General features: G+C 43.5%; 1 protein-coding gene and 1 long non-coding RNA gene across 2 annotated transcripts; both read left to right on the top strand.

Moving 5' to 3' along the window:
* The first annotated feature begins 5,394 nt into the window (after positions 1-5,394).
* Positions 5,395-64,970, top strand: LOC143805758 (UAP56-interacting factor-like). Its single transcript, XM_077285380.1, has 9 exons — positions 5,395-5,533; positions 40,593-40,727; positions 40,809-40,960; positions 48,785-48,882; positions 48,960-49,044; positions 49,904-49,956; positions 50,029-50,103; positions 50,598-50,718; positions 64,703-64,970. Exons 1-9 carry the CDS (start codon positions 5,464-5,466, stop codon positions 64,796-64,798), a joined length of 885 nt encoding a protein of 294 aa, XP_077141495.1. The 5' UTR covers positions 5,395-5,463; the 3' UTR covers positions 64,799-64,970.
* Positions 22,730-23,150, top strand: LOC143805759 (uncharacterized). Its single transcript, XR_013221318.1, has 3 exons — positions 22,730-22,783; positions 22,908-22,980; positions 23,066-23,150. It is a non-coding gene; the product is annotated as an uncharacterized LOC143805759 (long non-coding RNA).
* Positions 64,971-121,896: the final 56,926 nt, after the last annotated feature.

The raw sequence follows: 121,896 nt of genomic DNA, 5'->3' as shown, positions 1-121,896 counted from the left end.
CGGCCGGATATGAGCGCATCGCCGACCCCCGTCACATGATCGGGGGTCGGCGATGCTCCTCCATTGTAACCATAGAGGTCCTTGAGACCTCTATGGTTACTGATTGCCGGTGGCTGTGAGCGCCCCCCTGTGGTTGGCGCTCACAGCACACCTGCAAATCTGCTGTGTAGCAGCGATCTTATGATCACTGCTGCATAGCAGAGCCGATCGGGCTGTGCCTGCTTCTAGCCTCCCATGGAGGCTATAGAAGCATGGCAAAAGTAAAAAAAAAAAGTTTTTAAAAATGTGAAAAAAATAAAAAAAATATAAAAGTTTAAATCACCCCCCTTTCGCCCCAATCAAAATAAATCAATAAAAAAAAACCCCAACCTACACATATTTGGTATCGTCGCGTTCAGAATCGCCCGATCTATCAATTAAAAAAAAGCATTAACCTGATCGCTAAATGGCGTAATGAGAAAAAAATTTGAAACGCCAGATTTACGTTTTTTTGGTCGCCACGACATTGCATTAAAATGCAATAACGGGCGATCAAAAGAACGTATCTGCACCAAAATGCTATCATTAAAAACGCCAGCTCGGCATGCAAAAAATAAGCCCTCACCTGACCCCAGATCACGAAAAATGGAGATGCTACGAGTATCGGAAAATGGCGCAATTTTGTTTTGTTTTGTTTTTTGCAAAGTTTGGAATTTTTTTTCACCACTTAGGTGAAAAATAACCTAGTCATGTTAGGTGTCTATGAACTCGTAGTGACCTGGAGAATCATAATGGCAGGTCAGTTTTAGCATTTAGTGAACCTAGCAAAATAGGCAGGCAAAAAACAAGTGTGGGATTGCACTTTTTTTGCAATTTCACTGCACTTGGAATTTTTTTCCCGTTTTCTAGTACACGACATGCTAAAACCAATGATGTCGTTCAAAAGTACAACTCGTCCCGCAAAAAATAAGCCCTCACATGGCCAAATTGACGGGAAAATAAAAAAGTTATGGCTCTGGGAAGGAGGGGAGCGAAAAACGAAAACGGAAAAACGGAAAAAGCTCCGGGGGTGAAGGGGCAGCACTCAATGCAATATTTTGCATGCAGACTATCGGTCCATTTGTAAAAATGTTGATGTGAACTACCACATTGACTTGCATTGGTGCTTGTGCTGGACGTATGCTGCTCGTTTTGCGTACAGATAGCAACACGAACTTGAACAAAACCTTAATCTGATCATCTTGAAAGGGTATCTGCATCAGTTTTTTGCTGTGTAGTCTGACATACAGTCATATGAAAAAGTTTGGGCACCCCTATTAATCTTAAGCTTAATGTTTTATAAAAATTGGTTTTTTTGCAACAGCTATTTCAGTTTCATATATCTAATAAATGTTGGACACAGTAATGTTTCTGCCTTGAAATGAGGTTTATTGTACTAACAGAAAATGTGCAATCTGCATTCAAACAAAATGTGACAGGTGCATAAGTATGGGCACCCTTATCATTTTCTTGTTTTCAATACTCCTACCTACTTTTTACTGACTTACTAAAGCACTTTTTTGGTTTTGTAACCTCATTGAGTTTTGAACTTCATAGCCAGGTCTATGCAATCATGAGAAAAGCTACTTAAAGTGGCCACTTGCTAGTTGTTCTCCTGTTTGAATCTCCTCTGAAGAGTGGCATCATGGGCTCCTCAAAACAACTGTCAAATGATCTGAAAACAAAGATTATTCAAAATAGTTGTTCAGGGGAAGGATAAAAAAGCTGTCTCAGAGATTTAACCTCTCAATTTCCACTGTGAGGAACATAGTCAGGAAATGGAAGAACACAGGTCCAGTTCTTGTTAAGGCCAGAAGTGGCAGGCCAAGAAAAACATCAGAAAGGCAGAGAAGAAGAATGGTGAGATCAGTCAAGGACAATCCTCAGACCATCTCCAGAGAGCTGCAGCATCAACTTGCTGCAGATGGTGTCACTGTGCATCGGTCAACTATACAACGCACTGTGTTTTTTCCCGCCATGCATAACGCCTTTTTGTATTACCAAACAACTCAATCTTGGTTTCACCAGTCCACAGGACCTTCTTCCAAAAAGAAATTGGCTTCTCCAAATGTGCTTTTGCATACCTCAGCCGACTCTGTTTGTTGCGTGCTTGCAGAAACGGCTTCTTTCGCATCACTCTCCCATACAGCTTCTCCTTGTACAAAGTGCATTGTATAGTTGACCGATGCACAGTGACACCATCTGCAGCAAGTTGATGCTGCAGATCTCTGGAGGTGGTCTGAGGATTGTCCTTGACTGATCTCACCATTCTTCTTCTCTGCCTTTCTGATGTTTTTCTTGGCCTGCCACTTCTGGCCTTAACAAGAACTGTACCTGTGTTCTTCCATTTCCTTACTATGTTCCTCGCAGTGGAAATTGACAGGTTAAATCTCTGAGACAGCTTTTTGTATCCTTCCCCTGAACAACTATGTTGAATAATCTTTGTTTTCAGATCATTTGACAGTTGTTTTGAGGAGCCCATGATGCCACTCTTCAGAGGAGATTCAAACAGGAGAACAACTTGCAAGTGGCCACTTTAAGTAGCTTTTCTCATGATTGCATACACCTGGCTATGAAGTTCAAAGCTCAATGAGGTTACAAAACCAAAAAAAGTGCTTTAGTAAGTCAGTAAAAAGTAGGTAGGAGTATTGAAAACAAGAAAATGATAAGGGTGCCCATACTTATGCACCTGTCAAATTTTGTTTGAATGCAGATTGCACATTTTCTGTTAGTACAATAAACCTCATTTCAAGGCAGAAACATTACTGTGTCCAACATTTATTAGATATATGAAACTGAAATAGCTGTTGCAAAAAAAAACATTTTTATAACACATTAAGCTTAAGATTAATAGGGGTGCCCAAACTTTTTCATATGACTAAGCATGATAGGGACAGAGACCCTGATTCCAGTGATATGACATGTAGTTTACTGTGTGCAGAAGTTGTGATGAAGTCATAGATTTCTTTTCTGCAGATCTAGCACAGCTCAGTTGTTGAGCTGTGTATAACCCCTGCTCACACCACAGCTTTCAGTGGCAGGAGCATGGCCGGACTAGGAGGCACGAGCTCAGTTGTCCTGCTGTGATAATCCCCTGCTTATAAATCACTGATTGTATTGAAAAAGCAAATTGTAGCCTGATAAGTGACACATCGCCGTAATCAGGCTCTCTTCCTCTACATCATGGTGCTCTAAGTTTACATAGCTGACAGATTCCCTTTAAATAAACTATGTAAGTCCTTCTGAAAACAGAGTTGTCGTGTATGTGGGTTATATAAGAGTCAAGCCTTTGCAAAATATTATGTTGGCATTGTTACTGTGTATAAATATAATTAGGGGGAAATGAATGCAGCTTTACATTATGCTATCAGTTACATTACACTGTACAATACATGGCAAAATGTCAAATATTTAAAGTACTCGCCAGATGAATAGCGCCCATTGTCCGCTGCGGCATCATTCCCCTGTAACTCCAGCATAGTGTAGGAAAAAGTTACCAAAACATGCCATTTCTGTGCAAACCGAGTCACATGGACAGGGCACTGTAGTCTGTGCCATCCTGGCCCGTAACAATGTGACAGCGGTCGGCGGTGCGCTACGGGCTATGTTTAACCATAGTAAACAATGGAATAGTTTGGAAGGAATATATCACCATTTTTTAAATTAATAATTATGAATTGTATAAACATTTATTTTTAAAATAAAATTTACTGTATTAACATTTATTTTTTTTTATTACCTTTTTCCCCAGCTTCTGGAGGCTGCCATTTTTACTCATTTTGACTCATAACGCAAATACAGAGACTAGGATTAGCGCCCAACCCTATCCCCTATGCTTGTGCCTGCCTCAGCTGGAAACCGTGCACGTCCCTGGGGCCTTATTCCCGCAATGAGGATTTGGTAAGTTTTGACGTTGCAGATTTTCTGCAGTATTTCAGCACCTACTAGGTATATTAAGTTACTTGCGGGATTTTTTTTACAAGCTTTTTTATCATGTTTTTGGCTCTGTCGTTTTAGAATATCGTTTTAAGTTCAGCTTTGTTTTTGATACTTCATTGATGTTTTATTGATACAGTCGTGTTTAGATTGAATGCATTTTTTACCTACGGATTTTTCGCATCTAATGCAACTCTATGGGGAAAATACATACTTAAATCTCAGCATACACGCAATGGAAACTGACATGTTGGGGATCTCAGAAATACACCATCGTTTTTTTACCTTTTTGTGTATTGGAACAACGCAAACAAAAAAAAAAACAGAGGGGAAAAAAAAGGCAAATTGGACATCATTTCACACAAAACCCCAAAAATGGTCCAGACAAAATTGTATGTCTGGTTTCAGGTGTGATATTCATATTGCCCACACCTGTTACTTGCCACAGGTGAATTTGAACGAGCATCGCATGCTTGAAACAAAGTTGTTCACATTTTTGGAAAGGTGGTAACAATTTCATCCTGCCCTTGTTTGAGGTTTTGTATGAAATTATGTCCAATTTGCCTTTTTTCCTCAGTTTGTTTGTTTTTCCAATACACACAAATGAAATAAACATGTGAATAACAAAACGTGTGTAATTGCAATAATCTTTTGAGAGAAATTCTTCATTTTCTGACACATAATAATGTATGTAAAGCGCTGCGGAATATGATTGCGCTATATAAAAATAAATATGATGATGATTTTCTGGAACAATTTCAAGGGTGCCAACACTTTTGGCCATGATCGTACATGCATACATATATATATATATATATATATATATATATATATATATATATATATATATATATATATATATATACATATATATATATATCTATATATATATATATATCTATATATATATATATATATATATATATATATATATCTATATATAGATATATATCTATATTTATATATATATATATATATATTTATATATATATATATATTTTTATGGAGCCTTGATAAATCCTGAATATACAAATATTTTGGATGAAACGTAACGCTGGTAACTGGTATACCACCCACACTGGCATTGCTGGTCAGCCTGAGGCCTGGAGTGACTGAGCACACAGGATAATAACTTGGATGTCGCCTATGTCATTGGTGTGGAGCAGCGCCACCTGCTGGTAACCTGCATGTATTTCCCTACACTTTCCACCATGTGATAATAGAAGTGCTCTCATTGATGTACAGTATGTGACAAGTAATACCTATGTATCAGTGCTTGTTACTTTGTATCTTCAGTGTCAGTACCGCACTTCTCCCAAGGGCTTCCCTGATATACAGGAGTCCTTGTGCCTGTTCCCGCAGTGCCCAGGGTCCTGGCAGTGCCTGCCCGGTAGTAGCAGCTCCATGTCCCTATTTGGCATCCTCAGGAGATGGCGTGGAGCCAGGACATGCGCTGCAGCCGGGAGTGGGATCACTCAGCTCTGATCTCAGGGAGCTCCCAGGGCAGCCATGGAGGTGGAGGAAAGTCTGTCTGAAGCTGAGGGTCAGGAGGAGAATAAGAAAATTGACATGTCCTTGGGTAGGTGACTATCACTACTGCTGTGCTACATTGTGGAAAGTTCTCAGCTGGCATCACAAGCGTCTTGTGTAATGTCCATGTGCCCTGGTAATGGCCGGCGATGTTATACAGGGTGGTGGGACCATTACCGCCCTGACACATACACACATATGCTTCGCTTACACTTCATTATTAATTATTTGCTAAATCTGTACAAATGGTCATTCGTAATCTGAGCAACGTTACTATCATTAGTCATACCAAAGAAATGAGCTGGGACATATGTTGGTATAAGTGCAGTATGTAGGCGCACAGTCACACTGTGGCCATTTTACAGACAGAACCTAGAATAAGAAAAAGAGTAAATACCCTGCAGTAAGTAAATAGTAATAGTGCATTTAAATAAGCCGGCACCACTTCCATCAACAGCAGCCAGTCCACCATGACGAGGTGTCCCCGGTCAGGATGGTCCTTAACGCTTGTAGTTCACCTCTCTAGGAGTCCGCAGACCTCCGAATAGACGAGGACAGAGCAGTGACCAGACCTGACTGATTTATCATTCTCCTTAATCTATGGTACTGTCTATAATTGTTCTGAACTGTCGCAGTTTGCCCCATGGGTATGAACTTCAGGCTTCCAGAGAGCTTGGTCCTTAGGTTAGGTGCCGTGATTGTACGGTGAAAGCATAGACATTATTTGTGCTCCATATCACGTTTGATTATTAGGTGATTAATGTACCCCCATAGAATCAGCCATGGCAGGATTTATTTGTATCGCCAACTTGTAATTTCACATCTCCCCTGAAGTCGACGCAGCTCATTGGTTATCGCTAGAATAAGCAGATTGGAAACTGACATCAGTTGCTCTAAACACGATTAGTTGATCAATAAGACTACTTCAGTTTATGACTCTTTAAAGGGCATCAATGAGCAGGATTTCACACCCCAAACTATTTATATGCACATGTAGCTCTTTCAAAGATAGATCCAGCAATACCTTTACCTGGCCAGAACATTCTTCCATTACTAAGAAATCAGTGTTTGAATTGATATGCAAATGAGACTAAAGAGCTATGGTAGATCTGAAGCCTCTGTCACTCCAGCTCTATTTCTCGTCCAATGCTGCATCCTTTTATTTGACTGATGGCTCCTTCGCCTGACATCACACAGCACAGAGGCTGTCAGTCAAGCAGGAGAAGGCGGCGCTGGGCAGGGAACAGAGCTGGAGTGACGGAGGCTTCTGATCTTCAATAGCTCTTCTTTTTTGTATATACTGTATATCAATTCAAATGCTAATTTCTCAGTAATGGAGGAACAGACCAGCCATGTAAAGGTATTGCTGGACTTGTTTTTTAAAAAGCTACATTAGCATATAAATAGTTTAATCAGTTATGCCTAATGAAGCCATCAACCAGTCCTTTCCTTAATTCTCTGGGAGTTGTGCTAAATAGTTGCGCTCTTCTCCATTGGTGGGACTCGCATCTTTCAGCAATGTATTTCATATTCTGTGCAAAGATGGGAATACTTAGGGAATATCCACAATTATTGCAGAAAATATTATTGCATTTTTATATTGGATCAATCACTCCGTATTAATAGATCTTTTGCTGTACATTTTTAGTACGAATGGTCTCACGGCTCAAAAAGTACAATGAGAAAATCCTGTGTATTCATATAGTAGTTTTATTAGTACGACAGTGACTAAACAAATAGCTCACGCACAGTACGGGGATCTTTTCCTGGCCGTGTCCGGTGGAGACACCAGGGGATATTTTTAGCAATCTATGAGTCAACACAGACTAATATATCCAGAGCCACTGACTACTCGGCTTCCGGCTTAGTGTCACACTCCGGCCTCCTAGATTTGCTATCTGCAATCACGACTTTTGTGTCCTAAAGACATGTTTGCCAACATTTTAAGTTTCAGAGTTTGATCAGAGCATCAGTTTTTCTTGGAGGTGGAGAGATTAAAAAAAAAGTTTTTCCACCTTCTCCATTCTGACTGCACATTGATGGTATCCTGGTGTGGTCTGATGTTTTTCAGGGACCCGCAGATAATCAGACACGTGCACAGCCCCATAGAATATGATGAGTATGAGTGCTATCTGTGAAAATCACGGCTAGCACTCGTCTGATATAATCGGCCGTCTGCCCTAAACCTCGTACAAAGAGCTGCAATACCACCACATGTACAAATAAAGCACGCTAGGAAGTGCACGGGGCTCGATGGTAACTCCGTACATGTCTGATATCATACACAGGCATCCTGGGGTTTTCTCTCAAATTCTATATGAATCGCACAGAAACATAATTATGATGTGGCAGATGATTAATTTTTTACCTAAAGGACATGGTCACCTTTGCAGACATATTTTTGTATCCCCAAAAGATCAAGTTATTGCCTATCAAAAAGATTAGGATAACTTGATGATCACAGAGGGTCCAACAACTGGAGCCCCCAATGATCTTGAGATCAGGTCTCCTATGTTCCACTCATTGTTTATGGGGGGTTATACAAAGCTCATGGATATGGAGTGTAGGCACCAGACTTTCACTACCTAGGCAAAGAATGATTTAAGCCCCCAAACTACCAGCAATTAATTAGCCATGATGGCTGATAATGATGTGCTTCTATGTATTCTTCATAATGTAGAAATATCTGCAAATGGTCACTGGCAATTCCACTGTGAAACCCACACAATTTGGTGTAGATTTTGTTACTATGAATTTGCTGTGGACATACCGTTGGAAGTCAAAGCAGGGGAGCCGCTTTGCTGGAAAGTCACATTGACCGTCCCTCCTCTGGCCTGAATGATGTCCCACAAGTTGAGCACATTATCCCAAGTTTCTTTTAGTGTCTTTCAGTCCACTACAATTCCGACACTGAGAAGTCTGTATATACATCACATAGGAAACACCGAGACTGCTATATATATATCACATAGGATACACTGAGACTGTTGTATATGTACATAGATAACACCAGTATTGGTGTATATGCATCATATAGGAAACACTGGGGCTGGTACATATAGATCACATAGGAGACACTGAGACTGATGTCTATACATCACATAGGATACACCGAGACTGCTGTATATACATCAGATAGGAGACATCTATGAGAGTGTTTATCAATCTAGTATACCTGGTTTTATAGAGCAAGTGCTGGATGTGGCTTGTGATAATGTACCAAGTCTGTGGGATGACTGTTGTGAATTCTGTTCTCGAGCTCCCTCCTGTGGTTATGAATGGTACTTCGGCGACTTCTGTTCATGGACTCCCTCTGGTGGCTGTGAGTGGAGCTGCTGGTTCTGAGATTCCTTCTCCAGCTGATCTCGTTCAGTCCTTGGCTGGCTGCTCTATTTAACTCCACTCAGATCGTAACTTGATGCCAGCTGGCAATGTCCTAGTACTGGTTCAGTTCTCTTGGATCTTTCAGATGACCTGTCTACTTCAGCAAAAGCTAAGTCCCTGCTAGCTTATTTGTTACCATTGTGTTTTTGTCCAGCTTGCTATTATATTTAATCTTGTTAGCTGGAAGCTCTGGGATGCAGAGTGGCAACAACGCGCCGTGAGTCGGTGCGGTGGTTCCTTTTGCACACTCTGCGTGGTTTTTTGTTAGTTTTTTATGCTGACCGCAAAGATACCTTTTCTATCCTCAGTCTGTTTAGTTCAGTCTGGCCTCCTATGCTGAAACCTATTTCATTCCTGTGTTTGTGACTTCCATCTTAACTCACAGTCAATATATGTGGGGGCTGCCTATTTCTTTGGGGAATTTCTCTGAGGCAAGGTAGGCTGTATTTTCTATCTTTAGGGGTAGTTAGCTCTTAGGCTGTGAAGAGGCATCTAGGCAGAGTCAGGAACGCTCCACCGCTATTTCTAGTTGTTGTTATAGGATTAGCGGTTGCGGTCAGCAGAGCTCCCACTTCCCAGAGCTTGTCCTGTATTGCTAGTTTGCTCATCTGGTCATTTCTAGTGCTCCTAACCACCAGCCCAACATAACAGTACAGCTGGCCCACAAAGTGTTAATGCATCTCAATAGAGGGATAAGAGAAGTTCTGAGACCATTTTTTTTTTTCTCTGCAGTGTGTTTTGTATTTCTTTTCCCCTTAACCTCTGGGTGGTTCAGGACACAGGTGTAGATATGGACATTCAAGGTCTGTCCTCTTGTGTGGATCAACTCACTGCAAGGGTACAAAGCATTCAAGATTATGTAGTTCAGAACCCGATGTTAGAACCCAGAATTCCAATTCCTGATTTGTTTTCTGGGGATAGATCTAAGTTCCTGAATTTCAAAAATAATTGTAGACTGTTTTTTGCTTTGAAACCCCGCTCCTCTGGTGACCCCATTCAGCAAGTAAAAATCATTATTTCTTTGCTACGAGGCGACCCTCAAGACTGGGCATTTTCCCTTGCGCCAGGAGATCCTGCATTGCGTAATGTAGATGCGTTTTTTCTGGCGCTTGGATTGCTTTATGATGAACCAGATTCAGTGGATCAGGCAGAGAAAATTTTGCTGGCTTTGTGTCAGGGTCAGGATGAAGCGGAGGTATATTGTCAGAAGTTTAGAAAGTGGTCTGTGCTTACTCAGTGGAATGAGTGTGCCCTGGCGGCAATTTTCAGAAAGGGTCTTTCTGAAGCCCTTAAGGATGTTATGGTGGGATTCCCCACGCCTGCTGGTCTAAATGAGTCTATGTCCTTGGCCATTCAGATCGATCGACGCATACGTGAGCGCAAAAATGTGCACCTTTTGGCGGTGTTTTCTGAGCAGAAGCCTGAGCCTATGCAATGTGATAGGACCTTGACCAGAGCTGAACGGCAAGAATACAGACGTCAGAATGGGCTGTGTTTTTACTGTGGTGACTCCACTCATGCTATCTGTGATTGTCCTAAGCGCACTAAACGGTTCGCTAGGTCTGCCACCATTGGTACGGTACAGCCAAAATTTCTTTTGTCCGTTACTCTGATTTGCTCTTTGTCGTCCTATTCTGTTATGGCATTTGTGGATTCAGGCGCTGCCCTGAATTTGATGGACTTGGAGTTTGCCAGGCGCTGTGTTTTTTTCTTGGAGCCCTTGCAGTATCCTATTCCATTGAGAGGAATTGATGCTACACCTTTGGCCAAGAATAAGCCTCAGTACTGGACTCAATTGACCATGTGCATGGCTCCTGCACATCAGGAGGATATTCGCTTTTTGGTGTTGCATAATCTGCATGATGTGGTCGTTTTGGGTTTGCCATGGCTACAGGTCCATAATCCTGTATTGGATTGGAAATCAATGTCTGTATCCAGTTGGGGTTGTCAAGGGGTACATGGGGATGTCCCATTGTTGTCTATTTCTTCTTCCCATCCTTCTGAAGTCCCTGAGTTCTTGTCAGATTACCAGGATGTATTTGATGAGCCCAAATCCAGTGCCCTACCTCCTCATAGGGATTGCGATTGTGCTATTAATTTGATTCCTGGTAGTAAGTTTCCGAAGGGCCGACTGTTCAATTTATCTGTGCCAGAACCCGCTGCAATGCGGAGCTATATAAAGGAGTCCTTGGAGAAAGAGCATATTCGCACGTCGTCATCACCGTTGGGAACAGGGTTCTTTTTTGTGGCCAAGAAGGATGGTTCTCTGAGACCTTGTATAGATTACCGCCTTCTTAATAAAATCACCGTCAAATTTCAGTACCCTTTGCCGCTACTGTCTGATTTGTTTGCTCGGATTAAGGGAGCTAGCTGGTTCACCAAGATAGATCTTCGAGGGGCGTATAATCTGGAAAACAGCATTTAATACGCCCGAGGGCCATTTTGAGTACTTGGTGATGCCATTCGGGCTTTCTAATGCTCCATCTGTGTTTCAGTCCTTTATGCATGACATCTTCCGAAAGTACCTGGATAGATTCATGATTGTATATTTGGATGATATTTTGGTCTTTTCGGACGATTGGGAGTCTCATGTGAAGCAGGTCAGAATGGTGTTCCAGGTCCTTCGTGCTCATTCCTTGTTTGTGAAGGGGTCTAAATGTCTCTTTGGAGTTCAGAAGGTTTCATTTTTGGGCTTCATTTTTTCCCCTTCTACTATCGAGATGGATCCTGTTAAAGTTCAGGCCATTTATGATTGGACTCAGCCTACTTCTGTGAAGAGCCTTCAGAAATTTCTGGGCTTTGCTAATTTTTACCGTCGCTTCATCGCTAATTTTTCTAGTGTTGTTAAACCATTGACTGATTTAACCAAGAAAGGTGCTGATGTGGTCAGTTGGTCCTCTGCGGCCGTTGAGGCTTTTCAGGAGCTGAAGCGTCGTTTTTCTTCTGCCCCTGTGTTGTGTCAGCCAGATGTTTCGCTTCCGTTTCAGGTCGAGGTGGATGCTTCTGAGATTGGAGCAGGGGCTGTTTTGTCTCAAAGAGGTTCTGATGGCTCTGTGATGAAACCATGTGCTTTCTTTTCTAGAAAGTTTTCGCCTGCTGAGCGCAATTATGATGTGGGTAATCGAGAGTTGTTGGCTATGAAGTGGGCGTTTGAGGAGTGGCGACATTGGCTTGAGAGAGCCAAACATCGCGTGGTGGTCTTGACGGATCACAAGAATCTGACTTATCTCGAGTCTGCCAAGCGGTTGAATCCTAGACAGGCTCGATGGTCGCTGTTTTTCTCCCGCTTCAATTTTGTGGTTTCGTACCTTCCGGGTTCTAAGAATGTGAAGGCTGATGCCCTTTCAAGGAGTTTTGTACCTGATTCTCCAGGAGTTCCTGAGCCGGCTGGTATTCTCAAAGAGGGGGTAATTTTATCTGCCATCTCCCCTGATTTGCGGCGGGTGCTGCAGGAGTTTCAGGCTGATAGACCTGACCGTTGTCCAGCGGAGAAGCTGTTTGTCCCTGATAGATGGACTAGTAGAGTTATCTCTGAGGTTCATTGTTCGGTGTTGGCTGGTCATCCTGGAATCTTTGGTACCAGAGATTTGGTGGCTAGATCCTTTTGGTGGCCTTCCTTGTCACGAGATGTGCGTTCTTTTGTGCAGTCCTGTGGGACTTGTGCTCGGGCTAAGCCCTGCTGTTCTCGTGCCAGTGGGTTGCTTTTGCCCTTGCCGGTCCCGAAAAGGCCCTGGACGCATATTTCCATGGATTTTATTTCAGATCTCCCTGTCTCTCAGAGGATGTCAGTTATCTGGGTGGTTTGTGATCGCTTCTCTAAGATGGTCCATTTGGTACCTTTGCCTAAATTGCCTTACTCCTCTGATTTGGTTCCATTGTTTTTCCAGCATGTGGTTCGTTTGCATGGCATTCCGGAGAAAATTGTGTCGGACAGAGATTCCCAGTTTGTCTCTAGGTTTTGGCGATCCTTTTGTGCTAAGATGGGCATTGATTTGTCTTTTTCTTCAGCTTTCCATCCTCAGACAAATGGCCAAACCGAACGAACCAATCAGACTTTGAAAACATATCTGAGATGCTTTGTTTCTGCTGATCAGGATGATTGGGTGTCCTTCTTGCCTTTGGCTAAGTTCGCCCTTAATAATTGGGCCAGCTCGGCCACTTTGGTTTCGCCTTTTTTCTGTAATTCTGGTTTCCACCCTCGTTTTTCTTCAGGGCAGGTTGAGCCTTCGGACAGTCCTGGTGTGGATTCTGTGGTGGACAGGTTGCAGCAAATTTGGACTCACGTAGTGGACAATTTGACATTGTCCCAGGAGAAGGCTCAACGTTTCGCTAACCGTCGTCGCTGTGTTGGTCCCCGACTTCGTGTTGGGGATTTGGTTTGGTTGTCGTCTCGTTTTGTTCCTATGAAGGTTTCGTCTCCTAAGTTTAAGCCTCGTTTCATTGGTCCTTATAAGATTTCTGAAATTATTAATCCTGTGTCATTTCGTTTGGACCTTCCAGCTTCTTTCGCCATCCATAATGTGTTCCATAGGTCGTTGTTGCGGAGATATGTGGCTCCTGTGGTTCCCTCCGTTGATCCTCCTGCCCCGGTGTTGGTTGAGGGGGAGTTGGAGTATGTGGTGGAGAAGATTTTGGATTCTCGTATTTCGAGACGGAAACTTCAGTACCTAGTCAAGTGGAAAGGTTATGGTCAGGAGGATAATTCCTGGGTAGTTGCCTCTGATGTTCATGCTGCCGATCTTGTTCGTGCCTTTCATTTGGCTCGTCCGGAGCGGCCTGGAGGCTCTGGTGAGGGTTCGGTGACCCCTCCTCAAGGGGGGGGGTACTGTTGTGAATTCTGTTCTCGAGCTCCCTCCTGTGGTTATGAATGGTACTTTGGCGAGTTCTGTTCATGGACTCCCTCTGGTGGCTGTGAGTGGAGCTGCTGGTTCTGAGATTCCTTCTCCAGCTGATCTCGTTCAGTCCTTGGCTGGCTGCTCTATTTAACTCCACTCAGATCGTAACTTGATGCCAGCTGGCAATGTCCTAGTTAGTGTTGAGCATTCCGATACCGGGTATCGGCCGATACTTGCGGGTATCGGAATTCCGATACCGAGATCCGATACTTTTGTGGTATCGGGTATCGGTATCGAAACAACATTAATGTAAAAATGTGTAAAAGAGAGAATTAAAATAAAAAATATTGCTATACTCACCTCTCCGACGCAGCCTGCACCTTACCGAGGGAAGCGGCAGCGTTCTTTGTTTAAAATTCACGCTTTTCTTTCCTTTACGTGAAGTCCCGGCTTGTGATTGGTTGCGTCGCAGTCACATGGGCGACGCATCCAATCACAGCAAGCCGTGACGTAATTTCAGGTCCTTAAGGATTTTAAAATTACGTCCCGGCTTTGTGATTGGTTGCGTCGCAGTCACATGGGCGACGCAACCAATCACAGCAAGCCGTGACGTAATTTCAGGCCCTTAAGGATTTTAAAATTACGTCCCGGCTTTGTGATTGGTTGCGACGCAGTCACATGGGCGACGCAACCAATCACAAGCCGTGACGTCACGGGAGGCTGGACACGCGCGCATTTTAAAATGCGCGCTTGTCCAGCCTCCCGTGACGTCCCGGCTTGTGATTGGTTGCGTCGCCCATGTGACTGCGACGCAACCAATCACAAAGCCGGGACGTAATTTTAAAATCCTTAAGGGCCTGAAATTACATCACGGCTTGCTGTGATTGGTTGCGTCGCCCATGTGACTGCGACGCAACCAATCACAAAGCCGGGACGTAATTTTAAAATCCTTAAGGACCTGAAATTACGTCACGGCTTGCTGTGATTGGTTGCGTCGCCCATGTGACTGCGACGCAACCAATCACAAAGCCGGGACTTCACGTAAGGAAAGAAAAGCGCGAATTTTAAGCAAACAACGCTGCCGGTTCCCTCGGAGAGGTGAGTATAGCAATATTTTTTATTTTAATTCTTTCTTTTACACATTAATATGGTTCCCAGGGCCTGAAGGAGAGTTTCCTCTCCTTCAGACCCTGGGAACCATCAGGAATACCGTCCGATACATGAGTCCCATTGACTTGTATTGGTATCGGGTATCGGTATCGGATTGGATCCGATACTTTGCCGGTATCGGCCGATACTTTCCGATACCGATACTTTCAAGTATCGGACGGTATCGCTCAACACTAGTCCTAGTACTGGTTCAGTTCTCTTGGATCTTTCAGATGACCTGTCTACTTCAGCAAAAGCTAAGTCCCTGCTAGCTTATTTGTTACCACTGTGTTTTTGTCCAGCTTGCTATTATATTTAATCTTGTTAGCTGGAAGCTCTGGGATGCAGAGTGGCACCACCGCGCCGTGAGTCGGTGCTGTGGTTCCTTTTGCACACCCTGCGTGGTTTTTTGTTAGTTTTTTTATGCTGACCGCAAAGATACCTTTTCTATCCTCAGTCTGTTTAGTTCAGTCTGGCCTCCTATGCTGAAACCTATTTCATTCCTGTGTTTGTGACTTCCATCTTAACTCACAGTCAATATATGTGGGGGCTGCCTATTTCTTTGGGGAATTTCTCTGAGGCAAGGTAGGCTGTATTTTCTATCTTTAGGGGTAGTTAGCTCTTAGGCTGTGAAGAGGCGTCTAGGCAGAGTCAGGAACGCTCCACGGCTATTTCTAGTTGTTGTTATAGGATTAGCGGTTGCGGTCAGCAGAGCTCCCACTTCCCAGAGCTCGTCCTGTATTGCTAGTTTGCTCATCTGGTCATTTCTAGTGCTCCTAACCACCAGCCCAACATAACAGATGACCTTCAGTCCAGAAAGGGATGGCCAGCGTGATTCTTCAGAGTTGTCAGACATTTAATGACAGGTATTTACATTTTTTGTAAAGTGAAATGGATGTGATTAGTGTGCTTTCTGCATATATAGAATTGCCAAGACCATTCATGCATCATATATGAGAGGTTTTGTAAAAAAAAAAAAAAAAATCTTTATTTTGTATTTTTCAATATTTTCATTTTTATCAAAGTAAATGCATTAAATACCTTCAAGCTTGAACAGAGAATTTTGTATGTGTTATGTTACTGTTTAAGAATGCTTCCCTGTAACTACAGCATATATTTAAGTTGTCTTCAAAGAGCCGAGACGCTTTGATATATTATTTACCGGTTACATGTGTTTGGTTGTAAAATATATTACGCTCGTTGCAATGTGTCAACTGTTGTAATGGCAATGAAATGAGGAGCAAATCACAGCCAAATGTATTCTTCACAGAAACTGAATTACAATATCTCAGATCCACAAGTAAGTCATGGTCACAAAATCTCAACATCATCCTCTAATGTTTAGGGTTGTACAACAAAGAGTTTTTTAAAGGCCCCCACCATGCACATTAGATGAAAACCAATTTTGGCAGGACAGGCCATCCATATAATGTGTCCCGACTCTGGAATTTCAATGCATGTTATTTATTTATTATGCTTTTATCATATTCCACAGCACTTTACAGACATTATCATCGCCATCCCCATTGGGGCTCACGATCTAGATTCCATAACAGTATGCCTTTGGAATGTGAAAGGAAACCCATGCTAATACGCAAATACGGGGAGAACATACAAACTCCTTGTAGATGTTGTCCTTGGGGGATTTGAATCCAGGACCCCAGCTCTGCAGACTTGAGTAAATCAATCATTTTCTTACAGGTGGTGTTCATTACATGGACAACTCCTTCTTCCTTGTAAAATAACAACACTAAGTGCTCTCTCACACTGCCATATATTCTCTCATATGAGAGAATCTGGTCCGTTATGCTAATGACACTCGGCTCAAACTCTGATCAGAATATCATCTGAGTGTGATCCGATTCTCTCGCATGAGAACAATGCATCACAGGTGTGAAGAAGACGAAGAACTTAATTTCATCATATTGTCAATTGACTCTGTGCGAGTACATCGGACTGCACTCGGATGACGCACTCATAGACTTGAATGGGTGAGTGCGATACGATTATCGGAGGCACTCGCAGCATTCTGTGATTATTTTCTCATGCTGAATTGTTGTGAGAAACTAATCTCAACTGCCCCACAGTATAAGGCCGGTTTCACACATCAGTTGCTCCGGTACGTGTGGTGACAGTTTTCTCACGTACCGGAGACACTGACACACGTAGACACATTAAAATAAATGTGTCTCTGCACATGTCAGCATGTTTTCACGGACCGTGTGTCCGTTTGAAAAACACGGAGACATGTCAGTGTTCATGGGAGCGCACGTATCACACGGGCCCATTAAAGTCAATGGGTCCATATAAACACATACCGCACACAGATGCTGTCCGTGTGCGGTCCGTGTGCCGACTGAGGACCACACGGACAGTGCAGGAGACAGCGCTACAGTAAGCGCTGTCCCCCCTGCATGTGGTGCTGAAGCCGGAATTCATTCCTTCTTCCCAGCAGCATTCGCTGGAGAGAAGGAATTAAAAATCATTGTTTTTTTTTTTGTTTTTTTGTTTAAAATAAAGTTCCCGGTAACCTCCCCCCTCCCACCCCCTGTGCCCACCCGCTGGAAATAAAATACTCACCCAGCTCCATCGATGCCTCCTCTCAGCGTCGCAGCTTGTCCTGTATTAGCGGTCACGTGGTGCCGCTCATTACAGTGATGAATATGCGGCTCCACCTCCCATACTGTAGCACTGTCTCCTGCACGGTCCGTGTGGTACTCAGTCGGCACACGGGCGGCACACGGCTGCCGCACGTGTGCCACACTGATGTGCCACGTGAGCACACGGACACGGATAACTCCAGTACCGATTTTTCTGGTACCAGAATTATCTGGACGTATGAGACTGGCCTAACGTTGGGTCACGTGCTATCATATAAAACATCGGATAACACTCGGCCACGTTATACATTACCACAAAAGAATGATGTACAAGTCCCAAAGTAGAAAAATAACAACTTTATTAGAAATGCAACAAATGAGACAGATCAAACAGTAACAGTAAAGGGTTAAAACCGGCCCTCAAGCCGTAGCTGCATACAGGGGGAACAGAGCGGCACCCGTAATCCAAGTAGTAGAGATAAGGGCCCACATGAAGTCCATCCACCAACTATTCACATACATATAATATAGTCCAATAGTGGAGGTATAAGGAAAAAGTATGGATGGATCGACATGGGAGATAAAACATACCAATTCGATGTGAATGTCAGACAGGCACCGCGATGTCCCCCTCCTCCCGACGCGCGTTTCGGGTGTCCCTTCCTCCTTGAGGAAGGGACACCCGAAACGCGCGTCGGGAGGAGGGGGACATCGCGGTGCCTGTCTGACATTCACATCGAATTGGTATGTTTTATCTCCCATGTCGATCCATCCATACTTTTTCCTTATACCTCCACTATTGGACTATATTATATGTATGTGAATAGTTGGTGGATGGACTTCATGTGGGCCCTTATCTCTACTACTTGGATTACGGGTGCCGCTCTGTTCCCCCTGATGCAGCTACGGCTTGAGGGCCGGTTTTAACCCTTTACTGTTACTGTTTGATCTGTCTCATTTGTTGCATTTCTAATAAAGTTGTTATTTTTCTACTTTGGGACTTGTACATCATTCTTTTGTGGTAATGTATTAATCTGGTGTGTCCCGCACACTTTTTTCCATTTTTTGGCTTCTGCATACGGTATTATGCTGTTTCATCTCTTTAGAAGCCATTTATGCTTTCTACATTTCCACGTTATACAGCAGTGTGAGCGAACCCTTATACTCACCTATGGTGCCGGCGCAGTTCAAGCAGTGTCAGCGTTTGCTCTCCCGGGGATTGCATGACATTGTTATGTCACGCAATCCCCGCTGCTAATTAGCGCTGGCTTCACTCTCCCTGCCCTTGCACTTATCACATACATCCAGAGGAAGAGAGAGCTGCTGTCAGGCAATCCCCGAGACAGTCAGCACCGACATCGCCTGTACAGTGCCGACATCGAAGGTGAGTATGTGTTATTGTTTTACAAAGGGGAAATATAGGGATGGAGCTTCAAAAACTCGTTGCAGGAACAGAAAGCTTATATGTCCGCACCATCTTCTAAAGTAAAGACATCAGTACTTTCCTTGATTCATTCCTGTATTGTCTAGTTTTATACTCACAAAGTTGACAACTGCTAGTAAATTCCTGGACAATTAGTCAATATCGAGTACTTTTTTCTACCCCAAAAAAATGTGATGCGTGTATGGTTTTCTATGAATCTGGAGGATCTTTAGCAGGACATTGTTTGTCATTCTCATAATTTCATAGCTCAGAGTAAATGCTAGTAATATTTTTATGTCAGTGTTTTTGTGAATAGGCGTATATCTCTAATAATCTTTATTATTAATTTTTATTTCCTAATTATTGTTTGAAAAAATGTTGGCTCTATGTGATTTTTGGATAACTTGTCCGGAAAAATAAAAACAGCTTGGTATTCCTGTCCACTGAGCCCAGAAAAACACTCATAGATGAATGAATCTTGTTACTGTGGCATCATTTCACAGCCTGGATTAGAAATCCCATAATTGCTAATTATGGAGTCAGTGACAGCTGTTACACATCCTTATCTGTAAACCCTATTTAGTGGAGTTGATCTTTCCATATCACAGTTCAATGGACTATTCCAACAAGAGTGTGATTATGATGACGCCTGAAGTAAGTGTCCTGTGTCCGCCATTTAACATCATGTCATCTTTAGATCCAATATTCTTGTAACGGGAATGGTGGAACCACTGTGCTGTGGCCCGAGGAGAGCCTGGAAGGGCATGAGTAGGTGAGCCCCTGACTCTTCACTAGAGCCACTGATGGTGGGGTTAGGCTTGGCTCCCAATGGACACCAGGTGCTACTCCAGGACAGATCTCGAACACACGACAGCTGACCCCCAAGGGACAGGTAGCTGGAACTGCTAGGTAGGAAAGTACAGCTGATACAGGCAGGCACAGCTTGAACACAGGATCCCCAGATGCAAATGGGTATAGCTGGTATACAGATAAACACTGATAGGTGCAGGCAGGTACAGCTGGTATACAGATAGGCACTGGCAGGTGCAGACGGGTCCGGCTGATCTACAGATTGGCGTGGCAGGTGCAGGCAGGTCCGGCTGATCTACAGACTGGAATCACAGGTGCAGGTGGGTCCGGCTGATATACAGACTGGCACGGCAGGTGCAGGAGGGACTGCCTGATATGCAAACTGGCATGGAAGGTGCAGGTGGGTCCGGCTGATCTACAGACTGACAAGGCAGATACTAGCAAGGGCACACTAGAACAAAGCAAGAATCAGCAAGTAGTGCTAGGGACAGGCAGACACTAGCAGGTGCTAACAGACAGGGACGTGTTGGGAAAAGACTAACAACGTTGGACAGGCACCTCCATGCAGGTGAAGATGCCTTAAATAACAAGTGTTTCCCAGTCATTGGCTGGGGAAACTTTAGGACTGTGCGCACAGCCCCTTTAAGAAAGAGGGAGCGCGTGCATGCACTGAGCACAGTGCCTGGGGATCTGCTTGCCATGCGAATTCCCCAGGCAGCAGCCGGAGAGGAAGGAGGAGGAAGTGCGTGACGGGGGCAGCGGCAGTGTGAGGCTGCCATCACACTAGCAGTATTTGGTCAGTATTTTACATCAGTATTTGGAAGCCAAAACCAGGAGTGGAACAATTAGAGGAAAAGTATAATAGAAACATATGCACCACTTCTACATTTATCACCCACGCCTGGTTTTGGCTTACAAATACTGATGTAAAATACTGACCAAATACTGATAGTGTGACGGCAGCCTGAGAGTCATCATTGCTGCTGGGGAAGAGGCGAAACTTTCAGGGATGCCAGTGCTACAATTCTATTTTAACTAATTTCCTAATTTATATATGTAGCAAACAAAACTTTTCTGTTACACGCTTCAATTCCCATGTGTACACGTAGAGTTAAAGGGGTTAGAAAGAAAATTTAATAAAATAATCTCAAGAGTATAGCACATCATTAATTTAAAGCACCACTCCAACAGGTTTTCTTTTGTATTTTACCATTGGAGAGGTGCCACTAATCTAACTTCCCTGCCCCTAGTCTATACTTACCAGTCGCAAGTGTTCAGCTGGTATCGACACCACACCGGTCGATCTTCTGCTGGTTGTGATTGTGACCTGCCAGATCGCCCCAGTGTTTGCTGGTTGAGCCAGAAGTCACAACTTAATGTAAGTCTATGAGAGCCACAACAAGACCAGAATGAGGTAATAGACTTACACCGAGAGCTTGTAATCGTAACTCTGACTTCCGGTCAGTCAGAAGTTGTGGTCACAAGATGGTGGATCAGGACCCGAGCAGCGCTGGGAAGGACTGAAGACAGCGACTGTTGAATATAATACTAGGGTCAGGGAAAGTATAATAGTAGCACCACTCCAGCGCTGAAATAAAAAAATGCTGGAGTGGTGCTTTAACCATATTAATGCAAAAAAACCCTCTGAAAAGTAATTTCCATACAACATAGCCTTTTTACTTACTCCACTGCAGTTCTGGTCTCTTTACTTATTGTGTGTGGGCAGCTCCTTGTTCCATGTGTCCAGGAAGCAGTCCCTCACACAGAGATAGTTCTTTTTTTCCTTTGTTTCGTTACCCCATAGCAGAAGTCCTACTTAGGCCCCTCCCACCTACAAACCAAAAAAATTATAATCATCAGGGACACAGAAGAGCATATTTCAAAACTTTGCAGCCCTTACAAAGTAAGGTTGCCCCTATTTAAGCCACTTTGTGTTCCCACGCACTAGCTTACCTCTTTCATCACCCCAATAAAATATGATTCCAACAAATCTTCCCTCCAAACACAGTAAGATAACCCAGCAGTACCCTCCACATACACAATATGATGACCCTACAGAACCCCCCACAAAGTATGATACCCCTACAGTGACCTCAACACTGTATGATGGCCCCTATAGTCCCACACACAGTATGACGCCCCTTACACAGCCCTCCATACAGTATAGTGGCTCTCCATACAGTATAGTGGCTCTCCATATAGTATAGTGGCTCTTCATACTTTATAGCCGACCCCACAACCCTCCACATAGTATCGTGGCCCCCACACAACCCACTACACTATATAATGGCACACACATCCAGACAGTATAATGGCCCCCACACAATTGTCCACACGGTATAATGGCCAGAAGGTGGATACAGTTGTAAGTGTGAAGCCAGGCGGGAATTGGGCAGTGCTGTTACCGTGCCACCCCGTGATAATGGTATGCTACTGAAGGTGGATATATACTTCAAGTTAATGCGTGAGTTTCACCTGCACTATCTACACAAAAGGGACAATGCAAAAGGGCTATAGCAATTGGTATGAGAGAAAAGAAATATATAGGTTCAAGGCACTTACTGTTTTTTTGCCATCGATGGTTACGTGTAGAACCTGTTTTGAGGTTGTAGTGGGATCTTAAAGAGATGAAAAAGCAAATGTGTGCTTTTTTTTTTTTATCTATTGGGTTTGTAAAAAAAAAAGTGAGATGGTAAAAACGCATATGTGAGTATTAGTTCTTACTCACTTTTGCGTGATTTGTGTAGATGCACATTCACAATTCCTTCTGTTACAGCTGGGAATAGTTATTTCCCTGGGTTTTACAGCTGGGAATGGTTATTTCCCTGGGTTTTACAGCTGGGAATGGTTATTTCCCTGGGTTTGCCCATATCGCATCTATCTCCTCTGGCTCCGTAGCTCGGTGACGTCACCTATAGCTCCGCCCACCACCCTTTACCGCCACCTCGCTGTTGCTTCCGGCCGGGGCGCACGAGGTTCTCACGGTCTAGCGGCTCCTGCCGCTACGTCTCTCCCAGCTGACTGCACCATCACAGCGGCAGCATCAGCGGCACGCCCGCTACCCCAGGGATCACGGCATTCCGCCATTAAGGAAAACAGTGAGTACATCCTGATCACATATGTATGCACACAACTTGTGGAATCAGCATAATAGATATATCTAGTGCACCAGGAAAGGCTCTGTCCAAACCTATACATATGTAACATTTGTCTTAATTACAGCACCATTTAACCAGCTGAACAGTATCCCATTCCTGCAAAGTTCACATTGTTCCACTATTCTTCTGTATCCTAAGTGAGTATTACCAACATCATTGAATTCACTATATGTATATCCATCTAGATCATAGACCATAAAGTTTGCAAATCTGTTTAAACAGGAAGGATCGTTAAAACCCAGGGAAATAACCATTCCTAGCTGTAACAGAAGGAATTGTGAATGTGCATCTACACAAATCACGCAAAGTGAGTAAGAACTACTACTCACATATGCGTTTTTACCATCTCACTTTTTTTTTTTTTGCAAACCCAATAGATAAAAAAAGGAACATTTGCTTTTTCATCTCTTTAAGATCCCACTACAACCTCAAAACAGGATACATACTTCAGCTAGGAGTAACTACATATGTCATTGTTACAGATGAAAATGTGAGATATATACAGTACAGAGAAAAAGATTGGACACACCTTCTCATTTAAAGATTTTTCTGTATTTTCATGACTATGAAAATTGTAAATTCACACTGAAGGCATCAAAACTATGAATTAACACATGTGGAATTATATACTTAACAAAAAAGTGTGAAACAACTGAAATTATGTCTTATATTCTAGGTTCTTCAAAGTAGCCACCTTTTGCTTTGATGACTGCTTTGCACACTCTTGGCATTCTCTTGATGAGCTTCAAGAGGTAGTCACCGGGAATGGTCTTCCAACAATCTTAAAAGACTTCCCAGAGATGCTTAGCACTTGTTGGTCCTTTTGCCTTCACGCTGCGATCCAGCTCACCCCAAACCATCTTGATTGGGTTCAGGTCTGGTGACTGTGGAGGCCAGGTCATCTGGCGTAGCACCCCATCACTCTTCTTCTTGGTCAAATAGCCCTTACACAGCCTGGAGGTGTGTTTGGGGTCATTGTCCTGTTGAAAAATAAATGATGGTCCAACTAAATGCAAACCGGATGGAATAGCATGCCACTGCAAGATGCTGTGGTAGCCATGCTGGTTCAGTATGCCTTCAATTTTGAATAAATCCCCAACAGTGTCACCAGCAAAGCACCCCCACACCATCACACCTCCTCCATGCTTCACGGTGGGAACCAGGCATGTAGAGTCCATCCGTTCACCTTTTCTGCGTTGCACAAAGACACAGTGGTTGGAACCAAAGATCTCAAATTTGGACTCATCAGACCAAAGCACAGATTTCCACTGGTCTAATGTCCTTTCCTTGTGTTTTTTAGCCCAAACAAGTCTCTTCTGCTTGTTGCCTGTCCTTAGCAGTGGTTTCCTAGCAGCTATTTTACCGTGAAGGCCTGCTGCACAAAGTCTCCTCTTAAGGCCGGGATAACACATACTCAAGATACGGCCGAGTCTCGCAGGTGAAAACCCAGCTCTGGCGCCGGCACTCCGGAGCGGAGCGTGCAGCCGCACAGCAATACATGGAGCTGCACGCTCCGCTCCGGAGTGCTGGCGCCAGAGCTGGGTTTTCACCTGCGAGACTCAGCTGTATCTTGCGTATGTGTGATTCCGGCCTAACAGTTGTAGAGATGTGTCTGCTGCTAGAACTCTGTGTGGCATTGACCTGGTCTCTAATCTGAGCTGCTGTTAACCTGCGATTTCTGAGGCTGGTGACTCGGATAAACTTATCCTCAGAAGCAGAGGTGACTCTTTGTCTTCCTTTCCTGGGGCGGTCCTCATGTGAGCCAGTTTCTTTGTAGCGCTTGATGGTTTTTGCAACTGCACTTGGGGACACTTTCAAAGTTTTCCCAATTTTTCGGACTGACTGACCTTCATTTCTTAAAATAATGATGGCTACTCGTTTTTCTTTACTTAGCTGCTTTTTTCTTGCCATAATACAAATTCTAACAGTGTATTCAGTAGGACTATCAGCTGTGTATCCACCAGATTTCTGCTCAACACAACTGATGGTCCCAACTCCATGTATAAGGCAAGAAATCCCACTTATTAAACCTGACAGGGCACACATGTGAAGTGAAAACCATTTCCGGTGACTACCTCTTGAAGCTCATCAAGAGAATGCCAAGAGTATGCAAAGCAGTCATCAAAGCAAAAGGTGGCTACTTTGAAGAACCTAGAATATAAGACATATTTTCAGTTGTTTCACACTTTTTTGTTAAGTATATAATTCCACATGTGTTAATTCATAGTTTTGATGCCTTCAGTGTGAATGTACAATTTTCATAGTCATGAAAATACAGAAAAATCTTTAAATGAGAAGGTGTGTCCAAACTTTTGCTCCATACTGTATATATATAATGTGATGCAGTGACCCCTGTTACAGCTAGGAGGCGCTGTATGTGCTCCCCAGGGCACGCATGGAGGCGTAATGGGGATAGTGAGACAGTGTCCGGCATTGTGGTGAATGGCCGGTATGTGTTGCAGAGGAGGAGGTTTTCTGCGCTGTAAGCCTCCCTTTTTATGGGGAGCTGCTCCCTGCAATGCAACCCGGAGTATTTGGTCTTTGGTGTACATGAGCACTAAGATGTTGTTTAGTGAATCTGGGTCCGTGTTGCGGGTAGCTATGAGAGATGGAGGGTCTGGCTACCCACATACCTCACCACTGGGTGAGGGTGCTCACTGTACCCCTTTTTCCTGCGGGAAGTGCAGGTGTTTGAGGACCTGCAGTGATGTCAGGATCATGTGATCAGCCCATGTGATCCATACCTCACCTGTGGGTGTGGTTACAAACTACATAATGGAGGTGTGTTTGGCACATGGAGAGTTGCCTGGGAGTCTGCCAGCATGGACAGACTTCCATGTGTCCAGGCAGGACACTACAGAGCATTCTGTGTGCAGAGTCAATGACGGCACTGGGTTGGGGAGCTACTGACCTTCAGTGGACATGGACTGTCGGAGTTTAAATAAACTGGATTGCCTGCTTATGTAAAGTAACCGTTCCTGTGTGCCTGAATATTGCGGTCAAGCTAGTGTCCCCAACACAGATAGTGAGCACCAACACACAATAGTATGTATGTATGTGTGTGTATATATATATATATATATATATATATATATATATATATATACTAACAAAAGTGCTCATTCCTCCTGGTATCTATTTTGAACTGTGATTTCTGTTATGCTGTAATGTCTATTGTCTGTACAAGTCCCCTCTATAAGTTGTAAAGCGCTGCGTAATATGTTGGCGCTATATAAATAACAATTATTATTATTATTATTATTAATTGTTATAGGGTGCATATAGACCTTTTTTGTACACATTCTATTAAGTTTTGAACACAATTTTTCAAGAGACTACCCCTATTTAAGTAATAGTATTCTGCCATTAGGGGGAGCATGTTGGCTCATGGCATAATTGGATTATTGAGTGGACTCTATAAACAGTATGCAGTAAGCTACTTAGCATCCTCTAGTGCTCACTGAATATTGCCTTGTAGAACTATAGAACTATATTAGTGCATAGGATTTGGATCTTTGAAAAATAGAGCTCCAACTACTACAAAGTTCTATTTGGAAATTGATTAGCACACATTAGTACCTATTTAAATATAAAGTTCTAAAAAATAAAATGTAGTTTAAGACTGGATGTCTATGTATGGGGATTGTCTAGGCTTGGGGTACAAGTCTGCAGTCACTGTGTAACAATTATAGGGGATAACTCAGGAGACTCTGCGTGGAACAAGACAACTACAGGACACAGTTTTATAAGTGGTAAAGTCTATATTATCACACGGTGATTCAAACAGGTGCAGAGAGAAACTCAAGTCCACAACACTTGGTGCAAATATCAAATGCAGCTCAGCAGTCTATAGGAAACTTCAGAGGAAAATGCAATCACGCAGAAAGTCTATGAAGCACAATTATTCTTGAGGATACTTGACACGAATAAGTCCTTGCTTAGTCCAAACACAGATAGATATGCTTATAAGGCAGTTCAAATAATATCTTAGCTCAACCAGGGAGGCCTGGGTAAAAGTCTCAGGTTCTTGCAGAGCAGCAACAGCTTACATGTCCAGCAAATGCAGATGGAAGTAAACACGAGCAGCAGATGAAGGAGGATTACTGGAACTGGTGTATGCAGCAGGAACTCAGAGCAGAGTAGCAGGATAACCCCACAGGTTCACAGGAGCAGGTATATAGCCAGGGAGTCACCAGGGTCAGGAGCTGGACGCAAGTCAGAATACTCTAGCACAGACTGAAGGCTGGGGTGGAGTTTTATAGCAGGAAGACACAGTGCACATGAGACCAAAGATGCCATCTTGGAAAAGGGCAGTAATGCACAAAAAGGTAATAAAAAAATGTTCAGAGTCCTGACACACTATATGTGACTGCATAATTGTGAATCCTCACAACACGCACAGTGCGTGCGGTCATGATTCTCCAGTACAAGTGATGAGAGTGGACGGTCATGTGACTTCAAGAATGTGATTTGCTTACTCCCAGCCATATTCCGAATAGACACACTTGTATTGGACAAGGCTGCACAGGTCTAGTTGATACATGCTCATATGTATGTAAATAACATACTTGTGGTCATGCGCCGCCTCCTCATGCGCTGGTAATGAAGAATCCTGACAGCGCGCATTACCGTTTGGGCTGCAGTGATGAGAGAGAGAGAGAGAGAGAGAGAGACCCACATTGGGTTTCGTGTTCCGGTCCGGAACCCGACTTTACAGTAGAATCGGCCGATTTCACGCGATCCGACTTTCGAGAAGGTCGGGTTTCACAAAAGTCGCTCAACCCTACTGCACACATTTTTGTAAATCTAAAAAATTTGAAGCTATAAGAAAGTCCACACTGCTAAGTATTTCTACTTATTCCTCCTATGCTACAGCATGACAGTACAGATTACATATCCTACAATACACCATAGTTAATGAAACATAGATGTGTGGATATACAATTACTCCAGCCTTTTCTCTGGTGAGCATTGGGTACGTGGTATTCTGCTGTCATTTAGCATTATCTCTAGCTCAGACACTCTGACAGCATCTAGCAACTAATCTTTTATGCTCCATAATACAAATCAGACTATATTCACCCTTGAGGCACAATTTCAATTTCTAAGAATGCAGAGTAAGATGAAGAGAGGAGAGTATACATCTACAAAGGGAATCAAGGCAGATTGTTGAATAAGAAGAAAAGACCCACAGTGTAGAACATTCTAATGGTCCAGACCTTCATCAGTCACATTCAGGACCATTAATCTGTAGACGGGCAAAATACACTCAGGCTAATATTATTATTCAGGGGAAGACGTTGCACCACACTTATTAAACCGAAGGCGTATTTCTAGCCTATTAAACATAAATATCATGAAAGTCTCTTTGCTATTGTGGAAAGTCATATGTGGAAGCTCTGGAGCTTTTAAGAACTGACCTGCTATTAATTCTCTGTAGTAGGGAAGTCTTATCTTTGAGAACCACAGAGTAACAATACAGTAGAAGCAATAAATGTCTTTCTTTCTATTCCAATCTGGTTATCTTCTTTCTTATTCTCTATATATCATCATCGATTTATCTTTCTCTCTCTTCTCTTTCTTTTATTATGTATTGATCTTTCTTTATTTCTTTCTTTCTTTCCCTCTACTATCTATCTTGTTTTTCTTTTTATTCGCGTACCATTATTATCTATTTATTTTTTCTTTCTTTTTTCGTTCTTTATCTATTTTTCTTTATCTTTTACTATTCCTCTATCATATTCATGTTTTTTATCTTTCCTTCCTTCTCTCTTTCCTTCTCTCTTTCTCTCTCACTGTTTTTCTCTCTCTCCTCTTATATTGACCGCAAAAGAACAATCAGTTGATATGCAAGAAGCAGGAGAAATGTGCAAGATTAAGAATGTGAGTGACTGTACTAAGGACCAGATTGTGAAGGCTAGATGATTGGGACAGAGCGCCTCCCAAACAGCACATCTTGTGAAGAGCTACTGTAGGACAAATTGCTAAAAAATGTAATGCCGGCTGTGTTGTCAGAACACACACAGTATGACGCTTTGCTGCAGATGGGGGCCTGTAGTCACAGAGAGATCAGAGTGCATATGCTGACTCCTATTCACTGTTGAAAATGCCCACAATGGGTATGGGAGCTGTACTATAGCAGAATGAAGCAAGGTGGCATCATCTTGTACGGGGCGAGACTGGCCGATGGTTACGTCCACGTCCCTAAACACCCTATATAGGGGTCCCCGGTTGTGTGCACATGTGTACGACTGAGCACTTGTCACATTCAGACTGCATGTTACTGTATCTTGTAGCAAGATGGGACCTTTTGTTTCCATGAAGTAAGAAGCAGGCGTTAGTAATAAAATAAATTCTTGTTTACTTGATCTTGGAATTATGTACAATAGGTAGTAGGTTAAACACTGGAATTCTTCATCTGCATTACATGAAAGAGATTGCGGATGACAGCACAACAATTGTGAGAAACATTGCTGAAGTACAAGAGGTTAAACTGAGGACCACCATCTTCCCAGTACAGGGCCACAGGGTTCCATGTTGTGATCCGCTTTTTGGCTCCCCTGGTGGTGGCTGGTGGTACTGGAGACTTGTGTGTGCTTTTCTGCCTCAGCTCACCTGCTTCCATCAGTTTTGGGAGTTCCCTATTTAGCCTTGCTCTCCAGTCACTTCCTTGCCGGTCATCATTGTAACCTGAGTCATTCAGTTGCATGTTCCTGCTACTAGTCTGCTGATCAGCTAAGTGGACTCTTGTCCTTATTGTTTTGTTTTTCTTGTCCAGTTTACAGTTTTGTCATTTCCTGTTACTGGAAGCTCTTGTGGACTGAAATTGCCACTCCTGTGTCATGAGTTGACACAGGAGTCTTAAAGTAATTTCAGGATGGGTTTTTTGAAAGGGTTTTTCAGCTGACCGTGAAGTCCTCTTTTGTATCCTTCCTCTATCTAGTAAGTGGACCTCGCTTTGCTAAATCTACCTTCATACTGTGTATGTCTTTTCCTCTGAACTCACCGTTAATATACGTGGGGGCTACTATCATCTTTGGGGAATTTTTCTAGAGGTAAGCCAGGTCTGTTCCTTCCTCTTCCAGGTGTAGTTAGTTCTCCGGCTGGCGCATGGCATCTAGGCAGCCGTAGGAATGCTTCCTGGCTACTGTTAGTTGTGTGGTAGATTTAGGTCACGGTCAGCTTGAGTTTCCATCACCCGAGAGCTAGTCTGTTATTTTTGTGTTTCTGATGTTCCCATGCCATTGGGGAATCATGACAGTTCCAAGTGTTTAGCTGTGATCACAGCACTACTCATGTGAGGAAAAACTGCCGCCTCTGTTGCTTGATAATGAAGGATCTTACTACCTTCTTTTGAGCCTGCTCTTCTATGCACACACCCAATATGGCTGACAGTGCTGAGAGTACTCTTTCTATCTCTTTAGCAGAATAAGACTTACTGTTAAACAGGAACTAAACTCCCATTGCCTACTTTTTCTTCCCCAAACCATGGGCTGGCCCAACAATTAACCCTGTCCACCCCTGTACACAGGAAAATTTCAGACTACATGAGGATGAAAACACATAAAACAACATGTCACATTATATATACATTCAGGAGTCTTCAGAGTGTTCAGTCATCTTTTCCACCTTTCCACTACTCCCCTCTTTAATGACTGCCATCCTCGGCAATTCAGGACCTATAAAAACTGGGTTAGAATAGCAAAAAAATACAATAAAACCCAGCTTAGGATGTCTGCATGTCTTCTCCTGAGTAGCTGGTATCGGCACAGAATCGGTCCTTCTAGGCTAAGAACCCTGGAAGACAGCATCACAGTCTAAAACATTGCTACTGTCATTAAAACATAACTGGATCCAGTCCTTCTGGGTAAGGACCCTGGAAGACAGCATCACATAAACATAACTGGATCCAGTCCTTCTGGGTAAGGACCCTGGAAAGGATGTAAAACACAATTCCTAAAAATCAGTCCCTTGCTGACCCTCCAGTTGTGCTGTCACCTGCAATCACGCAGAAAAAGGCTTAGTGGGTGCACCAAAACAAAAATAAAAAGTTTATCCTATTCGCCTATCTCAGGCCCACTTGGCCAAGAGAGTGTCGTAACAGTCCCTATAAATTTTATTGGCAAAAACTCACATAGCCTTATGGCCACGAGGGTAAAAACACAAACAGTTCCTCTAACAAAGGCTCTTCTGCCTTCAACTGCTTTCTTTTTTTTCCGATACCCAACTGGTCTCCGGGCATCCATCAGATAAGAGAGGGTCTTCTCAACTATAATCCCAACTTAAAGTAAACTTCTGACGCGCGCACCACGTTATACGTCACTCTCGAATACTCCACCCCTGACCACTCCTCCTGAGTGCTCCATGCTTCTCCCAATGCACAGGACATCCATTTCCATCGCATCCTCTTCTGATGCGCTCCTTCCAGCTAGGGCCAGGTCTTTGCTTCAGAACAATCCCCCTTTTGGGCTGGTCTTCCAGTGGGCTGGGAATTCTTTAGCTCTTCCAGGCACCATTGACTCCCACAATAGATGGTCTTTACTTCTCCTAATGCACCGTGAGTCGCTATTTTAACACACATACCTACAGACACCAGCTTAGTTGCATCACGCAGCTGTTGCTCCTGTTTTTCATTTACCTACCGGTGGGCAGGACTTTTCTTTTCATTGCGCCTTCTGCTGGCATGTTCCTCCCACAGTGGGTTAGGTTCTCTTCATAGGGCATTTCCTTCTTTTAGCTGCACTTTGAATAAGATGTGCGAACTTTTGCGTCCTCCACTCCCACAACAGGGGGTACTCTCTTTCTTCATCGCTACACCATTCTGGCACTGTATACAGGCACCATCTTCACTGTGCCTTGCATCTTCCCCCCCCCCCCCAAAAAAAAAAAAAAAAAGTTCTGCATGGCATCTCCATCCTGCCGACTATGCCAATTCCGATGAAAGGGCCTGGCTGATCCCGTATTCCTTCGAAAAGACCTCCAGGTCTTGCTAACACTAAAATTCATGCTTATAAATCTCCTTCTGAAGATGCCCCAACTTGTCTGCTATGAGCAGAAACTGCCATCTCTGTTGCTTAATAATCTTACTATCTTCTTTTTAGCCTGCTCTTCTCTGCACACACCCAATATGCTGAGAGTACTCTTCCTTTCTCTGTAGCTGAATGAGACTAACTGATAAACAGGAGCTAAGCTCCCATTGCCTACTTACTCCTCCTCAAACCATGGCCTGGCCCTACAATTAACCCTGTCCACCCCTGTACACAGGAAAACTGAGGATGAAAACACATAAAACATCATTCAGGAGTCTTCAAAAAGGGTGTTCAGACATCTTCTCCACCTCTACAACCTCACTAACCAGACACTAAGTTCAGCAAAACATTCCCACCCTATAGTAGCAGCATATTCTGTAATCTGTTAACCTTTCTACTGATATAGAGGCTTAAGTGTCATTTGAGCCAGGATCCTAAAGATGACAGAGGCCAGAAACTTGTATGAAGCAGCAGCTGTGCCCCTCTGCTCACACTGGCACCCAGATTGTCTGACAGGAACAGTTTCGGAAATGAAAATCTGCCTCAAAGTTCTGCTGCTGGACATTTTAAGTTGAATCCTGTCATCTTGCACAGTTAATTGCACTGCTGCCTCCATGATGGAGTAAGTAACAAGGACATGTATCTATTATGCATTCAACGGCTTCAAAGAAGGAGCCCTCCCACGATATTACTGAGAATGACAGCGCAGATCAGAGTTTTATCTGCTTGCCTTGAATAGATCCTTTTCCTGGCGGTGGCATATATTCTTCATCAGGTGACATGAATAGAGGATTATGAAAAATGTGAATGTAACCAGCAAAATGCTACAGTAAAAAACTATTGTAAATATCAAATACATTCACACTATTGTTATTGTAGTTGTATCTACAGGCGTAATATACAGAATTTTATACAGATTTATCACAATTACAGCGAGTTGATTTAGATTTTTGAGGCTGAATGTAGTGAATGGCTTACAGGGGAAGACTAGGGTTAAAGAAGGCCATTGAGCAAAAATGATGGAGGCCCCTAATTACCACCTGTCTCCCTCCTGCATTAAAATTAAAGAGGCAGACGAGTTACAGGAGCTACTTCCTACTAGTGAGGTGGATCCTCAAAGTCCTGAATCTAGATCTAGCTCTAGAGCAGACAGGTGGCACTAGGGCAGCAGGAGGGAGGGTAAGTTCCCACAATCAGTTTTTGTTGCGTTTTTGATGCAGGGTATTTTCGCTGAATCAAAAATGTGGTGTTCTACAATACCAACAAACTGGATGGGATTAAAATAGAAGTATCATGTCCACTGTGCTTCTTTTTTACGCTGCATAATTTCACCAGTGGTGCGTTTTTTCAATCCGCAGCATGTCGATTTCTCTTGCTAGTATGCCGAGTCTTCTGTGCGGAATTTCCCCACTAACTTGCATTAGATGCGGAAATTCCACAGGTAAAAACACGGACATGCGCTTTTGGTGCGTTTACACAGCAGAAAAGCATCAAAAACGCATATAATCTGCACCTAACAATGTCAATACTAGGAAGTTTCCAAAACAAACAACTTTATTTGAAGTATGACATACCAAACAGAAACAAAAGACACAGTGTCATAAAAATGCAATAAAAAGGCACACAAAAAATGAAAAAAAAATGCAAGTAACCTAAGGTGCGTAGATGGTGCAGAAATTCTGCAGCGTCAAAAGTTCAACACAGACTTATCGTGGGAACGTATCCGATTCCTAATCCTAATACTTGATGAATTAGTAATAACTGATGAAGCAGAGTTGGATCACTGATGACTGGTGATGGTGAAGCAAAGCTGGATCATTGATGATTGGTGAAGCAAAGTTGGATCAATAATGACTGGTGAAGCAGAGCTGGATCAGTGATGACTGGTGAAGCAGAGCTCTATCAGTGATGACTGGTGAAGCAGAGCTGGATCAGTGATGACTGGTGAACAGAGCTGAATCAGTGATCATTGGTGAGGCAGAGCTGGATCAGTGATGAATGGTGAAGCAGAGCTGGATCCGTGATGACTGGTGAAGCAGAGCTGGATCAATGATGACTGGTGAAGCGGAGCTGGATCCGTGATAACTGGTGAAGCAGAGCTGGATCAGTGATGAATGGTGAAGCAGAGCTGGATCCGTGATGACTGGTGAAGCAGAGCTGGATCAATGATGACTGGTGAAGCGGAGCTGGATCAATGATGACTGGTGAAGCAGAGCTGGATCAGTGATGACTGGTGAAGCAGAGCTGGATGAGTGATGACTGATGAAGCAAAGCTGGATCAGTGATGATGAATGATGAAGCAGAGCTGGATCAATGATGACTGGTGAAGCAGAGCTCTATCAGTGATGACTGGTGAAGCAGAGCTAGATCAGTGATGACTGGTGAAGCAGAGCTTGATTGGTAATGACCGGTGATGTTGACCTGAGTAGGTGAAGCAGAACTGTATTGTTGATAACTAGTGAAGGGGAGCTGAATCAGCGATGAGTGGTGACGCAGAATTGTTTTGTTGATGACTAGTAAAGCAGAGCTCAATTAGTGATGATTGGAGAAGTAGAGCTAGAGTGATAACAACTGGTGATGCTGACCTGGATAACTGATGACTAGTGAAGCAGAGCTGGATCAATGGTGATTGTTGAAGTTAAAGGGAATCTGTCATCCCGTTTTTCAGCTATAAGCTGCGGCCACCGCCATCAGGGGCTTGTCTACAGCATTCTGTAATGCTGTAGATAAGCCCCCGATGTAACCTGAAAGATAAGAAAAACAAGTTAGATTATACTCACCCAGGGGTGGTCCCGGTGCGGTCTGGTCCGATGGGCGTCGCGGTCTGGGTCCAGCGCCTCCCATCTTCATGTGATGACGTCCTCTTCCTTGCTTCCTGATGCGGCTCCTGTGCAGGTGTACTGATTTGCCCTGTTGAGGGCAGCGTAAATTACTGCAGTGTGCAGGTGCCAGGCCTCTCTGATCTTTCCCGGTGCCTGCGCATTGCAGTACTTTGCTCTGCCCTCAACAGGGCAAATCAGTACACCTGCACAGGAGCCGCATCTAGTCCGGTTCACTATGTAATTTCGCCGGAATTTTCTGGAGAGTTTCAAATATGTACATTTTTGGAAAGGCTATGGTATAAGCAATAAGAAAAACAATGTTTCCATTTGCCCCGAGTCCTAAGTGGCCGCCATCTTGGATTTTACAAAATGGCTGATTTACATCGATTTTCGTTAATATCTCAGCTTGTAAGTAACGTAAAACTTAAATTTTGACAGCTAAACATACATTTTGAGTACTAAGAAATGCAGTGGTATCCAAATAAATACTCTATATACGACTACAAATTGTATCGGTTTATATTTGAACAAATTTTCGAACTCGAAAAGCAGAGAGTTAATGTTTTTAACTTTTGAACAACCAGAGTGTCTTTACATATCGCCACCATCACTGTCATCATCAGTTTCATATTTGGTCTGAGTGTCCTCGTCATTCATACACTCGCTGTCACACTGACAAAGATCGGTACAGGATAAGTTATTTTTTCGGCACGAACACCTTGAAGAAGAACAGTCATGTTTGCATTGACAACTAATCATCTCGATTATTGCTTTTGGAGCTGGAAGAACATCTGTCATGGTTGGTTTCAACTGTCCATCCAACCCTTTGTGATAGCCATTCTTCTCGGGATCCAGCTGAGAATCCTGCAAAGCAATGTTAGCTTGTCCCCACACTCTGGCTTGGATATGGACTCTGAGGACATGTTGTTTTAGAGCTCCGAGTGTAGGAGGTAACCTGTCACTTTCTGCCATATGCTTGCAAAATAGATGCCATCGCAGTTCGGGAATATTCTTAATAAAAATGCCTTTTGGAGAGTAAGCAAAACATACGAAGGTAGCAAGAGTTGACAACATAGTTTCGCTCACTTCTTTTTCAGTCGAAAGCATCTGCAGAGAACTGATTACATCTGGTGTTGCGTTCATGTAAGCTTGCAGCCAGATTGCTTTGCCAATTCGAGAGAACCTTCCAGTTGTGTCAGCACCAGTGAATGCATGGAAGGCTGTCAAAGCCTTTGCTCTGTCTGCCCCTATGACTCGCCTTATTGGCTCTATCTCGATCATCCCAGAGACCATTGAAATCGATGTATTCTTCAGCATGAGGTCATAGTTAGCTATGACCAACACCAGTACATCGGTATCAGGGGAGAAGAAAACCATCCTTGCATCCGGTGGGTTTCGTTGTGTTGCCAAGACAGCTTGGTAGATCAACAGTGTGTCTGCTTCTTCGTGATTGTTGTCGTCGAAAACTAAGTTTTTGTTGCTCCTGGTACACCCTGAAGAACAAGTGATGACCAGTTTTTGTGATGAACTGTTGAACTCTAGAGTCTTTGCAGCAAGATAGTTGGTCAGGTCAGCCTTTGTCTTGTCATGTGAAAGGAACCTGTTCATTGGAATATGATTAATGTTTGTTTCATCTCTGACCTGGTACTGAATTGGTGCCTTTCCTTTTCTTCTTTTATCCCTGGTAGCATCCTTGAGAGAATTTTCCCTATACGTATCAAACACAAGGATTATTTCATCGTAATTTTCTGTGAGAGACATAAGCCTGTCATTGAAGCAGTAACTGAGATCTTTGACTGTCACTAGTGTTGCCGGTTTCTTGGCCATCTTTTGCAGAAGAACCATTCCATCTACCAGGGCTATCTTGCGACTTGGAGCATCTGATCTTGTGTCCATCCTATCTTCTGGCTGCAGATCTTTCTGTGGAGTTTCTACTATAACCAACTTGTTAAGGAGACTGATCAGTTTTGATTTGTCATGGCATGGTAACATTGTACCATCTGGAGCAAAAAAGGCTCTTGGGGTCAGAGTGAATTCGTAGTTCCCAATGGCCACTTTCTGGTTTATGTCTCTGTTGGACCTTGCCAAAACCATCATTCTTCCATACAAGTCCTTGGTCTCCTTAAGATCAACAGTCTTGTCTCGGAGTTTTACTGTGGTTTTCTTGTTTGCCGACATGAACATCCTGTTGTTCTCCTTCTTTACTGGTGCCCATAGGCTAACATCCCCATTGATTCGCGCCAACACATAGTCTTCATACAGCTTTTGACCTGTCTCATCTGCATTCAGGATCATTTTTACGTACTCATCAGGGATGTAGGCATGGGTGATTACATTGTGCAACTTGTCACCTACAACAGCAAATGGGTTGCCATGTTTCAAAATTGCTTCCTTAATCTTGTCAATAACATGATGACACTTCTTGACTGCACTTGGCCCAAGATCGTGATGCTCTCTGGTTTTGTCACGTTCTAAATCAAACTGTCTGGTATATTCTTTGACAACTCGGGAGAGTTCAGGTGTGGCCATGAAGAATCTCTGACGAGCATTGGCATTGTTCGAGATGCCGACTATGCCAGCATGGATTTTCATCAGCTTGTTCAGATGCTCGCATGCATGGTCCGCCCCAATGGATACAAATGGGATAGCACTTTTCGTGACTGAAATGTTACCCGCTTTCATTTCTTCCCATGTTTGAGGGTGATTTATTTTAAGGTCATGCATGTCCGTGATATACCTTGGCCACAATCGCTTGTATTTCATCCGGTCAAATGCAAAGAAGAGCTTGCTGAGCTGCTCTCCGGCTTGAAGATGAAGCTCAAGGTCTGCATTCCTGGTTGCAGCAACAAATAAAAGGATTGTTTCCACTCGCTGTAGGTAGTTCATCATTGACTTGAACATTGCATTTTTGGATCTCTGTTTCACCCATGTTTGAAAGACTGTGATTATGTCAGCAGTGGTCAAGGCCTCTAGTAGGGAAGTGCTTGCTTGTTTCACTGACTTACTTTTTGTGTTCTTGTTTTCCTCAGAACAGGCAGCTTCAATTCCCTCTGTTGCCATCAAACACACCTGTTTTAGTTCTGGATTATCAATGAAGAACTCGTCCAGCAACAGTTCATACAGAGCAACATATGTATATGTGTGAGCACGAAGAGCACGCTTGTAATGGGTACATTTCAGTATTTGCCTTGTTGTTGCAGACCCATACACATCACCTTCTATCCATGCATCATCAATACCCGAGTTCTCCGTAGAGGTACCCAGAGCGCGCAGGGCAGCCATTACAACATGTAGCTCTCCCAGTCGTGGAACAATGGTGCGTTTCAGATCAGGTCTTGCATCTAGAAGTTGGACAACCTTCTCATACAGAGCCATATCAAATGAAATAACAGTGGGATGATCTTCACCAACAATGTGTCAATACTAATTAATTATAAAAAACTGCTGTAGTAAATATCTAAAACACATCTGCAACTAGTAATATTGCATTTCTTAGCCCTAAAATGTATGTTTAGCTGTCAAATTTTATTTTTATGTTATTTATAAGCTGAGATATTAACGAAAATTGGTTTTACGTCAGCCATTTTGTAAAATCCAATATGGCGGTCACGTGGGACTCGGGGCAAATGGAAACATTGTTTTTCGTATTGCTTATACTATAACCTTTCCAAAAATGTATAGTTTTCAGACTCTCCAAAAAATTCCGGCGAAGGCCTAAATCAATACATAGTGAACCGGGCTAATCAGGAAGTAAGGAAGAGGACGTCATCACATGAAGATGGGAGGCCCCGGACCGCGACGCCCATCTGACCGGACCGCATCGGGACCGCCCCTGGGTGAGTATAATCTAACTTGTTTTTCTTATCTTTCAGGTTACATCGGGGGCTTTTCTACAGCATTACAGAATGCTGTAGATAAGCCCCTGATGACGGTGGCCACAGCTTATAGGCCAAAAATGGGGTGACAGATTCCCTTTAAGCTAGATTGGTGAATAGGGATGGGCGAACCCAAACTGTAAAGTTCAGGACCGTATGGGAAACCCGTGTTACAGTTTGGGTCCAGTTCGGGCTGTTAAAAAAAAAAAAAAGCAGAAAATTAATAACAAACATTAGAATTATACTTACCTGTCCAGCGACGCGTCCTCCTGTCCCGCTGTCTCCCGGCCACATCTGCTTCCGGGGCCGCTCATTACCTTCTCTCGATATTCACTGCGCTCGGCAGTCTTCGGCTTTTTCCGGCAGTGTTGGTGCGGTGACGTCCGTGAATGAACACTGCTAGAAAAAGCTGAAGACTGCCGAGTGCAGTGAATACTGCCTGCAGTTAATGAGCGGCCCCGGAAGCAGATGTGGCCGGGAGACAGCAGGACAGGAGGACACGTCGCTGGACATGTAAGTATAATTCTAATGTTTATAATTAATTTTCTGCTTTTTTTTACAGCTCCCCCTCCCCATCCCATATATGTAAATTCCGAGTTCCGGTTTCGGTCGCAAGTTCGTGTCATGTCCGGCCCCAAACTCGAACTTTACAAAAAGCTTGGGCAAACCCGCCGATCCCGAACGTCGGTGGGTTCGCCCATCACTATTGGTGAAGACTGGTAAAGCGACCCTAGATAGATGATGACTGGTGAAGCAGAGTTGGATCATTAAAAACTGATGTAGAAGAGCTGAGGAATTTAATTTCATAAAGCTTGTAGGCATTGGCCTGTATTCTATATTGAAAAAGCCATTGGAGGCCTGTAATGCAGAAGCGGTGAATGTCATGTCTCCATGGAGGAGTGGATTTCAATAAAATATGATAAAGCGTTACAATATAAGCATTCTATCCTGGATGCTGAAATTTGTTTCTGCTTCTGTCACAGTGATACATAGTTGAATTGTTCTGCCAAATCTGCAAAATTGGTCCAGCCAATCAATCCATACTCTTTCTAAAGGCTAAATGATGCTTCGACTGATTGTTTGGCTGAAAGACATCCATTCTCGGTCAGCTCTCCTATACAGAGGAGTGCTCTTTTGGCTGTAGATCTGAAGCTTTTGTCACACCAGCTCTATTCCCCACCCAATGCCACCTCCTCCACAGGAAGAAGCTGTGCTGGGCGGGCAATAGAGCTGGAGCAACAGAGACTTCAGATCTATAAATATTTCTACGGCCTCATTTGCATATCAATTTGAATGCTGATTTCTCAGTAATGGAGGAAAGGACCGGCCATGTAAATTTATTGCTGATCTTGTAATTGAAACAGCTACATGCACATGCAGATATTTTGGGATGTGAAATCCTCCTGACAGATTCCCATTAAGAACGATGTACACAGAAAAATATTTAGAATTGAGAGTCCTCAGTGGTTGTTACCTTTTAATGGCTAACTGAAAAGATGGTAACAAATTGCAAGCTTTCGAGACTACACAGGTCTCTTCATCAGGCAAAGACTAAAAGAAATTCTGAAGAATCACATATTTATGCACAACATAGCACAGAAAAAAAACCCATGGATAAGACAGGTGACATGAAGCAGAATTACCATGAGTGATAAACAGTTATGTCCATAAATATTGGGCCAGTTCTTAGATAAGGATTGTTTTATTGTCCTCTGATTGGGGTCTGGTTCTGTTGTGATGACCCCTCACAGTCTGAGGGGCAACTTCCTTAGTTGATGGAAAAAGACATAAATCCATGTGAAACATTAATTCCTGCAGTGAGAGTGTCAAAGGTCGTCATCAGTTTATATTCCCAGACTTTTCTGCCTCTCTTAGATTTGAAGCTACCTTTTAACACAAGTAATTTCATGTCCATAATGACTACATGCACAAAAAAGGTCTATCTGTGAAAAGACATTCCTATGTACAGTGGATATCTCTCAGAAATATCTGCATTGATCTTTTAACTCTATTTTGTTTTCAGATGACATCATAAAACTTCAAAGAGAAGAATCAGACGCTCAGTCCTCCGTGAATCAGACCAGCCAGAATGGCAGAATAAGAAGAGGAAATTTTCAAAACAAGAGATATTTCAGGAATCCACCAAGAAATTGGCAAGGTTTGGCCTGATTTATGGCATTTTAGTTTTGTAATGACTCATTTAGGGATAGTTTTAACAACATGTTATCCTGTTCCCCAGGACCTGGGAGACCTAGACCAGGTTTCAAACAGCAAAGGTATCATGGTGTGATCAGGACCAATGCCCTTGGTCCAATAACCAGACAAAGAGCAAGATCTGCTGCCTCACTGAGTAATGTCAGCCCACTAAATAGGCCAAATCTGACTTCAGCGGTAAGTATATGTTCACGTCAAACGCCTGCTGGATTCTTGATCCTCTCCAATGTGCAGTGTTAGAAATGCACCCTTAGGGCTCATTTCCACTTGCGAGGAAAACGGACGAGTGCAATCCGATAAAAAATCGGATTGCACTCGGACCAATGTTAGTCAATAGGTGTCTTTTCATTTGCGATTTTTTTCTCAGCCGAAATCGGACTGAGAAAAAAATCGCAGCATGCTGCAATTTGCTGCGAGTCTCGGACGAGGCTCGCCAATGCAAGTCAATGGGTGCGAGAAAAAAAAAACGCATGGAATACGGACCATCCGTATTCCGTCAGTTTTTTACGGATACATTACCATTCGGTGGCATAGAACACTGTAAATGGTCCTGTAAATGACTGTATTAAAATAGTTGCAGAGAAAAAAAACGGATTGCATACGGATGTAAAACGGATGGTGCGATTAAAAATCGCATAACACTCGCATGACAATCACATGACAATCGCATACGCTAAATCCGTTTTTTCGGTCCAGATTACGGACCGTTTTTTCTCTTGCAAGTGGAAATGAGCCCTTACCAAGAGAATCACCAGACAGTCTTGGGTCCTTGCTTCCATCTTTCTTTAGCTGCACTTTAATTCAGGGGCTTCATCTATCAGTCACAACATAGAGCAATTTGAAGGAACATATATTCTGGAGTGTTCCTCTCATATGTGCATTACACAGACAGACCATTGATTTCCAGCTACAGAAACATAACATAACTGTGAACTGGAACAAAAATGCAAACAAACTTAGGACTAAGAGTCCAACTTAGCTGATAGTAGTCTAGAAGCAGGAACATGCAACAGAAAGGCTCTGGTTACATTGATGGCCGGCACTAGAATAACTGAGAAGCAAGGCTAAATAGGATACTCCCATATCCTGATGGAAACAGGTGAACAGAGAAAGTGAAGCACACAAGTCCAGTACCACCAGTGACCACCGGGGGAGCCCAAAAACCAAATTCACAACAGTACCCCCCCCTCAAGGAGGGGGCACCGAACCCTCACAAGAACCACCAGGGGGATCAGGATGAGCCCTATGAAAGGCACGGACCAAATCAGAGGCATGAACATCAGAGGCTGTCACCCAAGAATTATCCTCCTGACCATAGCCCTTCCACTTGACCAGATACTGAAGTTTCCGTCTGGAAACACGGGAGTCCAAGATCTTCTCCACAACGTACTCCAATTCACCCTCAACCAACACCGGAGCGGGAGGCTCAACGGAAGGCACAACCGGTACCTCATACCTGCGCAATAATGACCGATGGAAGAAATTATGGATAGAAAAAGATGCCGGGAGGTCCAATCGAAAGGACACAGGGTTAAGAATCTCCAAAATCTTATACGGGCCGATGAACCGAGGCTTAAACTTAGGAGAAGAAACCCTCATAGGGACAAAACGAGAAGACAACCACACCAAGTCCCCAACACGAAGACGAGGACCAACACGACGACGGCGGTTAGCAAAATGCCGAGTCTTCTCCTGGGACAACTCCAAATTGTCCACCACCTGTCCCCAAATCCGATGCAACCTATCCACCACAGTATCCACTCCAGGACAATCCGAAGACTCCACCTGACCAGAAGAAAAGTGAGGATGAAACCCCGAATTGCAAAAGAAAGGAGAAACCAAAGTGGCAGAACTAGCCCGATTATTGAGGGCAAACTCCGCCAACGGCAAAAAGGCAACCCAGTCATCCTGATCCGCAGACACAAAACACCTCAAATAAGTCTCCAAGGTCTGATTAGTTCGCTCAGTCTGGCCATTAGTCTGAGGATGGAACGCAGACGAAAAAGACAAATCAATGCCCATCCTAGCACAGAACGCCCGCCAAAATCTAGACACGAACTGGGTCCCCCTGTCAGAAACGATATTCTCCGGAATACCATGCAAGCGAACCACATTTTGAAAAAACAGAGGAACCAACTCGGAAGAGGACGGCAACTTAGGCAAGGGCACCAAATGAACCATCTTTGAAAAACGGTCACACACCACCCAGATGACAGACATTTTCTGAGAAACAGGGAGATCAGAAATAAAATCCATAGAGATGTGAGTCCAAGGCCTCTTTGGAATGGGCAAAGATAACAACAATCCGCTAGCCCGAGAACAACAAGGTTTGGCCCGAGCACAAACATCACAAGACTGCACAAAAACTCGTACATCTCGAGACAGAGAAGGCCACCAGAAGGACCTAGCCACCAAATCCCTGGTACCAAAGATCCCGGGATGACCTGCCAACGCAGAAGAATGAACCTCCGAGATGACTCTACTGGTCCAATCATCAGGAACAAACAGTCTACCAGGCGGGCAACGATCAGGTCTATCCGCCTGAAACTCCTGCAAAGCCCGTCGCAGGTCTGGGGAAACAGCAGATAATATCACCCCATCCTTAAGGATACCTGTAGGTTCAGAATCACCAGGGAAATCAGGCTCAAAACTCCTAGAAAGGGCATCCGCCTTCACATTTTTAGAACCTGGTAAGTATGAGACCACAAAATTAAACCGAGAGAAAAACAACGACCAGCGCGCCTGTCTAGGATTCAGGCGCCTGGCAGACTCAAGATAAATCAAATTCTTGTGATCGGTCAATACCACCACCTGATGTCTAGCCCCCTCAAGCCAATGACGCCACTCCTCAAAAACCCACTTCATAGCCAAAAGCTCCCGATTACCAATATCATAATTTCGCTCGGCGGGCGAAAATTTTCGAGAAAAGAACGCACAAGGTCTCATCACGGAGCAATCGGAACTTTTCTGCGACAAGACCGCCCCAGCTCCGATCTCGGAAGCATCGACCTCAACCTGAAAAGGAAGAGTAACATCAGGCTGACGCAACACAGGGGCGGAAGAAAAACGGCGCTTAAGCTCCCGAAAGGCCTCCACAGCAGCAGGGGACCAATCAGCAACATCAGCACCCTTTTTGGTCAAATCAGTCAAAGGTTTAGCAACATCAGAAAAACCAGTTATAAATCGACGATAAAAATTAGCAAAGCCCAAAAATTTCTGAAGGCTCTTAAGCGAAGAAGGTTGCGTCCAATCACAAATAGCCCGAACCTTGACAGGATCCATCTCAATGGAAGAGGGGGAAAAAATGTACCCCAAAAAAGAAATCTTTTGAACCCCAAAAATACACTTAGAACCCTTCACACACAAGGAATTAGCCCGCAAAACCTGAAAAACCCTCCTGACCTGTTGGACATGAGAATCCCAGTCATCCGAAAAAATCAAAATATCATCCAGATACACGATCATGAATTTATCCAAATATTCCCGGAAAATGTCATGCATAAAGGACTGAAAGACTGAAGGGGCATTTGAAAGACCAAAAGACATTACTAAATACTCAAAATGGCCCTCGGGCGTATTAAATGCGGTTTTCCACTCATCCCCCTGCTTAATTCGCACCAAATTATACGCCCCACGGAGATCAATCTTAGAGAACCACTTAGCCCCCTTTATTCGAGCAAACAAATCAGTCAGCAGTGGCAGAGGATACTGATATCTGACTGTAATTTTATTCAAGAGTCGATAATCAATACACGGCCTCAAAGAGCCATCTTTTTTAGATACAAAGAAAAATCCGGCTCCTAAGGGAGATGAAGAAGGACGAATATGTCCCTTTTCCAGGGACTCCTTAATATATTCTCGCATAGCAGCATGTTCAGGTACAGATAGATTAAATAAACGACCCTTTGGAAATTTACTGCCCGGAATCAGATCTATGGTACAATCGCAATCTCTGTGAGGAGGTAGTGAACCAAGCTTAGGCTCCTCAAAAACATCACGATAATCAGATAAAAATTCCGGAATCTCAGAGGGAATAGATGACGAAATGGAAACCAAAGGTACGTCCCCATGAGCCCCCTGACATCCCCAGCTTAACACAGACATTGCTTTCCAGTCAAGAACTCGGTTATGAGATTGTAACCATGGCAATCCGAGCACCAAAACATCATGTAGATTGTACAACACAAGGAAGCGAATCGTCTCCTGATGGTCTGGATTCATACGCATAGTCACTTGTGTCCAGTATTGTGGTTTATTACTAGCCAATGGTGTAGAGTCAATACCCTTCAGAGGTATAGGAACTTCCAGAGGCTCTAGATCAAACCCACAGCGCCTGGCAAAGGACCAATCCATAAGACTCAAAGCGGCGCCAGAGTCGACATAGGCATCCGCGGTAATTGACGATAATGAACAAATCAAGGTCACAGACAGAATAAACTTAGACTGTAAAGTGCCAATTGAAATAGACTTATCAACCTTTTTTGTACGTTTAGAGCATGCTGATATAACATGAGTTGAATCACCACAATAGAAGCACAACCCATTTTTTCGCCTAAAATTCTGCCGTTCGCTTCTGGACAGAATTCTATCACATTGCATATTTTCTGGAGCCTTCTCAGAAGACACCGCCAAATGGTGCACAGGTTTGCGCTCCCGCAAACGCCGATCAATCTGAATAGCCATTGTCATGGACTCATTCAGACCTGTAGGTGCAGGGAACCCCACCATAACATCTTTAATGGCATCAGAGAGACCCTCTCTGAAATTCGCCGCCAGGGCGCACTCATTCCACTGAGTAAGCACAGACCACTTACGAAATTTTTGGCAGTATATTTCAGCTTCATCTTGCCCTTGAGATAGGGCCATCAAGGCTTTTTCAGCCTGAATCTCTAAGTTAGGTTCCTCATAAAGCAACCCCAAAGCCAGAAAAAACGCATCCACATTGAGCAACGCAGGATCCCCGGGTGCCAATGCAAATGCCCAGTCTTGAGGGTCACCCCGCAGCAAGGAAATTACTATCCTAACCTGCTGTGCGGGATCTCCAGCGGAGCGAGATCTCAGGGAAAGAAATAATTTACAATTATTTTTGAAATTCAGGAAACGAGATCTATCCCCGGAGAAAAATTCTGGTATAGGAATTCTAGGTTCAGATATAGGAGCATGAATAACAAAATCCTGTAAATTATGAACCTTCGTAGCAAGATTATTCAAACCTGTAGCCAAACTCTGAGGATCCATTTTAATCAGGTGAGATCAGAGCCATTCAAGGATTAGAAGGAGAGAGAGAGACAAAGGCTGCAATTAGAGCAGAAATGCAACTAAGTCAACTATAGAGCAAGCTCAGAGGAAAAAAAAAAAAAAAAAAATCTGCAGACTTCTTTTTCTCTCCTTTCTTCTGCCAACGGTTTTAACCCTTGGCCGGCCATACTGTCATGGTTCCCAATGGCAAGGGAACGTCAGAGAACTTAAATAACAGACTAGCTCTTGGGTGATGGAATCTCGAGCTGACCGTGAGCTAAACCTACCACACAACTAACAGTGGCCGGGTGACGTACCTACGTTTTATCCCTAGACGCCCAGCGCCAGCCAGAGAACTAACTAACCCTAATAGAGGAAAAAACAGACCTGGCTTACCTCTAGGGAAATTCCCCCAAAAAGGAGACAGAAGCCCCCCACATATATTGACGGTGAGTTCAGAGGAAAAGACATACGCAGTATGAAGGTAGGTTCAGCAAAGCGAGGTCCGCTTACTAGATAGCAAGAAGATACAATAGGGAACTTCACGGTCAGCTGAAAACCCTATTAAAATACCATCCAGAAATTACTTTAAGACTCATGTGTCAACTCATGACACCGGAGTGGTAATTTCGGCCCACAAGAGCTTCCAGCTACAGAAACATAACATAACTGTGAACTGGAACAAAAATGCAAACAAACTTAGGACTAAGAGTCCAACTTAGCTGATAGTAGTCTAGAAGCAGGAACATGCAACAGAAAGGCTCTGGTTACATTGATGGCCGGCACTAGAATAACTGAGAAGCAAGGCTAAATAGGATACTCCCATATCCTGATGGAAACAGGTGAACAGAGAAAGTGAAGCACACAAGTCCAGTACCACCAGTGACCACCGGGGGAGCCCAAAAACCAAATTCACAACAGTTCCTTCTGTGTTGGATCCTGATGAAGGAGCCCTGGTGCTCCGAAACGCGTTGAATAAAGTCACTTTTTCATTGGATTACCCATATGGACTTCTAATTCTTCAAGGGGTGCAGAGAAGAATCTACCCTTATATCACGTTTTTTTTTCGACTCAACATCATTGTCAGATTTCTCCCTATACAGACAAGGGACACAAAAAACTGACAGGCACTTCCCAAAAGAACAAAACAAGTGTGAACAAGTGCGAGCTGCTAAGACTGCATAAAATAACAAACAAAAAAAGAATGCAGCAGCCTCTGTAAGCGCTACGATGTATACAAACATTGAATATATTACATTTAGACTGCATTACTGCTATATAGAATATATGTCACAATCCATTTTTTGATTTATGGCAGCTCTGGTTCCACTCAGTTTAAAACTTTTTTTCCTTTTGGACAATCGGGGGTTAATGTCAGCTTTTCCTCCGCTAGCAATCTGATGTTACTGTCAGCTGATGCAGGTGGTGACCACTCCCACCATCCTTTAAAAGGTCACCTGATGCATCAGCTGATTGTTGGTGATACATTTTCTTTCTGGAGACCAGCCTAGCAGGAGCAGCTCTCTGGTGTCAGCCACGTCTGGTGATTGGAGTCCAGTTGCTGTTGTTATCTGCTGTGTGGAGCTTAGCAGCGGTGTTCATAAGCTAAGTGTGGTGTTTTTTTCACCTTGTCACTTTAGTGTTTGTCACTTCCCCTGTGTGTATTGTCAAGGACGAGAGGTATCCTGATGGCGGTGGGGGGGAAGGACCCACTTAGGGCGTTAGGGGAGAGCAGGGACAGGCTCAGGCTTGAGCTCAGGGGTGTCCCTTCCTTCATTTCCCTATTGATAGGGCCTTCCTCCCCCCCCCTTTTCTGTCCCATTGTGAATTTGTGGTGTCGTCCATTGACCGACCACTCATTGGGTCGGGTTCACACCGTGACATTATATTTATAAAAATGAAGGTACAGCCATCATGTACAGAGAAAGATGCAGGCTTGGATTGTGAGCAGCATCAATGGCAGGGACACGACATATGAAGTAACTGCATGTCAAAGGTCATGAAGGGGTTAAGTTTAGTAATTGAAGAAAATTCATCCACAGGTATCCATCCTTATGGGCTGCAGAGAGTACCTACAAGGAGCCTGTACATTCTAGGCTCAACGACACACACATGGAGAGACACATATACACATGGACTTACTACCAGTCCATCTTCTCTTCAGTCTTTCTGACTCCCGCAGAGTCCTGGGCCTGTGGTGACATCATGGTCAGTTGACTGGTTACATGATCAAGATGTCACCAAAGGTTCTGAAGTTCCGCAGAATACAAGACCTGTGGTAACATCATGGTCATATAACCCCGATGTCACGAAAGGACCTGAAGCAGTCTGAACATCAGAAGCTTCACTGATAATAGCATTATCAGTGAAGCTCCTGGTGTAAATACTTGGGTCCCACAAAGAGAATGTTGGCCTTGGGCAATTTCCCAGTTTTCCTCCCCTTAATGTTGGCCCTGCTTCCGGGCTACAAATTTTACAGGGCAGATACAATCTATCCCTAATTAAAAACTACCTTATGTTGATGGGAGGACGAGTGCTCATCTGGTCAGTTAATTTACAATGAGGCATTGCCAAAAAGGCGACATATTAATCTGACAATGGGAGGATTACTGGAGCCTGCTTATAGATGCTGAGGGTTGTAGTATTGCAACATGCCCAAAGCCACAGCTTGGCAGTTGCAGAATGTTGATTGAAACTGGATGTAAATGATTGTTCCCAAGTCTGCGGACTGTATCGCTCTCCTAACATTTAGTCTCCTTACAGAGTACTCAGAACTTGGTAACAATTCAAACCCGAAAGGTCCAACAAAGCACAAAGCCGTACAGGGCAGCGAATATTCCTGCGCGGTCACTAGCCAGGAGGTGAGACTACATCATTAAGGGGCCATTTTGTAAGAATTCAATTGTCTGTCAAACTATAATTAATTAATTTATTCTAGGAGAATTAGCACACAGAATAGAAGACCGCAAATAGGAGACGGGCGAAGGCAGCAAAGAACAAATATAGTCAACCGAAATAGAAGAGTAAGTCGCCTGGTCAGACGGTGTATGGTCATTACTAGACTGTGATTTGTAGCCCAGGGCATAAGCGTAGTATTATAATATTTACTGGAGCAGTTATGGAATTCTGCTATTTGAAATTCTCTATATCAGAGGTGTCAAACTGCATTCCTCGAGGGCCGCCAACAGGTCATGTTTTCAGGATTTCCTTAGCATTCCACAAGGTGCTGGAATCATTCTGTGCAGGTGATTAAATTATCACCTGTGCAATACAAGGAAATCCTGAAAACATGACCTGTTGGCGGCCCTCGGGAAATGCAGTTTGACACCTCTGCTCTATATAGTGTAATATTGTGATCAGAGTCGTTAAACAATCTCCAACATTCAAAACATGGAAAATAATACATGGAAGGAAGATAAGATAGGGCATGGCATTCAGCAGCTCTTTGAAGTGCAGAGGTTGCAGTTGCAGCCAAGTCTTGTGGGGGCCCAACAGTCACGTCAAAGAATAGCAGTGGTTATTCCACACATTCTGACAGTATGGCATTAAAGAGTGATTGCTAGAGTCAAAAATTAACATTTTTCCATAGGATAGTAGAGTTACTGATTGTTTGGGGTCCAACCACTGGGACCCTCAGCTTTCCTGAGAATGGGGCTGTGGATCGCAGGAACCAGGCTCTGCAAAGCTCCATCTTGAATAGAGCAGAGGTGCGCATACTCAACCTCCGATTTACTTATTTTCAGCTGGAGAAAGCCCAGTACAGTGCTTAGCTAGTCCTGGCAGTCTTAGTGAAGTGAAGCTCCATTTCTGGTTTTGCTATGATGATAACTTGCCACTTGAAAATTAATAATGTATTCAATGGTTTTTCCTTTCCATTTCCAGTTGATACAACAAGTCGCTATAAATCGTGGGAAGAGACAAACAAATGCTGGAAGGTCATTAACATTACTGGCTTATCATCATTAACGTCATTTGGATCTTATAATGAATCTACCCTTCTTCACCAGGTGGCAGAACAATGACGGTTTTGGATCCACCTTAACTGTTTCAGTTCCCAACCCTAAAGCAAGTTTTATTCCTCAGTGAGTAGAGATTTCCATCTCACATAATGCTCAATAACGAGTGCTTTAGTTATTTAAAGGGGACCAATCACCAGGTCAAAAGTGGACAGTATTTGCTCTTATTTTATTCTCGCTGCTCCCCCTGTGTATTACGTTTTTTGTTTTTTCTGAATCCCCCATGTGGTTCCAAAGTTCTGGATCTTTTTACTAAGTTTTTATATTTGTTTTTACTAAGGGGACGGTGCTCATAGGAGCAGTCTAAAAAGACGCCCCAGAGAATCCTTTTAGCTACGCCCCTTTTCTAAAGATCATTAAAAATTAGCTCCAATAAAAAGGCTCTTATCTCTGGAACGGTATGACGATATTTAAAACAACAAAAAAGGCATACTCGGGACAGCAGGTGGAATAAAGTAAAAGCAAAAAATGGCCACCTTTTGACCTGGTGAAAATTCCTCTTTAAGAAGCGTTTCAATGAAATTGATGAATGATTTTGAGTTTTTCTCCCAATTTCACAGACCCAAAAAGCCAGCAATGAAGCGGCCAGGAGGGAGATTTAGGAAAACAGGAGCGCAGCCCACAGATCCCCCTCCCAAGGGAGTTCCTCTAAGATTTAATTTCCGGGCTATGGCCAATCACGTGAGTTACAAGCTATGATTGAGCTTGCAGTATATATTGAATTTTCTGCTTGAGCTAAATCTAAACAAGGTACAAGTTACAGACTTTTCAGTGTTGAGCAAGATCATCAGACATCAAAGCCATATTCATTCTCCAGTATTTCATCAGTACTTGTATCCAAAGCTTAGAGTGGCCTAAAAACAAAGAAGAGGTGTGACTTTTTCCAATAATAGTACGTCAAAACCATTCAAGGCCATGAACCAAAACATTATACAGTAGCTTTATTTTAAAACAATCACAGATAAATGTGCACACAAATGAGAAAACGTAATCAACAGAGTTAAACAAGATGGGGCGCCTAATATACATGTATAAAAGTCCTTATGTGAATATGTATGTACAGAAGTGTAGGGGCTGATTAACCTGGTGACAGATCCTCTTTAAATCTATTGTTCTTTTCTTATGGGCCAAAGACAGTGTCATAACTAAAGTCCAATGGGCCCCAGCCCAAAATTTGGATCTGTGCCACCCACCAGCATGTGGGTCAGTTGTTCTGGGCTCTATGCTAATGTCCTTCATCCTTCTCCCTATCCTGTAATAATGTCCTGGGAGCCGGCGCAATACATTTTCACTGAATGTGCGTCTTCAGGTAAAAAGGCGCTGGTGTCAACAGACCTTTTGACTCCATGGGCCTGGTCACAGACACATCTGCTACTCAAATCTTTATGCCCTGGTCAAAGGGACCGCTAAGGATCCCTGTTATGGACCTGGTGGTTAGGAGCACCCGGAATGACCTGATGAGTAAACTAGTAATCGGAACAAGCTCTGGGAAAGTGGGAACTCTGCTGATCGCAAACCCTACTCCTATCACACAAACTAGAAATAGCCGTGGAGCGTACCTAACTGTCCCTAGATGCCTCTTCACAGCCTAAGAGCTAACTACCCCTAAAGATAGAAATAGAAGCCTAACCTTGCCTCAGAGAAATTCCCCAAAGGTAAAGGCAGCCCTTTGACTGTGAGTTAAGAGGAAAGTCACAAACACAGGAATGAAACAGGTTTTAGCAAAGGAGGCCAGACTTCACTAAAATAGTCAGAGGATAGAAAAGGGAACTATGCGGTCAGCACAAAAGACTACAAAAAACCACGCAGAGTAAGCAAAAAGACTCCCCACACCGACTCACGGTGTGGAGGTGCCACTCTGCACCCCAGAGCTTCCAGCTAGCAAGCGAATATCATGATAGCAAGCTGGACTAGAAATTAGCAGTACTAAGAAATATATTCAGGAAGCAGTAACAACAAATGAGCTAGCAAAGACTTAGCTTCTGCTGGAGTAGACAGGTCCTTAGAGAAGTCCAAGAGAGATCTGAACCAATACTGAAACATTGACAGCTGGCAAGAAGTAACGATCTGAGTGGAGTTAAATAGGGAAGCCAGCAAGCAATAAACGAGAGCAGCTGACAAAGCCAACCTCAGTGACCAGCAGTTCCTCTCAAAGCCACCAGAGGGAGTCCAAGAGCAGAACTAACCAAAGTACCATTCATGACCACAGGAGGGAGTCCGAGAACGGAATTCACAACAGTACCCACCCTTGAGGAGGGGTCACCGAACCCTCACCAGGGCCCCCAGGCCTATCAGGATGAGCCAAATGAAAGGCACGAACTAAATCGGCAGCGTGGACATCGGAGGCAACAACCCAGGAATTATCCTCCTGACCATAGCCCTTCCACTTAACCAGGTACTGAAGCTTCCGTCTCGAAATACGAGAATCCAAAATTTTTTCCACCACATACTCCAACTCCCCCTCAACCAACACCGGAGCAGGAGGATCAACGGAGGGAACCATAGGCGCCACGTACCTCCGCAACAACGACCTATAGAACACATTATGGATGGCAAAAGAAGCTGGAAGGACCAAACGAAATGACACAGGGTTGAGAATTTCAGAAATCTTATAAGGACCAATGAAATGAGGCTTAAACTTAGGAGAAGAAACCTTCATAGGAACATAACGAGAAGACAACCAAACCAAATCCCCAACACGAAGTCGGGGACCAACACAACGACGGCGGTTAGCGAAACGCTGAGCCTTCTCCTGGGACAACGTCAGATTGTCCACTACGTGAGTCCAAATTTGCTACAACCTGTCCACCACAGAATCCACACCAGGACAGTCAGAAGGCTCAATCTGCCCCGAAGAAAAACGAGGATGAAAACCAGAATTGCAGAAAAAAGGCGAAACCAAAGTAGCCGAACTAGCCCGATTATTAAGGGCGAACTCAGCCAATGGCAAGAAGGTCACCCAATCATCCTGATCAGCAGAAACAAAGCATCTCAGATAGGTTTCCAAAGTCTAGTTGGTTCGTTCGGTTTGGCCATTTGTTTGAGGATGGAAAGCCAAAGAAAAAGACAAATCAATGCCCATCTTAGCACAAAAGGACCGCCAAAACCTAGAGAAAAACTGGGAACCTCTGTCCGACACAATGTTCTCCGGAATGCCATGCAAACGAACCACATGTTGAAAAAACAATAGCACCAAATCAGAGGAGGAAGGTAATTTAGGCAAGGGTACCAAATGGACCATCTTAGAACAGCGATCACAAACCACCCAGATGACAGACATCCTTTGAGAGACAGGAAGATCTGAAATAAAATCCATGGAAACATGCGTCCAAGGCCTTTTCGGGACTGGCAAGGGCAAAAGCAACCCACTGGCACGAGAACAGCAGGGCTTAGCCCGAGCACAAGTCCCACAGGACTGCACAAAAGAACGCACATCCCGCGACAAGGAAGGCCACCAAAAGGACCTAGCCACCAAATCTCTGGTCCCAAAAATCCCAAAATGACCAGCCAACACTGAGCAATGAACCTCAGAAATAACTCTGCTAGTCCATCTATCAGGGACAAACAGTTTCTCCGCTGGACAACGGTCAGGTCTATCAGCCTGAAACTCCTGCAGCACCCGCCGCAAATCAGGGGAGATGGCAGACAAAATTACCCCCTCTTTGAGAATACCAGCCGGCTCAGGGACTCCCGGAGAATCAGGCACAAAACTCCTAGAAAGGGCATCCGCCTTCACATTCTTAGAACCTGGAAGGTATGAGACCACAAAATCGAAACGGGAGAAAAACAGCGACCATCGAGCCTGTCTAGGATTCAACCGCTTGACAGACTCGAGATAAGTCAGATTTTTGTGATCCGTCAAGACCACCACGCGGTGCTTGGCTTCCTCAAGCCAATGTCGCCACTCCTCGAATGCCCACTTCATAGCTAGCAGCTCCCGATTGCCAACATCATAATTATGCTCAGCAGGCGAAAACTTTCTAGAAAAGAAGGCACATGGCTTCATCACAGAGCCATCAGAACTTCTTTGAGACAAAACAGCCCCTGCTCCAATCTCAGAAGCATCAACCTCGACCTGAAAAGGGAGCGAAACTGTTGTGAACTCTGTTTTCGGGCTCCCTCTTGTGGTCACAGGTGGTATTGTGTGAGTTTTGTTTTTGGGCTCCCCCTGGTGGCTTTGTTTGTTATCCTGCGGATCTGTGGCTGATCAGCTGTCTCGTTATGCACTAGGGAGTTTCCTATTTAGCTCTGCTTCTCCTCCACTTGTTGCCGGCTGTCGATGTATTCAGTGCTATTCTGATCTCCCCTGATTATCTTCGTTTTCAGTCTCTTCTGGAGAAGCTAAGTTTCTGTTTGATTATTTTTTGCTCATCAGTCTGCAATATGATTTCTGTGTATGATGAGTTTAGTTCAGCTTGCTAATATGTGAGTTCTTGCTGCTGTAAGCTCTGGGGTACGGAGTTGCTTCCCCCGCACCGTTAGTTGGTGCGGGGGCTCGAGCAATCTCTGCGTGGATATTTTGCTTAGGGTTTTCTATTGACCGCACAGCTCCCTTCCTATTTTCTGCTATCTAGTGTTAGCGGGCCTCATTTGCTAAATCTATTTCATCTCTGCGTTTGTGCTTTCCCCTTAACTCACCGTTAATATTTGTGGGGGGCTTTTCTATATCTTTGGGGTCATTTCTCTGAGGCAAGTAAGGACTTTACTTTCCCTCTAGGAATAGGTAGTTTCTCAGGCCGTGAAGAGACGTCTAGGATTTTCAGGTAACTTTCCACGGCTGCCTATAGTTGTTTGCGGATAGGATCAGGTTGCGGTCAATCCAGATACCACTTCCCCAGAGCTGGTCGTCGGTTTAGTTACTTAGCTAGTCAACTTGCGATCCTTGCCACTAGGATCATAACAGTACAGCCGGCCCATAAAGTGTTAATTGCATGGCAGAAGCAGGAGAAGAGAAGCCTTGAGGAATTTTTTTTTTTTTTTTTTTGCTGCCGTGTGTCTAGCTGCTGTGTGTCTAGCTTCTCTCCTCCTCTTAATCTTGGTGTGGCTCTGAGTTCAGCTGCTGACATGGATATCCAGAGTTTGGCCTCCAGTGTAGATCATCTTGCTGCAAGGGTACAAAGTATTCAGGATTTTGTTGTTCACAGTCCTATGTCAGAGCCTAGAATACCTATTCCGGAGTTGTTTTCTGGAGATAGATCTAGGTTCCTGAATTTTAAGAACAATTGCAAATTGTTTCTTTCTTTGAAACCTCGTTCCTCTGGTGATTCCGTTCAGCAAGTTAAGATTATTATTTCTTTCTTGCGCGGCGACCCTCAAGATTGGGCCTTCGCATTGGCGCAAGGGGATCCTGCATTGCTCAGTGTGGATGCATTTTTTCTGGCCCTTGGATTGCTCTATGAGGAACCTAATCTTGAGAACCAGGCTGAAAAAGCTTTGTTGGCCCTCTCTCAGGGGCAAGATGAAGCAGAGGTGTATTGCCAGAAATTTCGGAAATGGTCGGTGCTTACTCAATGGAATGAGTGTGCCCTGGCTGCAAATTTCAGAAAGGGTCTTTCTGAAGCCATTAAGAATGTCATGGTGGGGTTCCCTACGCCTGCAGGTCTGAATGAGTCAATGACTCTGGCCATTCAGATTGATTGGCGTTTGCGGGAGCGCAAACCTGCGCACCATTTGGCGGTGTCTTCTGAACAGACACCTGAGTCTATGCAATGTGATAGAATTCTGACCAGAAGTGAACGGCAAAATTATAGACGGCAAAATGGGTTGTACTTTTACTGTGGTGACTCAGCTCATGTTATCTCAGCATGCTCTAAGCGCACAAAAAAGATTGATAAATCTGTCACCATCGGTACTTTACAGCCTAAGTTCATTTTGTCTGTTACCCTGATTTGTTCCCTGTCATCTTACCCGGTTATGGCTTTTGTAGATTCAGGTGCTGCCCTGAGCCTGATGGATTTGTCATTTGCCCGGCGCTGTGGTTTTGTTTTGGAGCCTTTAAAATTCCCTATTCCACTAAGGGGTATTGATGCTTCACCATTGGCTATGAATAAACCTCAGTACTGGACGCAAGTGACCATGTGCATGACTCCTTTTCATCAGGAGGTGATTCGCTTTCTTGTTCTGCATAATTTGCATGATGTTGTCGTGTTGGGTCTGCCATGGTTGCAGACTCATAATCCAGTCCTGGATTGGAAAGCAATGTCTGTGTCAAGTTGGGGTTGCCAGGGAATTCATGGCGACGCTCCTGTGGTGTCAATTGCTTCATCCACTCCTTCTGAAGTCCCTGCGTTTTTGTCGGACTACCAGGATGTATTTGATGAGCCCAAACTCAGTTCTCTACCTCCTCATAGGGATTGTGATTGTGCTATAAATTTGATTCCTGGTAGTAAGTTTCCTAAGGGATGACTTTTCAATTTGTCAGTGCCGGAGCATGCTGCTATGCGGAGTTATATAAAGGAGTCTTTGGAGAAAGGACTTATTCGCCCCTCCTCCTCCCCTCTGGGTGTGGGATTCTTTTTTGTGGCTAAGAAGGATGGTTCCCTGAGACCTTGTATTGATTATCGCCTTCTAAATAAAATCACGGTCAAATTTCAGTATCCTTTGCCATTGTTATCTGATCTGTTTGCTCGCATTAGGGGGTCTAGTTGGTTCACCAAGATAGATCTTCGTGGTGCGTATAACCTTGTGCGTATTAAGCAGGGTGATGAATGGAAAACTGCATTTAATACGCCCGAAGGCCATTTCGAGTACTTGGTGATGCCTTTTGGACTTTCTAACGCTCCTTCTGTCTTTCAGTCCTTCATGCATGACATCTTCCGGAAGTATCGGGATAAATTTATGATTGTGTATCTGGATGATATTCTGTTTTTTTCTGATGATTGGGAGTCCCATGTTAGGCAGGTCAGGATGGTGTTTCAGGTCCTGCGTGCCAATGCTTTATTTGTGAAGGGCTCAAAATGTCTTTTTGGAGTCCAGAAGGTTTCTTTTTTGGGTTTCATTTTTTCCCCTTCTACTATTGAGATGGACCCAGTCAAGGTTCAGGCTATTCATGACTGGACTCAGCCTACATCTGTTAAGAGTCTTCAGAAGTTCTTGGGTTTTGCAAATTTTTACCGTCGCTTCATCGCTAATTTTTCTGGTGTTGTTAAGCCTTTGACGGATTTGACCAAGAAGGGTTCTGATGTTACTAATTGGTCTCCTGCGGCTGTGGAGGCCTTTCGGGAGCTGAAGCGCCGGTTTTCCTCGGCTCCGGTCTTATGCCAGCCAGATGTCTCTCTTCCTTTCCAGGTCGAGGTTGATGCTTCTGAGATTGGAGCGGGGGCTGTTTTGTCGCAGAGAAGCTCTGATGGCTCTGTGATGAAGCCATTTGCTTTCTTTTCAAGAAAGTTTTCGCCTGCCGAGCGGAATTATGATGTTGGTAATCGGGAGTTGTTGGCTATGAAGTGGGCATTTGAGGAGTGGCGACATTGGCTCGAGGGAGCTAAGCATCGTGTGGTGGTCTTGACTGATCACAAAAATCTGATTTATCTCGAGTCGGCCAAGCGGCTGAATCCTAGACAGGCTCGTTGGTCGTTGTTTTTCTCTCGTTTTGATTTCGTGGTCTCGTACCTGCCTGGTTCGAAGAATGTGAAGGCTGATGCTCTTTCTAGGAGTTTTGTGCCTGACTCTCCTGGAGATTCTGAACCGGCTGGTATCCTCAGAGAAGGGGTGATTTTGTCTGCCATCTCCCCAGATTTGCGACGAGTGCTGCAGGAGTTTCAGGCGGATAGACCTGACCGTTGTCCACCGGAGAGACTGTTTGTCCCAGATAGATGGACCAACAGAGTTATTTCCGAGTTTCATTCTTCGGTGTTGGCAGGCCATCCTGGAATATTTGGTACCAGAGATTTGGTGGCCAGGTCCTTTTGGTGGCCTTCCTTGTCGCGGGATGTGCGTTCCTTTGTGCAGTCTTCTGGAATTTGTGCTCGGGCTAAGCCTTGCTGTTCTCGTGCCAGTGGTTTGCTGTTACCTTTGCCTGTCCCGAAGAGGCCTTGGACGCACATTTCCATGGATTTTATTTCAGATCTCCCTGTCTCTCAGAGAATGTCTGTCATCTGGGTGGTGTGTGATCGTTTTTCTAAGATGGTCCATTTGGTGCCCTTGCCTAAGTTGCCTTCCTCCTCCGAGTTGGTTCCGCTGTTTTTTCAAAATGTGGTTCGTTTGCACGGGATCCCTGAGAATATTGTTTCTGACAGAGGATCCCAGTTTGTGTCTAGATTTTAGCGGACCTTTTGTGCTAAGATGGGCATTGATTTGTCTTTTTCGTCGGCCTTCCATCCTCAGACGAATGGCCAGACCGAGCGAACTAATCAGACCTTGGAAACCTATTTAAGATGTTTTGTTTCTGCTGATCAGGACGACTGGGTGGGTTTTTTGCCATTGGCCGAATTTGCCCTTAATAATCGGGCTAGTTCTGCTACTTTGGTTTCGCCTTTTTTTTGTAATTCGGGGTTTCATCCTCGTTTTTCCTCGGGTCAGGTGGAGCCTTCTGACTGTCCTGGAGTGGATCTTGTGGTGGATAGGTTGCATCAGATTTGGGATCATGTGGTGGACAATTTGAAGCTATCACAAGAGAAGGCTCAGCGCTTTGCCAACCGCCGTCGCTGTGTGGGTCCCCGACTTCGCGTTGGGGACTTGGTGTGGTTGTCTTCTCGCTTTGTTCCTATGAAGGTCTCCTCTCCCAAGTTCAAGCCTCGGTTTATCGGTCCTTATAAGATTTTGGAAGTCCTTAACCCTGTGTCATTTCGTTTGGACCTCCCAGCATCATTTGCTATTCATAATGTGTTCCATCGGTCGTTGTTGCGGAGGTATGTGGTGCCTGTGGTTCCTTCGGTTGAGCCTCCTGCCCCTGTGCTGGTTGAGGGAGAATTGGAATACGTGGTGGAGAAGATCTTGGATTCTTGTATTTCTAGACGGAGGCTTCAGTATTTGGTTAAGTGGAAGGGCTATGGTCAGGAGGATAATTCCTGGGTTGTCGCCTCTGATGTTCATGCGGCTGATTTGGTTCGTGCCTTCCATGTGGCTCACCCTGATCGCCCTGGGGGTTTTTGATGAGGGTTCGGTGACCCCTCCTCAAGGGGGGGGTACTGTTGTGAACTCTGTTTTCGGGCTCCCTCTTGTGGTCACAGGTGGTATTGTGTGAGTTTTGTTTTTGGGCTCCCCCTGGTGGCTTTGTTTGTTATCCTGCGGATCTGTGGCTGATCAGCTGTCTCGTTATGCACTAGGGAGTTTCCTATTTAGCTCTGCTTCTCCTCCACTTGTTGCCGGCTGTCGATGTATTCAGTGCTATTCTGATCTCCCCTGATTATCTTCGTTTTCAGTCTCTTCTGGAGAAGCTAAGTTTCTGTTTGATTATTTTTTGCTCATCAGTCTGCAATATGATTTCTGTGTATGATGAGTTTAGTTCAGCTTGCTAATATGTGAGTTCTTGCTACTGTAAGCTCTGGGGTACGGAGTTGCTTCCCCCGCACCGCTAGTTGGTGCGGGGGCTCGAGCAATCTCTGCGTGGATATTTTGCTTAGGGTTTTCTATTAACCGCACAGCTCCCTTCCTATTTTCTGCTATCTAGTGTTAGCGGGCCTCATTTGCTAAATCTATTTCATCTCTGCGTTTGTGCTTTCCCCTTAACTCACCGTTAATATTTGTGGGGGGCTTTTCTATATCTTTGGGGTCATTTCTCTGAGGCAAGTAAGGACTTTACTTTCCCTCTAGGAATAGGTAGTTTCTCAGGCCGTGAAGAGACGTCTAGGATTTTCAGGTAACGTTCCACGGCTGCCTATAGTTGTTTGCGGATAGGATCAGGTTGTGGTCAATCCAGATACCACTTCCCCAGAGCTGGTCGTCGGTTTAGTTACTTAGCTAGTCAACTTGCGATCATTGCCACTAGGATCATAACACGAAACATCCGGCTGACGCAACACAGGGGCCGAAGAAAAACGACGTTTCAGCTCCTGAAAAGCCTCAACGGCCGCAGAGGACCAATTCACCACATCAGCACCTTTCTTTGTCAAATCAGTCAAAGGTTTAACCACACTAGAAAAATTAGCGATGAAGCGACGGTAAAAATTAGCAAAGCCCAGGAATTGCTGGAGGCTCTTCACAGATGTAGGTTGAGTCCAATCATAAATGGCCTGAACTTTAACAGGGTCCATCTCGATAGTAGAAGGGGAAAAAATGAAGCCCAAAAAGGAAAGATTCTGAACTCCGAAGAGACATTTAGACCCCTTCACAAACAAGGAATTAGCACGAAGGACCTGGAATACCATTCTGACCTGTTTCACATGAAACTCCCAATCATCCGAAAAGACCAAAATATCATCCAAATATACAATCATGAATCTATCCAGATACTTTCGGAAGATGTCATGCATAAAGGACTGAAACACAGATGGAGCATTTGAAAGCCCGAATGGCATTACCAGGTACTCAAAATGGCCCTCGGGCGTATTAAATGCTGTTTTCCATTCATCGCCCTGTTTAATACGCACAAGGTTATACGCCCCTCGAAGATCTATCTTGGTGAACCAACTAGCCCCCTTAATCCGAGCAAACAAATCAGACAGCAGAGGCAAAGCGTACTGAAATTTGACCGTGATTTTATTGAGAAGGCGGTAATCTATACACGGTCTCAGAGAACCATCCTTCTTGGCCACAAAAAAGAACCCTGCTCCCAACGGTGATGAAGACGGGCGAATATGCCCTTTCTCCAAGGACTCCTTTATATAACTCCGCATAGCGGCGTGCTCTGGCACAGATAAGTTGAAAAGTCGGCCCTTAGGAAACTTACTACCAGGAATCAAATTTATAGCACAATCACAATCCCTATGAGGGGGTAGGACACTGGATTTGGGCTCATCAAATACATCCTGGTAATCCGACAGAAACTCAGGGACTTCAGAAGGAGTGGAAGCAGAAATTGACACCAACGGAACATCGCCATGTACCCCTTGACAACCCCAACTAGACACAGACATTGATTTCCAATCCAATACTGGATTATGAACCTGTAGCCAAGGCAAACCCAACACGACCACATCATGCAAATTATGCAACACCAAAAAGCAAATATCTTCCTGATGTGCAGGAGCCATGTACATGGTCAACTGAGTCCAGTACTGAGGTTTATTCTTGGCCAACGGCGTGGCATCAATTCCCCTTAATGGAATAGGATACTGCAAAGGCTCCAAGAAAAAACCACAGCACCTGGCAAACTCCAAGTCCATCAAATTCAGGGCAGCGCCTGAATCCACAAATGCCATAACCGAGTAGGATGACAAAGAGCAAATCAGAGTAACAGACAAAAGAAATTTAGGCTGTACAGTACCAATGGTGACAGACCTAGCGAACCGCTTAGTGCGCTTAGGACAATCAGAGATAGCATGAGTGGGGTCACCACAGTAAAAACACAGCCTATTCTGACGTCTGTGTTCTTGCCGTTCAGTTCTGGTCAAAGTTCTATCACATTGCATAAGCTCAGGCCTCTGCTCAGAGGACACCGCCAAATGGTGCACAATATTGTGCTCACGCAAACGCCGATCAATTTGGATGGCCAAGGACATTGATTCATTCAGACCAGCAGGCGTGGGGAATCCCACCATAACATCCTTAAGGGCTTCAGAAAGACCCTTTCTAAAAATTGCTGCCAGGGCACACTCATTCCATTGAGTAAGCACCAACCATTTTCTAAACTTCTGACAATATATCTCCGCTTCATCCTGACCCTGACACAATGCTAGCAAGATTTTCTCTGCCTGATCCACTGAATTCGGTTCGTCATAAAGCAATCCAAGCGCCAGAAAAAACGCATCTACATTAAGCAATGCAGGATCTCCTGGCGCAAGGGAGAATGCCCAGTCTTGAGGGTCGCCACGCAACAAAGAAATAATAATTTTTACTTGCTGAATGGGGTCACCAGAGGAGCGGGGTTTCAAAGCAAGAAACAGTTTACAATTATTTTTGAAATTCAGAAACTTAGATCTATCCCCAGAAAACAAATCAGGAATTGGAATTCTAGGCTCTAACATCGGATTCTGAACTACATAATCTTGAATGCTTTGTACTCTTCCAGTGAGATGATCCACACAAGAGGACAGACCTTGAATATCCATATCTACACCTGAGTCCTGAACCACCCAGAGATTAACGGGAAAAGAGAGACAAAACACACTGCAAAGAAAAAAAAATGGGTTCAGAACTTCTCTTATCCCTCTTTTGAGATGCATTAACACTTTGTGGGCCAGCTGTACTGTTATGGACCTGGTGGTTAGGAGCACCCGGAATGACCTGATGAGTAAACTAGTAATCGGAACAAGCTCTGGGAAAGTGGGAACTCTGCTGATCGCAAACCCTACTCCTATCACACAAACTAGAAATAGCCGTGGAGCGTACCTAACTCTCCCTAGATGCCTCTTCACAGCCTAAGAGTTAACTACCCCTAAAGATAGAAATAGAAGCCTAACCTTGCCTCAGAGAAATTCCCCAAAGGTAAAGGCAGCCCCCCACATATATTGACTGTGAGTTAAGAGGAAAGTCACAAACACAGGAATGAAACAGGTTTTAGCAAAGGAGGCCAGACTTCACTAAAATAGTCAGAGGATAGAAAAGGGAACTATGCGGTCAGCACAAAAGACTACAAAAAACCACGCAGAGTAAGCAAAAAGACTCCCCACACCGACTCACGGTGTGGAGGTGCCACTCTGCTGTTGTGAACTATACTTTTTGGCTCCCTCTTGTGGTCACTAGTGATTTGGCACTTGGATTGTCTTTTACCAGGTTGGTGCTCACCTGCTTCGTTAGGCCTGGGGTGTTGCTATTTAAACTTCCTGGATTCTCAGTCCAGTGCCTGGCATCGTTGTAATCAGTTCACTTCTGTTTGCTCCTGTCTTCAGGTCCTGGTTCTTTGCAAGATAAGCTAAGTCCTGCTTTCGTACTCTTGATCATTTGCATTGTTCATATTTTTGTCCAGCTTGTACAATATGTGATTCCTGTTATTGCTGGAAGCTCTAGGGGAGCTGATATTCTCCCCCCACACCGTCAGTCGGTTTGGGGGTTCTTGGATATTCAGCATGGATATTTTGCAGGGTTTTTTGCTGACCATATAAGTCTTCTTACTATATTCTGCTATTAGTCAGTGGGCCTCTCTTTGCTAAATCTAGTTCATTCTTACGTTTGTCTTTTCTTCTTACCTCACCGTTATTATTTGTTGGGGGCTTGTATTACTTTGGGGTCTTTTCTCTGGAGGCAAGAGAGGTCTTATTTTCCCTGATAGGGGTAGTTAGTTCTCCGGCTGGCGCGTGACTTCTAGGATCAACGTAGGCACGTTCCCCGGCTGCTGTTAGTGTTTGCGCTAGGATCAGGTATATGGTCAGCCTAGTTACCACTTCCCTATGAGCTGGTATTTATGTTTTGCAGACTTTGCTGTAATCTTTGAGGTCCCCTGCCATTGGGATCATAACACTCTGCACCCCAGAGCTTCCAGCTAGCAAGGGAATATCATGATAGCAAGCTGGACTAGAAATTAGCAGTACTAAGAAATATATTCAGGAAGCAGTAACAACAAATGAACTAGCAAAGACTTAGCTTCTGCTGGAGTAGACAGGTCCTCAGAGAAGTCCAAGAGAGATCTGAACCAATACTGAAACATTGACAGCTGGCAAGAAGTAACGATCTGAGTGGAGTTAAATAGGGAAGCCAGCAAGCAATAAACGAGAGCAGCTGACAAAGCCACCCTCAGAGACCAGCAGTTCCGCTCAAAGCCACCAGAGGGAGTCCAAGAGCAGAACTAACCAAAGTACCATTTATGACCACAGGAGGGAGTCCAAGAACGGAATTCACAACAGATCCCCCTAGACTCCAGTAACCAAGTTTGACTGGAACACCAACCATAGTAATTTCCCTGCATATCTCCAAAGTAGATTTTCTGGAAAGAAGAGTACTGGACAGGTTCTCATGACCCTTTAATAAAGAGGACAGGAGCACCCAGGATTGGGTTCCTTTTCTCCAAGGGTCTTATAGCTGCCATACGATCTGTTTCTATGGTATGTGTGTGTCTTTTCTCAGTGCATTTGTGAAGATACAGTCTATAATGGTTGAAAATTCATAGCACTTAAAGTTATTATCTGGGAGTACATTTTTTTTTTTTATAATACGCCTAGGAACTAACAGGGAAGTAGTTGCAACTTACCTGCCTGGTGTTGATCTCCGTTGGCACAGAGCAATCACAGACCATTAATGCCGGCAATTCACCGGCGTCTACTGAGGTCACATTGAAGGAACAGCAGCTTCTCATCTACTCTGCTCTGTTGACAGGTGCTTGACTGTTGACATTTTGCTGATTGACAGTCGACTCCCCGCTGCCTATCTGCAGGGAGCCAACTGTCAATTAACATGACATCAGCAGACACGCCCCATTGACAGAACATCATGGAAGGAGAAGAGCTCCCTGCCCTGTTGACGTGGAGCAGCTGAAAAACAGTCCTGGACAACCTCTTTAATGGGTTGTCCCTGTCTCAGTGGTACCTGCTTATTTAGATGTCTTATTTTGTGCATCACGTTTTTAGATTTATTTCACATTTCATTGCTGCACTGGAGAAGAAAAAACGCTGATGTGCTATTGTGTATTTTTCAGACAAATGTCACACTGAATGACCGGTTTTCTAGTCTCAAGATTAAAGGACAGTATACACCAGTGAGAAGAGGGGGGCGGACAGTCATGCTCGCTTAGCATCAACTCCTTGTGGACAGAAGAATGTACCGTCCGTATTACGTGTAAACCTCTGCTGCTCTTCTCCGGGACTTTGGTTGTGAATAGAGACAAGTTACTCAATGTAATGCGCTAAAGCATCACGGATCACAACTCCCATCATACTCATATATAATAAAGTTTTTTAATTGTACTATTAATTGTCTTATTTCTGAATTGTTACACATTGGACCTAGGGATCTTTCTTGGGACTTTATAACTAATGTTATGTTCTCTGGCCTTCTTATAGATGTGGAATGGAGGAGAGGTCCACCATGAGCACCTCCGCTCCATTCATGCCCGGGCCGCAGAGCCACGATTTACAGGTCTCTGGGATCAAATTGGTTGAACTCCCAGTAATCGATAAACCAAGTTATAACCTCCTTTTTTTTTCTGGGTGTAGGAGTGGAGAACTAATTGGGGATAACTTTATTATCATACGTATACTGATACTGTATATGACCCACAGACCTAGAACTCCCTGCTTTTTGATTGACAGCTCGAGTTCCAGGTTTGTGGCTTCTGTGCAGAGTGAGCTGTCAATCAAAGTGGCAGGGAGCGAATACAGCCGCCAGTCACAATATAGTGATTGAGAACCGCTCAGTGGGCCCCTGTGACATAAAGCAAGCAGCTCCAGGAAGGATAGAATTTTATTTTCCTTATAGCCGTGATTCCAGTAGGGCGGCTGGGCAGCATTTTAGTGCATATTACCATCAAATTAACCCTATTGCCCTGGTTAAATAGCATTTTTGCACATGACAGGCTCCCTATAGCTTACAAGGTAGCTACCTCCATTTTCAAATAGTTTTTTCTCCTTCCAGGAGAGAGGAAATTGGCATATTTTTCCTATATAGCATATAGTGCATTGGCAATAAGACTCCAAAGAGGCGCTGCAGCCCCCTGTCTGATGGGAGCGGAGGTAGATCATGCAGCCTCCCCTAAATTCTTTTTACCTTAGACTGTCAGAGATATAAAAAGGGTGTTCTTAATTATCTCTGGCCATCTTATAGAGAATGAATGGTGCTCTGCAGCATCACATTACTGGAATTATCGGGGGTCTTATCCCTCATAATATCACACATATGGAGCACCTTTTTTTTTTTTCCCCCCCAAAACTATGGCCGACATTTATTAAAGGGGGTTGTCCAGGTTTGTGATGAAAGTTTGCAGACACCCTATTATATATTGAGTGCGGATGGAATATGTTCGGATGTGTGTATATCATATATCTGCGGTCTCGCAGATGTGCATCTATTATTGATCGTCCAGTGCACATCGTTAGGTGCAGTTTGCCAGTGTAATCAGGATTGGTAAATATTTAACGATCGGCGGTCGTTTAATGCTGCAAAATCGGGAAATGTTAACGAACCTTAAGGCCTCATTCAGACGTCCATGTTTATTCACATACACAAAAAAATCCAATTTTTGGTCGCTGTGTATGTTTTTATCATCCATGTTTACATCAGTGTTTTTTCCAGATGAATAAAGAAATAAATTACAAAAGCTTCTCCTATACCATGCAATGTTATTGACAGAGAGCAAACGGACTGTACTCTGATGCCATCCGTGTGCGCTCCGTGATTTTCATGGCCCCATAGATTTGTATTGGCACTTTTCATCTATGATGATGCTAAAGAATGCACGGATGTGAGCAGCTCCATGGATTACAATGGATACTTGTTCTACCCGTGAAAATCACTGACGAAACGCATACAGTACATTAAACATGGACGTCTTAATGAGGCCTAAGAAACAGCATGTCACCTTGTTTTTTCAATAACACGATATTGGGCACAGAGTCTTTTTGCTTAGTATTTGCAAACACCGGGCACCAAAGGACCATTCCTTAAAAGCAGTTTCCACTAGAAAACGTGTTATGTTTGGGCAATGCAAAAAACCTCAGTGTGCACGTACCTGAAAAATCCAATTAAACGTTATGTGCCCTTATAGTTTCTGCTCTAAAAATTCCTCAAAAACTAAGAGGAAACTCTCCAAATCCACCTCAAAAATATAACACTCCCCAAAAACATGGAGGGTCTGCTCAGTTTCCTCTAAAAAAAAAATGCAGTATAAAGACTCCATGTGCACATAACCAAAGGCTCAGTCCCAAAAAATCAAGTTAACCACTACCCATGGGATAGGGAATAACTTGCTGATCATTGTTTCTGACCACTTAGACCCACAGGAATCCCAAGATTGGGGATCTGGAACCCCGGGAACTGAGCTCTGCAGGGACATCCTTATAAATTCTTATAAAATATAATTAGGCGATACTGCAACAAAATTGCACAATAAAATGCAAATAGTATTCACCCAAATGCTAAAAATCACTTGTGGCGGGTAACGCCCAGCAGGTGGCAGTCTAGTACCGCAGCAGCAGAAGGTTTTTGATGGTCTGCGGTGACAGCTGTAGTGATTCCTGCCTCTAGGAAAGCAGATGATAGCCATCACAGCCAGCACCCATGTCCACATATGCCATAGTTATCAATTGTACGATCGATGACACTAAGAGGTTAAAGGAAATATGTCACAAGTAAATTACCTATTTATTAAATCAGATTCTTATGTTAAATGTGTTTTTTTTTTTCTTATTTTAATCATTTATTTTAATTCATATCATTATGCATATTAAATAAAAATAAATAAAAAAAGTCATGTAAACTTCACACTGACCACTATGCCTAATTTTCTATATCTACTTCCTGGACATAACTTCTACACCTCAAATGGAGACTATCTGAACTTCTAATTTGAGCAGGATCCAAACAAGTTAAAGGCAATTATGGAAGGGAGGGAAGGTGTGCTGTGACCAACATACATTGTGATAGGTGGATCCTGTGTTATACACTGGATAGAGAGATGTTATCTGTCTTCTGTAATCCAGTCTGTGATGATAATGAGACCGCTGAAAAGTCTTCCCAAGAGAACGGGAAGTAAGAGTCTAACGGAAATTGCTGTTCTGATTTTTAGGATAATAAAAATATGTAGACATATAATTCTACCTTTACTTAATTTAAACAATAGGTACATTTCTGAAGCTACATTCCCTTTAAGGGAGCCCACTTATTTGTCTAGACACATGACGGTGCACACATACATGATTGCAGCAATAAGCGCTATAATTAACAACTCACTTGCAAGAAAATGAATAGATTCTGAGGCCTGCCGGTAACAATAACTAATGGCCATACTCAGATGTTTAGTCATTGATTTTTCTACATTCATTTAACCATTTCACTGCTGTTTCACATTTCACTGTCCAGCGCCACTCACTTTTGCATGGAGCTGCTGGTGAGTGACGGAGATGATGTCCCATCCACACATACCTGCCAAGGCACAGACAAGACTGACAGATGTCATGCACACGTCCTATGTATTTTCCAGAAGGTATTGGTTAGAAGCGACGTCAATGGCGCCATCTACCTCCCCAGACATGAAGTTCTGGTGTCCAGTTACACATTTTAGGATAGGGAAAGGGTCGATGAGGAGTAGGGATAGGCATGGAGGGTACGCTTACTGAAAAGGTGGCATGGTTATTGGGGGGCAAAAAAGTATGTACATCCCAGAAGAGTGGCTGCAAAGATTTTTTGTATGGCTAGCAAGGAAGTTAGAAATCTATTTTCATAAAAAATGGAATGTGGTCACCAGGATGGATTTCTTGCCACAGGAGTTAGGGGTACAAAAGTGTTAGCCAGTCATTAGATCAGGCCACATTTTTATGCTGAGGGCTCATGCAGGTGACTGTATTTTTGGTCCAATGTTATTCTATGGGGCCGTGCACATGTCCAATTACTTCTCTGTCCTAGGAAAAATACACAACATACGTGATTCCACTCGGCCGTGCAATTCAATGAGTCTGTGGAAATAATCGGACTGCACTTGGATAACAGAATGAAGAAGATATAGAAATTATGTTTTTCCATCTTCTCCACATCTGAGAAAATCGTATCACACTAATGTCACGCTCTGAGCAAATTGTGACCAGAGTGTGATTAGCATAATTGGACTGATTTTGTCGGATAAGGCTGGGTTCACATTACGTTTACAGCAGCCCGTTCAATACATATGGTAACGGGCTGCTGTAAGCGTAAGTGCCGGTATGGCAGCACGCTAGCGCAGATAGAGCATCTGATAGCTCTATCTGCGCTAGCGGTGACGGACCCGGAAACGCTGCAGCCCGCGTCTCAGGGTCCGTCACTCAATGACGGCACATCCCTAGCGCACGCCCATTGTGGGCATGTGCTAGTGATGCATCCGACATTGAAGTCAATGGCGGCGTTAAACAGACTATGTTACACCGCGTTATGCCGCTGTGTAACGTAGTCCGTCTAACGGATGCCCATAACGTAGTGTGAACCCAGCCTAAGAGAATATACGGTCATGTAACCCTAGCCTATTCTTATGGCGGTTGGGTAAATCCTAAGTTCCGTATCATCAGTGACTGTTGTAATCTAGAATATCATTGTGTAAAATATAAACAATCTACTTTATAATAGGAGAATAACTCAAACCTAAGAAGACTACTTTGTATTGTACAGGTGGAATCATTTATTAATGAGGTAGACTCGTAGTCAGCGCTTTCTACGGTCATGCCTTACTGTAAATGCCTGGATGAGTCAGGTTTCTTTGCTAATGCAGTGATCGGGGATATTGAAATCCCAAAGGTTTTCTTTCTGCAGAGTAATTATTTGCCAAGAGGATTGTGACTTAAAGGTGAAATACATGCATCTCTAAACTCTCCAGTCGGGAAGACTTTTTGCAGAAAATTAAAGAGGTGTATTGCTTAGTAGATTGAAGTGATGGGATTGTATTACAATTCCAACAAGAATAGGGCTCTGTTGTCAGGAATGGAGAGATCACTCAGGAGAACACTCCTTTGGTTAAGTCAAGATGGGCTTTTGAACAATCAACAGTTTTTCATCCAGAAAAAAAACCCAGATGATTTTTAATCCAAATATTGTTCCATGGTTAATGGAGAAGGCCAAAGAATACAACAAGTAGATCTATTTTTGCTTCATTAACTACAGCAAAACCTGATCACCAGAAACTTTGGAATACCATGAAGGATATGGATGTGTAGAACCATCTGATTAGCCTCATTTGGAACCTTTACATCGACCATGAAGCAACAGTCCCAACAGAACACGGCGACACGGCATGGTTTAACGTAGAGAGAGGCGTCAGACAAGGCTGCATCTTGTCACCATTTCTCTTCAATTGAGGCTATGTGCACACGCTGCGGATTTTGCTGCAGATCCGCAGTGTTTCCGCAGCTGCGGATCCGCAGCAGTTTCCCATGCGTTTACAGTACAATATAAACCTATGGGAATCCGCAGTGGACATGCTGCGGAAAAAAACGCGCGGAAACGCAGCGGTTTACATTCCGCAGCATGTCAATTCTTTGTGCGGATTCCGCAGCGGTTTTACACCTGCTCCATTATAGAAAATGGCAGGTGTAAAACTGCAGTGGAATCCGCACAAAAACAGCGGTAAATCCGCGGTAAATCCACAATAAATCCGCAGAAAAAAAGCTATGCTTTTGCCCTGCGGATTTATCAAATCTGCTGTGGAAAAATCCGCCGTGGACCTTTCTACGTGTGCACATACCCTTATTTTCAGGAAGGTGTGACTTGCCAAAAAAGAAGACTGAATCAAAATTGTTGGACGAATCATCAACTATCTTAAATAAGCAGGCAATTACATTAATAGCAAGAAGCATAGATGGAATGAAGGACTTATTCCGGAGAGTCAGGTCATTTCTGTCGTAACATATGGTCGTGATGAAACCTAGATGATAAAAAAACAAGACAGAAGAATCAACGCCTTTAAAATGTGGTGCTGGAGAAGGATGTTATCAATACCATGGATGTTAAGAAGAACAAACAAATCAATTTTGAAACAAATCAAGCAAGACATGTCATACAAAGCAATGATCACCAAGCTACGACTGGCCTCCTTTAGACACTGGAGAAGGAAATCATGGTCAGAAGAATAGAAGGAAGGGAACGTCAGGGGGGGAATGTCAAGCATGTGGGCCGTTGACGGCTATCAATGACCTTTTTTTCCAGCCCTGTCAGATTCTCGGGTACTGCAGTGCTTGGGCCGTCAGCTGTATATTGACAGCCTCCAGACCTTTAATTTCTTCTTGATCTGTGAGAATGCACAAGCAGTGTCCACTGAGGCGTGTGCAAATGAAAGATTACGTCCTGACACCAGTGCCAGAGTCAGGACGTACTTCATGGGCGGGGTTAGCACGTGATTTGGATGGCCCCCGAAGATTGGTATAAATATCCAAATGTCCCTTGGCAGAAAAAAGTTCCCTATCCCTAATTTAATGTGTCAGGGAACCTTTACTTTGCAAAAGACTTTATGAAAGCTGTGTGGACACAGCAGCCTGTTTTATTTCTTCTGTCATGGGAAAATTACAGAGACACGGTTTTTCCTTCTAGGTCTGGGAAATTAAATTTGGTAGTATTCCTCTGACTATATAATTCATAAGGAATGATGCCTATAAAATACTCACTGACTGCTGCAGACAGAAAACATAGATATAAATATAGATTTTTGGTTAAAAAGAAATGTCTATTCATCTTTTTTAAAGGGCGTCTATAAGCCCAAAGTGACTATTGAAACCAAGCACAGGCACTTTGTGCACATTTTGCATAGTTGAGCAGTTCAGTGTAGTGTCACACCTACATGTTTTCCATCTAAATCTGCCCCTTCTGGTTCCTGCAGAGCTGTTAATCCCTTTAATAATTTTAAAAAAATCCTTAGTTCACTAATGACCTCATTCAGGCATTTGTGAATCACACTTGTGTACTATTCATGTTTTATGGATGAAACATGTACATATTATAGCCCAAGATACAAAAATAAGAGAGACATCCTTTTCTGATCTTAGTCATGGGCCAAACTCACCTATCATGGGGATGCCTATCTTTGGGGCTAGATTACATGTACATCTGCGCTGGTTAAAACTGCCTTCTCCTTCCTATAAGCAGTTCAAGTTTTCCTGACTCTGTTCTTGAAAGGGTTAAACAGTCCTGTTTGTCATCTGGAGCTCTCTGTCCTGAGTTGTTCCAGCTGTTCCGAGTTCATCACTTCTTTCTGTTTTAAATACCCTCCTGTAAGCTTCAGTTGTTGCCAGTGTTAGCTAGCAACTACCTGGTTTGGAGCTGCAGGAGTAAGCTGAGAAAAGAGTAGGCGTTTGGAGTTGTTTCAGAAGATATCTGAGTGTAGTTGGTTTGTCTGCGTGTCTCCCAATCTATAATCCTATTTGTTTTTCATCACCCTCTCCTTCCCTATATCCCGCTCAATTGTTCAGAGTGTTTTTGTATGATTGCGGTTTTCTTTTATCACTGTCTGTTTCCCCTCAGTGTCTTTACGTTAGGTCAGGACTAGCATTCCTGCTATCCTACTCACTAGCCTGTGTGGTATTTAAGGTAAGACAAGGATAGTAACATGATTGTCGCATGGGTGAAAGAAGCCGTCTAGAGATGCTAGGGAGCACAGTGCAAGTATCATGGGTGCCCCCTTGTATCCTTCCCTAGCGGCATAGCTTCCTCCGCCTTCTGTCTCATCATGTGCCATCTTACTTACATCACCCATTCAAGTCTATGGGTCTGTTAAAAATGTAAACCGTTACTCACTGTTTCCAAGATGTTTAAGGTCTAAGGGGTAACGTTTGTCCTTTTGGAGATTGAAAAGCCAAGCCTAGCATGTCACAGTGAAGAGACTTATAAGTCATGCATGCTGCTCTTGGAAATTAAATATGCAAATTGTCTCTTCAGAGAGGAAGAGGACTAGAACTATAGCACCACCTATTGTAAGCAGCAATCCTAAATGTCACTATTGACTCTCTAACAAGCCTTGCAATATGACTATTCTGGTTTGGCTTATATCCTAAGTCATATGACAAGGCCTGGTAGAGGTATTGAATTTTAGGATTGCTACTTCCAATAGGTGGTGCTAGAGTTCTAGTGAAGAGACAATTTGCATACTAGAAGTTTGATAAACAGTTAAAACTGATAAAACACTGATGGTAAAAAACTGATACACTGATCAAATACTGATAAAAATCATATCCAGCATAAGGATTGAAATTGACCGTTTTTTTTTTTTTGCATAGAAGTAAAATCAGCGACATCTGAATAAACCCTTATCTATTTCTGCATTACAATATGTGTTTCTGGTTGCACAAGTTGTATCCTGACCCTGAATGAACCTGCCTCAGTATGTAAATATGTCATCATTTGGATATGAATTGATGTACATGAGAGGAAACAAGGCTTTCCGTAAAGGATTTGTCCTGGTGTTTAGACATGAATTTTGCTAGAAAGTCAGGTACTCTAGGGGACAGTTAGGGAGTCTTGCTTCTCATTGACCCTAGGCTTTTGAAACTTCATCCTAGAGCAGCAAAATCAGACAAATATGTGCAAGGACCAAAGACGCCTAATGAATTCTGAGTATATGTACAGTTGTGCTCAAAAATTTACACACCCCGGCAGAATTTTTGCTTTCTTGACCTTTTTCATAGAATATGAATGATAACACCAAAACGTTTTCTCCACTCATGGTTAGTGGTTGGGTGAAGCCAGTTATTGTCAGACTACTGTGTTTTCTCTTTTTAAATTATAATGACAATCCAAAACATCCAAATGGCCCTGATCAAAAGTTTACATACCCTGGTATTTTTGGCCTGATAACATGCACAGAAGTTGACACAAATGGGTTTGACTGACTACTAAAGGTAACATCCTCACCTGTGACCTGTTTGCTTGTAATCGGTGTGTGTAATGGGGCCAGGGTGGTAGCCGTGGCAAGGGGCTGCTGTTGGTCCCTTGCACCCCGGCGCCCCGCTGCATTAATAAACTGTTCTTTCTCTGGTGTGCTGTGTTTGCAATGTATTTCATCCACCTGTGGGTCAGCATTCTCCTCAGACTGCAAAGTCACGATTTGTCTCAGCAACACGCAATTACAGGTAGTCCTCGACTTACGACGTTGATCCGTTCTTACACGGCGTCGTAAACCGAATTTCGATGTAAGTCGGACCATACATTCATACAGTACTGTACCATAATAACAGTACAGTACTGCAAACACTTAGCCTATCCAAACACCTATCCTAACACAGTACCCTACATAATTAGGGTGTTATGGCGTGCAGGAGACTCGTTTTCCTCGTGTAACCGGGTACAGTGTACAGTACTGGACTCTATTCTTCTGCCACTGCACGTAGTTGCATGTAGTTCGACTTACGACGCAAACCGTGTAAGTCGGAACGAGGCCTCGTATAAAGCGTTGTAACCATGAAACGATGTAACTCGAGACCGTTGTAACCCGAGGACTAACTGTACTCTCAAAGTCCAGATTCATTTCCAACAGAACTTTACTTAACTCCTTCAGTTGCATTACAGACACCATCCAACAGTCTTCACGTGTCACAGATGTTTCACCTTCTAAGGCTACGTTCACATTAGCGTTGCGTCAGGCACAGCCGCGGCGACGCATGCTTCATGCGCCCCTATATTTAACATGGGGGGGCGCATGGACATGCGTTGCACTCGCGTTTTGTGACGCATGCGTCACTGTGGTGCATGTGTCAGGGCGCAGAGGATGCTGCATGATGCAGTTTTTTCTGCGCCAAAAACCATGCAAAAGTGGACGCATGCGTCACAAAACGCTGCGTTGTGAATGCGTTTACATTTGCGTTGTGCGTTGCGTCGCCGACGCTGCACCGCACAACGCAAATGTGAACGTAGCCTAAGCTGTCCCTGATCTTTCTTGACAACACATCATCTGGTACCGTGATCTCTATTCCCGCAGTTTTCTGGATTGTCGGCCTAGCTGGTCTGGCTGAAACCAGTTCTTATTTCAATCAAGTATCTAACTCTATAGTGCCCCCCAGTGTTATAAATCCTACATAACCCTGACTAAACACTAAGCCTAACTGTACCACTACATATCCCTACCTCTATCCCTTACACCTGGAGACATATAAACATTACTTGCACAATGTGTAAACACAAGTACATAGGTCCGCACACTAAAATAGAATCAAATGCTACCATATTACACGGTACACATATTAAAACATATAAATCGGTTTTATTTGACAGATATGCACAGGAATGCAGGGCCCAAGCCAGCTGCCTGCACACCCCTTACATACGCATAAAAAGCTGAGTGAGTTTTTGGGATCCAGACAGACTCTTGCATCTTTCATCCAGCCACTGACGTTTCTGGATTGTGAGTCAATTTCTCCTGTTTCTCTGTTATTTTATTACTGACTAACCAATCTGCATAGTATGTGGACTGTCATGGAGCCTGGGAACTGTGGAGATGGGTAAGAGATAATCTGTGGTTACCACCCCCGCTTACTCTTCTACAGACACCAAAAGGAGCATACGCACCAGAGAAGAATATTCCCAATTATTATTTTGTCATGGGTTCATTTATTTTCTTCATATAGACAGACAGACAAAAGGTTAAGAGGCTTAGAACAGTTAACAACTTTCAGGCACTTGTTATCTAAATATATGTTGCAGTTAATTCCAAGAGTTAAAAAAATAGAAATATTAAAAAATAATTGTATAAACTAATATTTAAAGGGTTACTCTCATCTTGTACACAAATGTCTTATCCAGGGAATGAAAGGGCTCTGTCGCATGCGGGTGTCAGTGGATAGGTGATTACTCATGTTCAGCTCTTTTGAAGAAGCACTCCTATCAACATTTTATCTTTTTATATAGCACTGTGTGCTCATTTTGCCTTTCTACTCAGTTAATTCTTCTGTTTTCCATTTGGTCTATGACATCACGTAATTAAAAACTCACTAGCTGAATGAATACTTCTAAGGTCTATATAGAAGCAGGAGGTCAATTTTCCTTGCATGAGTCATCCCCCTCTTTAACTCCTGACCCAGCTTCTTCCTCCTCCCCCTTCCAGGGACTTTTGCAGTGACTCATGACTCACACAGGGAAAATTGACTTCCTGTTTCTACATAGAGCTTAGAAGAATTCAGCTAGTCAGTTTTTAATAATGTGATGTCATAATTCTTCTGTTTTCCATTAGATCTAACTGAGTAGAAGGGCAAAATGAGCAATTGTAAGTACATAGTGCTACATAATATGATGGTCGCAATACATTGAGAAGATAAAAATTTTCATGGGAGGAGTACCTCTTTAATGGAATTGTATGGCACTCTAAAACATTTTAAGTAATTTCTAAAAGCAAAGCCTGCTGTAGGACATAAATCAAGGAAGACCTACTGCATCTTATATGTTGAAGGGGCTGTCCATTTTTAGATAACCCCTTTTCAATGCACCTAGTGTACCTAGTAAAATAAAAAGAAGCATACCGGAAGCACTATGTTCCTTTCTCGTGTCATTTTTTATGTTACATGAGCACAGCAGCCCATCATACAGAACAGACGTATAGGCCGCAGTGCTTATGAGACATATACAATGTCTCAAGATCGATTGGGACGCAACAATTGGAGCATAGAAATGGCAGCAGTCCGAAATGTAACCAATGCATGCCCTTTTTATTTTGCTAGGCAAATTAGTGACATTGAAAAGGGGTTTCCAGTGGTGGACAACCCCATTAATAATTTATCCATGGAAAGAATGGGGCGTTGTTGAGTGCCAGTCAGTAGATACATTAGGTGGCTTCTCATGTGTGGCTCTCTCAATGGATCTGCATGGAAAGACTCTACACATGTGTCTTCGTTATGGTCATGACCCCGGCACCCACTGTTCTAAACCAAATGCAGCCCTCCATTGGGTTCTATTGTAAGCTATGCTTGGTGCATTGGAACCATATACCAACATCTGAAACCAGTCTAAGGCCTCATTATGGCACAAATATTGTACAAAATTTTTACTTTTCATATTTCCAATTTATCACCCAGACCCAGAATGGACTGAACTGATGGCGCCAGGTACGGACTGGGGCTAAAATTCAGCCCTGGCTTTTGAAATCACACAGGCCCATGTTTTCCCCGTCCCGAAGAACCAGATGGGATATATTACTAATAAAACCCTGGATGAAGGAAAGGAAGATTTACTACAAGACCAATATTTCTAATGATACCCGTGGCCTGCTGGGATAAGGGATGGAGTCAGCGACTTTGTGCTCCGTCTCAACTCTTAACAGTATGGGTGTCTTGAGAACACCGATTCTGTTAACAACGTATCAGACAAGGCGGCCCATGACCAGACAGGCCCTACTGGCATTTGCCTGAATTGCCAGATGGCCAGTCTGGCCCTGGATGGCGCCATAGATCCTTGCCTGTCAATTTAGTTCAGTGTAAAAAGTATCAAGGGCTGAAGTACATATAGTTAGGCAAGAGTACCATCTGCCCATCTGAATTATGACTTAAAGAGGTTGTCCAGGCTTTGGGTTCAAGTCTGAAGTCTATGTGACTTGACTGCAGACTAATGAATCCTCACAGCTCGCACAGTGCGCACTGTCAGGATTTTCCAGCACCGGGAGAAGGATGTAATGTGACTGCAAGTATGCAATTTGTATACTTCTGGCAACATTCTGAATAGAAACATCTGGCCTTGCTTAACACTCACTTGTATTGAGCAACGCCGCACGTATACAAACTAGATAATTGCGTTCACCAGCTCGCTCTAACACGGCGATGGCAAGAATAAATTGTGACAACGCACACATTTCACGCTGTGAGGATTCACAAGTCTGCAGTCACATAGAGTGACTGCAGACTCTAATCCCAAGCCTGGACAACCTCTTTTAGTACCCCCCATTCATGTAAAATAGCTGTCGGATGAACGATGGTTCAGCCAATGGTTCCTCTGGCAGCCATCTTGCCCAACTCCTCTGTACACATGAGCACTAGCTTTGCTGAGTGCTCCTGTGATCTCTATGAAAAAGCAGCCATCATACTACTCTGGCAGAGGCTTATTTCTAGAGAATACAAAGGATCAGCAGTCCGATTTCAGACATTCTTCTCTTACATCATCTGTCTGGGGTCCCCATGCACATTAGACTGTCGTCTGACCCTGTCAATTTCATTGTTTCAATGTGTGTGGGGGGCTTAAGGCTGGCCACCAATTCTGACGAAGATGGTGGGGATCAATTCATTAGTTTTGGTAAAGATCTGTCAAATTACATAGATAGATATTACAAAGTATTTAGATATGCCAATCACCCATGTAAATGCCTCATATGTTAATCATCACATGCAGGTACCAACTCCCAGTCTCCATAGTCTGTTACAAAGTTTCTGGACTGTGGACTTTTCGTATATTTGTGTAACTTGCCATAGGAATGCATTACATGTCACATAAAATTCCAGCAGAGCAGCTAAACATATGTATTTATGGAAACATTTGCAAGGAACCCGCTGGAAATTAACCAAGGACTTGAATTCAGCAAGATCATGTGAGATAGGAGAATATATGTGTGTATTGCGGGAGAATGACCTGAATACATTATAACTCTGTAATACCCAGCATTGAAACAGCAAACAGTGTAATAGATGGCTCCATATCTGTACAGACAGCAGGATCCGGGGGCGGCATACATTATACACAACATATAGATTAAAATACAGAATGTCAAATCATTACAATCATATGCATAGGTCTGAATACGGCTAATACACTGGTCAACTTGTTTTTCTAGCCCAAACTTGTAGAAAAAAAACATTTTTTTCATCTGGGTTATAGAAGTTGTTTGATGGAGGACGTTTAGCTCATTGTGAGTTGCACAGGATTATAATAACATGACTGCTTTCTCCCCAAAACAGCGCCACACTGGTCCGCTGGTGGTACTGCAACTTATTCTCACTGACCTCAGTGGAGCTGAACTGCAATACGAGACCAAACCAATGGACAAGTTGGGCGCTGTTTCTGGAAAGAAGACCCTTTAATAAAAATATTCTTTTCATTTGGATTATGAATTGGGAGCTCCAATTATAGGTTATTAATAGGGATAAGTGAATAGGTTCGGATAAGAGCTTATCCGAATAGCTATAGCGCTGCCCAAATAGTTGCCTTGGTAACCTGGATACCTGAAGCGCTCCCGATAATAAGCTGTTTTTAGTTATTAACTTCACTATGAATTCATCTGTATCAAGGGATATTTAGTGTATAAGATTAGAAAAGACATCTGCATGAAGCTTTATTAATCTCTATGCCACAAACAATTTGGAAAAAACTAACAAAGACACAGAGTTTAAAGGGGTTGTCTACTACTCGGACAACCCCTTCTGAATCCCTTTATTTCCCCCCAGTAAAATAATAACACCAATGCTCACCTCCATCGGTGTCGGCACTAACTCTCCCAGGGATTGCGTGACATTGTTATGTTGTGTATGTTGTACGATCCCTGCTGCCAATCAGTGCTGGTGTCATGACTCATTTTTAAAGTCATGACAACTCTGGTTCTGCTTTAATTTAAACGTTCTTTTCACTTTTGCCCAGCAAGGGATAATGTCAGTTTTCTTGCTGTCAACTGCGGTGTTGCTGGTCAGCTGATGTGGGTGGTGACCACTCCCACCATACTTTAAATAGTCACCGGACGCATCAGCTGACTGTTGGTGATAGACTTAGGGTATGTGCACGCGCTGCGGATTTCGCTGCGGATCCACAGCGGATTTGACGCTGCGGATCCGCAGCAGTTTTCCCTAAATTTACAGTACCATGTAAACCTATGGGAAAAAAAACCCGCTGTGCACATGCTGCGGAAAAATCCGTGTGGAAAGGCAGCGGATTATTTTCCGCAGCATGTCAATTCTTTCTGCGGATTCCGCAGCGGTTTTCAACCTGCACCAATAGGAAAATGCAGTTGAAAACCCGCAGAGGAATCCGCAGAAGAAACCGCGAGAAAATCCGCAGTGAAAACCGCAGTGGTTTTGCACTGCGGATTTTCCAAATCCGCTGCGGAAAAATCTGCAGCAGAATCCGCAACGTGTGCACATACCCTTAATCTATGTAGACCAGCCTTGGTGTTTGCAGCTTTCGGGTGTCAGTGCTGTATCTGCTACTTCTGTGGAGTTTGGGGTCCTGTTTCCATATCCTCTGTTGTGTGGTGCTTGCCAGCGGAGCTTGGAGCTAAGTTACTTGTTTATTTACCTTGTCTGTCCCATGCTTGTTACTATCCCCTGTGTTTGTACCATCTGCAGTGGTGAGGCTAGCATCCTTGGCGGCCAGTGAACTAGCCAGGGTTTAGTGAGGTGACAGCCAGGGACTAGGCACGTGATGGCGGCAGGGGGAAGGACCCGAACAGGGCGTCAGGGGAGCTTAGGGATAGGCACAGGCTGTGTTAGGAGGTGTCCCATCCCTCGTTCCCTACTGTTAGGGCCTTCCTCTCCCATTTCCCATCCCATTGTTGGTGATTTTTGTGCCATCCGCTGGACCGACAGGGTCGTGACAGCTGGCTTCCCTCTACTCTCCTTCAGACAAATCAAACATTAGGAGGAAGAGAGAGGCCAGCTGCAGCTCTCACTTCCATCAGATGTCAATTATGTCCATAGAGGAGGAGAGTGAAGCCAGCACTGATTGCTGCCAGGGACAGTCAGGGCCGACGCTGATGGAGCGGTGCTGGCACTGGAGGTGAATATAAGTGTTATTTACTGGGGGGAACATAGGGATTTGGAAAGGGCTGTCCGACTAGTGGACAACCCCAATAACACCTCACGTTTGTATAAATATAGCAATTTAGCCCCTATCCAGCACAAGGACCTGCTCCAATCCAAAGCGCGAGACTCTGCAGTGCCCTGTATGACTGGAGCAGTGGTCAAGCCCATGCTTTACAACTTTATTCATTGTCTATGGGTACTGTACTTGGCTAAGTCCATCAGTCCCATAGGCAATGAACACAGTAGAAGAGCGCATGGAGAAGTATAAACTGTTAACCCCCACACATATAGGTCTGAGTTTTCCTAGTTGTATCCCCAGGTTGCTTTCCTTTTTTTTGTCAATGATTGACGGCAGCCAGCAGGCATTCTGTGGGTTATGCAAGGTAAACATGTGATATAGAGAATGGATGGATGATTAGCAAGGGGTCAACACTGACTGTCTAGATAAGGGATCAACTATGCATCAAAAACTGTGGCTGAGGTTAATTACAAGGAGCACAACAGCAAGGTCCCATGTGCCATTACAAGAGTCAGGACATAATTATGCAAATTAATGTTCAAGGACATAAACTCTAACCTAATATGCCGCTGATTCCATTGTGATCGTATAACACGAGAATGGAGAACAGGACCATGAATTGCTTGGAGTCAGCAATGGAGCAAATTGTCTGCATTTGCATGTTCATCTTTAGGCCCATTGTGGTCTTCACTTGGCAGCAATAAGTGTCAGCACGTGAGGCATAATATTTCAGATTAAAATCCTAATTCTGATCTCAGCAGTAATGATTGCATTTAGGCAACATCATTTATAGCCTAAAACCTAACAAACCATTCATGGGACATCAAAGAGGACTTTGCTTTAAATTTCCACCGTACCTTTTTTGTATGAAATATTATTTTTAACTTCAGCTCCACATCGGGCAGGAATAGCCGTGTTTTCTCTGGCACTAGTAGAAAGTAGGAACTGAAAAGTGATAACAGGAATGCCATAAAATTATGCTGATATAATTGAAAAAACACGTACAGAGCAACCTCATACGGTAATGCACCCACCACCATATCCTGCGAAGGCAGAAGATTTTAGCTGAGGTCTCGAAAGTTAAAAATAATTCTGAAATGTGAAACAATAACAGCCTTATATGGAAGAGGAAAGCAAACTCCTAACCATGACTCCAAAACGATGGCACTAGACCGTGTAAATCTACAAAGCCATGCTTGCTATTTCATGGTTGTCATCACAATCCGTGTTAACACTTGTATGTACATGCATAGAGAGTTACCGTCGCCCCATTGGAGCAATACTGGATGGCCTAAAAACAGAAATCTAGACCCAGATGTCACAATATAAAAAACATACATTATTAAATAGATCTCTCGGATCTGATGAGGCTGATGTCTTTACTTTAAAAATTGATGCCAGGATCTCTTTTTTATATTATTTGAAACTTTATTACTCAATCGCCACCCATCTAGCCTGACTGACAGCTTCTGTGTACCTCCTCCATACTGTTAAATCTCCTCACCCTCGTTTCATTAAAAGTTCATCAGTGTCTCCCCTCCCTGCTATTAAATTTCCACCCACCTAGCCTGATTGACATCTTCTTAATGTCCTTTTCTGATATTAAATCTCCTCCAACTTAGCTTAATTGACAGATCCTCAGTGACCCTCCTGCTGCTGAGATCTCACACCGCTCAGTACAAGCTGAAACTGTCAGTCAGGCTGGGTGGTTGGAAAAATTGAATACACTTGCACACATGAACTCTCTTTTTTTTTTAGTTTTTTAGTTGGATTCATAAAATACAAATTTTTAATCCCAGGATTATACCAGTCCATGGATTTTCATAGTAAGAAAACCAGCTTAATCAGGTGTAAAACATTCATTTAAAGGGAATCTATCAGTAGGATCTAGTCTCCTAATCCGTCTATATGGGCACGTAGGTCATATAAGAAACTTGAATAAAATGATACATTGATATCTGCGAATCTATATTTTATTTTTGATGAATCCATTTTTTTTAAATATGTAAGTGAGCTGTTAAGATCTATGGGCCATACATAGATCTCCCAGGGAATCTGTCTTTAAAGCTTATTGTAAATGAAAGGAGATGCTACCAGTGTGAGACATGTAGTTGAGGAGAGCAGACTGTCAGTTTTACATGTCTCTGGTAACTCCCTCTTTCATTAAAATTAAGCTCTGAAGGAAAAATCTCAGGGAGATCTATGCCTAGCCCATAGATCTTAACAGCTAATTTAAATATTAAGACAAACAAGCATTCCTCAGGAATAAAACATCAGATTGTAAATATCAAGGTAACATTTTATTCAGCTTCATATGACCTACATTCCCATATAGATGGCTTAGGAGGGTTGGTCCTACTGACGGATTCCCTTTAAAAATGCTGTCATCAATATCTGGCATCATATGTGATTACATTAGTGTCCTCTGTGACTGAACATGTATCCATGCATGAAGCATATTTCCATATATGATAACTTCAAGAAGTGGATTCTCGTGTAAAGTGAGTCACTGTGGCAAAGACCGTAGGGCTTGTCCCTGATTCATACACCAAGCTGAGAAAGAAAATGATTTGGTTTGATAGCAGTTATGGTGATTTGCCCCATCTTTGCCGTCAGCGTGATGCCAATTTAGAGGAGTGGAATGAGGTTACCGACTCTTACTTCTACTGTATTTATGATATTGATGAATAAATACATCAAGCATGATCACATTTTTACTGAGCATGCATGTGTATGAGGAATATGAAAAAACAACTATCAGTCTACAGCTATTTGTGGTGTTTGAGCAGCACCATTAGGATCTCAGTACATGGTAGAAATACAATGAGTGATATGGAGACATAGCAGGAAGAAAGCAATGCTAAGTCTATCCATTTCTGCCACATTACCATATTTTTCTTTAAAGGGGTTGTCCATGACTTTAACATTGATGACCTATTCTTAGGGTAGATCATCAAAGTTAGATAGGTTGGGATGTGACACCCGGCACCCCACCGAAAAGCTGTTCCCGGCATCAGCACCAACCGGAACTGCTCAGTTACGGTGCAGTTCCATCAACGGAATAGTGGCTGCGGCGAGGTATTGCATATAAGCTCAAAATTGATTTGAACAAGGGGCAGATATCCAGTTGCAGCCAATATATAGTTGATGGAGCTGCAACTAAGCAGTTCCAGACGCGCCGACACCGGCAACAGCGGACCGGCAGGAGTGTAGAGCGTCACAATCCCTGCAATTAGACATTGATGGCGTATCCTAAGGATGGGCCATCAATGTTATAGTCCAGGACAACACCTTTAAAGTAATATAGTAAACAAAAGGGTGTCAAAAAATAAAAGGTAAAATTACTGTTGGAAACCATTTAGGACCTGCTCTAATGTCTTCTGAGAACTTATTTCTCAGGGAACTCATTTCAAGAGTCTTACAAAAGTCAAACAGATTGAGGACACTAACAATTCTCAAAGGCACAATGGTCAAAATTGCATTTTATGCTTCGACAGACTGTATGAAATGTAGTTTTTTGGGGGGTCATAAGTAGAGTATTGTGCACAAAAAGAAATGCATGGAGAAGAAGTTGAGCACGCGCACCTCTAGTCCATTCAAGACTGTTCCCAATTTCCAGATCCCTGTTCTCGGCATTGATGTAGACCCACAAGTCGGACCCTCAGTATGTTAGCCCCTAATGTATAATGTTGGAAACAACCTTTTAAGAACTTAATTAGCACCCACATGTTGGTGTTGTGGATTTGGTGCTCCAATCATGGAAAATTATTAGGAAGAAAAGGACTAAAAAGAAATGGTCAGCAGTGAAAACACAGTTTTGCTGTTGCATTTGCTGGCTGAAATCCCTTTGACCGTGACAGCAGAAGTGCCTGAGTCATTACAGTAATTATAGATAAGATATTATAATGCTCATATTGTTCCAATTGTTCCTCACTGGTGCCGGCCAGAAAAGAAACGGTTTATGAAGCCATTCAGCTACTAGGCATTTCCTCATTCTCTTCCGAGTTAATCATTGTCTTTGCGGTCACATCTTGCTTTTATTATGAATCACACATGTATTTTGCATTAACCCCTTTTAAAACGTCAGCAGCAGATCTGAAATGATTGATGGTTATGATAAATATATATAAATATAAGGAGGGGTTTGCATTTAAAGCCTAATAATAGTTGATTTGGGGCAGTCAAGCCATGTACATTGTGTTTTGCAGATAACAGAAGAGCCAGACTCACTTTCAAGGTTTGTTATGAGAAGTGAAAGTTGTTGGTTTTGGCAGATTGCTCTATTACAGTTTCTTACCTTCTAAATGGAACTGGAAGGAAGGCGAGATCTGCAATGATGCTTCACAGACCAGGCAAACACTATTAGATAAGGTTTCTCTGAAAGATCAGTTAGGATTTAAAGGGACATTAAACCAAGAAATGAATGAGTATCGAAAAATGAAAACATTTTGCAACAAGCTCATTTATTTGGCTAACAGCTATTGAACATGTATTGCCAATTTAAAGGGTGCGGACACAAAAAAGTCCTCCTATTTGGACTATCCCTTCCTAGACTGGAGCTGCACAGCTGACTGCTTCTCTGACATCCCAAGTGATCAGCCATAATTAAATGTATATGCTTCTAATAAATGTTTGTGCCAAGTCTGCCAAAAAGGAATGTGCTCATTGCAGTGACTCTACTTGGTTTTTTAGAAGGAGATCTCATTTAGGGGACCTTCTTCAATGTTTTTTTATTTGACTCTCGCCAATTTAAATAGCTCTAAAATACGCACAGAAAACATTGATATAAATGCACTTTTGAACTAAACGTACAGTACAGACCAAAAGTTTGGACACACCTTCTCATTTAAAGATTTTTCTGTATTTTCATGACTATAAAAATTGTACATTCACACTGAAGGCATCAAAACTATGAATTAACACATGTCGAATTATATACTTAACAAAAAAGTGTGAAACAACTGAAATTATGTCTTATATTCTAGGTTCTTCAAAGTAGCCACCTTTTGCTTTGATGACTGCTTTGCACACTCTTGGCATTCTCTTGATGAGCTTCAAGAGGTAGTCACCGGGAATGGTTTTCACTTCACAGGTGTGCCCTCTCAGGTTTAATAAGTGGGATTTCTTGCCTTATAAATGGTGTTGGGACCATCAGTTGTGTTGTGCAGAAGTCTGGTGGATACACAGCTGATAGTCCTACTGAATAGACTGTTAGAATTTGTATTATGGCAATAAAAAAGCAGCTAAGTAAAGAAAAACGAGTGGCCATCATTACTTTAAGAAATTAAGGTCAGTCAGTCTGAAAAATTGGGAAAACTTTGAAAATGTCCCCAAGTGCAGTGGCAAAAAACATCAAGCGCTACAAAGAAACTGGCTCTCATGAGGACCACCCCAGGAAAGGAAGACCAAGAGTCACCTCTGCTTCTGAGTATAAGTTTATCCGAGTCACCAGCCTCAAAAATCGCAGGTTAACAGCAGCTCAGATTAGAGACCGGGTCAATGCCACACAGAGTTCTAGCAGCAGACACATCTCTACAACAACTGTTAAGAGAAAACTTTGTACAGCAGGCCTTCATGGTAAAATAGCTGCTAGGAAACCACTGCTAAGGACAGACAACAAGCAGAAGAGACTTGTTTGGGCTAAAGAAAACAAGGAATGGACATTAGACCAGTGGAAATCTGTGCTTTGGTTTGATGAGTCAAAATTTGAGATCTTTGGTTCCAACCACCATGTCTTTGTGCGACGCAGAAAAGGTGAAGGAATGGACTCTACATGCCTGGTTCCCACCGTGAAGCATGGAGGAGGAGGTGTGATGGTGTGGGGGTGCTTTGCTGGTGACACTGTTGGGGATTTATTCAAAATTGAAGGCATACTGAACCAGCATGGCTACCACAGCATCTTGCAGTGGCATGCTATTCCGTCCAGTTTGCGTTTTCAACAGGATAATGACCCCAAACACACCTCCAAGCTGTGTAAGGGCTATTTGACCAAGAAGGATGGGGTGCTACGCCAGATGACCTGGCCTCCACAGTCACCAGACCTGAACCCAATCGAGATGGTTTGGGGTGAGCTGGAGTGAAGGCAAAAGGGCCAACAAGTGCTAAGCATCTCTGGGAACTCCTTCAGGATTGTTGGAAGACCATTCCCAGTAACTTCCTCTTGAAGCTCATCAAGAGAATGACAATAGTGTGCAAAACAGTCATCAAAGCAAAAGGTGGCTACTTTGAAGAACCTAGAATATAAGACATAATTTCAGTTGTTTCACACTTTTTTGTTAAGTATATAATTCCACATGTGTTAATTCATAGTTTTGATGCCTTCAGTGTGAATGTACAATTTTCATAGTCATGAAAATACAGAAAAATCTTTAAATGAGAAGGTGTGTCCAAACTTTTGGTCTGTACTGTATGTATACAAATACTGCCAAAAATGCCAAGTAATACTACCAAACCATGCTGTCAGGACTCTGAACATTTTTATTACCTTTTGTGCATTACTGCCCTTTTCCAAGATGGCGTCTTTGGTCTCATGTGCACTGTGTCTTCCTGCTATAAAACTCCACCCCAGCCTTCAGTCTGTGCTAGAGTACTCTGCCTTGCATCCAGCTCCTGACTCTGGTGACTCCCTGGCTATATACCCGCTCCTGTGAAACTGTGTGGTGATCCTGCTACTCTGCTCTGAGTTCCTGCTGCATACACCAGTTTACAGTAATCCTCCTTCATCTGCTGCTCATGTTTACTCCCATTTGCATTGTCTGGACATGTAAGCTGTTGCTGCTCTGCTTAAACCTGAGATTATCACCCAAAGAGTCTCCTGAGTTATCCCGTATAATTATTACACATGCACATATAAGACTGCCACTCTGTGCTCAAAAAAACTTCCATAAAGCTTTCACACAATACTGCCATAATAAAGGGGGTTGTCAGGTACCATTTCTTATTTTGCAAATAGGTCCCTAGTGGTCCTAAAATAAAACACTTACCTACCGGGCCTCCAGTCTTCCTCTGCCACACTGATTGTGCCCGTACTGGTCTCACTTCCTCTACCAATCATCACCCACTTAGTACCCATAGACAGACTTTCACGGCCACAGCCAATCTGAGCTTCTGATTGACTGCAGCAGTCACATCATGTTCCCACTGACTGCAGCAGTCACATGATGTCCCCACTGACTGCAGCAGTCACATGATGTTCCCACTGACTGCAGCAGTCACATGATGTCCCCACTGACTGCAGCAGTCACATGATGTCCCCACTGGAAGAGGAAGCAAAAAGACTGATGAGGAACATAGGCAACAGAGTGGAGGAACAGCAGGGTACTTGAAAGTATGTGTTTTTTTAACTTTAAGTCCACCATGGACCCATTTCTAAAATAGAATATAGTAGTTGTCAAACTGTTGTGAATTCCGTTCTCGGACTCCCTCCTGTGGTCATGAATGGTACTTTGGTTAGTTCTGCTCTTGGACTCCCTCTGGTGGCTTTGAGCGGAACTGCTGGTCACTGAGGTTGGCTTTGTCAGCTGCTCTCATTTATTGCTATGCTGGCTTCCCTATTTAACTCCACTCAGATCGTTACTTCATGCCAGCTGTCAATGTTTCAGTATTGGTTCAGATCTCTCTTGGACTTCTCTGAGGACCTGTCTACTCCAGCAGAAGCTAAGTCTTTGCTAGTTCATTTGTTGTTACTGCTTCCTGAATATATTTCTTAGTACTGCTAATTTCTAGTCCAGCTTGCTATCATGATATTCCCTTGCTAGCTGGAAGCTCTGGGGTGCAGAGTGGCACCTGCACACCGTGAGTCGGTGTGGGGAGTCTTTTTGCTTACTCTGCGTGGTTCCCTTTCCTATCCTCTGACTATTTAGTGTAGTCTGGCCTCCTATGCTAAAACCTGTTTCATTCCTGTGTTTGTGACTTTCCTCTTAACTCACAGTCAATATATGTGGGGGGCTGCCTTTACCTTTGGGGAATTTCTCTGAGGCAAGGTTAGGCTTCTATTTCTATCTTTAGGGGTAGTTAGCTCTTAGGCTGTGAAGAGGCGTCTAGGGAGAGTTATGTTGTGAATTTGGATTCTGGGCTCCCCCGGTGGCCGCTTGTGGAATTGGACTTGTCATCCTCTTTCCTGTTTCACCTGGTTCCATCAGTAGTGGGTGTCGCTATTTAAGCTCATTTCTCTGGTGGTTTCTTGCCGGTCAACAATGTTATCTGATGCCTCTCAGTGCTTGTTCCTGCTTCTAGACAACTACTAGATAAGTTGGACTTTTGTCCATGTTTTGTTTTGCCTATTTGTTCCAGTTCACAGCTGAAGTTTTGTTACTGTGTCTGGAAAGCTCTCGTTGATCAGGGATTGCTACTCTGGCGTTATGAGTTAATGCCAGAGTTTAAGGTAATCTCTGGATGGTGTTTTGTTAGTGTTTTTCTGCTGACCATGAAAGTATACTATCTGTCTTCTGCTATCTAGTAAGCGGACCTCAAATTTGCTAAGACTATTTTCCTGCTGCGTTTGTTGTTTCATCTGAACTCACCGTCATTATATGTGGGGGGCTACTGTCTTCTTTGGAATATTTCTCTAGAGGTGAGCCAGGTCTTATATTTCCCTCTGCTAGCTATTTAGGTCTTAGGCCAGAGCTGGGCATCTAGCGATAAATAGGTAATGCTACCTGGCTATTTCTAGTTGCGCGGCAGGCTTAGTTCATGGTCAGTATAGTTCCATCTTCCGAGAGCTTGTCCCTCTATAGGCTTGCTATGATCTCTGCCTGCAGAGATCATGACAGTTTGACCGGCCAATAAAGTGTTAAAGACCCAGGTTGAGAAAGGAGAGTTATAAGAAGTCTGCTGGAATTTTTTTTTTTTTTTTTTTTTTTTTTTCCTCCAGTCTGCCTTGCTGCAGTCTTTTTTCTCTCTCTCCTCCTAATCTCTGTATGCTCTGTGTGCACCTGACAATAATGGATCTCCAGAGTGTAACTGCGGGTTTGAATAATCTCATCACGAAAGTACAAAATTTACAAGATTTTGTGGTACATGCTCCGGTATCTGAACCGAGAATTCCTTTGCCGGAGTTCTTCACAGGGAATAGAGCTAGCTTCCAGAATTTCCGAAATAATTGTAAGCTTTATTTGTCCCTGAAGTCTCGTTCAGCTGGAGACCCTGCTCAGCAGGTTAGGATTGTGATTTCCTTGCTCAGGGGTGACCCTCAAGATTGGGCCTTCTCATTGCCAGCAGGGGATCCTGCGTTACGCGATGTGGATGCGTTTTTTCTGGCCTTGGGCTTGCTTTATGAGGAACCTCATTTGGAACTTCAGGCAGAAAAAACTTTGATGGCACTATCTCAGGGGCAAGACGAAGCTGAAGTTTTCTGCCAAAAATTCCGTAAATGGTCTGTGCTTACTCAGTGGAATGAGTGCGCCTTGGCGGCAACTTTCAGAGAAGGTCTCTCTGATGCCGTTAAGGATGTTATGGTGGGGTTCCCTTTGCCTGCAGGTCTGAATGAGTCCATGACAATGGCTATTCAGATTGATAGGCGTCTGCGGGAGCGCAAACCGGTGCACCATCTGGCGGTGTCTATGGAAAAGACGCCAGAAAGTATGCAGTGTGATAGAATTCTGTCCAGGAGCGAGCGACAGAATTTTAGACGGAAGAATGGATTGTGTTTCTATTGTGGGGATTCTACTCATGTTATATCAGCATGCTCTAGGCGTACAAAGAAGCTTGATAAGTCTGTTTCCATTGGCACCATTCAGTCTAAGTTTATTTTGTCTGTAACCCTGATTTGCTCTTTGTCATCCATTGCCACGGACGCCTATGTTGACTCTGGCGCCGCTCTGAGTCTTATGGATTGGTCCTTTGCCAATCGTTGTGGTTTTGATTTAGAGCCTTTGGAGACTCTTATTCCTCTGAAGGGGATTGACTCCACCCCATTGGCTAATAATAAACCTCGGTTCATCGGCCCTTATAGAATATTGGAGATTCTTAATCCTGTTTCTTTCCGTTTGGACCTCCCTGCGTCCTTTTCCATTCATAACGTTTTTCATCGGTCGTTATTGCGCAGGTATGAGGTACCTGTTGTACCTTCAGTTGAGCCTCCTGCTCCGGTGTTGGTTGAGGGTGAGTTGGAGTACGTTGTGGAGAAAATTTTGGACTCTCGTGTTTCCAGACGGAAACTCCAGTATCTGGTCAACTGGAAGGGTTACGGCCAGGAGGATAATTCTTGGGTCAATGCATCTGATGTTCATGCTTCTGATCTTGTTCGTGCCTTCCATAGGGCTCATCCTGGTCGCCCTGGTGGATCTGGTGAGGGTTCGGTGCCCCCTCCTTGAGGGGGGGGTACTGTTGTGAATTTGGATTCTGGGCTCCCCCGGTGGCCGCTTGTGGAATTGGACTTGTCATCCTCTTTCCTGTTTCACCTGGTTCCATCAGTAGTGGGTGTCGCTATTTAAGCTCATTTCTCTGGTGGTTTCTTGCCGGTCAACAATGTTATCTGATGCCTCTCAGTGCTTGTTCCTGCTTCTAGACAACTACTAGATAAGTTGGACTTTTGTCCATGTTTTGTTTTGCCTATTTGTTCCAGTTCACAGCTGAAGTTTTGTTACTGTGTCTGGAAAGCTCTCGTTGATCAGGGATTGCTACTCTGGCGTTATGAGTTAATGCCAGAGTTTAAGGTAATCTCTGGATGGTGTTTTGTTAGTGTTTTTCTGCTGACCATGAAAGTATACTATCTGTCTTCTGCTATCTAGTAAGCGGACCTCAAATTTGCTAAGACTATTTTCCTGCTGCGTTTGTTGTTTCATCTGAACTCACCGTCATTATATGTGGGGGGCTACTGTCTTCTTTGGAATATTTCTCTAGAGGTGAGCCAGGTCTTATATTTCCCTCTGCTAGCTATTTAGGTCTTAGGCCAGAGCTGGGCATCTAGCGATAAATAGGTAATGCTACCTGGCTATTTCTAGTTGCGCGGCAGGCTTAGTTCATGGTCAGTATAGTTCCATCTTCCGAGAGCTTGTCCCTCTATAGGCTTGCTATGATCTCTGCCTGCAGAGATCATGACAGAGTTAGGTACGCTCCACGGCTATTTCTAGTGTGTGTGATAGGAGTAGAGTTTGCGGTCAGCAGAGTTCCCACTTTCCCAGAGCTTGTTCTGATTACTAGTTTACTCATCAGGTCATTCCGGGTGCTCCTAACCACCAGGTCCATAACATCAAACCATTTAATGCCAATCAACACTTCCATACAGTGCCAAACTATATATACACCAATGTCTAAATTATGCCACAACACACTGCCTATACAGTAGTGATGATACAGAAGATTTGCAAAACCCTGGTCCGGAGACCTCATCTGTAGTCTGTGGGTGACTGACCAGAGGCATTAGACCTTCCTCTTATCTACCTTCTAATTTGTAGGCTCAGTAGGAAGTCATTGTTGGGGCATGAAGCACACATGATGCTGCACCGGGCTTACTAATCTGAAGATGTGGCAGGGATGCTGGAAGGTATCAGGACATTCTAGTCCAGTAGACACAGACTACCAATGTCCTGCAAATCTTTTTGATCATTTCTACTGAATAGTGAGTAAAGGGTGAAACTTTAAGTCACTGTTGATTTAGGGCATGGAAGATTTGCATGCTCCTTGGGGTCCATACGTTGTGAGCTTCAAAGAAACAGGGGTTCTGGGGAATTGCCTAGTTTGCTGCCCTTTATAACGGGCTTTGCTGTAGCTGTAGTGGCAGTAGAGTCGTGACTAGTGCTGAGCGAGTGTGCTCGTTACTCGACTTTTCCGAGCATGCTATGGGTGCTCTCCAAGTATCTTGGACATGCTTGTAGGTTATGTTTGAGTCCCCGCAGCTGCATGGTTTGCAGCTGATAGACAACCTGAACACATGCAGGGATTGCCTGTTTGTTAGGGAATCCCCATATGTATTTAGGCTGTCTAGCAGCTGCTAATCATGCAGCTGCGGGGATTCAAACATAATCTACGAGCACACCCAAGATACTCGGAGAACACCCGAGCATGCTCGGAAGACTCGAGTAATGAGCACACTCACTCATCACCAGTCTCGTCGCTTTCACAACATTTTTTTTTTTTTATATTCACCAATACTAGAGAAAATTACAAGAGAGTTACAAACAATTTTATTCTGTCAAGGGAAATGCCTAGAAAATAAATAATCCCACAGCAAAAATGAATTTATATTTAATTTCTCTTTACGTGCCTGGTACTCCTGTACCGAGATAGAAAGCGTTTTGAGATATGAGGACACTTTGACCGTAAAGTCGGTTCTCTCTTTATTTTTCAGTTGATGTGTGTAATTCTTCTGGAAGACCTGGCATGGATTCACACTGACTTTAGGAAAGATTGATGGGACCACCGTGATGTGAGGCTCCTTGGCAATGACTCCTATAGCAGCTCTATGAGCCACTGCTATAGGACCTATTTCAGTATGTGAATAGAGAAGCATAAGCTCCTGGAAGGTTTAAAAGCTAATTCTGATATTTAGGATGTAGAGAATTTTTTTTCAGACAGAATTTTATGCCACTTAGGACACATTCAGACGTCTGCATAAATGAACAACCTAGTGGGTCCACCCGCTCTCATACTAATACATTGTGATTGATGAAGGTCCAGATTTAGGACCGAAATGTTTCTTTTACTATGTGTGGGTACCATTAAATCACATATCTGATTACGCTAAGTTGAGTGCCGAGTTTTTGCTATATTCGTCTGTATAAATCAGACTGAGATTGGAACGCAATGCTGGGACTGACCATGGCTCTCCCGACCTGAGCGTGACAGCTGCATAGAAATACATAAAGCTGCCACGCTCGAGTTGGGAGATCTGCGGCCAATCTGTGCATTGTGCCCCGATCTCAGTCCAATTTATATGGTTGTCTGACTGCGCCCTTAAGGAAACAACTGCAAATAATTGTACTGGACACATAATGAAAGTAATGTAGTGTGAATAGTCAGTATTTACCTATCCAAACTATTGGCTTAAGTCTCTAGTAAGAAGGCCAAAATGTAATAAATGCCAATATAGACACATTGCTGCCTTTTGCTCTACATACAACCACATAATATAGGAAGATAAGAACCAAATGACTAATAATCTTGATAATCCGTAATTACAAATGAACTCTGCCTTTCAATGATATTCAACATTTACACTCTACATAAAAATATAATGTTTCCCTTACTTATCTTGTCCTGATTTGAGCCTTGTGTTATTTTTTTTATCCTTTTCTTTGAAAATTCCTGAATTGCAGTGGAAACTTAGTCCATCAGACATTCTTGATATTTGAAGATGGGTCTGTCATAGCTGTCTTGGCCCTGAATGCCATGTCACATGTGTGAGCAAGTTAAAAAAGATTCCGCAAAGATGCTGGAAAAACACATTAAAAAACGTAGACATTGTGCCTTTTTTTGCACCCATTTCATTACTCTATTTAAGCCTTTTTTTACGTCTTTTTGTATCTGTGCTCACCTGTTTTTGTTTTGTGCTTTGTGGACAAAGTTAAGCAATTTCAGATGTTTTTGCCTGATTCTTCGATTTGTGACGCTTTACAATTGAATCGATTCATCTCTAACTGCAACTGTTAAGGGGCACAATATATAAAGCTTCAGGAGACTCTCATCTTCTGCAGTTGTTGTGTTCAAGCCAGGAAAAATGGAAGGATCAAAATGTTCATGAGTAGACAACTGGATCAGAGGAAATGTAAAATGTTTCCCATAAAATGTTGGAAGGAAGTGTCCACAGAAGGACAGGTGGTGAACTGATGACAGAGACAGGGACATCAGGCTCATGGAAGTGAAAGCTAGCTAGTCTGGTCTTGATGCTACAGAAAAAGCTCCTGTAGCACAAATGACTGAAAAGTAACTGCTGTCTACGAGAGAAAGGCTGTCAGAACACAAAATGTATCAGAACTTGCTGTGTATGGGGCTGCATGGATAAACACGTTAAAATGCCAAGCAGACCCCTGATTATAACAGGCACGTGAGCATATCAGAACTGAACTCTGGAGCAATAAAAGAAGTTGTTTTTTTAACATCATGTAAAAAGGTTTGTTTGTATCACCTGACGAAGCCGTGCAGGTGAAACGCGCGTCGAAGCTTCCTTTACACTCCCTTGTGTGCTCCCGTGCTACTAAACATCATGCCTCAAGCTAATTTTTCCTTATAATTATGCAGCATTACTGGGCTCTGCATATTACTTGATGGGGTTGAGTTGCTGCGATTATCTGAGTTTTGAGGATTATTTATAAGACTTCCCTGCACCAGTCTATAACTCATGTCCCCTTGCCCATCAGTTATTATACAGAATGTGCATACTGAGTCTACCCACTCTCCACCTCCATTATATTAAAAGGTAGAGGTCATATCTATAGTTTGCTCTTTTGATCCTCATTTATCTATGCGTTGCAGTTATTTACTTACACACCATAATTAGTGGTGTGGTTTATATTTGTACTATGCCCTATTGACCTGTAGATACTTATAATATTCTATTATCTGCTGTGTATATACTCATAATAATAAACTTTGGCTATTCTAAGCAGCAGATTTCATCACCATATCTAGATAGATTGATCATAAGGAATTTCCCTAGAATTTAAATAGGGCCTTGTATCTTTCAGGAGCATCTCATGAGGGACTGTAGTCTCTTCTAGATTTAGGATTTTTTCCATTCTTTCCTGCTTTTTAATCATACTTCTCTTCTTAGTCCATGCTACTACTCTTTTGTATATTATGATTATGTACAATAACAAATTGTATTGTGGTACTGTGTTAGCCAGAAAAATTGATGTGAATACTTTTCTGCCCAATGATGACAGAAGTATTCTAGGAGTGATACCTTTATTGGCTAACCAGAAGCCAATAAAGGTATCACTCCTAGAATACTTCTGTAATCATTGGGCAGAAAAGTATTCACATCGTATATTATGATTGTAATTTTTGTATTAATAAGTTCTAGTCCTCTTCCTCTCTGAAGAGACAATTTGCATATTTCCCAGAGGAGCATTGTGGCTTTAAGCCTCCTCACCTCGACATGCTTACCATGTCACTCTCCGCTAGGAGAAACGATACTTCTTGGATAACGGTCAGACGCCTCTCACTCAGCCAAACCAGATCTCCACTTTGCACTGACGAGGGGCAGTACACCGAAACACAGTGTCTGCAAATTGAGATTCTGGTTTGGCTTTTATCCTAAGTCATGTGACAAGGCTCGTTAATGGGTCGACATTGACTGTTAGGATTGCTACTTCCAATAGGTGGAACTAGAGTTCTAGTCCTCTTCCTCTCTGAAGAGACAATTTACATTAATGAAAAAAAATCATTCAATTTAAAAACTCCTTCCTGCTTCTGGGTTCCCTTTTTCCATCTGATTGGTCATATATTTTGATGGATTAGTCCTTTACTATTTATTGTGATTGAATTGGATGGGGATTCCCCCTTTTTGCTTATATATTTGTTTGCATCACTTACCTGAGGAAGAGATGGCACCAGCATGCACTGTGGAAAGAACACAAGACGGTAGAGGCGGAAGAACTCTCTGGGCAACGAGCCACCTACCTAAAATGACACAGAAAGTGCACCCTTCATGGCAATGATATTCCATAATGGCAGTGGCCTTTTTCAGCAGGATAATACACCCTGTAAGATTGTTGAGGAATAGGTTGAGGAAGATGACAGAGATCAAATTCATGACTTGGCCTCCAGATTTCAATCTGAGTGATCATCTGTGGGATTTGCTGGGGGATAAAAACAGATCAATGGAAGCCATGTCTTACAATTTACAGGACTTAAAAGGGTTGACCAGTGAAAACAAGATATTGGGATAGGTGTTAGCTTGCTGATCAGTAGGTGTCCTACCAGCAGGCACCAGCATTGATCAGTAAATCGTGGAATATTTATGCCCAATGGGAAAATCTTATCCCCATTACAAAATGGCGGCAGGTCCAATGCCCAACCACTGCTCCATTCATTCTCTAGAAAAAGCCAAGCACCGCGCTCAGCAACCCTATATGGAATGAATGGGGTGCAGGTCCAGGATGATCATTGTCACTCAATTCTAATGGGGATAACAGTACCTGTTCTGCCAATCAATGTGGGTTCAAGTGATTGGACCCCCACTGATCAACTTGTTATAACTTGGTTTCAATGTACAACCCTTTAAAAGGACCTATTGCTTAAATCTTTTGCCATATACTACACTGCACCTTCAGAGGTTTTGTGCAGTCCATGCGTTATGAGGTCTGAGCTGTTTTAGTGATAGGAAGGTGAGCTGGAAATCATTAGGCATATGGGTTAAATGCTATGGGCTTTTGTTGTATACAATAGTTTACTAATTACTATGAATTTTGCTATTCTTTCTCCATTGCTATTTTTTTGCCAAGGCTTAAATCATAACTACAGGCGCTTCTCACAAAATTAGAATATCATCAAAAAGTTAACTTATTTCAGTTCTTCGATACAAAAGGTGAAACTTATATATTATATAGAGTCATTACAAACAGAGTGATCTATTTCAAGTGTTTATATCTGTTAATGTTGATGATTATGGCTTACAGCCAATGAAAACCCAAAAGTTATTATCTCAGTATATTAGAATAATTAATAAAAAACACTTACAAAGGCTTCCTAAGCTTTTAAAAATGTCCCTCAGTCTGTTTCAGAAGGATCCGCAATCTATATATTTTACTTTTATCTAATATTTAAATAAGTCTACAGTACACGCTGCCTAGCGTGACTGCAGGCAGGAAGAATTTTCACCTCTTTGGATTTAATGATGGAAAGCTTCAAATATCATTCAGCAGAGGAGTTTTATTATAAAATGTACTATGTGACTTATGCCCTGAATAGACCTATGAGGAAGGGCAGGTTCAGTGAATGGCTGTGTACTTATGATAAGTCCGGTGTATAAGAGTAAACGAATGTCAAGAACACTCCCACAGAGTACGCACACCTAGTTTGCTTGTCTTCACCTACTTTAAATTGAGAATGAGTAACATTTTCAGAATTCCACAAAAGTAGATAATTACAATTCAATACTTGTGCATGCCCTACTGGAATAAGTCACTTACTAAAGGGCACTGTTCACAAGTAAATGACTTGGCTTTATTATTTGTTGGTGAAATAGAGATGTGATACTAAAGATGGCAAAAGCTGATGTCTGCCATAATTATTATTTATTATTATAGCGCCATTTATTCCATGGCGCCTTACATGTGAAAAGGGGTCTACATAAAAAAACCCAAGTACAATAATCTTGAACAAAACGAGTCACTGACTGGTGCAGGAAGAGAGAGAACCCTGACCACGAGGGGATGCCGGTCAACTAATGATCAGGGAAGATGACTATCGGGCATGTTCAATTTTGGACTACCGATCGCTTTGTTTTCCTGGAGATAAGCCGATGGCAGAGAAGACTTAAGGTACCTTCACATTAAGCGACGCTGCAGCGATAGCGACAACGATGCCGATCGCTGCAGTGTCGCTGTGTGGTCACTGGAGAGCTGTCATACAGACCGCTCTCCAGCGACCAACGATGCCGAGGTCCCCGGGTAACCAGGGTAAACATCGGGTTACTAAGCGCAGGGCCGCGCTTAGTAACCCGATGTTTACCCTGGTTACCAGCGTAAAATGTAAAAAAAAAAACAGTACATACTTACATTCGCGTCCCCCGGCGTCCGCTTCCTGCACTGACTGAGCGCCGGCCCTAACAGCAGAGCGGTGACGTCACCGCTGTGCTGTACTTTCACTTTCACTTTGCGGCGCTCAGTCAGTGTGGGAAGCGGACGGCGGGGGACGCGAAGGTGAGTATGTACTGTTTGTTTTTTTTACATTTTACACTGGTAACCAGGGTAAACATCGGGTTACTAAGCGCGGCCCTGCGCTTAGTAACCCGATGTTTACCCTGGTTACCAGTGTAAAACATCGCTGGTATCGTTGCTTTTGGTGTCAAACACGACGATACACGCCGGTCTGACGACCAAATAAAGTTCTGAACTTTGTTCAACGACCAGCGACATCACAGCAGGATCCTGATCGCTGCTGCGTGTCAAACTAAACGATATCGCTAGCCAGGACGCTGCAACGTCACGGATCGCTAGCGATATCGTTTAGTGTGAAGGTACCTTTACTCATAGACAACACAAGAACTCTTGGCAGTACAATGGGACATCCCGCCGAGATGGCTGTGAGCTGAACTATCAGCCAAAGCATGGCTCAGCTGACAGCCATCTATTGTGTATGGAGGCCAAAAGTGATCATTCCCAACTGCCCCATACACATGTACATTTGGGTATTTTAGTAGAAAGTGAGTGAGTCACTGCCAGATATCTCTGGAGATGGTTATTACCTGCACAAACAAAAGAATTGAGCAAAGTAATTCACCATGCCGATTGTTTTCTGCCCTTACGTCAATTGCTGGGACTAGTCCAAAGGCCACGATACACATTAGATGGTCAGGCTTTCCCAGTTCATGTTCAATGACATTTACCTGTTTAGTAAGGGAATGTTTATCCTTACACCCAGGGCCGGACTGGGACTAAAATTCAGCCCTGGCATTTGAAGTCACACAGGCCCACTTGTCACATGGTGACTGTATAATATCTTTGTACACTTGTAGGCTTACAAGAAGTGAGGGGAGTGTAACATGACTATATAACATATAATTACAGCTGTATCCAGCATTACAGCTCAGCCCCCATAGAATGTAATACAGCCAGCCCCCATAGAATGTAATGCTGCACAGCCCCCATAGAATGTAATGCAGCACAGCCCCCATAGAATGTAATGCAGCACAGCCCCATAGAATATAATGCAGCACAGGCCCATAGAATATAATGCAGCACAGGCCCATAGAATATAATGCAGCACAGCCCCATAGAATATAATGCAGCACAGCCCCATAGAATATAATGCAGCACAGGCCCATAGAATATAATGCAGCACAGGCCCATCTATATCTATATATATAATTGTCTAAGGGTTTTTCCGTCTGTCTGTCTGTCTGTCTTTCTGTCTGTCTGTCTGTCTGTCCTGGAAATCCCGCGTCTCTGATTGGTTGAGGCCGCCAGGCCTCAACCAATCAGCGACGGGCACAGTATCGACGTAGATGTCATAATGGTTGCCATGGCGACGATGATCTCATAAAGGTTGCCTCGACCAATCAGCGACGGGCACAGTCTGCCACGAATTCTGGAATCATCATGGTCCATATACTACGGGGACATGCATATTCTAGAATACCCGATGCGTTAGAATCGGGCCACAATCTAGTCTATATATATAATTGTCTAAGGGTTTTTCCGTCTGTCTGTCTGTCTGTCTTTCTGTCTGTCTGTCTGTCTGTCCTGGAAATCCCGCGTCTCTGATTGGTCGAGGCCACGAGGCCTCGACCAATCAGAGACGGGCACTGCATGGCGACGATGATGTCATAATGATGGCAGCCTCGACCAATCAGAGACGGGCACAGTATCGACGTAGATGTCATAATGGTTGCCATGGCGACGATGATGTCATAAAGGTTGCCTCGACCAATCAGCGACGGGCACAGTCTGCCGCGAATTCTGGAATCATCATTGTCCATATACTACGGGGACATGCATATTCTAGAATACCCGATGCGTTAGAATCGGGCCACAGTCTAGTAGAATATAATGCAGCACAGGCCCATAGAACGGAATGCAGCACAGGCCCATAGAATATAATGCAGCACAGGCCCATAGAATGGAATGCAGCACAGGCCCATAGAATATAATGCAGCACAGGCCCATAGAATGGAATGCAGCACAGGCCCATAGAATGGAATGCAGCACAGGCCCATAGAATATAATGCAGCACAGCCCCATAGAATATAATGCAGCACAGCCCCATAGAATATAATGCAGCACAGGCCCATAGAATATAATGCAGCACAGCCCCATAGAATATAATGCAGCACAGCCCCATAGAATATAATGCAGCACAGCCCCATAGAATATAATGCAGCACAGGCCCATAGAATATAATGCAGCACAGGCCCATAGAATGGAATGCAGCACAGCCCCATAGAATATAATGCAGCAGAGGCCCATAGAATATAATGCAGCCAGCCCCATAGAATATAATGCAGCAGAGGCCCATAGAATGGAATGCAGCCAGCCCCATAGAATATAATGCAGCAGAGGCCCATAGAATGGAATGCAGCCAGCCCCATAGAATATAATGCAGCAGAGGCCCATAGAATGGAATGCAGCCAGCCCCATAGAATATAATGCAGCACAGCCCCATAGAATGGAATGCAGCACAGCCCCCATAGAATGGAATGCAGCACAGCCCCCATAGAATGGAATGCAGCACAGCACCCCCCCCAATAGCTTCACAATCCAGTCATCACTCATTGATTAAAAAAAAAAAAAAAACACTCTACTCACCTTTCCTCCTGCCCCGCGCTGCTCTGGCTCTGGTCTCACTCTCAGCAGTCGCAGTCTGCCCGCCCGGACACACAGCAGGTGCGCGATGATATGACGTCATCGCGCACCCGCAGTGTCAGCGGCAGGCAGAGCGGGGAATGATGGGAGAGGAAGCGTCAGCAGACGCTCTCTCCTCCATCATTGCATTCAACTGTACCGGCGTCTATGACGCCGGTATAGTTGAATGCGGGGCCGGGAGTGCGCCGACAGCGGGGAGAGTGTGCCAACAGCGGCACACTCGAGCGGCCCACTACTGCCACCGGCCCTTCTGGCATTTGCCAGAACTGCCCGATGGCCAGTCCGGCCCTGCTTACACCACTCCGTAGGATACTATTTGTAGGTGCCATGAAAGTATTCAATATTTTATGTACAAAGAGAGATTTAGAGAGAGGAAAGAAAAGAAATTAGAGACTGTCTCTTCAGGCTTCGATCGATGCAACCTCTCAGTAGACGCTGATTGGCTGCAGTGGTCACTTAACATTCTCTACAGCGAGAGAAAGCAAGGAGACCGGTGGAGAAAATGAAGAATAAACGAAAAAGTAGTGTATATCCTTTTAGCTTTAAAGAAATGCAAACATTTAGCATTTTGACAGTCCAGTACAGAGATAACTATGCAAATATAAATGTGAACATTTGACAAGACTATCTAAGCCTCCTTCTAATTCAGCCATACACATTTGATTAAAATGGACAGACCCTGCTGTTTTAGCTGAAAACTACACACGCAATCTACACTACACTTATGACATGATTTTGCCTTGCGGTATGATCGCCGAGCAGTCATAATGACTTTTCTGTGATTTGAAGGTGGCAGCACTACTAAAGATGACATAGAAAAAAATGGAAGAAAAAAACAACCATAAAATTCCCAGATATATCAAATTGCGTGAAACACAGTAAATCTTTATTAAAGATGCGATGCGCGTTTTGGCTGTTACCTTCAAAGGTATATGATATTAATATAATGGCTGTGATTATAAGTTCTTCTTTAGCACAATGATACAAACACTAATTATCTTTCTTATTGAAGGTGTTATCCACTACTTAGACAACTCCTTCTCATTCCTCATGTTTGGCCCCATTAAAATAAAAACACCTGTACTCACCTCCGATGCCGATGTTGTTCCTGAGGCATCAACAGTAGCGTTCCCAGGGCTCACATGAGGTTGTTATGTCATGTGAGCCCTGCACCCAACCAGTGCCAGCTTCATTATCCCTGCCTTTGCACAAATCGAACTTCAAGAGGAAGTCATAGAGCATCCGCAGCCCTGACTTCCTGTTGATGTTCAATACATCCGAAGGCGGGGACAGTGAAGCCAACGCTGATTTGGCGCAAGATCGATGTGGACAACCCCTTTAACTGAGCTGTCTGAAAATGTAATCTGCAAAATATAGTCTGTGTATGATGAAATTTGTAATTAAATTGATTTAGAATGTGAAGGTGTCAGATACATGTAGAACAAGAGCTTTCATACCATGTAATAAACAGCGGAAGAAAGTATTGAGCTCTGGGCATTGATTATTATGCCTATACTTCCCATGCTGAGAAGCAAAAGAAACTTTGGTAGGCAGCCAACACTTCCCTTATCATTAGTAGTGTGCCTACTAGTCTGAGGTTAGTAAAAACAATGCTGCTATACAGCAAGCAAGAAATCCACAGATCTTCTTTCTGTTCTCTGCAGCACTACTGTTCACTATTATTCCATGAATTAAAAAAAACCATCAAAACAATAAATAATAAAATAAAATAAAAATAGTCTATTGGGTCTGCTCTTATTCTCTTTTTTTTTTCATGACTCCTGTGACAGGTCCTGACAATTCCCTTACATGTACAACAGGGATTGTCAGGTTTAGGGACTGTAAGTCAGAGACAGGAGGCAGGCTGTCACAGGGTTACCGCAACGGAGCGGAGCCCGAAGACCACAGTGTCTGGTTGCTCCTACTCCGCCGCTGGGAAGAAGCACTTCTCTGGTTTATTAAACGTGTTTATTTCTTCCAGCAGAACAGGGGTTAATCGGCCATTTTGAAAATCCATGTGTTCAGCTGTGCTCAGTTAGCCACTCTTTTTCTCTTTAAAATCTGGGCTCTATTACCAAGTCCTTGTCAGAGTTAGCTCCTGCTGCATGACAAAAGGAGGGAGAGAGTTGGTATGAGAAGGAGTGCTGGAGGAGTTATAAGCAACTGTTTGGTTTGTACTCTTGATAATCCATTATCCTTCCCTGTTTTGCTTTCTTCCCCTTCCTGCACACCCTGGTGGATTCCTCTGCTATATGTGAGTGAATATTTTGTGTGTGGAGCTTTCAGTTTCCCCTTGTCTTTGTTGACCTGTTTGTCAGGTTGGTGTACTGCGGTGCACGGTAGCGCCCCCTCTTCCCTGGGTGGGGAAAGGGGACAGACAAAGGGCTACCTTAGGAGATAAAGCAAGGGCAGGGCCCTGGCGCCTTCACCATATGAAGTGTCCAGGGGAACAGGGTGAGCTAGGGCACCCCCTAGTGTTAGGGCCAGGAAAAGAGCCCCTGGTCCCAGATCACTCGACAGCTGTGTCGTGACATTAACTCTGACGGCAATAATTTTTTCTGATCCATGATGGATCCAATCTTAGCGCTGAGAGGGCAATTTCAGCACCTCAGTTTGGAGGTGACAGATTTGCGCACAGTGGTTTCACAGTACCCTGTTACATCTGGTGTGGGGATCTCGGCCTCCAGCCAAACCATTGTGGAGCCCAAGGTCGCATTCCCGGACAGGTTCTCCGCAGGGTGTGACAAGTTTGTTGTGTTCAGCTCTCTATGCAACTCATGACTCCTTGAGGCAGCCATGCACTGATGAGTAAGAAAGAAAGTTGTGCACATGCATGAGATTTGCAGAGACGGCAATGACGCAGGCTCATGTAAATCATGACATCATGTCTACATGGGCATGATAACATAGTGAGTGGGATGACTAGTCTGAGGAAACCAATCCTCCATCAACTAGTCTAAAACTTTTTCATATTGAAAACGGAATTGAAAAATAGTTTTTTGACAATCGTTAGTGAGTTATACAGCTGAAAAGGAAGGGTATTTCAATATGAATATACACATGCTGGTGTTTTGTAGGGCACGGATGACTTCTTAGGTTCCCTTTAAGTCAGTCATGCCATGAGGAAGAAAAAAAACATCATAAAAAAAAAAAAAATAACATCCAACACTTAGTTAAATACAACATTCTTAGTTTAAGGCATTTGGATTTCCCAGAAGGTCTGTAGCGGAAATATCTGCTTTAATCAAAGTCTTCTGCAATGGGCGCCCCACATTTCTATAAATGTAATATAGTACCATTATTCTTAATCTTTTTACTTCTGGTCGCTTATTTCTCCAGTGACTCACCAGGGTGTTGTCCTTTAAAAACCTCTGGATTGTATTGGCAGGAGTTTTCTTAGATTCTATGGACTCAAATGTCAGTAATATGTATGTCTGTTTTGGTTGATATGTTATCCAACCAGAGAGGAAGTTAATTACTATGTAAATATACTGTCGTATGTGTAATTACGTGTCAGTATATACGGAGAGACAATATTCCAGCGTCTGGCGCTCTCCGGCGTGCGCTTATTATATAGGTTCATCCAGCTGTCTTGCAGATACATTTCTCTTCACATGCAAATATCGGATCTCATTAGAGAAGATCTTTTTAAACGTAGGGAGCCGAGCCAAAACCGGAGCATTTCTCTTTGAATGTCTGTGTAACTAACTACTGAGCAATTAGAATAATGTTCGCTGGCTATTGTAATCATTGGGGATGGCGTGAAATAAAACTTCCTTTCTCTATTCATTAGTCTCGCTTTGAAGTTCATAGCTATGTAAAATGTAATGTGACCTAAAATAACAGTATAATAATTATATGCACGTTCCCTCTAGATCAGACAAATGCTAATGTCATTTTAGCTGAGTCCTCAGGTGTCAGTGTCAGATTTTCTTCAAATACTACTAATAGAAATGTTTGTGATGCTTTCCATGTGAGTCTTTAAACATACGGTAAGTGTACCCCAGTTCAAGACGAGTCCATTTTCCCCAATCCTGACCATGCACATTTTCGACTTTTTTTTTCATACATGCTGTTTAAAGATCTGTTCACTTTCTTCTTGTATGAATAATTAAGTAATTGTTGTATCTTTCTTTTCGTTAAAGATGGCTCCTAAGGGTATTAGCAATAAACAAACTCTGACTACTTTTGCCAAACAGTTTGTTGCTTTTAGGACTGCTTATTGTCATGCTCTGCTCTGGACTTCATTTCCGATCCACTGATATTTAAGCCTGCGACACTAATACATGCTTTACGCCCCTTGAGGAAGGTCTTTTGAACGAAACGCGCGTCGGGTGGACGAGTGTGCCACAGTGATCCTGCTGTTGCAATCCATTAAGGTATTTGTATTTATTATTATGGGTTGTTACTCCTGGATTGCCTGTTATAATGGATCGTACATGTGTACTGCTGATATATGTATTCAACGTCTGTGAGTGACATGCCTGCCCTTAGCGTTCCTTTTGGATGCTGTTAACATCTGACTTTACTCTTTTTAGCCCCATTTGTCCCCTTTTCCTGTTTTGATGATAATAATAAAGATTTATACTTTGGTCACTTCTAATGGGCTTTATGACTGTTGCCTTTTATCTCTCGGTTTTGTTCGCATACTAATATTAGCTGACCGAATAATAAAAGATAAACTGCAATTTTTGTTTTCATTTTTTATTTCATTTTTTTATTTTTATTTATTTTAATTATTTATTTATTTTTATTTCATTTTTTATTTATTTTAATTATTTATTTATTTTTATTTCATTTTTCATTTCATTTTTTATATCAATTGTTTCAAAATTTTCGGAACAAATATTAACTGACCTAGCGCATCTTTCTCCATGGTTGTCAGCTAATAGTTAGAACAATACGACTGTAGGAGATTAATATAGAGCATTTGCCTGATACCTACCATTCTAAATGACCGATCAACTTTTTGATAACAAAACTACCAGTATCTAATACGGTCACTCATTACCTACACATGAGTGCTACTTCCCAATAGACATACCAATAGAATTGATTTGTTTAAAAAAAAAAAAAAATGAATAATTATAGACTTAGAAAACCACTCTGTATTTTAATGTTCCTTACTAAAAGTTATATTTTATACCCTTTACTCCAATTGGATTATTTGGTGAAAGTTTATATTACATTTTTGGAGGAATCGTGTTATCGATTTGCACTGAATTACTTTTATAAAGTATTATACACCAATAAATCCATAATGGCATACGTATGATTTGTGGCCACATTTATGGAACATTACTTCAGATGAATTACCGTATTTTCCGGCGTATAAGACGACTTTTTAACCCCTGAAAATCTTCTTAAAAGTCGGGGGTCGTCTTATATGCCGGGAGTCGCCTTGTACGCCGAGTGCAGACACCAATGTGTATATGTGGGTGGGGGGGAGTGGTCCCGATGACGAAGAGGGGGCGTCTCACAGGAAAGTGTGAGTGGAGTATCCCCCATTACCTCATTGTAGCTGCAGCGTGGGGTCTCTGTGCTGGGGAGAGGCGGTGGCTGCTGCTCCTCTTTGTGCCGCGTGGGTGCTGTGGGGCGGCCGCTCCTCTTCGTGCAGCGTCGGGGCTCTGTGCTGTGGGGCGGCGGCGTATATTCGTGCAGAGTCAGTCGGGGCTCCTTCGGCATTTCCTCAAAGCCCAGAGGCCCCGGCAGCTGCATTGCTGCAGTGGCCTCCGGGAAAATGGATGCTGGGGGCGGCGCATGCTCAGATTCAGATCTCGTCCCGAGATCTCGTGAGACAAGATCTGAATCTGAGCATGCGCTGCCCCAGCGGCCATTTTCCCGGAGGCCACCGCATCGCAGCAATGGAGCTGCCGGGGCCTCCTGGCTTTGAGGAAATGCCGGAGGAGCCCCGACTGACTCTGCATGAAGATACGCCGCCCCACAGCACATAGCCCCGACGCTGCACGAAGAGGAGCCGCCGCCCCACAGCACAGCACCCACGCGGCACAAAGAGGAGCAGCCGCCGCCGCCGCTCCCCAGCACCCCACGCTGCAGCTACAATGAGGTAATGGGGGATACTCCACTCACACTTTCCTGTGAGACGCCCCCTCTATTCATCAGGACCACTCCCCCCACCAAAAGGCACATTAGTCACCGGCCCTATAAGACGACATATGGCGTATAAGAAGACCCCCGACTTTTAAGAAGATTTTATATTTTAACTGGAAAAGTTGGGGGGTCGTCTTATACGCCCAGTCGTCTTATACGCCGGAAAATACGGTATTAATAGGATATAAGAAGCACTGGTTCATGCCAGACTGCTGTAAAAAAAAGGCATTAAAGGTGGTGGCTTTAGTTTATATTGGGAAAACCTGGTGACAGGTTCCCTTAAATGCAGGACTGCTACTGATCTTTATGGTGCAGTCAGATGGCAGTGTAATTTGGAACAAGATGGGAACACAGTGCAAGTTTATGAGAGCCTTGTTCTGGCCTCGATCTAGCTCTCATAGACTTGCATTGAGAGCTTGTAATGTACTGTAGCTTCTGACTCCCGGCCAGTCAGAAGCTGAGCTCACGGAGTGGTGCCGAAAAACGGCGAAGACACCAAAGGGTGAGTATGTGACCAGGGGCAATGGACTTATGTTTAAAACACCACTCCAGTGGTAAAGAAAAACAAAACTCTGGAGTGATGCTTTAAATCAGCTTGGAGGAGATCAGAAAAAGACAGATAATTGAGTTACCCAGTCCCTATCAGACCATCATGGTGGGCTAACTGACAAATAAGCAGTGCAGCACAAAGTTTACAGAAGGCAAACAGTGCCAAATATTGAATGAAACCACAGCCAAAAAATGATGTGTAGCTTCAATTACATGAATTGAAGAAATAAAAAATTGTCCCCTAAATTGGACAAGCCGGCGAAAATTTGTACCCGCTGATAGATATAACTTTATTTTTTTAGAACAGTCCAAACACATCACATTTATCACAAGCAGGTTCGTATCAGCGGTAAGACACATGTTACTCTCCCACATTCTCTTGTTTCTCCCTGTCAGTCCATAAAGATATATTCACTCCTGTAAAACACGTGTGGAGGAGTTTGCTCAGCACAATGAGGGTACAGACAGCTGTGAAGTATTATCTATCATGGGATGGATGCCTTGTACCATATGCCGCAATGTAAATGCTATGTACATCTGTTGGGTACAATTGTACATTGTTTTTCTCTAGTTAGGAGTAAAATTTAAGCAGAGGGCAAATATAACTACACTACAACCAAATATAAGAACATTTCCTAGCACTGCTTCTTAGGAAAACATAAAATTATGGTAAAACTATCCAATGTTCAGCTTAGTCAGCGCAACAGCTTTTATGTTGTCAGCCATAACCTAACAATAATAGTCTGAAGGTCATGGATGGACACATCATTGGTGCAGCTGCACAGGGGTCCAAGAGGTAAGGGGGCCACATCCACCTCCAAAACTGTAAGCAGCTTTTGTGCATGACACTTTGGACTGGAAAAGGCCCATATACTGTTTTTGCACAAGGGACCTCTTCTGGCTGTGTCTACCAAACTGAAGGTAGTGACATAAAAGTGTCCAGAACAATGTGTGCACCTACATGTACCATGTGGGTATGAAGTCAGTGAGATATCAGTGGGGATCCACTTACTGTGCCAGTCTAAAATTGCAAAGAACATCTATACCTGATAAGACCCCTGGATTACAGAGGGGGTTATACCTTTATAAATGGCTGATATGCTGCCAATGTCACGATACTGTATGGGGACAGAATGATTATAAAGGTGAACGTTCTTGTCCCATCACTGTTTTGAAGGCCTATGCAAAGCTTGTTTTTCAATTACAGTCTTGGATCGGCATCTCTAAAAGAACCATTGATTTTTTAAACTAGACAACCATTTTAACATACTTGTTTTTTTGCCATTCCCTGCATGTTCAGATTAGACCTAGTAAACGTTTAAAATGGCGCTGCTGGGGTCAGTGAATGTGAGGATCACTTCTATGATTTTTTTTGAGTCTGGAACTTAAGGGCGCACCCAGATGACTATATAAATTGGACTCAATGGCCGACGGGTCGAGCGTGACAGCTTCATATATTTTCATACATCTGTCACGCTCCAGCCAGGAGACCCGCTGGCCAGTCCGTGCATTGGGTATGTCGGCGTCCCTGCCGGGAGGAGGGAGCCGGACCACACAGGGATGCTGGCGCTGACGTTACAAATTGCAGCTGTAGCCTTCCTTACACTTTAGACTAACATCGGCCAAACTCATATCAATGGGTTCCACCAAAAGTCTAATGTGTATGGGGCCCCGGATAGATGACTGTTGGGGAGAAGGAGCTAGCATGTCCAATTTTCAACTGCTGATCCTTTTATTCTCCCTGAGATAAGCCAACACCAGAGATGTCAAGCAGCGAAATGTGGACGGCCCAGGATGAGGGGTGCAGCACCAATCAGCAGACATACACAAAGATTAGATAATATAATATAAATATTTAATATCCAGCTTATATAACAAAGGAAAGGATGGTATGTAAACAGTGTATAAGTAACGAATACAATGACAGCAATTACTCTCAATAACACTGACAAAGAGTATACACAGGTACACTTAGAAAGAATTAACAGTTCTAAGCGAGTAAAATACAATGCAATTAACCCTTTCTGTGCATAAATCCATAAAATGACAGTATTGTGCCAGTACTTTAGTAATTGCCTACTCGGAGCAGTTTTCGCAGTGTCTCTTACAAAAGAGGCCTTTTCTCTTAACTAACTGGACCTCTATAAGGTTGTTTATATATGTGCATATATTCAGATGTAAGATGGTACCAGTACATCCTGTGAAGTAGAAGGATCCCTACAAAGTCTTGAATAATCAGAAACCCCATCTTGAAGCTCTTAAGGTACCTTCACACGAAGCGACGCTGCAGCGATAGCAACAACGATGCCGATCGCTGCAGCGTCGCTGTTTGATCGCTGGGGAGCTGTCACACAGACCGCTCTCCAGCGACCAACGATGCCGAGGTCCCCGGGTAACCAGGGTAAACATCGGGTTGCTAAGCGCAGGGCCGCGCTTAGTAACCCGATGTTTACCCTGGTTACCAGCGTAAAAGTAAAACAAACAGTACATACTCACCTGCGCGTCCCCCAGCGTCTGCTTCCTGACACTGACTGAGCTCCGGCCCTAACAGCACAGCGGTGACGTCACTGTGTTTTCACTTTCACTTTAGGGCCGGCGCTCAGTCAGTGTCAGGAAGCAGACGCTGGGGGACGCGCAGGTGAGCATGTACTGTTTGTTTTTTTTACTTTTACGCTGGTAACCAGGGTAAACATCGGGTTACTAAGCGCGGCCCTGCGCTTAGTAACCCGATGTTTACCCTGGTTACCAGTGTAAAACATCGCTGGTATCGTTGCTTTTGGTGTCAAACACAACGATACACGGCGATCGGACGACCAAATAAAGTTCTGGACTTTATTCAGCGACCAGCGACATCACAGCAGGATCCTGATCGCTGCTGCGTGTCAAACGAAACAATATCGCTAGCGAGGACGCTGCAACGTCACGGATCGCTAGCGATATCGTTACAAAGTCGTTTCGTGTGAAGGTACCTTTAGGGAATGCCAATCTCTCAAAAGCAGGACTTCCCTACGTTCTTAGGGATAAGGCCTCACATGGCCTAGCCCAAGAGGCTTCGTATTAGGTTGTCCTCACCAAGCCAGCTCATGTCAAGCCGAACCAGTCCCACAGTCACCAACAACAGATCCAGAGCCGCACTGCCCTATCCAGACTTTCTCTAAGGATGCACAGCTTCACTTCCAATTGGACTCTCCTTTGACTCCTCCCAACTGCCCAGCAACCACCAAACTCCCCCATGTGGCCAACTCCGGCCTCTTACTGCTGCTCTATACTAGCAAGATCAAATATCACATCACAAATCTCCAACTACACAGTAAACTGTGATTAACCCTTACAGCTTTCTTATAGAGAACACAGCAGCATTTGGCAGAGTGAGCACTCCTGTGTATGGGAGAGGTGTCCGAGATGGCTGCTGGCTGAACAGTTAGCTATCTAGAACTAAGTCTTATTAACTTGAATAGGGTGAATAGGATTGAGCTGCAGTACTAACAAATAAGGTAGCACTCTGTAGCGCTATAGCATGCAAACATGAAATATATGAAATTTGAATTGCATTACTGCACTAGAAAATATGAAAAATTGAGAATACTTAAAGCATAAATTGGCCAATTCATGGTACCGGACAGCCACGATAAGGTGATTCTCGTTGCTGGGAACCAATCTAATGTGAATCTTAGACTGAAGTCTACATTTATATGGGAAGGTAGGATCCGGCTGCAATTAAAAATGCCTGAGCTGCAGTACTAGTCACAACAACTTATAGGGTTCACTTACCCGACTGTATAAATCGTATGATTGCAATCTAATAAAAAAATTGAATTGCACTATGACCAATATAATTTCCCTCCGGATCAATAAAGTTTATCATATCGTATCGTATTCAATGAGGCAGTGCAGATCAGCATTTTTTTCTCACCTGCATTCAGGAAGAGAAAACAAATTAGAGCATGCTGCCATTTCTCTCCGAAATTGGATGAGTATGAGAAAAAAAAATCGGATAACACAGTTTAGCATCTAATTTTACCAAATACATTACAATTCTGTTACATAGGAAAGTGTAAATGGTTTGTAAATGATAAATATCTTATCTGCTGAGTAAAAATCTGGAGTGCACAGGGATGACAAGTGAGAAAAAAATGGTCCCACTTTTCTGGATGAAAATCAGACCGATTATTTTACACACTCATGTGTCCCCAGCCATAGACCGAGCCACTGAGGCATCACTAATTGTCAAGGTCTATTGGATGCTTTGAATATCAGTCTTTTTATTACTACATTAAATAAATACAAATATTCTTAGGCTTTTTTTTCTGAAAAAACCCTTTAAGTCTACGTGTACAAAACAAAGCAAATTGTGCTCCTTACCAGACATGATATATTTAGAATTAATTGCCATCTCCCATCCCTAAACTCCACTGCCTTAGACAATCTCCTAGTTTGCACTGGCCCCGGGCCACCGTTAAATTCACCCGGAACAGCAAGACATCATGAAAAGAATTTAGTCTTTAGCGGATTATAATTGTGACCCAGTCTGCTGGGGAATATGAGGTCAGATCAGAAAGTAAAACTGTAAAATGAATGAAGTAACATTTGCTAAATGCCCACGCGAAGGATCGTTAAACAGCCCAAAGACTTCAAAGTTAAGATCATCAGCGTTTATAAGAAGCACAAAGGCAGCAAAGAAGAGGGGCATTGCCTCTGCCACATTATCCCGCTCCTATTTCCTGAATAATTTTGCTGGGTGACATTTATAGATTGAACTTTGGCAGCCGAGGGAAACTTCCTGAATGCCACCTCCTTATAAATCACAATTTGATGTTTGGCTTTCTGGATCTTCTGGAATAAAACAAGTCTTGCACAATCATTCAAAGAGATTATTAAATATAGTGAAGAAAGCATTCTCTCTATGATGAGAACAAGTCACGTGAATTAGTTGCAATCCCAAGGTGCTACTTCTTCTGGGAGCACAGAAAATGAGAAAATAAAACGAAATATTGCAAAGTATAGGACAGCCTGCACAATTATATTAGGATTAGTGTTGAGCGATACCTTCCGATATTCAAAAGTATCGGTATCGGATTGGATCGGCCGATATCCAAAAAATATCGGATATCGCCGATACCGATACCCGATACCAATGGAAGTCAATGGGACACAAATATCGGAAGTGATCCTGGATGGTTCCCAGGGTCTGAAGCAAAGGAAACTCTCCTTCAGGCCCTGGGATCCATATTCATGTAAAAAATAAAGAATAAAAATAAAAAATATGGATATACTCACCCCTCCAACGGACCCTGGCTCTCACCGGTGCAAGCGTCTGCCTCCGTTCCTAAGAATGCAGTGAGTGAAGGACCTTCGATGACGTCGCAGTCACATGAGCAGTCACGCGACCAATGACAAGACCGCGACGTCATCGCAGGTCCTACACTCACTGCATTCTTAGGAACGAAGGCTGCCGGTTGCACCGCTGAGGTCCAGGGTCCATCGGAGGGGTGAGTATATCCATATTTTTTATTTTTATTCTTTATTTTTTACATGAATATGGATCCTAGGGCCTGAAGGAGAGTCTCCTCTCCTCCAGACCCTGGGAACCATACGCACTGCACACGCCTGGGAACTTATAGGAACTTCCGATTCCGATTTCCGATATCACAAAAATATCGGAACTCGGTATCGGAATTCCGATACAGCGAATATCGGCCGATACCCGATATTTGCAGTATCGGAATGCTCAATACTAATTAGGATATAACAGAAATGACATTTCCCTAAAGTGAATTATTGTAATTTTCATTGTTTAGGGTCTTGTTCTCATATTCACTATGTAACTTCTGTCTGTAAAACCTCAACTTTGCAGGTATAAGACCCTGTTCACATTACATTTTGCCGGCAGAAGTTCTTAGTTTATATTCCAAGCCAATCCATAGGTCTATATTCACATGAAAGAGGCCCAAAGACTGTCCGTTTGGCCTCTGTTAGGCCTGATATACCTTTTTGTTACCTGTATGGAATAGAGTAGCAGGCTAAGCTTTTTCTACAAATGTATACAGTAGAAGAAATATGCCGTACAGTATATAGTTAGGTCCAGAAATATTTGGACGGTGACAGAATTTTTGTGAATTAGGCTCTCCATGCCACTATTTTTTTTATTTAAAATGAAACAATTGAGATGCAATTGAAGTGCAGATTTTCAGGTTTAAAAGGAATCTGTCTCCCTTCCTGGGATGTTTATGACCTATTATTATGGGCATACAGGTAATAGAAATGATACACTAGTCCTACCTGTATGTCTTATATTAATTGTCTTGCTGTTGAAAAATATTATATTCTGTCTTTATGTTAATGATTTCTTCCAGGCTCCGGGGTTTTCTGCCTTAAGTTTTATCTTAAGCACGTGAAATGCTGCTTGATGGGGTTGCTCTCTGGCGATTGACTAGACCATTGTGGAATATTCCACTTCTTGGCCTTAAAACCCTCATGGGTTGCTTTCCCAGTATGTTTTGGTTCATTCTCCATCTGTATTGTGAAGCGTCGTCCAGTCAACCTTGCTGCATTTGGTTGAATCCGAGCAGAAAGTATCGCCCTGTACACTTCAGAACTAATCTGGCTACGTATGTCTTCAGTAACATCATTAATAAACACTAATGACCCAGCACCATGGGAAGCCATGCATGCCCATGCCATCACACTGCCTCCACCATGTTTTACAGAGGATGTGTTGTACTTTGGATCATGAGCGGTTCCAAGCCTTCTCCATGCTTTCTTCTTCCCATCATTCTGGTACCGGTTGATCTTAATTTAATTTGAACAAAGAATATTTTTCGAGAACTGGGATGGCTTCTTTAGATGCTTTTTTCGCAAAGTCTAACTTTTGCCAATAAAGGAACCTTAACTCCATTTTCTATTCGTTTGAAGGTCATTATCAGCAGCTCTTGTGTCCTGCATTTTCTTCATATGGTTTTGCATTCCGTTGTGCTTTTTGCCCACTATCGCTCAGAAAAAGTGCAGCAGAGGACAGAACCACAAAAGGCGAGTGCATCCTCCATTAATCTACCGATATCTCCACCTCATATTGAGTTTGCAGTTGGAGGCGCGGCATTTCTTTTTTAACCTCTTGCAGGAATTATTATCTTTAATCATTTGTTTTAGTTCGTGAACTTTTATGCTTTGAAAAGTACCTAAAACTTCATCAAGTGGAATGTCCCTATGCGGTGTGATATAAATGCTGCCATTGTTTATTTGAGATTTCAGTAGCCCCATTAGTGTGCGAGAACATTCCTTTGCAGGTTTACATGAGTGATACTCAAAGAGTGGTAATAAATGGTTGCACTTCCAATTGGAAGAGTGTTTCAAGTGGGGTACCAGTGTTCTGGCCCCAGTGTTGCTCAATATTTTTATAAGTGATCTAGATAAGGGAACTGAACAAAAACTAATCAAATTTGCAGACAATGCAAAGCTGGGAGGGATAGCTAAAGGTACCGTCACATTTAGCGACGCTGCAGCGATCTAGAAAACGATGCCGATCACTGCAGCGTTGCTGTTTCGTCGTTGTGTGGTAGCTGGAGAGCTGTCACACAGACAGCTCTCCAGTGACCAACGATGCCGGTCCCCGGGTAACCAGGGTAAACATCAGGTTACTGAGCGCAGGGCCGCGCTTAGTAACCCGATGTTTACCCTGGTTACCAGTGCTAATGTAAAAAAAAAAAAACACTACATACTTACATTCCGGTGTCTGTCCCCCGGCACTGTGCTTTCCTGCACTGACTGTGAGCGCCGGCCGGAAAGCACAGCGGTGACGTCACCGCTGTAATCTGCTTTACGGCTGGCCGGCGCTGACAGTGCAGGAAAGCACAGCGCTGGGGGACAGACACCGGAATGTAAGTATGTAGTGTTTTTTTTTTTTACATTTACACTGGTAACCTGGGTAAACATCGGGTTACTAAGCGCGGCCCTGCGCTTAGTAACCCGATGTTTACCCTGGTTACCAGTGAAGACATCGCTGAATCGGCGTCACACACACCGATTCAGCGATGTCTGCGGGAGTCCAGCGACGAAATAAAGTTCTGGACTTTCTGCTCCGACCAACGATGGCACAGCAGGATCCTGATCGCTGCTGCGTGTCAAACTCAACGATATCGCTATCCAGGACGCTGCAACGTCACAGATCGCTAGCGATATCGTTCAGTGTGAAGGTACCTTAACAGTAGAGAAGGCAGAGAAAGGATTCAGAAGGATCTAGATAAACTTGAACAATGGGCAGTGACTAATAGAATGGTATTTAAAGGGAACTTGTGAGCAGGGTTGTGCATAGTAACCTACTCGCAGTGTCAGGTCGGTGCCGTTATACTAAATAAAATTATACCTTGGTTGATGAAATCTGTTTTCTGGCTATTTCTTAGGCCATGTGCACACGTTCAGTATTTTTCGCGTTTTTTTCGCGTTTTTTCGCTATAAAAATGTGATAAAAAAGCGAAAAAAACGCATACATATGCCTCCTATTATTTACAGTGTATTCCGCATTTTTTGTGCAAATGTTGCATTTTTTTCCGCGAAAAAATCGCATCGCGGAAAAAAAGCATCATGTTCATTAAAAATGCGGAATTGCGGGGATTCCGCACACCTAGGAGTGCATTGATCTGCTTACTTCCCGCACGGGGCTGTGCACACCATGCGGGAAGTAAGCAGATTATGTGCGGTTGGTACCCAGGGTGGAGGAGAGGAGACTCTCCTCCACGGACTGGGCACCATATAATTGGTCAAAAAAAAAGGATTAAAATAAAAAATAGTCATATACTCACCTTCGATGGCCTCTGGAGTCTTCCCGCCTCTCCGGTGCATGCTGCCGCTTCGGTTCCTATAGCTGGTGTGCGGTGAAGGACCTGCGATGACGTCGCGGTCTTGTGATTGGTCGCGAGACCGGTCATGTGACCGCTCACGTGACCGCGACGTCATGGAAGGTCCTGCACACACACAGCATCTATAGGAACGGACGCCGCTGAGGAGATCCGCTGTCTGCAGGTGAGTATTAGCATTTTTTTTATTTTTTTTATTATTTTTAAACATTCTATCTTTTACTATAGATGCTGCATAGGCTGTATCTATAGTAAAAAGTTGGTCACACTTGTCAAACACTATGTTTGACAAGTGTGACCAACCTGTCAGTTTTCCAAGCGATGCTACAGATCACTTGGAAAACTTTAGCATTCTGCAAGCTAATTTCGCTTGCAAAATGCTAAAAAAAAGGCGAAAAAAACGGGAAAAAAAACGCACAAAAAAATGTGGATTTCTTGCAGAAAATTTCCGGTTTTCTTCAGGAAATTTCTGCAAGAAATCCTGACGTGTGCACATAACCTATATCTTTATTTTCAGTTTTGTGTTAATGAGATTCTCATGCCCTAAGACGGGGCTGGTGTATGTGGTGCTCTGGTTAGATACTCATAATGCAGACTGCTGACAGGCCCCTGATCCCTCACTGACCTGCCACGCTGGCACTTGCCTGCAGAAACACTTTTTTTTGCTTTAATTCAGTATGTTAGGTATTCATTATGCAAACTAGGGGGCAGGTCAGTGATCTATGTACTGTATGTCTTCACCAAGCGCAGTGCTTTTGTTTCTAGATATCCACACATTCTCCCAAATGTCAATTTTTACAGGCCACAGACTAATCTAGTCATTATGAGACACTGGCAATCTACATATCCTCCTAACATATCTGAAGTGACCTTCTCTCTGGATGTTACATTCTTATATGAAACAAATACTTTCTGTATATTTTGGTAGAAGAAATTTGGAGAAAAATGTGAACCTTGAGCCACTAACTCCAGATCGTTATTCGACACAACATGAGCAGTCTCTTCTCAATGTAAGTCAATGAGAGTCAGAAAAAGGTTCTCCTAGACTTACATTCAGAGCTTGTGACTCTTAGCTGTGACTTCCGGTCAGTCAGGAGCTGCGGTCACAATATGGTGTAGCTCAATAGGAGTAACCCCGCGAAGAGCAGAATACAGTGACTGGCAAGTATTTTTCTACAGGTAGGAAACAGGCATGAAATAAAAGAAACCACTAGAGTGGTGCTTTAAGCAATGCTACAGTAGGTAATACCTATAACCATTTCTTTTTTATTCTGTAAAATCTTTATGTATTTTCATTATTATGTGATCTACGAGAAAAAATATAGTTTTGATCATCTCCCCCTAGAAAGGTTTTTTAGGTTCTTAACTATACTTACTGATTAACTTGTATTTTATTCTCTTTCTTGTTATTTTTTTTTTTTTAAACTATTGAAATAAAAATTTGCATTGAAAAAAATCGTACAAACATCAAAAAAGGGACTATGCATATGACCGATATATCAGTTATGTATATACCGTATATACTCGAGTATAAGCCGACCCGAGTATAAGCCGACCCCCCTAATTTTGCCACAAAAAACTGGGAAAACTTATTGACTCGAGTATAAGCCTAGGGTGGAAAATGCAGCAGGTACCGGTGAATTTCAAAATTAGAAATAGATGCTCCATACTGTTCATTATGGCCCCATAGATGCTCCACATAAAGCTGTGCCATATATACAATGCTCTGCACCGTTGCCCCATAGATAGCTGTGCCATATATATAATGCTCTGCACCGTTGCCCCATAGCTGTGCCATATAGTGCTCTGCACCATTGCCCCATAGCTGTGCCATATAGTGCTCTGCACCATTGCCCCATAGCTGTGCCATATAGTGCTCTGCACCGTTCATTATTGCCCCATAGCTGTGCCATATAGTGCTCTGCACCGTCCATTATTGCCCCATAGCTGTGCCATATAGTGCTCTGCACCATTATTGCCCCATAGCTGTGCCATATAGTGCTCTGCACCATTATTGCCCCATAGCTGTGCCATATAGTGCTCTGCACCCTTATTGCCCCATAGCTCTGCCATATAATGCTCTGCACCATTATTGCCCCATAGCTCTGCCATATAATGCTCTGCACCATTATTGCCCCATAGCTCTGCCATATAATGCTCTGCACCATTATTGCCCCATAGCTCTGCCATATAATGCTCTGCACCATTATTGCCCCATAGCTCTGCCATATAATGCTCTGCACCATTATTGCCCCATAGCTCTGCCATATAATGCTCTGCACCATTATTGCCCCATAGCTCTGCCATATAATGCTCTGCACCATTATTGCCCCATAGCTCTGCCATATAATGCTCTGCACCATTATTGCCCCATAGCTCTGCCATATAGTGCTCTGCACCGTTGCCACATAGCTGTGCCATATAGTGCTCTGCACCGTTGCCCCATAGCTCTGCCATATAGTGCTCTGCACCATTGCCCCATAGCTGTGCCATATAGTGCTCTGCACCGTCCATTATTGCCCCATAGCTGTGCCATATAGTGCTCTGCACTGTCCATTATTGCCCCATAGCTGCTGCTGCTGCAATAAAAAAAAAAAACACATACTCACCTGTCTTGCTTGCAGCTCGGCGCCATCTTCCCGGCGTCTCTCCGCACTGACTGATCAGGCAGAGGGCGGCGCGCACACTATATGCGTCATCGCGCCCTCTGCCTGAACAGTCAGTGCGGAGAGACGCCGGGAAGATGGCGCGACGTGTGGAACGAGGAGAGGTGAATATGACATACGAAGGCTACGTTCACATTAGCGGCGCCCGCCGCAGCGGCGGGCGCCGCAGCGGCGCCGCATGCATCATGCGCCCCTATATTTAACATGGGGGCGCATGGACATGCGGTGCACTTGCTTTTTGCGCCGCATGCGTCCCTGCGGCGCCCGCGTCGGGTCGCGGAGGACGCAGCAAGTTGCATTTTTGCTGCGTCCAAAATCAATGAAAAAAAGGACGCATGCGGCGCAAAAAGCTGCGTTGTGCATGTGTTCACATTTGCGCTGTGCGTTGCGGCGGCGACGCTGCGGCGCACACCGCAAATGTGAACTAAGGCTACGTTCACATTTGCGTTGTGCGCCGCAGCGTCGGCGCCGCAGCGCACAACGCAAACATAAACGCGGCAAAACGCACGCTAAAACGCTGCGTTTTGCGCCGCATGCGTCGTTTTTGCCCGCAAGTTGGACGCAAAAAAAATGCAACTTGAAGCGTTTCTTGCGTCCAACGCTTGCGGCCATGCGGCGCAAAACGCAGCACAACGCATGTCCATGCGCCCCCATGTTAAGTATAGGGGCGCATGACGCATGCGGCGCCGCTGCGGCGCCCGACGCTGCGGCGCTGACCGCAAATGTGAACGTAGCCGTAGCCTTACCTGCTCCCGGCGTCCCGCTCCTTCCCCCTGCCTGTCTTCGGTGCCGCAGCCTCTTCCTCTATCAGCGGTCACCGGCACCGCTGATTAGAGAAATGAATTATGCGGCTCCGCCCCTATGGGGGGTGGAGCAGCCTATTCATTTCTCTAATGAGCGGTCCCACGTGACCGCTCAGGGGAAGAGGCTGCGGCACCCGGAGACAGTGGGGAGTGCAGGGGGAGCGCCCGGAGCCCCGGAAGCAGGTAAGTATATGACAGTGCTCACCCGCCGACCCCACCACCGATCATGACTCGAGTATAAGCCGAGAGGGGCACTTTCAGCCCAAAAATTTGGGCTGAAAATCTCGGCTTATACTCGAGTATATACGGTATTCAATTTTGTTGATGTTTCTATGTTTTTTACATTTCAAGCATAAGTTAATTTCCTCCTTTCTGGATTCAACCTTAGGTATTTTCTATTTCTAACATGTTGTCACTTTCTGACATCATCATTTATAAACATTTAGTGGGTCGATTAGTCCTAAAATTCCATCTAATCCCATTATCTAAAATTCACATTATAATTACTCATACTACACAAAGCTCTCTACTATATAGCCATAGGGACCTCTCTGTGTCACCATATGGTTTTCCTTCAGACGCTCTAGGTTGCATATATTTCCCCTGGATATTGTGAGGAATGGAGCCTGTCACATTTTATTTCTTGGATTTGCACAAAATCCAATAGTGAAAAAGCACTGTATTAGTGATGAGCGAATATACTCGTTACTCGAGATTTCTAGAGCATGCTCGGGGGTCCTCCGAGTATTTTTTAGTGCTCGGAGATTTTGTTTTTCTTGCCGCAGCTGAATGATTTACATCTGTTAGCCAGCATACAGCATAAGTACATGTGGGAATTCCCTAGCAACCAGGCAACCCCCACATGTACTTATGCTGGCTAACAGATGTAAATCATTCAGCTACGGCAAGAAAAACAATCTCGGAGCACTAAAAAATACTTGGAGGACCCCAAAGCGTGAGAAATCTCGAGTAACGAGTATATTCGCTTATCCTCGTGAGCCATATGCAGCTCAATGAGTGTCCTACTATGGCACCATGTAATACGGCCATGTGCATAGAGATTAGATATTATTCCCTATTAGTGATGAGCGAATGTGCCAGGATAAGGTGTTATCCAAGCATGCTTGGGTGCTAAAATACTCAGGTGCATAAAAACATGTTTGAGTCCCTGCGGCTGTCTGTTCGACAGCTCCAACAAATGAAGTGATTCCCTGTTTGTTAGGCAATCCCTGCATATGTTGCAGCTGTCTAACAGCCATGAGACATGATCATATTTTTCGAGCACGCCAAAGACACTCAGCACCCAGGCATGCTCGGATAACACCTTATCCGAGCATGTTTGTTCATCATTAGTGATGAGCAATAAAAACTAACTTATGCTGGCTAACAGAGGTAAATCATTCAGCTGCGGCAATAAAAACTAAATTTCCAAGCACTAAAAAATACTCGGAGGACCCCCCAACGTGATTGGGAAATCTCGAGTAACGAGTATATTCGCTCATCACTACTCATCATTAATAGGGAATAAAAGCTCATCACCACTCCCTATATACTAAGGTATGTTGCACAAAGCTATTTAGAATAATAATGCTATGAATTTCCTATCGTGGGACTGTGTATTGCTTTCAGTCTACAATGAGCACATTCTAGATAACTGGGTCATTTCCATGCAATTATTTTTGTTATTTTCCTTAAACAAAAGAGCTAATCAGTCCTTGCTTGGATGCCAATAACAATAATAGACGAGCCATTGTGAAACCCGCATAGACCAGTTGTTGTAAGTCTCAGCTGTTTGCCTGAAAAAGGCCATTCTATAAATGGAAATGTAGAAGCCTGCAATTATGAACGCTTTGGAAGATTGTCATTAAGTTTTCTTTTCTGTGCTGGGGCTTCAAAGAGGAGCAGCTGATGTCTCCATGTGACCATCATTTGCTCAACTTAGAAAACAATGCCCATTTGATGCTGCTCTGTGACTGATATATGGTATATTTGTGGGTTTTTAACTGTG

This window comes from Ranitomeya variabilis, chromosome 2, assembly GCF_051348905.1.
Source record: "Ranitomeya variabilis isolate aRanVar5 chromosome 2, aRanVar5.hap1, whole genome shotgun sequence".
NCBI lineage: Eukaryota > Metazoa > Chordata > Amphibia > Anura > Dendrobatidae > Ranitomeya > Ranitomeya variabilis.
The sequence above is the reverse complement of the archived record's forward strand: the minus strand, read 5'-3'. Positions and strand labels throughout refer to the sequence as shown.

Coding starts and splice junctions, on each gene's coding strand:
- LOC143805758 (XM_077285380.1), top strand. CDS start 5,464: ATGGAGGTGGAGGAAAGTCTGTCTGAAGCTGAGGGTCAGGAGGAGAAT. Junction 40,961..48,784: donor GGCCAAATCTGACTTCAGCG/GTAAGTATATGT, acceptor GTCTCCTTACAG/AGTACTCAGAACTTGGTAAC. Junction 49,957..50,028: donor AGACAAACAAATGCTGGAAG/GTCATTAACATT, acceptor CTTCTTCACCAG/GTGGCAGAACAATGACGGTT.